Source organism: Cyprinodon tularosa, unplaced genomic scaffold (genome assembly GCF_016077235.1).
Source record: "Cyprinodon tularosa strain WSP-4 unplaced genomic scaffold, ASM1607723v1 ctg675, whole genome shotgun sequence".
Classification (NCBI taxonomy): domain Eukaryota; kingdom Metazoa; phylum Chordata; class Actinopteri; order Cyprinodontiformes; family Cyprinodontidae; genus Cyprinodon; species Cyprinodon tularosa.
In genome coordinates, this window is record NW_024039424.1 from 259332 (window position 1) to 379221 (window position 119890).

Genomic DNA, 119890 nt, shown 5'->3' on the forward strand with positions numbered 1-119890 from the left:
GTATCAATAAAATTCTTTTAATTGTCTTTTCTGTCCATGTGAGTTTTTTTTTTTCAGATTGATCAAGGCTTATAATGGTTATTGTAAAGTGTAATGAACCAATTTAACATTTCACTTTTTTTTTCTCCAACGATAAACTTATTCTTTTTTTTTATTATTATTATTATTATTATTCAGCATACTTACGTCTGATAACCTTAGTTAAAATCCACTGCAACCAGCTGCTGTCAGAATTCACATAAGAGTCGCTATATGTAAATTAATGTCACCATAAATAAGTGTATGAGAGAACCGATGGGCCCATTGTAAGCCTGGAGGAGCTGCACAGATCCACAGCTCAGGTGGGGGAATTAATTATCACGACCACTCTTTGCTTTGGATGACACAAATTTGACTTGGTTAGAAGAAATTCATTGGAAGTCATGTCCAGAGTTTGGTACAAGGATCATGATTGAGAAAGCAAACTGAAAGTGATCTGATTATTTTTTACTTTGAAGACCACACCATGGTCACAGAGAGACATGGCAGCAGCAGCATAATGCTGTGGTGATGCTTTTCTTATACAGAAACATGAATGCTGAACAAAATTGATAAAGCAGATGGATGTAGCGAAATACAGGCCCGTCCTGGAGGATCTGTGGCTAAACTCCAGTCTGAATGGGTTTGACGTGTTTTTAAGGAGAATCAGTGTGTTAGAGTGGGGGAGGAGCTAAGTACATGAGAATGCCACAGTTTTCTGATTTATATTGGTTAATAACTGTAGGATGCTCCTTCCATTCAATTTTTGTAGTACCATTACACAAAATCCAGTGCAACTGTCTGTTCATGGGGTATAAGCCGTCTTTTAGGACTCTATAAATATACATTATGACAATATAATGATTAGTTTGTTTATGACCCTCAGTTGTTGCCAATTATGGTAAAGAATCTGATTATATAAATGCACATGCAGCCTTTGCACTGTAAACGTATTCCTGATCTTAGCCTACTCATATACTCACAGACTGCTTCTGCCTCACAGATACAGCTGTCAGCATGCATCAGACACTTCGCTAACACCACAGCTGCCCAGAGCGCTCACTCCTGTCTCCTGATTGGATGTCCTCTTTTCATCATTTCTTTCTGCTCTCAGTATCTTTTCTTGCATCTACATTTTTGTCTCATTTCAACTCCTTTCTTATCTTTGTTGATGTACAAACACTCAGGTAGAGTGATTGAAATTGCCACATGCTTTTTCGACAATAAATACTGTTACAGTAAGAAATTGCATTTTTATTATAGTTGTTTTATATAACATAAAAATACATTTTCTGTTAAGTTGATTTGAGGGCTGCACAGTGTAGTGGGTAGCAATGCTGGTTTGCAGCAAGAAGGTTCTGGGTTCTATTCCCAACCCAAGGTCTTTCTGCATGGAGTTTGCATGTTCTCCCTTGCAAACATGGCTGTTAGGTTAAATGGCTTCTCTAAATCCTCCTTAGGTGTGAGTGTGTGCGTGAATGTTTTTTTTTTTTGTGTCCTGTTTGTCTCCTTGTTGCTGTGCGATAGACTGGTGACCTGTCCAGGGTGTACCCCACCTCCTGCCCATAGACAGCTGGAGGTAGGCACCAGCACCCCTCGCGACCCCAGCAGGGATTGCATGTCGGAAAATAGGATGGAAAATGAATGGATGGAAATTTATCTGATTATTTATAACCTGTCTGTACCTGCTTGGTATTGCATGGTTAGCGGCGCACACTCATACCTAAATTTAGTTAAACTAACAATCATGCGGTTGTATATTAAGAGGAAGTTGGAGTACCCAGAGAGAGACCATGTGTGCATGAGAAGAAACTGCAAGCTCTGTGCAGAAAGAAACAGAGTGGATTTCAAGGGGAGGTATTTTTGCAAAACAACTGTGCAACCCTGATTAAATGCTAATTTCTTTGTTCCAAATACAGTTTAGTATTGTAAGTAAAAAAAAAAAGCTCTTCTAGAGGAACAAGGTGCTAGAAATCATTGGATACACGTTCAGCTCACAGAACATGCACCCCCATATTGTCCATAACTGTCAATAAAAACTTTAGAGCTCAATAAACTCTTCTGAATTCTATTAACTTTTGCCTTTTCTTGTTATGTATGTCCTGATTAAAATAACCTTGCCTTGATTTTTGATACTACAAACACAATATATAGTTGTTTCATTGTCATTGGATGGAACAAAGTGGAGCATAATTCCAATGTAGAAAGGGAATTTTAAAATAAAAATCTGAAAAGTGTGACATGCATTTGTATTCTATACTTTTTCCTCTAATACACCTAAAAATAGTTCCAGTAATCTCCTCATTGCTATTGTTTGTACCATAGGTTGTTTGTCCTGGTGTCATAGTGAGATGGAGGTGGGTTATTCTCTTTAACTTACACTCTGATGTCAGTATTATGGAGGCTTGATATGTACTTGCACGTGAACAACGTAAACAATCTCAATCAACCTATTAGTGAAATCCCTACACATACTGATCCTCCCTCAGCCTGTAATTCCCTGTAAGCTATACACTAAATGAAGAAAAAAAACAGGGTTCTGAAATGGATTAGAAGAAGCGGCGATTAGAGTGTCGGTGGCAATCAGGCGCAGAGGCGTATATCACCGCTAAGGGAATTCTTTAGTCTAAGTTAAGAGGGTTTATTTTTTATCTTGTTGTTACGCTTTGATAATGAAGACCTCAAATAGGGGTAGCTATAGAAACGAAACTGAAAACAAAAGCCTGATAAAGTTTAAAGTCAATGTTTCTGATGGTCAGACTTAAAAGTTAAAACCTATATTTTATACTTGTTTTACTTTGGATACTCTCAAAGCTTTTTTGTCTTTTAGCACCATGTGGACTGATTGTTAAGTATACCTTTATGATAAATCTCCCAAAAATAAAGAGATGTCTTCAGCTTAGCAGGTGGAAATTTTCTAACAGAGCAGTTCTCAGTTTACAAGAATCAATCAGAAACTGGGTCTCAAATCACAGCTTATTTGTGCAGCAGCAACTATTGGAGGTTGATGCATCTAAGCTGTGCTATCAGATGAATGCATAACATTCGAGCATTTACCAAAGGAAATATTTCAGCAGAATGCTCATTTTTATCTGTATAAAAGCTTATGCATCCCCAATAAAGCATAACATCTGAGTTGCACAGGTAAACTTGGTGCTTCAATGCGAGTATGAAGGATTTAGCCGATTCCTATGCTAAGTTGTTGCTGTTTGTAGATATTTTTTCTAGTTATTATGGATATTGTCAGGGTTCTGCACTCTGTTTTGTTTTTTTTTTTTTTTTTTTTTGTAATTTTGTGTCTTTGCAGTTGTTTTCTAGCAGCGTTGTGTTCTTGAGTTCATATGTTGCCCCTTTGTGCGTGTTTCCTTTCCTCTTGGCTCCCTTCTAGTTAGTTCTATCCTCACCTGCTCCATATCATCTCTTAGTCCATCCTTTGATTGTTCCCCTTATATACACCACCTCTGCAGTTCCTCATTGCTGGTTTCTTGTTGCTTTTTTGCTTCTCGTCCCTTCTTCTATAGTATTTTGTTGTTCAATTCTCTGTGATTCCCTCTTCTTTTGAAGATATCTTCATTTTTACTCAGTAATATGAATATCTGGTTGCATTTAAGTTGGAGAGCTGTATTCATGAACAATTTCATGACTAGTGTTATGGCAACAGATCCTGTATCTGTGCCATTCCTTAGACACTAAAAGTAAAGGATGCGTGAAACTGTGTAATTTTAACATAAAATCTTTATCTATAAAAAATGTTTAAAAAAATTACAATTGTGTTTTTTCCTCTTGAAATTCTTACACAATTTACATGGTCAAAAACTGTATTGCTCCGTGTCTACACAGTCAGTCCAGAGTTTTTTAGAATGTATGTGGCTGGACAGGAAGTCAGCCTTTCAAAATAAAAACCAAACCTCTCAATAAAAGGACCTGAACAAATATCAGTCCCTTCACTGAACAAAAACAAAAAGGAAACCATAATGGAAGTAACTTAAATATTTTCTATTTATGGCTCTAACTAGCTAGCATGAAAATAATATAAGGTCCCACTGTTTTGTGTTCTGCATTTTTATGTATTTAAAACAACTTAAATGTGGTTGATTTTCAGAACACTCTTTTCCGAACAGCATCAGATGATGCACTCCAGAGACATTTAAGAGCAAAAAAATGAACAAATTGGGAAAATAACTTGAAATTTATTCATCAGTGTAGAAAACCTTGGTCGTGTGTCAAAATAAATACAGCTCTCCCTCTTTGTATTTCCTCTTCGTGTTATTCATCCCAGAACACCCTGCGGTCTAACTTCCATGTCTATTCCCTGTAAGAAATCTGGAGGCTTGTTAATGCACTGCAAAAAATGATATGGAAATAAGTCAACATTTCCTAAATGAAGTGTATTTACCCTTACTTTGAGTAGATAAATAAGATGATTTGCCAATGCAATTATGGCAAGCCATTTTAACATAAATTTGGTTTGGTCTGACCATCCATAATTACGTTCCAGATATCTTAAAATACATTTTGACTTGACAAAACCACATTTTGACTATCCAGAATGGTAATTTAAGATATCCGTATTTACATTCTGATTAGGAAGCATAATACTTCAAGATATTTTAAATTACATTTTGAGTAGTCAAAATTCCTTTCACGATATCTCAAATTACGACAGCGGATTATTCATTTAAAGCGTCACATATCGGTAATTCATATGTAGGGATGCTGAAAATAACAGTAAATGGAGCTGATTTAACTTTTCCTCCTGTGGATTAAACTGACAGTAGGGAATTTTTTTTAGGAATGATCCTCCTGGAAGCCCATTAAAAAGATCATGACACATTTTGACTAGTCAGAATGTCAATTTAAGATATCTTTAATGGAATAGCTGAATAATTCAAGATATCTTTAATTCATTTAGAGATATCTTAAAAGGAATTTCGAACAGTCGAAAATACAATTTAAGATATCTTTAAATTTGTTTCGTCTAGTCATTATTTGCTTTTAAGATATCTATAACTTAGTTTTCACAAGACAAAACTGCATATCTCTTATCATAAAATACATTTAAGATATCATGAATTATGGTGGCATTTGAGATATCTTTAATTAGAATTATGACTAGTCAAAACTAAAATAGAGATATCTTGAAATTACTTTATGACTAGTCGTAATTTAATTGTAAATGTGTATTTCAGATAGTCAATAATTCATTCTAGATATCTTAAATTGACGTCTCCAGACACGTTAATGGTAAATCTGACGTAATTTCGACTAGTCAGAATGTAATTAGAGATATCTCGAATAGGTATTTTGACTAGTGAAAATACAATCGCTATGTTAAATCGCTACAACGTCTAGTCATAAAACAATTTGAGATATCTTGATTGTAAAGGCGTTAAAACCGAATCTATGTTAAAACGGCTTGCCATAATGCAATTATTATTTCTACTTTTAGAATAAGATAATTTGATAACATGCACTGTTTGTTTTAAATGTAAATTGTCTCATTCCATTGGCAAAGTTTCACACTTACCTCCTCAATTCAAGAAAAAAATGCACTTATTTTAAGAAAAAATTACTTGATGAGATTTAAACTTTTTCCAGTGTCAAACTGTAAAACTGCTGCTTTTCTGAGTTCCTAAAGCATGAAGCTGTGCAGCTTTTCTATTTCCATCCTTGAGGTAAAGAGGTTACATTAATTTTGTAAGTCAAAGCTCCGGCTATTTATATTTTTTCCTAACATGTCTACTTATGAATAATCCAACATTTGTTGCTGCAGCTGCAGTGAAGGTATGTCGGAGCATAGCAAGCTGGCAGGGCGATGCGAAGAGAAGTAGATCTAAGTGAGAAAGCTCAATATTGGATATAATATTCACATTTTTACACTACAGATTTATAACTGTTATGATTCCTCCACAGTCACAATAAATTTGCTTAAATTCAATGCCTTTGGTGCTTCATTGTGACCTTAAACCAAGAATGGGATTTATAAACACCTAGCATGATCAAATGATAATAATTTTATTGAAACCTTGCTTATAAAGATTCTTAACAATATATGGTATTAATCTGTCTTGACAGGAAAAAAGCATACCCTGCAGTAACCAAGATTCTGAAGACGCTCTGAGGACAATAGAGTTGAACTCTGAGTTTTAAAGGATCATCACACAAATAATCTAAATACCGTATTTTCACGACTATAAGGCGCACTTAAACGTCTTTTTTTTCCCCTCAAAATGTGCGGTGCGCCCTATGGTGCGGTGCGCCCTATGTGTGTTGTAACTGCGACTTTTGAGACCACCTCATTGAGGAGATGATGAAAGAGTGGCTGAATGTAAGGAGACCAGGTGTTTTTTTTTTCCACCCCTCACAATCGCTGTTAATATGTAACTCCATGCGTGCCCATCTCACAGCTGATGTGAAAAACATGGGGAAACAAATTAACCCTGTGCTCGCTGTTCAACCGCTCGACATCGGAACCGGACCCAGCAGGTGCAGCAGAAGCAGCGAGTTTACATGCAAAGTCAATGGTTGACGCGCGTATAAGGCTGGGTGGCTCCGTATGGATGCGTGGCTGAGGCAGGTGTATCTGAGAAGACTAGGTGTTTTTTTCCACGCATCACCATTGCTGCGTGCCCATCTCACAGCCGATGTGAAAAAAAAGGTGAATCAAATGAACGCTGTGCTCGCCGTTATCCCGGGGGTCTGACAAAGGAGCTTCCACCGCTCGACATCGGTGTGACGCGGCCGTTCAAAGTAAGGCTGCGAGCGGCGTGGGAGCGATGGATGACAGACTGAGACCACAGTTTCAGGAAAAGTTACGCCACCGTTTGCGGATGGATTGTAGATGGACTGTGTCTGCTGGCTCTGTTGTTCAAGCTTTTGCAAAAGCTTGAACAACAACAGCATTATTTCTGAGGAGCTGCGCTGCACGGAAAGTGACTGACAGCGCAGAAGGGGAAACTGGCATGTCTGATTTAGCGCAGCTGTTTAATTCAGAAACAGAGGATGAGGACTTTGAGGGGTTTGATTAATACTCTGTAATAAATATTTGAATAAAGCACAATCATACTCAGTTTTGCTCCCGCTGTATTTTTCTACCTGAAAACTTAATTCAACAGCAGCCTATGGGCCGCGGGGCATACGGGCTCACCTCCGCAGGTGTTTTTTCATCTAAATAATCTAAATCTTTTTAAGTGATAAAGCCCACCTGAAAATTTAATCATTGCAGTCAGTTCATCCAGATTATTATCCTGCCTATGTTTTAAGTTAATTTATGTGTCAATAAACGAAGAAGAAGGGGAAACTGGCATGTCGGATTTAGCGCAGCTGTTTAATTCAGAAACAGAGGATGAGGACTTTGAGGGGTTTGATTAATACTCTGTAATAAATACATGAATAAAGCACAATCATACTCAGTTTTGCTCCCGCTCTATTTTTCTACCTGAAAACTTAATTCAACAGCAGGCTCTGGGCCGCGGGGCATACGGGCTCACCTCCGCAGGTGTTTTTTCATCTAAATAATCTAAATCTTTTTAAGTGAGAAAGTCCACCTGAAAATTTAATCATTGCAGTCAGTTCATCCAGATTATTATCCTGCCTATGTTTTAAGTTAATTTATGCCTCAATAAACTGTATCAGAGGAGTAATCACAGCCCTGTGTCATCAGCATGCCGGTTCCCAGGTTTGAATAATACTTTGTAATAAATACACCTTGCAGCTTTATTTGCTGTGATCAGTGGGAATAAAGTAGTTTTAATATGTTTTTAAGTGGGAAAATCCACCTGAGAGGACATGAAACGCGCCCTATAGTCCGGTGCGCCTTATGTGTGTGTTAAATACAGAAATGGCACACATAACTGAGACTGCGCCTGTTAGTCCGGTGCGCCTTATGGTCGTGAAAATACGGTATAACTTTTTTTCCCTCTTGTCAAGGGTGGATACAGATGGAGCCCTTTAAAAATGTATAATCTCAGTTTCAGTCTAATAGGATGTGCAGTATTATGGTACTTTGTAATGTATTAAGGACACAGCAGCTGTTTTATTGTAACCTTCCACGTTTTTCTTTTTATTCTGCTGAAAATGGTCCCAGAGGATGATATTTTATTGTCAGTTTCTGATGGTGTTGCCTGTTCTTACCGTATTTTCACGACCATAGGGCGCACCGGACTAAAAGGCGCACTCTCAGTTATGTGTCCCATTTCTGTATTTAACACACACATAAGGCGCACCGGACTATAGGGCGCGTTTTTTATATACAGGTACAAGTCCTCTACTACCTTTAAATACCTCTACTGCGTATTTAAAAATACAGCGGGGGCAAAACTGAGTATGACTGTGCTTTATTCATGTATTTATTACAAAGTATTAATCAAACCTGGCAGCTGGCCGTGAGACAGATGACACAGCGCTGTGATCACTCCTAAATTAACTTAAAATCCTGAAACCTGCTGACGGAATATGTTCGCTTTTATTGCCGGTATCCTGGTGCCTGCAGCTAAAATTATTTAGATGAAAAACACCTGCCAGCAGCCGCGGTGAACCCCAGGCTGCCCAGCCTACAGGCTGCTGATGAAGAGATTTCTGCTGTCAGCGCACCGCTGGTATGTGGGGGTCTGAGCGCCTCCGACAGAAATAGATAATCTGGATGAACTGACTGCAATTATTAAGTTTTCAGGTGGACTTTCTCACTTAAAAACATATTAAAACTACTTTATTCCCACTGATCACAGCAAATATAGCTGCAAGATTTAGATTATTTAGATGAAAAAACACCTGCCAGCCGCCGCAGTGAAGCGGAGGAGACGCGCTCAGAGGCTGCCATTGAATTAAGCTTTCAGGGAGAAAAATAGAGCGGGAGCAAACCTGAGTATGATTGTGCTTTATTCATGTATTTATTACAAAGTATTAATCAAACCCATCAAAGTCATCATCCTCTGTTATCCTCAGCATTCCTCTGAATAAAACAGCTGCGCTAAATCAGACATGCCAGTTTCCCCTTCTTCGCTGTCAGAGTCACTTTCCGTGCAGCGCAGCTCCTCAGAAATAATGCCGGCTTTTGCGAAAGCTTGAACAACAGAGCCAGCAGACACTTTAGTCCAAGCATCTACAATCCATCCGCAAACGGTGGCGTAACTTGACAGGTGTCGTGCCAAACGAGTTATCCCCGACAGAATTTGTATCCCCTGCGTCGGGAGCGCGCATTCAGCTCCGCCTCATTACCAACACATTAGGCGTGGAAATAAAGATATTTTTCACTTGTTAGTGCTATCGTAAGGGATTCTGCTTAAAACTAGACTAATCACTAAGTATAACACGTTCTGAGAAAGCAAACGGCTCTGTGGTATTCTCCAGATGTGTAACGAAAATATAAGGTTTATGTTATTCGATTGTCGCATGACTGTCGCATGTCTGTCTGTTGAAAATAAAAATCGACCTTTCTGAGTCCATCACAGCTGTCTACTTTTTCGTTGTTATTTTTGTGTGTGGATAGAACCGCATGAATGTATTATATAAAGCTAATTTCAAGTTTGAATAAATGAATAGTGAAGAAAGTTACTGCCAAAATGATCAGATCTAATGAGATTTTAATTCAGCCAAGAACCATATGAAGAACACAAGATGTGTCACTTAAAAAAATAACAATATATGAGGAGTTTTTAAAAAACTACTTTATTGCAATTTTATTAGAATAAGATGTTAAAAAATATTTGGACTTCACATTAAAAGTTTTATTGTTTTCAAGCACTGCAGCCCATTGTTATAAATGCTGACCAGATGGTGTGTCAAAAAGTTTCCTCTCTAAGGAAACCCAGCAGGTTTCAAGTCTCTCTAAGCAGCATTCTCTCCTCCTGAAAGATTGTAGAACCACAGTGGATAGATGTCTGCATTTTTGATGTCTTAGCAGCAATCACTCATATTGAGCATGCATGAAGTGACAGTGGTTTCATATTCATAAGTTACACTGCTATCCTTAGGTTGGGAGAATTGATCTTTGCATATCTTACTGGGTTTTTGAGGCACTATTGGCTCATTTTTTTAAAGTAGGCTGACAGGAAAGGGGTTATGAGACGGAGGAAGAAATGCGGTAAAGGACCTTAGGCTGAGGACTAGGGCCTCTGTATGTAGCACCTGCTGAAAATTTGAAGCTGTTGGCTCTTTCAATGTAAAAGTTACAGGGGGATACAAAAAATATCAGTATCAGCCTGCCAAAATATGTATCCCCTTCTAAAATGAACTGAGAGTATCCCACATTCTAGATTTTTGGCACATAAACACCTCTTATAATCACCAACAACTGTAGGAATTTTGAAGCTGTTGGCTCTTTCAATGTAAAAGTTACGGGGGGATACAAAAAATATCAGTATCGGCCTGCCAAAAATGTGTCATCCTTTTACAGAGCACAGAGAGTGGTTAAACTGCATGTGTTTTTCAACTGCATCTATATGAAATGCCAAAAACCTTTCAAACTTTCAACAACTGTAATGTTTATTTATTCATATAAACTATATACAGAATAGTCAGAACTACTAAAAATTTTCTTTCATGCAGATCTGGCAGGCTGATACTGATATTTTTTGTATCCCCCTGTAACTTTTACATTGAAAGAGCCAACAGCTTCAAATTTCCTACAGTTGTTGGTGATTATAAGAGGTGTTTATGTGCCAAAAATCTAGAATGTGGGATACTCTTAGTCCATTTTAGAAGGGGATACATATTTTGGCAGGCTGATACTGATATTTTTTGTATCCCCCTGTAACTTTTACATTGAAAGAGCCAACAGCTTCAAAATTCCTACAGTTGTTGGTGATTATAAGATGTGTTTATGTGCCAAAAATCTAGAATGTGGGATACTCTTAGTCCATTTTAGAAGGGGATACATATTTTGGCAGGCTGATACTGATATTTTTTGTATCCCCCTGTAACTTTTACATTGAAAGAGCCAACAGCTTCAAATTTTCAGCAGGTGCTACATACAGAGGCCCTAGTCCTCAGCCTAAGGTCCTTTACCGCATTTCTTCCTCCGTCTCATAACCCCTTTCCTGTCAGCCTACTTTAAAAAAATGAGCCAATAGTGCCTCAAAAACCCAGTAAGATATGCAAAGATCAATTCTCCCAACCTAAGGATAGCAGTGTAACTTATGAATATGAAACCACTGTCACTTCATGCATGCTCAATATGAGTGATTGCTGCTAAGACATCAAAAATGCAGACATCTATCCACTGTGGTTCTACAATCTTTCAGGAGGAGAGAATGCTGCTTAGAGAGACTTGAAACCTGCTGGGTTTCCTTAGAGAGGAAACTTTTTGACACACCATCTGGTCAGCATTTATAACAATGGGCTGCAGTGCTTGAAAACAATAAAACTTTTAATGTGAAGTCCAAATATTTTTTAACATCTTATTCTAATAAAATTGCAATAAAGTAGTTTTTTAAAAACTCCTCATATATTGTTATTTTTTTAAGTGACACATCTTGTGTTCTTCATATGGTTCTTGGCTGAATTAAAATCTCATTAGATCTGATCATTTTGGCAGTAACTTTCTTCACTATTCATTTATTCAAACTTGAAATTAGCTTTATATAATACATTCATGCGGTTCTATCCACACACAAAAATAACAACGAAAAAGTAGACAGCTGTGATGGACTCAGAAAGGTCGATTTTTATTTTCAACAGACAGACATGCGACAGTCATGCGACAATCGAATAACATAAACCTTATATTTTCGTTACACATCTGGAGAATACCACAGAGCCGTTTGCTTTCTCAGAACGTGTTATACTTAGTGATTAGTCTAGTTTTAAGCAGAATCCCTTACGATAGCACTAACAAGTGAAAAATATCTTTATTTTCACGCCTAATGTGTTGGTAATGAGGCGGAGCTGAATGCGCGCTCCCGACGCAGGGGATACAAATTCTGTCGGGGATAACTCGTTTGGCACGACACCGGCGCTGCCTTCCATTTATCCTGAAACTGTGGTCTCAGTCTGTCATCCATCGCTCCCACGCCGCTCGCAGCCTTACTGTGAACGGCCGCTTCAAACCAATGTCGAGCGGTGGAAGTTCCTTTGTCAGACCCCCGGGATAACGGCGAGCACAGCGTTCACCCAGCCTTTTCATTTGCGTTAATATCATATGTCATCAGAGCGCTGTCTGTCTCGCTGCCAGCTCCCAGATCAGCTTCTCTGATTGGTTGATGCGGCGTGTCCAGCAGCAAAACTTCAATTTTTCCATCTGAGCAGCAGCAGCGCGTTGGCGGTGCATCAGATGCTTAAACGCTCCCGACGTGCTGCACCAAAACGCGCTGCGGGACCTTTTGCTGCACCTATACGCGCGTCAACCATTGACTTTGCATGTAAACTCGCTGCTTCTGCTGCACCTGCTGGGTCCGGTTCACACCGATGTCGAGCGGTTGAACAGCGAGCACAGCGTTAATTTGTTTCCCCATGTTTTTCACATCAGCTGTGAGATGGGCACGCATGGAGTCACAGATTAATGGTGATGAGTGGAAAAAAAACACCTGGTCTCCTTACATTCAGCCACTCTTTCATCATCTCCTCAATGAGGTGGTCTCAAAAGTCGCAGTTACAACACACATAGGGCGCACCGCACCATAGGGCGCACCGCACATTTTGAGGGAAAAAAAAGACGTTTAAGTGCGCCTTATAGTCGTGAAAATACGGTACTTTGTTTTTAATGGCTTTTAGGTGACGAAAATGACACCAAAGGGGCCAAAAAAGTATGTTCTGTCACATTTCTTGGTCTAAAACGGCTGGGATTCAGAGAAGATTTTAAAACTTAGAGACAACAAAGAGGGTTTTTTTTTATATTCTGTCTAATTCCGATGCTTTTCTTATTTTTATGTTCACAATCCTGCCCCAGGGTTTAATCCGTACTTTGGTTCAAAGCTCCAATTTATGATATCGTTTCTTTTATCTTCAATTTCAGAATTGTTGAGATTGGCCTAAAAAAAACACTGAAAGAAAAGCTTGTTAGCCCAAAAATATTCAGCTAGTTTCAGATAATGATAGGCCTTTCATGTTGATGGACCTTAATTTTTTTGTTTTTGTTTTTTTTTAGACAATAGGCGTCGTCACACAAGCAAAAAAGAAAAAAGAAAAACAACAACTAAATAGAATCTTTTAATATAATTATTCTGACAGATTGATCTGAAATCAAATCATCTGGAAATAGAAAAGAACAGAGACACTTGAAGTCCTTGAAGCAAACTTTATTGGTAGATAATCAAGTTTAAGTTTGTGGCCTAATTCAGGGTCATTATAAATCCCCACACTATTTAAATGAAAATTGCCTAACAAAAAAAAAAAAAAAAAATCAAATAAACCAATCACATGTTTACACACACATACACCAGCTAGCCAATCAGAATATAGGGGGATGTTATATGCTGGTACTGGCTGAGAAACTTCATTTTTGTTAAAAATAAAAGGACACAGAAACACTCTGCAACCGTAGGAATACAAAAAAGAAATACATTTTAGTGTTATTATATGGAAGCTCAATTTCATATCAGAAAGACAAGGTGGACTCAAGAAGCAAAAATGTGTTAGTTAGAAACTAAAAGAGGACACAAAAAATAAATGTTGTTTTCTTCTCTACCTTCATGCCAATGACAAGGGCCAACAAAGAAACCATCTAAAAGAGAAAAATTGGCTATTCTTTAGATTTATTCAAATTTTAATGTTCTTAATTAAAACCCTATGGAAAACTGTTTTCCTTAACAGTTTATCGAACTTGAAAAGTTGGTCTTTATGCATCTTGAAAGTTGGTGAAGTTGAGCCAGAAATCTCTTGAAATTACAGCAGAGGATATATAAAATATAAATTCTATTGCGCTCTGGAAAAATAAAATAAAAACTTCATAGCAACCATGAATTATGCAGGTTGTCATGGTTTTTGGATGCAGTACCAAATAAAACTAAGATCCAGGATTTCCTCGACCAAATTAACTGATCTTATTGGGATGCAGCGGTTGATTTGAATATATATGGGTTAAGAATAGGGCCACTATATTGCCAAAAAAGAGTAGGAATGGGATGCTAGATGAACATGGCGTCAATATGCTGTTTGTCAACCCTTTTATGTTAAAACAGCACTGCTTTTCAGGGAGGCGGTTTAAGGAGGTTCTGTGTGTCTATGGGATTTTTGGACGATTCTTCCTGAAAAACCAATATTGAAAGTCTGGCTCACATTCACTGTTTTAATTTCAGCTTGGGATGAATTAAAACAGTGACTCTAAGCAGGACAGCAGTTTACTCCACCAAACTGAAACAGCCATGTTTTCATGGCCGTTGCATATCCACTGCTTTACTGTGAAGTTGGAGAGGGAAGGGGGCGTCCCCAAATGGTTCCCACACAACTCAGTGACATGAAATCATCTGAGATAACTTGGCATGCAGCAGTGTTGAGGGTTACTAGAACCAGGGGGCCCAGCTTAACTACTGAACAACAGCCCCTCTGCTCCAAACTTGACCCAGTGCAATCAGGCAATGGTTCTTCTCCTGCCAAACCTGATCTCCAGACATTTGCTTTAGTTTGGCATGCATAGAGGGATAGGGCAGGTCATTTCATAAAAAAAACAACAATATCCACTGTTCTAGAGTGCAGTGACTGTGGAGGTCTGTAGCTATTCACCTTGCACCTTTTATGAGGCCTACCCGAGGTGCTGCAGTTCCTGTGCTTCCACTTTGTTATGCCAGCAGTAAAGTTAGTGCAATATTGAGTTTTGAGGGAAATATTATGATTGGATTCAGTCCACCGCTCTTGAAACCCATCCCTTCTTTTGCCAATGTCTGTGCACAACTCTTAAATATTTGAATCAGTATATTTTTTTTAGATTTCTTTTACTATGTCCATTTTAGATGCCAACACTTTACATATATCAACAAATACCATATTATTTATGTTTTCTAAATGTAAAGGTAATATATTTAGAGGATAATTCATGTCTTTAAATCTTTATATATATATTTTTAAATGGCATCAAGTTAGTATAAAACATGTAAGTATATATTTAATTTCATTTTCGTTCTCTCAAGTTTTTATCATTACAAAAACATTTAAAAGTGGCAAAAATTATACTTGCTCTAGTTTATACGTTACGGAAACATTTGCTATTGGACAAACTGTTAAAAATCTAATGGAGGTATCTTTTAAAGTGAACATCAACACTGGCAAAAATATTGATGGATAGCAACTAAAGTTTTTAAACCAGTTAAAACCCAGCTGCAAATCAGCCTGACCAGTTTACTAAGGAACTTGTTAAATCTCAACCTAAGACGGTACTTTGAGCACAGAAATATCTGATCTTAGCAGGGACTTTGCAACAAATTCTCTGATTATATAATACAATTAGTAGTCTTTTAATTTCACAATAAACTTTCATCTGCTTTTTGTAAGCTCCACATTTGTTTGTAACTTCTTTTAGATTTGGTTGTAGGTAAAGACAAAAAAGGGTTAAATTGGAGGCAACCTGACTTTCGCTCAGTTTTTTGAAAATGTTTCTGTCATGATCTTGGCGCTGATGACAGGCTTGAGTGTGTATTCTATTCACCTGTCTAGCTCCACCCAGTTTCTCTTTACCGTTCATCTATGCAACCTGCTCCAGTCTCTATTTAACCTGCCTGTTCCCAGTCATCAGATAATTTGAGCCTTTGAAGAGAGTTCTCTAGCGTACCCGATTGTGTTTTGATTGTCTGATCCTGATCCGCTCCGATTTTGTACCTTTGAGCCTGTCCGTTCCTGTTCTGATCTGTTTGCCTGACCTGTCTTCGGACTCCTGCTGGATTTTGTCAATTGACGATCCTGGATCTGCTTCCTGCTTCCCTTTGATACCTCTTCAGGTCTCTCATCCTTTGGCTTGGACTCCTGTGAACCCCTTTAACACAGGCTTTGGCTTCACCCTCTGGATTGTCCTGCCTTCCTTCGTCTGCTTGGATCTGGTTTTCTGCCAGTTCTGCAATTTCAAGGTTTCAGCATTTGGAACCCCCTCGCCAGCGTTCGCTGTGTTGTGTTGGCAGCCATTCGGCTGGAATACACCTCTTCCTCTGATGACAGACTGAACTTTAAGAGCAGAGGTTCCTGCCTTTGACATCCTTGCAGTTACTGCAGATCCACCGTTTTTTTTATAAACGCCTTTTTGAGAAATCTGTCTGTCTGCCTTGATTACTGGGTCGTCTGTTCTGAGTCCTGGCAGTTTCTATACCTATCATTCAGCCTTTGTCCATCCTATTAACACGCAAAGGCATGTTTCTGTTTATGCATGTTTAACATTTGTGACTATGAGTATTCTCTGTCTTTCTTGCAAGTGTCAAATAAGTTTGATGAAACATGTTTCATTATGTATAATAATGCTTTACTTACAAGTTTCAACCAAGGTACAGTATATACTAACTGGCAAAAATTAGTAAATGTCTTTGCTGTATGGGATGATTGAAACTCTCTCCAGCCTGCTGATTAATGGACTTTTATATAAGTATTACCAGAAGTTAAAGTGTGCATTAGAGCTTTAAAGGAAAGCTCAAACACGTATTATTATTATTTCAGGGTGTGATGTTGGTGTTCAGGGACGATTTCAAACCAAGTTTGCCAAGTGTATGTTAGCTCACTGCCCAGCAGAAGCAGTAATCCCCGCCTCCTGGGAATCCCACAGATCAAGCAGCGACCACAGCTTTTAGGTTACATGTCTTTTCCCCTCTTGTCCCCTGGCTCCTCTCCATCCTCGTTCTTTCTGCGGATACCAACAGGCCCCTGGCCCTCTGCCCTGTCCCACACGGTGGTGAACGATGTGTGTCAAATTTCTCAGAATGTGTTTGGGTGCTGTCACGCCAACTTTGCAGCACATTAATCATAGAGTGAATGTGGCTAGAGATGCTATGAATCCTTGCTGGTGTTAATGTATTATTAAAAGAGTAAAAAATTATCCGCAGGAGGGAACTACATTTGGTAAATGTGAAAAATTCAGAAGCCGTTAAAGAGACAAAGATGTTTAGTGAAGAAGTTGTGGTTATTGTTGAGCTTTGAGGGAAGAGGCAGTCGACTGTTAGAGCAGGAAGAACATTTCTGCTTCAGTAAATATAGTGTTTCCACTCATTATATTGGTATAAAAACTAATTTAAATCTCAATGAATAAAGCGAATAAAAGTGGTAGAATAATGGCAAAAACCTAAAACAAAATCTTTTTTCTTAACCTGAATTAAATCACAAACTTGTATTTTTCATGAACTTAGCAGCTGAAATAATAAACTTTTATTTGATATTTTGATTGATTAAAATGCACCTGTTTGTATTTCACATCTGAAGAATTTTACTATATATATATATATATATTCTTTTTTAAGAACAAAAAAAAAAATGTACTTATGGTCTTTATTTACAATGTGCAAAGAAAAACTGTTAGCCATTGAAACTACCTTTATTTACAATATTACTCTACACTATGAAGCAGACATTAGAGTTACCTTTGTCTGGAAATGAGCAATAGAACCCAAAACTCCAAAAGTGCTTGTGCCAAGTGGCCCAACTTGAAAAAGAGTAGAGGTCCTAATCTATCCACCAGTTCTACAGGTTTTTTTTTTTTTTTGCCAAAACTGTTATTTTATTATAAGCTATTGTTGATAATGGAACTCTTTTGTAACTGTAACACTCCTTTAGTGATTTTAAAGCAAAAAAAACAATCCAAGCTATTTTTATATAAAGAAAAGTCTTTAATATTTATGTCCCATTTGCAAAAAAAAGAAAAAATGCATAAAAACATCGGAAGACACTGCATATATACATCATGTTCGCTACCTTGCAGCTACCTTCTCCAGGAGATAAGCACAACTGCCTTTCTTTTTTAATTATCAAAAAAAAATTCCATGAAAAAAAAAAACGCCATCATTTGTTTGTGTTAGTAAAACAAGGAAAGCCTTCAAATGTATACTTTTTTTTAAATTATACACTTACCATTTACAAATAAATACAAATCATCAAACATTTACAGACATGAGCACACACGAGAAAAAAAAAAAAAGGGAAAGGAAGACAAATCCACCACGGCGACAGTGTGAACTGTTGTGCGTGACGAATCAAGCACGTGGCAGGGTAGGCTGAACTTCAACTGAACTATTCCCAGTAGTGCAATTCAGAAGCTACAGCAGTAGCCTGACAGAACTGAGACTCAGATTGGATTAGTCTTGAATGATTTTGTGCAACAACAACAACAATAAAAAAAACTGATGTGAACACAAAGGTCAGATGCATTTGCACTGAAAGGACAATATCAAAAGTGAACATTGACCCCTCCTCCCCTCCAAAAAAAAAGCATCAGCTCTGCAGAGATGTTAAATAAAAAAGAAAAGTAATCGTTTGGGTTACACATCTATTTTCCTTGCTAAATGAAGCAATAAAGTTCATCTTCTTGACATGAATATTTGAAATCTGTCACTTTTGTTTTGTGTAATCAAATCTTCACCCCATTACTGCTTTTGTCAGACTGGTGCAGAGATGTTTCCTAATGGGTTTATATTAAGCATGAACAGACTTATTATACTTCCTTCATCTCTTCTGCAATGACCTCAGAGCTGCTGAGCAGCGCTGCCTTGCTAATAAACACACAAAGAGGTATGACAGAAGATTTTTCTTTATCTTATTCACTCATTTCTCTGGCTCTAATAGGAGTTTAACATTATTTGGTGATTAACTGCTCACTGGCTAACCTGTGTCCCACTAATACAGATGGTAAAAGACTAAAAATAGCCTCTAGAACTATATATATAACAGCATAACATAATGCTTTAGCACTAGGATGTATTTTCTAAAGAAAAGTGTGATCCAACAGAAAATGTCTGGAGTTTGCTATTTTAAGTGGAACCAAGGGAATTTATTCATATGAAAATATTTAAGTATTATTATTAATTCTAGGCTAAGATGATGGGAATTTGCATGATCTAAGGTTATATATCATTTTGAAGTGTGAGACAAGCCAAACCAACCTGTTCGGTTTCACAACTATTGATAAAACATTTTCAAGTCCCTGCAACGGTAGTGACTGAGTTTTGTTGCACGTAGCAACAAGCAGCCCCTGCTCAAAAAGTGTCCTGCAACTATTGCTACCCCCGTGAACATTTTAATATTTTGTCACGTTGCAACTAGAAATTTCTCTCTTTTTTAGAATTATTCTTAAGGATAAAGCAGCACAAATTACTACATCATTATGAGGTTAAAATAACTTGATAAATAGCTTACGAAATAGTTGTTAGATGATTCTTTGAAGGACTCTTCATAGGATTAAGTCTTGAAAAGTACCTATATGTTAACTTTCAAGTCTTACCACGTATTCTTGTCTTTAGGTCTGGGCTTTGACTAGGCCCTTTTAGCACAAGAAAATGGTTTTATCTAAACCAATCTGCTGTAGCTCTGACTAAATGCTCAGACTTGCCCTTTCAGGAAATGAACTGCCACCTCACTCACAGCACTTTTGCAGCCTTTGAAATATCCTTCCAGCATTGCTCTATCTGGTTCCTTATGTGGTTCCTTTTCCTTCCAGAGTAAAAACATCCAGGAGGTGCTGCCAAACTGATGAACAATTCACTTTCTGAGCACCCAGATCGATACTAAAAGTGCAAAAACCTGTCAAAGCTGATTCAGGTTATTTTGAAAAACTGCAGAGATAGAGATGTAGAAGGTGATATGCAGCATGTCTGCACACATTCTTTTCATTTCATCCCACTTTCTTTTACTTATTCCCTGCAAGCAGGACCTCCTACATGCAACCCTTGGTTATTTCCCAGTACTCTTCCATAAAGGCGACATCTTTGTAGATTTCTCACATCTAAGGGGGAAGCTCTGTTGCTCTTCCAGAGTTGCGAAACTATTAAAATCCTAAAAGAACATTTTAATGTTTGTGGTATGACAAAATCTTAAAAAGTGCAAGGGGTGTGAATACTATTTAAAGGCACAATAAATCACTGAAGACAGTATGAAAAAAAAAACATTTTAATAAAGCTCCGAACTGTATGAAAAATGACTTAAACCCTATTAAGAATTTGACAAATGTAGGAAAACATGTCATGATTATGCTGGTGAAGATTATGAGTCATCCAGTTCATGTTTTTAATTTTCTTTTTTTGGAATGTCATGCTTATCTGAGACTAAATAGACCTTGTTTTATTTTTTAAAAGATGAGGCTTTAGTTTTTTCAATGGATTTAAAATGATGGAGGCAGCCGCCATCTTGAAAGTTTATTGTTTCCTCTGTTTTAATAATGTGTCTGACCCTTAAAGCTGATGTTTTAAATGCTGAGTCCAGTTGTTTTCCGGCCAGTTTGGCTGTTTAACTGCGGAGCAAAGCTGTTCCAGGAGGGAGGCGCCGATCATTTTACTTCTATTGTCATTTAATGCCTTTATAGCTTTGGTCATTATAAACTTGAATTCTAACAAAGGGGCCAAATCCCACATCCCTTCCCATCGTGCCCCAAAAAGTCCCCTTTCTGAACATGAAAAAGTAATCCAGGAAAAACCTTTTAAGTCTTTTTTTTTTTATAATCTTTAAACTATTTCCCAAGCAGATTTTTGTCAGGTGAACTAACTTTCCTTATTTCACAGGATCCTATTGGCTCAAATGATGATCAAAACTACAACAGGGTGAAATCTTAATAATGTACAATTAATTTAAGTAATGCTTATCGAGGCTGTTTTGATTTTTTAATCTTGCAACTGTACACATACTTAACTACAAAGGAGAATAAACGGTAATAATTGATCACATGGGTAGAAAATGAAAGCATGAAGGGACAAACTGTTGAAAGGGTGAATAAAAGAAAATACTTAAAAAATATATATTTTTAAAGAAATCTCATTTTATTTTATTTTTTTCATGAAAACCCTACATTTTTAACTATATTTCAAACTGCATCTACATTTACTTTTTGGGAAACATCACAAAAAATATTCAAAATTCAATTTTTTCAGTGCCTTTGAAGTGCATTCTCCTAATCCTGATGGTGAATTAATTTGTCAGTAGATGTGAGCTTTCTCCTGTGTACAAAGTTTAGAAAAATAAAATTTCCCCTGCAAAAGCTTGGTGCAACAACAATACAAAACTAAAGAAAGATGTGATTCTACACATCATCTAAACAACTATTATTTTTCTCCATGTCTCTAAATCCAAAAGTGCTTAAAATCCAAAATCTGTACCTTTTAAAAAGTAACATCTTCTGGTTGGAAAGTCAAATTTCTGATTGTCACAACACTGATGCCTGAACCTGAGACCTTTTCATAAAAAATAGAAACAATATGTGACGTCCTGGCAGTCACGGTAACCGTTGTCTGTAATGCTGGTACTAGTGAAACATCAGAGGAAAAGAATTTCATACACACTGATCTGTTTGTGGTTTTGCGTAATTGTGCGTGTGAAGAAGGGGGGTTGGGCAGACGGGTATCTGCCGATGTGTTCACGTGTTGCTAATGCACTCTCACTGCATGTAGATGTAGGGACTGGACTTATGGTGGCCTGTGCTCATCACACATGGCATAACGTTCCTGGAGCCGCCCATCATGGACTGGTTCATTTCATGGCCGTTCTCAGACCAAGGGGGGGAGTCCATGGGCTCCCGTTTGATTGAATGGATCAGGCCGTGACCTTTGAACTCATAATCGCCATGCTTGTTATAGTCCGCGTGCATGTAGGCCTTTTGAGGGTAGAGGTTTGAATTCATGAGGTTGACCGATTGGTTGCTGCATAGAGAGTCTGAGTGGGAGAGTCTCTGGGGGCTGAACTGGTTGGAATCACTGTTCCCGACCAAGTCTTTGTCACATTTTAACAGACGGGTGCCGTTGTTGACTGCATAGTTGGGGTAGTTGCCATTATTGTATGTGGGGCTGATTCCTGCTTTTCCTCGCTGACAAGGGGAGTACTGTGGGTCGTAGTAATCAGTTTCTGATTTAAGCTGCAAACCAGCGTTGGAGTCGTACACCCCGTTTCCGTAGCGGCGGTCCATGGCCATTTGGTTGCGACAGCCCCACGTTTGCCCGTATGCTTCGCATCCGTTCTCAGAGTCTGAGTCATGCTCTATTTTAATAGGTGGCATTTCTGGCATCATGTGGCCTTCATAGCATTCCCCGAAGTCGTTCTCGCTCTTCACCAGGTCTACGCAGTAAGCATCGGGGTCCGATGATCCGTACAGCTTCGAGACAAACACATCTGCACCCCTGCCACTGTGGCAACTCGGAGAAAGGCAGTAGGGCTTACCGTACTGGCCAGTCCTGTTTAAACGGTTCGAGGGGATGTAGCCCACTCCCTGAGCAGCTCTGACGGCCCCCAAGTGCTGTCGCCTGTGCCAGCCTCCACCTAAGCCCGACCCGACACCTTTATGGACAGTCATAGAGGACTTGCAGAAATTGAGAGGCTCCTCTTGGTTGTAGAAGCCATCAGGGCTGAACTTAAGGTTGTCTTTGCAAAGAGGGTTCCAGGAGCCATGATGACTTCGTTGTGTAGAACCCGGGTGGGGACAAGAAAAGAGGAGAGGGTCGGTCATGTCACCCACTCCTCCACTGATGGAGTGCCTCCTTAGGTGATCCCCATGCTCACTGTGAAGGAAAAAGATAAGACACCCTTCATTTATTTTATTCTTACCTAATACCAGCTAAATGTAGATTACATAAAAACTACAACTTTATTTTCTTAAAGGATTAATGGTCAATTAAGCAACTAATTAATGTCAATTCTTAAAAGGATAATGTAATAATTAGTGACATTATATAAGTAATTTAACTAGGGCTGCAACAACAAATCGATAAAATCGATAAAAATCGACTTTTAAAAGAGTTGGCAACGAATTTAATCATCGACTAGTTGTGTCGCGCGATTAATGCGTCATCCGCCGCCGCCGTCATCACATCCACTTGACTGAAAGGGGGAAGAAAAAAAAATATGGCGGAGCGAATCAGCGCCGCAGTTGCAATGTTGCCAACTCAGCGACTTTTCAGACCCCTTCAGCGACTATTTTTCAAAAAAAGGACTAGCGACAAATCTGGCGACTTTTTACGGTGTCACTGGCGGCTTTTGGAGACTCTTACGTGAAAGCATGTATCGTTCCTACTCTGCCGTGGGGCGCCTCCCCCATCCCAACCCCGTTCTCCCGCAGGAGTCCCTCAAAGCGCTGCAGTCAGAGCCTCAGCGTCCAGACTGCAAATGAAGCGAGCATGCGCCGGGATTGACGGCGCAAATTGATCACAATAATTAAAATAGCCTGCGCTTTGTAAAGTGAAAAAAGTTGTAACATGCAACTTTTGTAAAAACAAATGAACATGGCACGGAAGCACCACTGTTATGACGCAGCACCTGAGAAGAAAACATGTTGGAGCCTTCATTGGCAATGAAGAGAGCTGATCAGCAGGATGAGTAACCATGTTTGTTTGGTTTTAAAGTGGGGAAACGTAACGTTAGTTTCTCAGGTAGCTCATCTGATGATTTCCTTACCTTGTTAATAGGTTACAGAGAGTGATAAGGTTGCCTACTTATTTTACTTTTAATTTAATTTGAATTAGCTTAAGCAGCGTTTATATTTACTTTTTTTTATATTTACTTTATTTGCAAATTATGAGGGCAAGGCTTTTAAAGTTTAAATCTTCTGGCAAAGATAAAGTAAAGATCCTGCAATTTATGGAAGTAAAGCAGAATAAAATCCAGCAAGATCAGTAATATGTCAATTATATGCCACATTCCCATGTAAATATCTGTCTTTGGAGGATGTGTTTTTTAGCACCCCTAGTTCTCTCATGTTTATTCCAAATACAATTTATAATTTGAATCACAGGGCTATTTTTATCTCTATGGTTCAGTATTTTCTCAAGTAGCAACTTTAACTGCTATACTTTCCTGTCTTAAAAGGCAGAACTCTTCTAGTCTAAAAAAACCTCATTTGTTGAAATGGGGGGACCTATTGTTTGAACCCCTTAGGGGCTTTTAAAAACAAAAATGTATTTTTTTACACTTTATGAAACAAAGTACCCTATATTTTGTGGATGTACAGCTACATTTCTCATGTAAGTTTGCGTAGTTCTAACACAAACATTTATTTTTCATATTGCACCAGTACAGTTAATGAGCAACCTGTACTTGTGTGCTTGTTTGTTATGTCTAAAATGTTTATTTTGGAATATAAAAAATATTTTTTATTCATTGATTAATCGAAAAAATAATCGGCCGATTCATTGATTTTTAAAATAATCGTTAGTTGCAGCCCTAAATTTAACCCATTATGATTATTGCTCATGAAATAATAAGTACAAACCATTCCATTAAAGTGAACGCCGTTTTTTTATTTTTTATATTGAGCTCTTGATTTTACGTTATTACATCATGTTCTACTCACCCATATGAGTTTTTTGTCATTTGGAGCTGTTCTGGAGATATTCCGTTAGGTTATATCCAGGTAACGTCTTCCTATGGGCAACGACTTGAAGGCACAAACTGATCTGCTCATAATTTACGCCAGCATTCATATCATGTAGGCCAATCACTGTCCCCCAAACATCCGCGGTTATATTTTTTTATGTTTATATCTTTTAAAAATGAAGCGCAGCGTCTATGACGTCATCCGCGCGCCAGCTAGCATTTCTTCATCCTGTCCGCTAGTTTTACTCACATGCCTGGAAGATGTCTAGTGCTGCTACCACAGATGATCTCGCTCTCCAAAAGGAATTGAACGATTCAGATTAGCTCACCGAACGAATAGAAGGGGTAGAGCGTAGCCGGCTGTGGCCCCGGCTTCCTGTTACTGTACGACTCCAGTCCGCCATCCGCGATGACGTCATACACACGCCGCTTTGTTTTTAAAACATATAAATATAAAAAATATAACCACAGATGTCTGGGAGACAGTGATTCACCTACATGTTATGAATGCTGACGTACCATAAAGAATAAATTATGAACAGATCAGTTTGTGCCTTCAAGTCGTTGCCCATAGTAAGACGTTACTTGAATATAACCTAATGGAATATCTTCAGAACAGCTCAAAATGACGCAAAATTCATATGGGTGAGTAGAACATGATGTAACAACGTAAAATCAAGGGCCCAATGTAAAAAAAAAAAAGGCGTTCCCTTTTAAAATGAATAAAGAATGACCTGAATCTAAACTTTCACTGAACCGCACAGTGAGAAGAAGAGGGAAAGAACCGTCACTTCATGCTAGAAAGTGCAGGCTCTGCATATATGATATGGACATGACAGAGATGGCTCTGCTAAGCCTACTTCTATAATAAGAACATTTTGCATTTTTTCCTTGCTGTTGTCAAGAAGTCTTTAAACTAATAAAGGATATTTTGGCGCATTTGGTGCAGAGTATCTGACTGAAAAAAGGCAACATTATGGTTAATTCTGTTGTACATACAGTAGTTTTTCTCTGCTTTCACCTCACAATATGGATATGGATAGTTTTGGTAAAAATCCATCAGTATATTTTACTACTCTATCTCCCAGAGCACAGTTACGTATCCATTTGTTCATCCCTCTTTCCATACAAATAGGAAAGATGAATAAAACATCTTAATTAGAAATGTCTGTTGATGTCTGAACTGTCTTTGTATGGCGGTAGGATTTTGTAAAACAGTAAACCAAAATTTAGCTGACTTTCTTCATGTTCCTTTACACTAAAATGAGTTTGTCTATTTGTACCAAAAAAGCTTTTGAAGCTTCTTTGAGAGCTAAATTGACATTAAAAAGCAATAAAAAATTACTTCTGTGTACGTGCTTGTTTGGAAGTTTGGAGGACTCGTTCTGACACCCCTGTGAATTAGGGGCTTTGTTGTTCCATATCTGGTCATCAAAGACCTATACATACATCATGCACTCAGGAACGCCAGCGCTCATATGGCAGAGTTAGTCTCAGAACCGTCTATTTTAATCAACTCAGTGGGGCTGACAGATTGTTTGGCAAGTATTTCTCAAAAATATTACCGTTCTACCCATGTGGCTGTATGGGATTGCCCACATGTTTCTTTCATTTCTACAGAGAAATGACTCAAAAATAAATAAAATGGTTTGATTTACTGTAGTGGCCATGAGAATTATTCCATACATGACTAATTTTTTCTGGGATGTGTCCCATCTGAAAACTAACAACAGAGTTCACATGCTGAAGCTGAGCATCTGTGGGTTTATTTAGGTGCATAACAAACATCCTGGTTTATAGCCACCACTCTCCTTTCAATCCACAACAATAGCGTAAAATATTATACGATTTCTCGATTTGTGAGACACATCTTTTAGAATATGTCGTACTGAGATTGTAAAAATCACTGCCTGTAGAAACCGCATCCATGCATGGTTTCCGGTGGTGTTTATACTTTAGTTACTGGCTGTAATGTTAGATACACTCTGTCCATCACCCTGCGTTCTCTAAGCTAACAAAATAAAAGCTTTTTGAAGAATTTGCTTTCATAATATGCAAACTAAAGTATAAAGAGGTGAGTAAGGAATTCGCTTTAAATTAGCTCTGTTGGTGAGTAAACTGCCTATTGTAGCTAAGGTATTTCATATACTTGAAGCCTACAATTCACTTGAAGCCAATTACTCAGAGACCAATCACTAGAATAAGGATTTAAGGAGGTTTAAAAAGTTTAAAAAGAACTGCCATAATGCTTAGGCACTTTGAAGCTCTTCTAATAAAGCATTAGGGAAAGTCTGGAGGAGGTATGGATCAGAGAGTAGAGCATCGCTACCCTTATTCCACTTATATTCCATGTGAACACCCCTGCTAACAATCTAATAAACCTCCAGTCCATTTTCTAGACTGCTACAGCTTCAACTGATATAAATGCTACATGCTACATTTCCATGCACATTCTTTTCACATGGTCTGCTGCTAATTTTTCTATCTTTTCCTTTAAAAAGGGTGTTTTACATTTGATTGCACATGTTTTTAATCTCAGGCCATTTTTATATTTTTATGTTTTATAGTTTTTAAGGTCTCCAATAAGGATGCATATTTTTTCACTCCAAGACGGTGTCTAAACTTAATTGATTATGGCGACCTGCTGCTGTGCACTGGTGGTCAGCTAAAAGAAAATTACTGCAGCTTTCTTTGATTTTAAAAAACTAGTGTTTGCAAGATGTAGGCAGTATGTTAAGCCATTGGAGCAGATAACTCAACTAAATAATGACTGTTAGTTAATACTTATTGTTAAACTCACTGTTTTTCTCTATAAAGAGAGGAAACGTTTTATAATAGATTTATTCATTACTGATCTATTTTTTTGTTTTTATTTTAAAATTATATAAAAAAGCTGTTTTTAAAACTGACATTGTTTTAGCAGCTGTAAAAATAACTGTTGGTTTATGCGTTAAATGAAGAACTATTAGAGGATCATAAACAATTTTGTATTTTGTTCTTGCCCAGTAATGTAAAATTGGGAGTTTAGCATTTTTTCTACAGACACTAAACGGTTCGTCAAAAGACTTAAAACAGGATTTCATTTACTTTTAAATCCAGAGAGCCACTTGGAAAGCGTCACATTATCAAGCTGTTCCCATATGTTTGTTGATGTGCTTTTTGAGTTTCCTCCCACACAATAAATCACAAACACTTGTGTGAAATATCTGCGGTTAACAGCAGCCTTTCATGTGTTTTAAATTCAACTTGGCATGTCCAATTTAACAAATATGTTTGTGTTATTTGTTTTTTCCCAAAAGCAGATCTAATTTTGGCCCGCTTTAAATTTTGGTGTCTCCCTGGAGGAGGAGCCGACCTCACACTGGAAAATCCTGCTTTAAGCCAAGGTCTGTTTATTGCTTTTATGGGATAACAAGCCGCTTAAATTCTGTACATTTAATTTCACAAAATAAAATAAGTACACCCTCGTGATAAGTGATTTAAACAACCCGGGTTTGCTGTCTGTGTCTGTATTCTATCACTATTGTTAATAATAAGTAATAATAATTCTGATGCTTTTACTTGTTGAATTATATAGTTGATGGTAAATAAGGCTATTAAACCCCAAAATCTGGAATAAAATCCAGATGGAAAGGAAAGATCGTTTTTTTTTTTAAGGAACCAGCTCTTTGGGTAAATGGTGCTGAGGTAGTAACCTTGTGTCACCAAAAAAAGTGTTTTTAATACTTCCCTGATTTATTTGTTTATTTCTTCAAATCAGACGGAGAGCTTGGAGTAAAGATGATGCATGTTTCAGGACCGCATAGAAAATGAATGCATGTGCCACAAACTTGCACTTTTGTGGTGAATTTGAGTGGTGAAAAATTGTGACCTGGGATTAGACATGGTTTGAAATGTGTTTTTTTTAAGTGCTGCATGCATATGTTGTTGAATCTGATAGTCGGTAGCCAAAATCTGTGCAAGCAGTTTCCTTTATCTGTTTAAACCCTCATCCTTAAATATCACTCCACCTGCTCTGTGAAGGCCTTAAAGCTGAACTAAACAACACAAATGACACAGTGTCACACACTTAAGCTATAAAAGGATACACAACACTTCAGTCACTTACTGATTATTGTTCAGCATTTCTTCTGTAAATGGACAATAGTTAAGAATCAGCTAAAATTACAGCTAGGAGAACTTTAAGTAAAGAAGCTACCTAGAGATCCGTGCTACCTAAAGATAATGCAGACATCCACAGCTCAGATGTGTTAGGAATCCAGTTTGTGTGGGTTCTGTTTTTGTGTGTTTTCCCTCCACCACCAGGTGGCGCCTGGTTCTCGTTGGCCCTCTCACACACCTGCAGATGGTTGCCTCATTACCTGAGGACTCTTAAGCTGCTGATTGCCACTACCTCGACGCCAGAGTGTTTGCCAGTTTTGGGTACTCTAGCCAAGCTGAGTTTTGCTGAGTCAAACTGAGATTTGTGTCAACGTGAGTCTTAACCTTGTTATTGTTTTGTCTTGCCTCTCGGCAGGAAGTCATCCTGCAAACTGGATGTTTTGGACCTTCTCCCCCTGGAAGGAGCATCTGAGCTTCAAACTGAGCTGGGGATTCAAAGTGGAGGTTTGGATCTACCTTTCCCCAAAGGATTGTTTGAGCTTCACACTGAGCAAGGGATTCATCTCCACAAGGAACCGTTCAAGTACCATAGGAATTCTGAGTGGCAGTCAGCTTCTTCAGTCCTCAACGAAACACCTCAACCTGGGTAAACCCTGTCCACCCTCCAACGAGCAAGTCAATTACTGGAACTACCCACACCGACTGGATTCAAAGAAAGACATATTTTCTGGAAACTTGAGTCCGGTTGCCTTTATTCCCTTTTGCAAATCGAAGCTCAATTTTCCCACTGAGCCTGAACTAGCCACAAGGAACTTCTCCTTCACTTTTCAGTCCCGGTTCGCCAGTGTTCAGAGCAGCACTGGACCCATCTCTACCAGTTCTCAATAACCCTGTTAAACCTTCCCCTGGTCTCTCTGTTTGGTTGTCTGCATGTGGGTCAGATCTTTGAATAAAATCATGACAAGATGGACTGTTTCTGGCTGTCCACACCTCTAAGCCATTGTTAACACAAAGTTATGTGAAGCTCTGCCTGATGATAAGGAAAATTCTTAAGTGAACTCATCATGCCGTGGGGATGCTTTTCTTTAAGGGGGAACAGGAAGTTGTTTAAAGTTGAACGAAAGATGCATATAGCTAAATAATCCTGGGAAAAAAACTGTTAGAGGTTGCAGAAGAGACTGGGGCAGAAGACCCCCTTGCTGCAGGATGACCCCTAACATCCAGCCGGAACTACAATGGGATGGTTTCCTTCAAACTATAATCATGTGTTTTAGCTTCAAAATGAATGCTAAAATATGCCTTTTATCCAACATGAATGCATTTAAGCTTTTTTTTGGCAAACAATTGCTGTTAGTTTTAAGACATACAGAGAAATAATGCAAATGACTTGCAGCTGTAAATACAGAGAAGTGGTTCTATAAAGTATTGAATCCAGAAGGCATACATTTATTACTGTTTTCAGATTTTTGTTTGTAAAAAGTTTTTTGTTTATTTATTCATTGTACTTCGCAGTAGTTTACATATAGAATACTTTTAAAAGAAAGTGCATATGTTCGGTATATTTGCTTTTCAAACATTAGGCAATCTAAGATGTATTTTTACAATTAGATCTTCTTATTATTCAAAATAAAAAAAGTATCATAGACTGGTTCTTTTCTTACCCATGCTCAGTTGGAGAGATAATCCCCCCGCTTTTGTTCTTTCCCCGCATTAAAATATTTTTCACTTTCATCTCCGTGATGGAGGGCAGCAGGAGGGGGACGGCTATGCAGAACAGACCCAGCTGAGCAGGCATCAGTGTCCCGGAGGGTGATTTCTTCTTCTGCCCATGGAGGAACTTTAACCGACCCTGAAACTGCATGGTCTGAAATTGGAGCAGAAAAAAAATATATTTATTTAATCTAAACAGAAATTAGTACACCTATGTGCCTTTTTAGCATTTTCAAATGTATCCCAGAGTTAGCTTTTACCTAATCAATTGTATACCAATTTGTGTGATCTAGATTCACTGTATTACACCTAAAGTATAGCAAGGTACTGGTATTTTTATGCTCTTGTATATTTGTGGATGAGAACTGTTTAGGACGTTAAGAGTGCAGTTATCAGCCACAGTAGCATCCTTCAAAATAAGAGAGGTTTATTAACTTAACTAGACTCCAATAAAGCAGAAAAAGGGTTCTGCAACCTGACTATTGACTTTACTTCATCACTTTGGCTAAAAACATAGTAAGAGCCATCTAATCTTTTAAAAGAATAAATGTACTTTCTATGCTGCTTGGGATTCTCTCCACTGACTAATTGCATTGAATTTCCAAAATAAATCGACTCTGAAAATAACAGAAATATATTCTTTTTGCAAGTATATCTATAACCTATAATTTGAAATGGTGCACTGAATATTTAAAAAGAGGAAAAATCTTTTTTTTCTCTCTTAAAAAATGTCACATAATGTTTGAATATAAAAATGGCCCTTTGGAGCTAGACTCTCGCTTTCAGAGCAATAAGAGTTACAGAGGCTCAAACTGTACTTACAGCTCTCTATGGCTGGTCTTTAAAAGGTTTTAATTTCAGCCAAATGCAGCTAATATGCCTTGAAAATGCTAATTTGATTAGTATGTAGGCTCACTCGTGATGAGACCTAATCCACGATTATTTTTTTTCACTACACAAATGTCCAGAGATTTTACAGTGTTAATTATAAAGGGAAATCCTGAAGCATTTTACCATCAGATTGAGAAATGGGCATATTATCGAAAATGTTTGTCATTAATGTTCACCAGAAACTTAACAATGACGGAAGATTGTTGTAAATTAAAAAGCTGTGCAGGCAGTAACTGATGAGAATCTGTACCTGTCTTCCTTTATTAATTTGTTTCCATTTGGTGCATTTAGAGTTTGACTCACCAAAAATCCTGAGGTGCTGTCCAAGAGACATCGAACTCTGGCCATGAAACATCTGTTAAGAAAGCAGGAGAGCTCTGGAGAAATTTCCCCTGCCTCTGGAGAGTTAAACATGCTGCTCACAACAAAGTCTTCACCTGTAATAAAAGAGTGAATAATTATGAATATGATAGAAAAAAATTGTAAATAGAAAAACCACCTTGTGAGCTGTACACACTTGATCCTGAAGCTAATTGGTTATCCTGCTGCCCAGAGGTGCCCTGTGGGGGGCACATGGCCCAGTGGAGCTGGCGTCTGAACTCCTGACGGTCGTCTATGTGGATGTAGTCAAAGACGTTTTGGTGCATCACGTCAGTCTGTAGGGGCAAACTTTGGTTAGATGGAGGGAAGGATGAGAGGTTTTCACTGAAACATTGGGATCCTCAAGAAACCAGTGATTTTAAAGAAAAGGATCAATTCTTGTATCAGCAATCAATAGACTAGAACCACTAGATCTCCCTTCAGTCTACCTTTCATCACATTTATTTTAGTTTTGCTTAAAGGGTTATCCTTGAAGACGACAGACTACGCTGCTACTCTGCCTCCCTTAGCAAGACCTTTAGTCCCATGATTGCTTCCCCGGCGCTGCAAGCCGCCCACTACTCCCTAAGGGATGGGTTTAACGCAAAAGACAAATATTGTTGTATATTTGCATTGACCAATAAAGTTGATTATCCTTATTATTTATACAAGTTCTATTTATACAGTGCTATAGATGCAAGAAAACCTCTTTACATTCAGCATTACATTATATATATCGGATTACCAAAGCAAGATATGCTTCTCAGACAGAGATGGGAAGTAACGAAGTACAAATACTTCGTTACTGTACTCAAGTAGATTTTTCTGATATTTTTACTTTACTTTACTACTTATTTTTATGGCGACTTTTTACTTCTACTCCTTACATTTTTACACAAATATCTGTACTTTCTACTCCTTACATTATAAAAAATTGGCTCGTTACTTTAGTTTTGAATCATTTCAATGGAGTTACCGTTATCATTTTTCACGTCATCAATACTGTGAAAACGGAGCAGTTTCCCCCTCTGTTCCCAAAGTGTAGCCCCCGTCTATCACACACAGCATCACATCCTTCACTACATTTCCCAGCATGCACCACAGACCGGCCGTCATGGCGGCGGCAGTTCCAAACAATTCACCCGGTAATTTACACTAGTTCCGAAATTACAACGTCGCCTTTCATTCAACACTTAACTTACTCACCAGCGTAGCAAACTCTGAAGGTACCCACTGCGACAGCTTTAATATACATTCCGTAGTCTGCAATAAAACTTCCCAGTCAAATTACACATTCTCTTCCCTTAGTCCGTCACCATACTGGTCCGTGTGGAAACACGTACCGCATCGGAGCCAGTGTCTTATCCATTGTCCCATGGCATTGGAAAAGAGGGGGCAGGGGTGTTAATTTCACCTACTTGCATGGTAACAAGTAGGTGAAATGGTAATTTTAGTATGGTTAAATTATTTCATAAATATGTATGTTTTTGTATGAATGATGCTATTGCCTGTATTTATTTTTCTACAATGTTAACTGTGATTTATTGGGGATTTGCCTTCCTGTTTAGTTAGGCTGTCTCAATTAGCTGGTTATTGGTGGGTCTATTTAAGGGGCACACTCACAATGGCTTGGGAGGGCTGCTTGGAGAGACTGGTTGGAGAAACTGCTTTTGAAGGTCTGCTTAGAGAGACTATATTTAAAGTCAGCTTGCTGTGAGGCTGTCAGAGTTTTGTATTGCCTGCAATGGCCGGTTTTGTTTTCTTTATTTGAAAGTATTTTGTTTTTTTTGTTGTTTTTTTTGTCTTTTTAACTGGAATTTTGTTGTCCGCTGGTTCTTACCACCTTTTTGCAAGTCATCTGCTTACACCTCCTCTGACGTGAGAAGGGAGGTGGCGAGCCGTTTTCTCACAAATACCAAATTCAATCTAATTGAATGGGAATCTACATTGCATTTGACGCACCACTACAAGATGAATCGACAGATTCGGCGGTATTCATTCACGGCAAATCATTGCAGCTTGGTGGCGGTGGCGTTAGCATAGTAGTATGGACGACGAGATGATTGAAAATGAACACAACGGAGATCTAGTCCTATTGGCAGACATCCATTTAAAATGTAGGCAACGGCATGAAAAAAGTGGTTTCTACTTTTACTTTTATACTTTAAGTAAATTTACAAGCCTGTACTTTGTTACTTTTACTTAAGTAAAGAAGTTTAATCAGTACTTCCACTTTTACCAGAGTATTTTTTAACACAAGTATCTGTACTTTTACTCAAGTACGGAAAGTGAGTACTTTTGCCATCTCTGTTCTCAGATTAGATGAACATTGTCTGATCTGGTGGATTTGTTTTATGTATACTGTCAGATTGTGTGGCAGCTGCTATTGTTCACTGTGAATCATACTGAAAGGTTAAATCCATTCCGACCTTTCATTTAATTGAGAGACATATAGGACATGTGTTGATCCAAAAAAGAAAAAGATAACAAACAGTGTTAGGATTCGAGTTTGTGCGGGTTGTTTTTTGTGTTTTCCTCTCTCCACCACCAGGCGGTGCCCTGCCCTCGTTGGGCCTCTCTGCACACCTGCGGCTCGTTGGGTCATTACAGGAGGAGTACTTGAGCAGCGGGCTGTCACTACCTCAACGCCAGAGTATTTGCCAGTACTGGGTACTCTAGCCAAACTGAGATTAGCTGAGTCTAACCCTAACCTTGTCTCTCTGAGTCTTTTGTTCTCCGGCAGGAAGCCTTCCTGATTCACTTGACAAGCCTGGATCTTCTACTCCCCTGGAAGGAAAAACTGAGTCACACTGAGAAAGGGGAAACCGCCACATGATCCGTTCAAGTCCTTCAGGAAAACCCGGTGACAGTCCGCTCCAATACTCCTCTGGATCCAACGTTAGTCTGACTGTCCTCTGAGTTCTTTCATCTCTGGTTAAAACCCCACAAACTATATCCAAAGAATAACCAAGAGCACCATAAATGTGAGTGCCTCCTGAACTGATCATTGTGATCTCCTCTTCAGATTTTCCGGTTCCGGTTCACCAGTCCGCTGTGGTCCAACAGTGTTACCCAGCTGTATATCTGTCAGTCTGTGTTTTTGCTATCCATAATAAACCTGTTAACTTTTAACCTTGGCTCCTGAGCGTGTCTCTGCATGTGGGTCAGATCCTTAAAACCCATCATGACACTTAGACCTTCAGAGCTCTTACTGAGGCAATGTCTGAACAGGTCAAAGTATAAGGACAGGTGGTCATAATGTTATGCTGGATCAATGTACATCCCTTCAAACTCACACACAAAAGCAGGAGGAATTACTCAGCGCAGTAACACCCGAAGAGCAGCTGCATGGGCAGTGCGGGCAGCTGTGTTTGTCAAACATTGCGTGACACCGGCTCCCGAGCAGCAGCCCGGCTCAGCCACCCCCCCCACCTCGTCCACATAGACTCTCACACAGACTGAATCAGGTTCCATCCCACCTCCAGCAGGCTTTTCCTCTCTCTTTTCCAGCAATAACTTTTGCTTTCTGTCATTCCCTAACAGATTCCTCCCTGTAACGTTCAGCCTTCTCCTCTTCCCTCGACCCCCGCCCTGGCTCCAGAATTTCCACGGCGGTGGCACGCGAGGGTTTTTGATCGCCTGCCTCTGAAAACACAATCTGTTCCCACCGTCTTCGCAAAACACTTGGTGCTGAAGACTGCGGTTCCCTACTGGCGTTCGGGCACACAAACGGATCGAGTGACTATTGTTTTTGTGCCTCGTAAAGAAATATGCAGAGGGGGGAACGAAAGAAAAAACAAAACTGGAGAGTAAGTGATGGTTTAGCTGACCTTCAAAGGCTAACTGCTCCAGCGAGAAATGGGATCAAAGAGCTGTAAATGTTTTCTGCTCCTTTCTGGGGCTTTTGTTGTGGTGCCACTTAGTTTTTTGTTTTTTTTCCTGTGGTATATTAATAAGTGTCCTCTCACTATAGCTGAGGGCTCAGGCTGGTGCAAAGTGTTTGTTTGGGGCCTTGTCAAGGCAAATCATGTGTGCGTGTGTTTGGGGTGGCTCTTATTTGCAAGCAATTAATGTGGGAAGTAGAACCTTTTGATCACCAAAATTACCCATGAATGTGGTTTGCATGCTGTGATGCTATGGCTCACGGACATGCCCTGTCGTGTCAATACCTTGTCTCTTTCTGTTGACACATTTTGCATTTTTATAATTGTGTGGAGTAACGACGGTAGGTTAGTATCTGTCACACTATCAAGATCGCACTCTGGAATAACAACAAAAACCCACTTGTACATGATGCGGTTTGACTATTTAATTAGTATTCTAATGTTTATTTCTTTGCATGGCCGCATGTGTCCTTTAGCCATTAGTCAGTATGAGGTTTTCATAGCTTAAAGATGATTTTAACCAAAAACCTACAACATGACCTAATAGTTTATATCTAAAACACAAGCTTCAGCCATTCCTCTGGCTGTTGCCATAATAAAGCATATAGAAACATTTATAGTAATGTTAGCAATAGCATTTGTCATTATTTCGATTGCATCACATAGATTTAAATGTAATGCAGAATAAAGAGCAGCTTTGTTTGTTCTCCAGTGCTTTCAATATATATCATTATATATTATCATCTCTTCTTAACTAATGAAGTTATGGCTGAATCAGAATCAATCAGAAAAAATTAAGACACTTTTCTGGCATCTTATATAACCGAATACACAGTAAGACAGAAGGAAATGGCCAATGCTTGATTAACATAATTTATAACAGCATTAGCCCTTTATAGAGCACGCAATGAAATACTTAAAAAACAATTCAAAATTTCAAGTCGAGTGTTATTGGAGGATAGAAAAAGATGTCATTGCTTTTTTTAAATTTTAAATTTATGTATTTTCATCGCAAAGCATCACTTGCCAAGAAAAAGTCACTTGCCCTATTATGGTAAAAAAAATAAATTTAAAAAATCCAAAGACTGTGCTTAAAATAAATGAATGAAAAGCATTTACAGAAAGAAAAACACCTTTCTTTAAACATAATAAATACTCAGACCATTTATACTGATACAGGAACTTTTTTTACTTAAATTTAGCTTATTAACTTTTTTATTTATTAAGTTTTTTTAATTAACTTACTATTTTTGTTTAATATACAGCAGGTACCATATCTCGCACACTGGTGGTATTCTATAATGCAGTTTTACTCAGGTATAAAGTACAGGTGGACCTTGCAAACCCCGCAGATCACCTTTCCACTCACGAGTTTACCTTGTTTGCCTTATAGTGTTTTTTATATGCAAGTTAGTGGGTAATTTATATTCTAAAGGATAAATATATAAGAATTAAACTATGAGGAGCTGTGCATTACACGGTTTTAATGCACGACGCGGAGTATAGAACACCATGAGACGTAACAGAGGGAAATGCACAGCTTCAATTTGTTTAATCCGCATATAATAAACATTTTATGGCAAATGGCTATTTGACTAACTAAACGCAGTTATTACTTTTAATATTATTACTATTACTGTTATTACTATTTTTGCTGGGCTTGATATATATATATATACTGTATATATATATACTGTATATATATATATTTATTTTATTTTTTTATGTTAACCAACAATTTTCATGTGTTTGTTCATGTTGGCCAACAAATGGATATTACTATTCAGTAATATTCACATTTAATTATGGAGGCAAATCTATTTATTATTGTTGTAATATCACTATCGTTACGCCTGTAGCTGAGTGTTATGATAGTGATTTAACCTGCAGAGGTGTGCTGACACACTAAATAAGGCATCCCACTTAAGATTAGAATCCTCACTGACCATGATATATAACAGCTGTTTTAAAAAATCAGTATTAAATAGAATAGAATAGAAAATCCCTTTACTGTCCCACGATGGGAGCGTTTGCAGCAGCAAAAACATTACAAAAAGAAATGGTCACACAAATGTTGACCTAAGAAAAATGTATAAGCATACCATAATAGTCAAGAATTATAAGATAAACTATAAAATACTTTCATTTGAAGTGTTTTAACAATAAAGACTGTGCACCTGGAGGATAAAATAACCAATATGCAGCTATGGACTTTTTTATAGCAATTGATATTTGAAAATAGTACCAACATTAGAAATGTGCACAATGACAGCAGCATGTAATTTCACTGACTAAGGTAGAAACTGTGCAAAATCAGCATGAATGTAACAACTTATTGAGGTTGTTGGGAACAATGATGGTTATAGAGTCTTCCAGCTGCTGGGAGGAAGGATCTGTGATAACGCTCTCTGGTGCATTTAGGTGCAGCAGTCTGTCACTGAAGCAGAAAATTCTAAATCCTTTTTGACCTATGTGGCGCAAATAGATTCAAATATCTGCTTCTTAACATTAATTCCCTCTAATGGTCTTTTTGAACTCCTGCAAAAATACACACACACGCATATACATATAGTAAGGCAGGGTGTTTCACACCACAGTGGTTTACATGTTGATTTAATGGCCCTAAACTACTGCCTGCAACTCTGAAACCAGCAGAGATCACTGTAACAGGATTTCTATCCCAGCATGAAAGCAAACTGTTAGAGTGTGTGTGAGAGAGTGTTTGACAAGGGATGAGGAAAAAAAAAAGATTACAACATTGAAAAGCACTTTATTCATGGTTTTAAAGTAAGATGGTGATGTGAGCATCCCGGGACAGGACAGCCTGTGTTGATATCATTTATAATGGATGCTGGGGTACAGCCACTGCAAAGGGAGAATGTTAAACTGTTGGTGGGTTAAGCCCAAGGAGACATCCAAACAGTGTATGCCAGGGTGAAAAAGAGGTCGTCAAACCTCTGAAGCACATCAGATGTAACTTCCTGACTTCAATCTGTGTACTAGTCACAATGATCCACCAACACGCAGGCGTAACGTCACAGTGTGAACAAATACATTCATTTCCACTTTATAAGGTACAGCTCTTCTACTGCTTCTTGAGGCAAGTCTCTAATCGAACATTTACATGGTTGATGGTACCACAATGCCGAGTTTTTTGGAAAATGCAGATCTGCTGGGATTGCAGGAACAGCTGTGGCCTCAACAGTCACCAGATCTAAGTATAAAAGGCAGCTGGGGGGACGTAGCGGAACAGGAGATTTGCATCACGGATGTGCAGCCTAAAAAATCTGCAGCAACTATGGCATGCACTCCTGCCAGTATGGATCAGAATTTCTGGGAAACTTTCCAAAACCTTGTTAGGGTTATTCCACGGAGAATTAAGGGGTGAATGGGATCCAACAGGCTAACAGTGAGATGGAACATGTACCAGTTCTTACCTAATCTACATTCTGGTAGCTTTTCATGCAGGTAGCATGCCCAATTTGCTAACTTTAAGCTAATTTTTACCCAATTTCTCTCATGAGCTCAAATAAAAGGAAAATAAATTCACAAAAATATGAATACAATTTAGTATGTCAAATCTAAACAAACACATTTAAAGAAAATTCTGTATGATTTATTTTGGGGTAAACAGCTACAAGAGGTTTTTATTCACACGCTGGGAAACCTTGGACTATTTTTTGCAAAAAAATATTTTCTCCAAGCATAATATCTGTGTTGATAATTTTGACGGTGTTTCGCTGCTGTGCGGTTCCTCCAATTGGTCTAATCAAAAACGATAAGTCAGTTCTTTTCACAGTTAAAACAGATTGTTAGAAAACCTATTAATAACGTATTATTTTGTTATTCCTAATAGGGTGGGATGTACTGATGATAAAAAAACGTAACATCAGGACGGCATTGTTTTTTTTAATCTATTCTGTGTTTTTACAAAAGAAACTGACCTTTATCTTTTTTGTTGTATTGTTGTTTTCCATATTTCCCTAAAACACACCGTTGCACGTCAGTTATAGTTACCTGCATTATTAAAACTGAACAATTGAAGCACCTTAAACCTTTTTAGATTCAATATTATGACAGCTCACCTGATGGAATCCAAGATAGTCCACGATGGTGGAGGAAGCATAAAAAACCATCCCATCACTGCTCACCACCAAAGCAAAGCCTGTTAAAGACTATACACACACAAAGAGAAAGAAAGGTGGATAAACTTCATACCATAAATAAACAAAAGAAAAACACAAATCATCTCTCAGCTATTTGTATTCAGCGTTTTTGTTATCTATATTTACTTTTAGTTCACTTCCAAAATGAAAATAACAGGTTAATGATTGAATATGTAGCCTAAAGGTGTAAAACTACTTATTTAAAGCTGAACATCAAATGTAGATTCAATCCCTTATAACATTAATTAAGTTCTTTTTCCAAATACAGTATAAAAGAGTACAAATCTTGTGCTTCCAAAAGAAACAAAATGTGATAAAACAAAAAACAAACAGGTTGTCGTACAGGAGATAGGATTGGCAAACCTATCCATAATAAATTATGAGCAAATATTTTTTTATAACAAAAAATTAATTTGATATCATAATCATACATGCTAAAACGACTACCGGTATTCATTCTATAATCTAAAGGTTGACACACCGATTAACCTCCAATTTGAGTCCACAGAAACACACATAAAGAATTATTAACTTTTTCATTTTCTTGATATGTTTATTTTTTGCTGCTCATTTATTTGTATCTAAATAAATTAGAGTTTTGGCCCTTTTGGACCTCCATACTAAATAAGTCAATGTTATTTGTTAAGCTTGTTGTTGCTTTAGAAAAAAAAACAAAAGAAATCAGAAAAATGTTTAGTGACACTTAGATGTATTTATAAAACAAGTAATGTGATTAAAATACAAACTGAGTATTATACTGTAAAACATGCAGAATTTAATTGTGCATCCCTCTTTGTTTCACTAGATCAAAAAGGAACGCTGCATATGAAAAAAAAAGGTAGCTTCGGTCAGATAGGCAGAGACGGGCAAATGAAGAGGCGAGCAAAGGTATGAAAACCTAAACAGAAGAGGAAGAAAAAAGTAACAGGAAGGACATGTGGAAGAGGTCCACTGTTTGTGCGTGCACATGTCTGGGATAGCGTGACAGCACCAGGGCTAGCTGACTTGCGTGACTGCTGCTGCCAGACTCTGTCACCTCTGTTTTACAGCGAGAATATGCAGGATTTTTCCGATCTGTGAGTGTGTGTGTGTGACGGGGGGTTACATGATGTTCATCCCCATGGTAACTTAACTCACACTCCCACCCACCACCCCCCCTTTCACAAACACCTAACAGTGATCTGATAACCATCCATGGGAGATATTATTAGGCAGCCACTGCACACGCTCCATCATCCAACCCACCCTATGAACTCAGTGAACTGATAAGTCTCTTTTAATGTAGAAGCACGCAGATGTACTCGAGACAAACTGTAAAATCACAACCTAGAAAAATATCTCAACTATGATATAATATCTTTGTTTTTCTTCTTTTTAAATCATCTATATAAGCAGGATGAGCATGATGAGAGAAGCGGGGGAGGAGGATGGGAGATAGGTGCTCAGTCGCCTTGATGCAGATGATGTTTGACAAGTTCAACTGCTGGCACATGTCCTCCCGCTGACCCAAACACACACATGAACTCACAGGCATCGACTGATTTCTCTGCCAGCAACTCTTAACAGATAAATGTGAACAATTTAGGGAATAAATTTATAGTAATGCAGCTCATTTTATTCATTTTGTTAAAGATTCCTAAGCAAGGATTTCGAGTTGTAATATGGTCCAGAAAGAGAATGCTTATGCCTAAGGTAAAACATCTAAATGAAAACAGCATTTTTTTTTATTATTCAATATGCAACAGAAATCCAAACATATCTGGCATTAGTTTCAAAAATGAAGAATAACCTGTAAAAGGATCAGAGCCACATATTATTTGTCTATCCTCATCTCTGTGTTTGTTTTGTGTCCTCAAACAATAGAAATGAAAATATACTAAATATAGAGGAATGTCATGTTGTTTTCATTAAGTCCTACAAGTCCAAGAAGAGGTCAGCTTTTTATGTCGGTTGCACGCAAGTTTATTTAGTCAGTGCCGCACTTTGTTTTTTGTTTTTCCCACGCTTTCTCCAAGTGACTAAAACACTGCAATAAATGCTACAATAAAACCTTGAAGGACTTTGGCAATTTTCTTCTCCTGGAACAAAAAAAAAAGACCTCAGATCTTAAACCGAGAAGAAAATATTCAGGCAAAGTAAGCAGAAGCTGTTTTTTTTACTGATTGCTTTAATTAGTGTTTCAAAAGGATACCAACGGCTAATTATTACAGATGAGTACTGTGCTTTTTTTTTTTTTGCAAATGTTCAAACACATTATAGAGATGTTCATTAGCTATGGAGGAATATGGAAGCACATTTGAAACAGCAAAAAAAAAAAAACTAAATTTTTTCCATGTATTTATCTCAAACCTTTGTAGAGCCGCCCCAACTTTAAACACCCAGAAAATAATACAGAAATGCAAGAAAAAAAACTAAATGGAAGCTCTATGCAGGTTGCTGTTTTCATGCTTTTCTCATCATTTCCCTGCATACTAAAGCCTTTAGGTAATGGAAACACCTGCATCTGACCAGCAGCACAAAATCTCTGCAGCTACAAACAAACCCTTGGGAAGCTGAAAGCTTTAGCTTACATCTTAAGACGTTTTTGTGCAACAAGAGGCAGAAACTGAAACAGTTCCAGCTCAGTCAGACTGGATGAAGAGACTATGATGATCAGTCTTTAAATCCTGTCACAGATTTGGAACTGGATTTCTGTCTGAACCCTGATTGGGCCATTGTAACAGGTGAAAATGCTCTGATCTATGGCTGGGTGTACAGGTATGCTGTCCTGCTGGTGCATAAACCTCTTTCTGGATCTCAGCTCTATATCTGTCCTTAACAAGTTTCCTTTCTACTCCGGATTTAGCTCCATCTGGCTTCCCACCAACGTCGACCTTCACCATACAGATGCTGTGTTCACAGTAATGTGCAGTGCTATATTTCCCGCACATGTGGAGTATCAAACTGCAAATAGGGCTTTTTATGGCTTTTGTTCAACAATGACTCTCTTTTTCCCTCTCTTCTATAAAGTCCAGCTTTGTGCACTTGAAAAACGATCTAGAAATAAGTAAAAATGTCTTAAATTAAGTGTATTTACCCTTAATTTAAGTAGGTAAATGAGATAGATTGCCAATGGAATCAGTATTTTTACTCTTAAAATAAGATAATTAGATAATAGTCCCTTTAAATTAGACAATGCAATTGTGTTTTCTTATTTTAAGTGTAAATTATCTTGTTCCATTGGCAAAATGTCTCTTTTATCTCCTCAATTCAAGAACAAATGCACTTATTTTAATAAAAAAATGACTTTACAAGATTTAGATTTTTTGCTCTATCATCCTCTGTCAACTCCTGCAAATTTATCAGCCTCTTTGAGGTTGTTTACAATTTGACCACACTCTTTCCCTTGTTAACTGATAAACAAAGCTCTGAGAGGTGTCAGAGCATAAGATAATGTTGTAAATCCCGCTTTAAATATCTCCTCAACTTTCTCCCTGACTTGTTGGTCATATTCCTTGGCCTTCATAATGCTTCTAGCTTATTATTTTTCCCGAACAAACCTCTTAGGCCTTCACAGAAGAGCTGCCGTTTTTACGACATAACACAGATGGACACTGTTAACCAATCAGATGACATCTACAGGCACATAATTGCACCGGATTTTACCAAAAGTTTCTTGGTTTTTTTTATCTAATTGATGAATAAAGAACCCCTTTTTCTTGAGTCTTGATAAACTAGCCTAACGACAATGAGTCTGATGTCTCTGTTTGGGTTATATTGCATAAAAAACATAAAAAAAACGCTCACAGTCATTAACACCCGAAGTCACGCACAGTAGATGAAACATCACTACACTCAAACTGCTCCTTTGTTGACTGTTCAACTGAGGGACTTAACACATTAACAGCATCAGTGGATCGCCTCTGAATCCTGGAAAAGGACCAATGTCATAATTTGTAGCCTCCCTGGGAGCCAACGGGTCATGGAGAGTGTAATTATGATCTGCATGCGTAGTTCCCTTGCAGTGTGCTCTGGGTCTGTTTAAATAACCCATGCAGTGTGTTATCTGTCTGTCTGTCTGTATGTCCTCTCGGGTGTGGGTTTGCATTAAAGTTTGGATGTCCTGCTGCATCCAGATCTTATTAAGGGTCTTAGGTCAAGTGAGTAAAAAGTGTTTTAGCATTTGTTTTGACTTCTTCTCACTCTCTTCTGCCACTTTCACACTTGAGCTCATATATTTGGACAGAGATCGGCTCACGTTGACTCGCACGCATCTCAGCGGCTGCCCGTGAGAGTTCCCACAGCCCTCCGTCAGCTCCGACGCAGTCCTCTCGCCCGTATGTCACGCAACACCACAGATCCATGAGGGAGGTCGCGCTGGAGGGCAACTCGCTCAGACAAATCTTCTTACAGGCGCGTGTGCAAACTACAGGGCGGTTCACTGACGGTGCCATCCACAGGGGAAGGAAAGTGCAACGGCACGATGTGACAGAAGGTTTTATTTGTTGAAACGGACCAAACGGCGGTGTTTGTGTGCCGAAAAAACACTTTCTGTTTAAGTGATCAGAAGCAGACGTCACTCACACAGGACACACATACACGAACACGCAGGTCATCTGGTTTCTTACTTCCAGCAGGAGGCTGCTCTCATTGATGCTGGTGCCCAGAGGAAGGCTATCTTTCCTGGGTTCAGGGTTAGAGGATGCTGTGCTGGTGATGTGTTTCCTGGAGGGCTTGTCTTGACTCGCTGTGAAAAAAGAAAACAAGTAAAAGCATCAGCAAGTGTGAGTGGGGAATAACATCAATTAGCAGCTGAAAACACTGCCAAAGAGACTGATCAATGAGACCATTGATTTGTTTTGTTTTTCATTCAGTCAACACTGAACATGCAGGGATAGATTTTTCACGTCAGAGTAAAGACAACAATGTTACTCTTTACAAAGTCTCTCACGCGGGCGCTGTTATGTATGATGAAAAAGAGAGCCAGAGCATTTCTCAGACATAAGGCAGACTCATCAAACATATTGGTTTCCCTTTTGGATGGCATAAATGCCACTTTGCACATCCAGCAGGTATATTGGGCCAATCCAAAGGGACAACAAAAGCTTTGGGATTTTTATAACCTTACAAGGTTCTTTGAGCACATCCAACAGAAACAAGAAGTTTAATGCAAATCTAGACATGCAGCGATTTTATTAAATGCTTCACAATAAAAGTCAATATTAATCAGAACATAAGTGAATAATAATAGTAGAAACAACCCACTATAAAAATACGTTTAAAATTGAGCATTACCGGGAATGAGCTTCTGTAATGTGCAGTTATTGATAATAAAGAGGTGATATATATTTAAAAAAAGAGGTCAAAATAAACACATTTTTAAATTATTTCCTGTCCTCAGCTATTTTGTGATCCCAATATATTAAATAAGAATAAATATCTATAAAACCACAGACCGAACGCTTACATAACACACAACAAGCAGAAAGAAAAGTAAATTAACCCTATAATGCCAAACGTATCATATTTGATACATACGGTTTCTGAAATGTTTTGCGTCTGACACCTTTTGCATAATGTAATGGTAAAAACTTTGCTCAAAATCCTATTGTACACAATCAGATATACCTGATAACAGATGGCAGAAGACTACACAAAAAATAATCTTGACTTATCGCATAGTAATAAATTATTAATTTAAAAAATGTATTTCTGTTTTTTCTTTTTACATATTTTGTTAAAAGGCCAAATAAGGACTTCAAACCAAAAAAAAAAAAAGGAATTTTCTGTTTTGTTTTATTCTTGGATCGGGCTTTAAAGGGTTAAGAATTTTCAATTCAAGTTTTGTCGTTCAAGAATGACATAAATTTCTCTATAACAGTTGTTCACTGTTATCTGTTGATCATTTTGTTATTTACAGACCAATCTTAAGATGTCGACTAATTTCTACATTTGGGAATCCACGGCAGTAAAAGATGTCGCTCATCTGCCATGCGTTTGCAGATGAAACTCGCTACATAAACATTTTCATAGGTTTGCATTGCATGAAAAAATGTGGTCATGCAGCAGCTCAATGAAGAGGCGTTGAAGAGTTGGATGCCTCAAACATAAACCAGCCTTTAGAGTCACCAAGGTATAAGTCTAATTGAGAATCCCTGGGAAGACTTGGAAACTGATGTTTATAGGTTTGAGATATTTTAAATCAAAGAAGAGCAAAAAATGTCAGCTGTGCAAAGCTGGCAGAGACATACTCCTAAAGACTTACAGCTTTAAATACAGCAGATTGAGGTTCTGTTGACTCAGGGGGCTTAACACAAAACACATGCAATGCTTTGTAAAAAAATGTTTTCCTTCTCTTTTCATTTTTCTTCCCACTTCACAGTTATGCACTGCTTTGCATTGATTTATCACACACAATCCCACGCTTGTGGTTGTAATGTGATCAAATGTGATAAAGTCTAAGAGGTATGAATGATTTTGTAAGACACTGTACACCTGCTCTCAGTATTTCGGTTAACTGAACTGCCACATGTTCTGCCATGAAGCGTGTTTAGAGACGTATGTGTCTCTCTTGTGGATGTTAGGTCCAGGGCATGTGGCTTCCTCCAACAGAACAGCCCTTTGCTCCATCAGTCGCCGTACTGAGCAAAGACTAGTCACGCAACTCACCATTTATATCATGAAGACCGTTATATCTCATATTATCTGATATTTCCTCCCCCCTTCGGCCTCAATGTACGACCCCATTACAGCTTCGGTTCCTCACCTATGACCTTCTACTGCCTCCTGCGTCCATCCCTCCTCCTCCCACTCTGTTCTGTATAGGGGGAGGGAAACCAACCAATTACGGTGGTGGAGATGCTCTGAAGCACACAATTCATAGCATCCATACATTTCGTTTGTAAGTTTTTTCCCCCTTCCAGAAGTAAAAATGTCTTCCTTAGGATTAAACGGCTCATGAAAAGCTGTGACAGGCAGAAAAGGTTTTGTCATCACCTCCACTAAGTTAGAACACATACAAACAAACAGCCACAGACGGCCGTCTCACAGTAAAAACCTTCAGTCCAATCACCAGAATATCATCCAACCAGTGGAAACCATTACAGAGGGGAAATTAGTCTAATGACCGTCTTTATTTCCCTCCTTTCAACGGCTCATATATTTTTGTTTTCCCTCTTATGGCAGCTCTTGGAGAGGATGCTGCGTCAGGAAAGACAAACACTCGAGATGATTAATTATCGGCATCGGGACTTCCTCTGCCAACAATGCGGGCTTTATTCCTCGCCGCTAACGTCTTCGGCTTTGCTTTTCTTCGCCTCTACTTTCTCCGTCTCTGGTCCGAAAAGGAAAACAGAGCGGGTAATGGTGAGGCGTTTATGTGCGCTGTGTGAGTGTTAGGTAAAAAAATGACAAGTATAGGGACTTGAAAGCTGCCAAAGGGCGAGGCTTGAGGTGTTTAGTTGCTTCGGTCAGCCAGAACTGTCTTTCCACTGAGTATACAGAAAATGAAGACCACCCTTTAATTATTAAGGTATGCTATGACTTAATTTTGACACTAATACTAACAAAGGGCTGCTCAGAGAGAACTCTGAGTAAGGGACCACGAAGCAGCTTGGATGTTTAGTTACTTAACTGAAATCAATATCGAAAAAAAAATATCCTTTGATGTATTTCCCATCATAAAGTTATGTGAAACTTGTTTTACCTCCTTTGTTTTTGCTTTCATGTAACACTTGAGTGTCAAAGATCATCAAACTAAATTTGGTACCTAAGAAGTATAGTTGGTTTTGAGAATAAAGGCTGGAAACTCCAGAAATCCATCTTCTTGATCCTCTAATTAGGCATAATTGGAGCAATTCTGCAAAGAGGAGTGGACTAAAATTCCTCCACGGCGAACGACCAGAATTATGGTGCAAAAACTTCTCAAGGACATGTTGATTCCAGTAGGTTCTGGTTTAATAGAAATAATTACTGTAAGAAAATCCATCCATCCATTTTCCGTCAAGCTTATCACAAGCAGGGACGCAAGGGGTACAACCTAGACAGGTGATGTAAGAAAATCAATTATTGAAATATGGTTGATGTAATAAAACATAAATGAGAAAGAATGAAAAGAAAAAAGTATGAAAATACTTTTTCACAGCACTTTAAAGTCGCTGTGAATTTTTTGTCAGCTCCAGACCTGTCGCTACACCTTAAGAAACTCCTGCTCTCTGTCAGCTAACAGGCACCAGCACAGCCCTAATAAGATGTTTGCTTCTGAAACCTCCAGGGGAAGAGGTGAGTATTCACTCCAGAGCAAAACAGTTGCGTCAAGCACAGTGTGGTTGTGTTTGCCCGTTTTCAACATCCCCTCTTTTAAAGCCACTTCCCCCCTGCAAACCAAGAGTAGCTGAAAAAAACAACAATAGAGAGAAATGCAGCAGACAGAAAAAAGAGAAGACGATTAAATTGGTTTATTATGGGGATTAAAGAGACAATAGAGAAGGAAATAATTAAGGGAATTGCGAACGTTTACAATATGAGTTGCTATAACAAACCCGTTGTCAGGTAAGGAAGGTCCGTAAATATCTGTGCTAGTGAAAATATTCTGATATACTGTCATGTAATCGTGAGTAGGGTTGACGATGTACTGCATGTGGTCAAAAGTGGGTGTAGTCCATCCATCCATCCATCCATCCATCCATCCATCCATCCATCCATCCATCCATCCATCCATCCATCCATCCATCCATCCAAAAAAAGATAAAATATATAAAGAAATAGCAGAGATGTACCAATCAGGCTGATACCAGTATGTGGCTTTCTATTGGTTTTCTTGGTCTTTTCTTGGTTTTATATATTTAACCACACCCCCGTTAGATTTTAAAACTGATAAATTGCCGCAGGTTACTTGGTAGACATTGTGGTTCTCAATATTATAATAAAATGAAAAAAATACAAGGTACCGGTAATCCCCATTCAGAACGGAGCATATCTCCTAATCGTTTCTTTTCTTAGTTCCAATGCATTTATCAAAACATTTGAGAGGACTTTTTATCATCTGAGCTGCCATTTATCGAGCAGAAGCAACCTTTAGAAAATAGATTTCTGATTTGTGTCCAATGTCTCAGTGCATCTCTAATGAACAGCACCCAGTCTTACTGGGAAATGTGACTCTGTTTACTTTGAGTCATGTTTTTATTAAATCTCCCTAGATTGTTTTGCATAGTTTGAGCAAAGAAACGTTTTTTAATCTGAGCATGCAACACTGTGCAGCGCAGCAGTTGCTCCTCTCCTACCAGGCTTGGGTGAGTCTACAGACAACGGTGTGTGTGTTGATGTGTGTGCGTTGATATTTTGCTGGCTTGCTGCCACCTCCTTTGCCTAGTCCCGCCTCTTCCCTCAGCAGTCCTCTTTTCTGCGTATGTACCTCTCTCACTCCGCAGGCACAGGAAATCCACAGTGGAGAGAGAAACATCAACACAGAGAAATAGAGTGAGAGAGAGAGGAGCTGGATGATCAAGGGTTGCTTGTCACGCGAGCGCGCCGTCTGTCAATCTACCCCCCCTTTCCTCCTGACAGGCTGCTGGCCGGCCGCCAAAGCCTTGCGTGCAAGCCGGCAAGCCACATTAACCCATAAAGAATTTCATAATAGCAACAGCTGTTAAATATTGATGACTTCTGGCAAGTTCTCAATGGCAATCTGCAAGAAAAGGTTAAGCCTGCACTGTAATTTAAGCTCGGGCTTTATTATGCCACAGATCAAATGTCCAGATCTCTGCATGTCCAACCCAGCCCCCCTCCTTTCTCTTTTTTTAACATCAGAAATAAGTTTTTTTCTTCAATATTCTACCTTTTCTTGACACAAACAGGGTCAGACTTTTCCACTAGTTGTCCTCCGTTGCAGTTGCAGCTGGCTCCCTCAATCCTCAATCAGCCTACATACCAGTATTAATGCCAAGTTGCGTTTTCTAATCTTTCCCATATTGTTTTTGATGAGAATCTTTAGTTTCCCCTGTGACATGATTACATGTCAAGGGATGAAGCAATTTAGAGACATTCCCTTTGTCTGTTGACAAAACAGCATCCAGGAAAAGTACTTTTTGTCAGGGGGGTGGGCAGCATCTTTCAGATGAGATTATGATGTGAGTGAGTTGATGGGGGTTACAGTGCGCATGTGGACCTGAAAGGGAAAGCCTAATCTCAGAGGCAGATGGAAAGAAGAAGAAGAAAAAAAGTCAAAATCCAAAATTTAATTCCTGAACACACCATAAACAAAAGCTTTTGTTGTCCGCCTAGATGCTGAAGCAGAAAGGAAGTGATATTATGACAAAGCAAATGGGATCACACAGAACAAAAGTGAAGATGTAAACTCTATTGTTTCCACTTCTGTGTTTTGCTTGGCAGGCAAAGGCCTTGTCCCTGTGCTCTACACGAGTAATATGCCGACATGGTCAAAGGCCTTAGGCAAAACAGACTCCTAACAGCTACTGTATGTGGTTAGACTCCATAAAAACAGCACCCTCTAGTCCTTACATGCACTTTTGAAGAAATTTTCCTTAATGAGCATTATATGGCCTCAACTACGAAAAACCACCATGGATTCTGAAATATATTTTGTCTTTTCTGAGAAGAAATAAAAAGATTTTTTCTAATTAATCTGCCAAAAGAATGATACATGAGCTGAGGCAGTTAAACTTTGTCCAAACACTCTTATATTTGCCTTGTCAGGCCTTAGCAGATTGAACCACTGCACAGAACCAACGGACAAATATGGTGCAAGACTTTCCCAGACAATTAGAAAAACTAACACAATGTAAATAAATGGAGGCTTTTGCTCAAACACAAAAGATGCATACAGGCTCAGGTTGCGTGACACGAGACGATTAGGGGAGAAGGAATTTTTATTTGCTCGAACTAGGGGTGTGCAAAATAATCGTCATGACGATGCATCGCGATTCTAATTTTTATGATCTGCTGCATCGATTCTTGATGCCAAGTATCGATTCTTAATCAACAAAAAGGAATAAATTAAATACATGAATGGTTGGCACACATCAGCCAAAAACAAGTGGAATACAACTTTCAGTCCAGTAGATGTCGCTGCGGATACTGCGACGAGTCATTTAGAAACAAAACATGGAGACTGATTAAATTTGCCCAGCTCCATCACATTCCAAGTCAGATGTTTGGATACATTTTGGCTTTGAAAACAAAGAATGTAAAAACTAAATTGATATAATGTTTCCATTTCATTGGTTTAAAGGACCACTGAGGCCATGTAAACGGCACTGTTATTTTAAGTTTTAGAAATCCTAAGCACTTTTTGTCAGCGTGTCCACTCCAGTAATAGTAATAATTGTGTCCAGTATTTTTTGTCATGGCAATCCTTTGATAGTCATTTTAATAAATAAAGCTAATTATGATTTAAGTTGCTTTCAGTTATGTATCAATTGAAGACACTATCCAGATCATATCCAGCCAGTCAGCCACTGGTAAGGGCTGTATCTTTTTCTTACAGTGTTCAGTGAAAATATCGCAATGCATCGCAATATTTCAAGTATCGCGATACATCGTGATAGAATCGCATCATGGCATGTGAATTGTGATTCGGATCGAATCGTGACTTCTTTGGCAATACCCACCCCTAGCTCGAACCCAGGAGAGCATGTCCTAAATCAGGGGTCAATGTTTCCTAGGCCAAGGACCCCCAAAATGAGGGCGAGATGGAGTGGGGACTAATTAAATATAGTGTATGAAATTGTGTTATATCAAACTGGTCCTATAGTCATTCTATTACACATGGAGTAATGTAACTAAAATATTTTCGCCCTGGGATTATTAAAGTATTTCTGATTCTGATTCCTGGTTGATGGGACAGGTGTTGTGAATGAAACGGCGCCCAGCTTGAAAGAGCTCCTGTGTGTCGCTGAATGTGTTCATTGATGACCGAAAGACATTTCCTGCCTCTATTTATCTGTTTACTGATGAATTCATGTTAATGTGGATTTAAAGACATTTCAATAAGTGGAAAAAATTGCAAGGGGGAATATCAAAATAAAAAAGTCTAATTAACCAAAACGTTCGTGACCTCCATGCTGTACATCCGTGGACCCCTGTTGAAGACCTACATCCTAAATGAAGCTCAAAGCAGCATGTGAGCTGTCACTCACCCACCAGCTTATACCATGACCCTGGACAGTGTGTCCAGCAAGGCCAAAACTCAGGATACTACATCCCTCATGAGTCACAAGTATGAGAGCAGCAATACTGCCTGCAGGCAGAAGGACAATGCATTTGCAAAAACTGAGCGTACAGAGAAACACAAACAATGGGACTGTACAGTATGTTCAGTTGGAGGTATTTTTAACAATAACTTCCTTAAACATCTTTCAGTGCTTACACTAAAAATCACTCTTTTTGGGATATACCTCAATCAAGATCCTTTGGTAATTTATATATTAAATGAAAAACCTGTAAATAAAAATCCTCAATATTATCAGATTAGATATACTGTAGATAGAAATGCTAATCAGTTTTCTTTTTTTAATTGGGAAGAAGTAAGAGTTAAGTATTGTGAACGTAAATAAAACTACCGGTACATAGAAAAACACAACTCATACTAACCATTAATAAACTCTTGGTTTTAACCACTTGATGCAACAAAGTGTAGTTGTTTTATGTTGTTTTGTTTCATTTATAAAAGTATTACAGTTTCTTTTTCATCATACATTAATTGACAAGTCTTTTAACGAGAAAGAAAAGAAGTTAGAATCTCCTATCTATGGATAGCCTACAATTTGTTGTACCCAAAGTACGAACTGAAGTGGAAACTACCTGGAACAAATTACAATCTGAACTTCACATTCAAGGCCTTGTCCTTACAAAGACCTTTGCTGAATCGTTGCAATTATTTATGTCTTTTTGTAAATGTTTTAGATGAGAGTTTTCAAAGGGTTTTAATGTTTTGAATCTGTCGTAACTTATATCCTGCCTCCCTCTTGGCCAGTTCTCTCTTGCAAAGGAGATTTTAAATCTCAGTGGGACTTAACTGGTTACATAAAGACTAAATAAGATACACATTTTTTTTTTTTTAAGTATATTTTTTAGATGAAATGTAATTGTAAGATGTCTGTTTTTTTTTTTTTACAAATAGGTATTCCTTGAATTCCTGTCTTGGTCCATATGGTTGCAGCCTCTTACTTTCTCAAGAAGTGGAGAATAATAAAACTAGAATTCAGGAGCCCCATCTGGCCAAAATAAAACACAAGCTTTCTATTATTGCACTTACACAATGTTTTTACAAGCAGTCTGGGAATCAATAGACCTCAGTTACCGTAAAGTCTTCGCCGAAACTATAAAATTCATTGGATATTACACTGGGGCAAATTTATTCAGACAGAGTAAAAAAAAAAAAAAAAAAAAAAAAAAAAAAAACAGGAACAAGAAAAATATTAAGCTTGTACTACGACATAAATACATATTCTGAATATGTTATCAAGGTTAAAAAATGTCTCATAAAATGGGGAGGGGTGTGAAGGCTTGCAATGATTTCTGGTTTAGGAGGTTAACAAAGTACTCAGTTGCATTTTGAATGACATAATCTGACCCAAATTGATAAGGGCGAGCTTGACGCAGGTTCTGAGCCTCACATGATGAGTTATTGACGTAAAAAGACTATCTGGACCAAACAAATTGACCAGCTGGGATCAAGATTAACCCAACAAAGATGAGGTAATGCTCATCCCCCAAACGAGGGCCTGTAAGCCTCACTCACTTCGGCCTCTTTTATAAAAACGAATCAGGATTTTTTTCACACCTTATGTTTTGATCATACATACTTTATAATAACGGCTTTTTGGGGGGCTATTGTGCAGAAGAGGGGGGATTTATCAGATTATCCAAAAGAAAAAGCATTACCATGGTTTGTCTTATATGCAGCGTTCTAACATTTTACAATAATACACAAAATACAGCTAACAAAAGGATAAAATAAGCATAATGCAACAATTAAAAAAATAGAAAGTTGATCTAATAATTAGCATATTTTCAACATTATGTCCTAAGTAAACTCCGAAGCCATTTAGTTTCCCCCCTCTTCTAATACACAAAATTTCCCTGTTTTGTACCTATTAATAATTTTATTCCACCCTTCTTTGACAATGGATCCATTAAACAAACCATAATACGAATGACATCTAGGGCCGAAACCATTATCGAAATAATTATCAACTAATTTAGTAATTTTGTCTGTCAATATCCACATTGCAGAATTCCTCAGGTGGAAAAGTTTTAGTTCCACCTGCTTTCTTCTTTAAGGAACCACTTGCTATCAAATTATTAATCGACTGAACAAAAAAATAATCAACAGATTAATCGGTTAATAATATAATCCCTAATAATATCACTGTTGAGCAGAGTCTCCCACCCCACGGATGGAGCTTTTGCAGAACTGGAGAACTCCGCCAGTAAAAAACAACTACACAGCAGGAGCACAAAGGAGCACTACTGCAGATCCTTCCTCCCAGCTGCTGTTACTGTAGACTTTATTATCTTCACTGCTCCCATCAGACCCAATAATCATTTATAGCCAGGCTGTTAAGCTCAACAGTTTTTTATCCACTTAGTAAGTACTTTTGTACATTCAGGCCTTTATTTGTACTTTTTAACCTGCAATTTGCAGTTTATTAAAACTCCATAGGTGTTTTTACATCAATGCTTTTCTTTGCAGTTTTAGTCCTTATTTTATCCATTCAATTAAATATTTTTTCATTAAATCTGAGAAAATTTTTTTTAATTACGTCACAATGCTTTTCATTTTGGAGGTGTGTTTTTTTTGCATACTTTTATGTACCTGTATGCTTTTATTCGCATGTTTGCTTTCTATTCTACTCTACAATGTTCTGTATTCACTTTTCTATCCAATTGTGTTGAGTTATTTTGTTATTTAATTTTCAACAGCTGTGTCAACAAAGAAGAATAAAATGACTTAAATCACATTGAATATTTATTTCAGTTGCATTTTTTTTAAAGATTTAATGTCCTATTTCACCTCATAAACTGGAAGGTTTACGATGGAACACACTCTCTTGTAAACATCTACCGTAACTAAATGTTCCTCTTGGGAGCTGTGTACTCTGTTAGTTTAAGCTTAAAAGTTAATAAAAATGCTCAGACAGGACAGGACTGTGAGCAATTACAATCATTTGTTTACACTCAATGCCATATGTCAAAACAAAATAAAGTATGTAAAACATTTTTAAAAATCTGCATTCATCCTATAACTTTAAAAGTTCACATCAATATTGCCCAATACAACAATACTAAACGACTTTAAAATTAGGTCTGACATTAAATATGTGGCATGATCTCGAAAGTATTGTTTAAAATCCCAATTGAGTCAATTGAATTTTAAGAAATATGAAGGACATGGAATCTGATAAAGTTATATTCAGTTATAAGACACTTTTAAAAGATTAATACTCAAATCTTGTCAAAGTGTTAAAATTCCCAAGGTAGCTACAGATTCACACTGTCTGTACAAATAATCATGTGGCAAAATGCTCTTTTTCATACTTGGAAAAAGGCATACTGCCAGATTACCAAAACTGGTTTTCCTTAGATCGAAAACCTTGTATCAATCTGACTGTATGATCTGGTTGAATTGTCTCTGTATATTGCCTTATATATATTGCCTATATATTGAATTGAATTTAAGTGAAGAAGATGAAAGGTCGCACTAAGGTTTGACATCAGAACTTGCTGGTTCCTTCCATTTCATGCCAACCAGTGCCAACTACAGCACTCATTATATTAAAAACCTCACCTCTCTTCTTTAAAAGTGTCTTTTTAAACAAATCAAGGCTTTCTTTAGCAAAAATAATTTTGTTTTCTATTCATTAATGGAAACAATAGTAGGCAAATCCTTCTTGTTCAGTCTGAATGGTGAGAAAAAAAACTGCTTATGTAAAAAACTAGAATGAAATCATTCATTTATTACATAAAACAATAAAGAATGTAAACTTACAAACCCAATGCAGATGTTAAGAAATTAACATGTTGATAAATGGTTGAAAATTAACAATCTTACAACTGCAGTAAGTTATGGATTGGTTATTAATGGAAAAAAAGTTCTTTAAAAATGTCTTGTTTCACATCCAGGGACGTGTTTCATTACACCGTTCATAGTGTTTCAATTCCTGTAAATGAAAGAAAGTGGCAGTTTTCTCCAGCAGCAGAAAGCGAGTAACGAAATGCTTCCCCTTCCACACATAACTGCTTCATGTAACTGGCTCTACTTCATACTTATCATCTTAATAAAATGCACCCGATGGAAACCCAATCAGTAAAATAACATTTAAACATCCCTTATAGTTCAAATCCTTGTGGCACAAGTTTACTACAAGCAGAAGTTATCCGTAAACGCTCCAGCTCTTCCATTTTTACCCTCACCACTGACGGACTAATGGAAACACAAGAACTGTTCTGGTAGATTTAGTGGGGTTTTTTGTTTTTACTCATCAATTTAAATTTTTGACAATCAAACCCCTTAAGAAATGACCCTAATGAGCTGCAACATGTCCAGACATGATGACCTGTGCTGCTTACCTTCAAAAGCTAAACACCCATTTATTTTTAGGTTCCAAATGATCACAGAAAGACGAGGAATCAAGAAACATGTGGTTAAAAAAAAACAAAATCTAAAGTAACTAATCGAAGCCCTTTAGTTGGGTTCTTCTCACTTTGTAGACTAAAAACCTTGTTAAGAAAATTAGTTGTACTTGGGCTTTAACAGATCATAAATGAAGAACCACTCATCTCTTTTTTTTTTTTTTTTTTTTTTTATTAAACTTGTACTGTAGTTACATCCTTATATGACGTATAATTACTCATTAATCCCTGAGGTCCCAGGCTTTTTATCCATGTCAACATTCTCAACATCAAAGTATTAGTATAAAACAAAACAAATGCCCTCCCAGAAATATTTAGCAATATTTTTCCGCTCAGAATTATTGTCAGAAAAATCTTGGACTGCACGGTGACACAGTTTGTAGCATTTTTGCTTTGCAACTAGAGGGTCCTCGGTTTGATTCCCAGCCTGGGGTCTAGTTTGTATTTTCTCCAAGTACTCTGACTTCATCCCTCAGCCTAAAAACATGAATATTAGATTTATTAGTCTTTAATATGCCCTTCGATGTCTGTGTGTATATAGGCTCGTATATCTCTGTGTTGCCATACGATAAACTGGCAACCTCTCCAATAAAGTGGCTAGGGATGTGAAATTTAGGTCAATATAGATATAATATATTAATATTGCTGTCATAACCTACACTTTTATATTAAATATATTCAGTATATTAGATAACAGAATGAAAAACTAATGTCAGTTATTAATATACTCCAGTTTTACTTATGGGGCAGATAACAAAAAGTAAATAAAGACCAACATCTACAAATATCATTATTTTTGCCCATATATTATGCATCCCCAATCTAAGCAAATTACAAAATACTGTAATTCAATAAAAAAAAACAACTTTATAAATTCCCTAGATTAAAAAATGTAACTTGATATCTCTATAAAGTTTGTATCAAGCGCCAATCAGTGTGTAATTAAAGGGGTGCGAGGTGTTTAACGTACACAAGGTTCACAGGGCTCAAGTGTTATCCCATAAATCTAATCATGTCTTATGCATGACAGCCATTAGCATGTCATTCAGCAGACAAAGCAGAGGTGTCATGTATCCACACTGGGTTTCAATGCGAGTCTCTGTGTGTTTACAGTATTTTTGTTTTCCATTATCCCAGCGGGGTTTTATAGACCCATAAGGGCCTAGAAAATAAAACAAGTTCAAAGAGCTGCTTGATGATCAAAGTTTGCTGGAATGATGGGAAAGTTTAGGATAATGCAGATCCTGATGGGTAGGGTTAAGGGAAAGGAAACAGTAAATGTGTTACAAGGTCTTTATATAAACATGTTAGAGTTTCATTTAAGTTCTGTATGTACAAAGTTAACTGTATCCATCTACTGCTCTACTAATTTTTAATAGTTTAAAATAATCTAAATATATTACAGATTATGTCATGTTTTCCTTTTTTTTTTTTTTTTTAAGCACGATTTTATGAATGAACAAAAGTCTGAACATAGTTCTCTGTTGGTCAAAAGGTTAAAACAACTCTATAGCAACATTTGATCCTACCGGAAGGCTCGGCTATCAGTTGACAAAAAACACTTTTTGATTTTTCTCACCTGGCAGAGAGTTAAAGGACGCTGACGCTCACTCTGGTAGAACCAACAGCTGGAATGTTGCTAGTTAACTTCTTAGATCTGATGTGACGTTGACCTGTTCTTATGGTAAATTCCTGTGTTTTTTCCGGAAAACCTGGTTTCCCACCACCAGTGATGCATTTAGGAATAGTAGCATTTCTAAATGTCCCTACGGTGTAAATGTGTGTGTTTGGTTGTTAATATTAAGTGTCTAAGTAGCTGCGTGTTCTACTCAAGCTCCTTCATGGTCCGTGTCTTTATTACTTTTACACGACAAAGGATTTGTACTAATAAAACTGTTTGATCTCTGTGATGGTTTTATCTCTGAAAGGGGCTTAACAATAAAAAAATTACATACTACTTAAAGGAGATTGTTAAATGTATTTCCCTGCTCATTTACCTGGGTATACGAAACAATGTGGAGAAAATTATATCCTGGAAAACCAGAACAGTTGACTTTTGTATTATTGCAGTTGGACGGTTGGATTATTGCACTTGCATTTCTGCAGTGCAAGTGCAATAACCCAAGTCAACTACTCTGTAGTCTTTCCTTAGCTCTCTACTGTGCAGGAATTTTTATATCTAAAGGAAACATATTCCAGGAAACAACAAATATTTTTTATGGTCTTTTGTACTATATACACTCTTTTTATATTGTCTGTTTTATTTTTTATATTTAACGGCATCTTGCTTTAACTCTTTGTACTCTATATAAGCTACTGGAACCAGAATTTGCCTGAAGGAGTAATCCCAAGGGATAAATAAAGTTGAGTCTAAGTCCAAGTCTAAGTCTAGACTTGCACACTTAAGAAAATAGGTGATCCCAATATATATATATATATATATATATATATATATATATATATATATATATATATATATATATATATATATATATATATATATATATATATATATATATATATATATATATATATATATATATATATATTGTACATGTATATACAGACGGATGGAGAGACAGACAGACAGACAGACAGACAGACAGATAGACAGATAGACAGATAGATAGATAGATAGATAGATAGATAGATAGATAGATAGATAGATAGATAGATAGATAGATAGATAGATAGATCATTTTGTTTCTTGGCATCTGTTGTTGGCGTGGTCCTTTGAGCTTATAGGATTATATATATATCTGTACGTACATACATATATGTGTGTGTGTTGTAGCTAATTCCCCAGCAACTAAGGAGATTTTTCTTGAGGGTAAACAAACATTGACCCTTCCTGCCCTCACTAAAAAGACTATTGCTGTGAATATGAGGATTATATTTGCTCTCTGCACGTGAAGAGCTGCCAGCTCCAGCCCACGCATCCAGACTCCCCCTAGAGGGAATACTACAAACAATACATGGGGTTAGATTTGATTTATTTTAAATCAGAATCAGAGTAGGAAAATAACAATAAAAGTCCAACAAAACCACATTTTCCATTATTGCACTGTGAAGTAGGACATAATCCACATACATAAGGATGCTGGTGCCATCCAAAGCTATCTAAGTGATGGTGAAAATTTGAAGCAATATTTCATAAAAGAAACTGATTTAATCTATTTGCCATCTGTCTCTCATCTGTGTTTCTCATCTGCTCCTTTAGCAGCATCATAACCTTGTAAGAGTACATCCTGCTAATCAAAAACAGGCACAGTCTAAACCTTAATAGGCATAGAAATTGGAATTTACCATGACACAAGTCTCAACTTTATAAAACAAATCATGCAAAGCAACAGAGTTCAGGTGCAGAGGAACATGGTTGTTGGCGAAGGTGGGCAGGGCGATGCCCTTCAATGCTCACTCTAAGCTGGAGTTTTTCTAATGCACAACTTGTAAATGCCAACTATATTACAAGCTTTTTCGGCTGCATATGGTTTATTGATGATTACCTGCCAGTATTAATCCTTAGCAACACCAATGTAATTCATCAAACAAAAACCAATGAATTGCTTGAAACTGGGAAAAATTATAAGAAAGAATAAAAGGATCCAGAATTTCCATTAAGGAGAAATCCCAAAGGATAAATAAAGTTGAGTCTGAGTCTATAAAGGAAACAGGTAGCAGGAGATTTCAGTTGTTATTTCTTATACTGTCTGTAGTGACACTTAGATTCAGCCAAAAAAACAATAAAATGTGAAAAAAAGCTTATGATAAGCAGTTCCTACTGCTACTTTTCATGCTTCCTGCAGGAGGTAGCTGTGCCGCAATTATAAGACTAGCTTGCATGTAAACAAAGCAGGAATATTTAGTTTACAGCTTAACTAAAATCAATAAAATACTAAAAAAGTTCCAGTGTTTTGCTATTTCTGAAGCCCTGACATAGAAGTGCCAAGCTGCTGCTTTTCTAACTTTCTGCAGGAGCTAACCTCTAAACAGGAAATGGATGTTTAGTTTTAGCTAAGTAATAATCAGTAGAATATGAAAGAAAAACACAAATCTTTATCAATCACTGCCTGGAGTTTTTAAATAGTTTGTTTTCATTAAGTTCATATTAACTATACAGTGTGGAAACACTTTTTTTTTTCACCATCAAAATGTTTCTTTCCTATTTTTGTACATCTAAGACTTGGGTTATCTCAGTTGTCACTAAAACCTAAATATAACCTAACCAAACTGAACTGGTGTTTGTCAGTGCAGATCACCCTTCCCTTTTTTTCTGCTTATGTGCGTGCAAAGCCTGATGATGATCCCATCACCATGTGGTTAAAATGACACCCTTTCTCATGAAAGCCAAGTTAGAAGCAGAGGCGAGCATGGGTGTTTGTTTGTGAGTGTGTGTGTTTAAATCAGGGAGGAAAAAAAGAGGGATTGCGTGGGGCAGTGATGCATAGTCCAGGAGGGTAGAGCCGGGTCATTCACTGTCTGCTGACCCCTAAGCTTCTGTGTCCATGCATCACACAGACACAAAACACTGATGTGTCAGTCCTGACTTCAGTGCATTTTTAAATGTTTTTATCTTACATTATATCTTATGCCACAAACTCAAAGGTTTAGCAAAAGTTTTTTTTGTTTGTTTTATTCTATTGTATAAAGCCAACCTTGCAAATGTATGTGAGGAAGCCCAGATTTAATCACTGATCCCTGTTAGAAAAACATGTAGCCAGTAAAAGCTAGCAAGATAAAACGCTAAAAGATTTAGAATAAAATAGAAAACCCCTTTATTGTCCCACTGTGGGGAAATTCTGGTGTTTACATTAGCAAAAAGATTATAGAAAAAAATCCACACAAATTTGGGCCTTAGAAAAGTGTGTAAGAATAACATGATAGTGAAGAGTTAAAAAATAAACAATAAAATATTGTACTAAAATATTGTGAAGAGTTTTAACTAAATGAAACTGTGCACCTAGAGAATAAATCACCAATATCCAGCTATGGACATTTTTACAATAATGGACATTTTAGACTTTAGACAGATTTTATTTGTCATTTTGTTTACACAAGTGTAAAACAAAAAGAAATTTCGTTTGGAAACAGTTCTCTGGACAATTTCATCTTTTAAAAGTGCAGCCTTTAAAAATAGTAAAAATAACTGTAAATTTACAATTTTTTTTCTTATTTGAAAATAGCAGCAACATCAGACATGTGCAAAACGACAGCACCATGTTAATTAACTGACTAAGGTAGAAACTGTGCAAAATCCGCATGAAGGTACCAACTTATTGAGGTTGTTGTGAACAAGGGTGGTTATGTTGGGGATCGGCCTGTTTTTCAGTGTAGTCCTGTTTCTCTGACTGTGACTGGCTGGATGCGCTCTCTTCATCCTCTGGCTTGTCTGCCAGGCTGTGTGTTTCCTGGATGGGGCCGCCTTTTCAGTTACCTTTTGTGTCTCTGCTTCTGTCTCCTTGAACCCCAGTCGGCATCGGTAGATGGCCGCTCACACTGAGCCTGGTTCTGCTGGAGGTTTCTTCCTGTTAAAAGGGAGTTTTTCTTCTCCACTGTCACTACAAGCATGCTTAGTGTGAGGGATTGTATTTGAGTCAATGAGTCAATGCAATCAACTGGTTTTCCTTAGATAGAAAACTTAAAATCAATTTGACTGGATGAACTGGTGAACTGTAAAGTGCCTTGAGATGACATGTGTTGTGAATTGGCGCTATATAAACAAACTGAATTGAATTGAATTACAAAGTCTTACAGCTGCTGTGAGGAAGGATCTGTGATAACGCTCCCTGGTGCATTTAGGGTGCAGCAGTCATTGAAGGAGCTCTCCAGTTCTGCAACAGCTTCATGCATGGGGTGGGAAACATTATCCGCTAGAGATGTTAATTTAGTTAGGATCCTTTTGTTTCCCACCTCCTGCACTGAGCCCAGAGGGCATCCAATCACAGAGCTGGTAAAATATCACAACATTTTCTATGATTATTTTAGTAATTTACATATTTTTATTGATAAAATACCCTGGTATTACCCGAGTTTTGTATACAGGTTAAATCTGCTCTGTATAATTCAGTTTGAGTGCATTTATACAGACATCTGCTGAATGAGAGGCTAAAGAAATCATGTGCAAGACATTCAAATGCAACCAGACACGCTTATGCCAAACTTTTTAAGACCTACACATGCTCTCTACCAGAGAAAGAGCCATGCCGTGTCTTTTATAAGCTTTATATTTAAACTTATTTTATTGAAGGAGCAGGAGCTGGAAAACTCAGCGAGAGATTCTGAAAGCTGTATGTTGAACATAAAGTTCTAATGTGTGGCACACTTCTCAGACAAACCCTTCAATTATCGCCCGCACACTAATGAACCTCAGTTTACACCCGGCAACAGTAAACCACCGTTTAGGAGCAGCCGCTTATAAACCTCCGGCTCGTATCGACACCCTACAGCTGAGACCTGTGGGCAACCCCTCTGGACCGGCGCCCGCTTCTAGTTTTTCAGGCTTGTCTTTAAATTCAAGGAATTTCTGCACAATCTTTCTGCAGGTTTAAATTATAAAAAAAGACTAAATATTTTAAATTCTGATACATTTGATCTTTTCTCAGTTTTTCAGTTAAAAGCATCTGCTCTTTCTTTAACTTCTAATTAGGAGTCGTTCAGGTCAAGCCTCCACATATCAGTTTTTCTTATCTCATGTTTTTTTTCTGATGTTGCAACCTGATTTCCTCAAAGCGGTCATAAAAGCTGTTTTAAAAACCCAAGCTGCTGCTGATAAGTGAGTTGGCAGAATTGGGAAACGACTGCTGAAACATGTAGAAGTGCTGTGGTCGACTGACTGGCAGTTAATCAGCTTCATCTTTATGGTCCGGCTTAATTATGACAAGTCCACTCAGTTCAAGTCAACTCGGAGGAACTTTCAGGAACCTTATTTTGGATATGGCATTTACTTGTGTTTCTGTGAAACATCAAAAAAGCACAAAATGAAGAACATCTCATTTCCAAAACAATAAAGCGGCTTGGACTTTGCCGTGTCTTCCTGCAGTTTTCTCTTTGACTTTCCAGCCGGAGCATGATTTATGAGCGGGATAGCAGAAATTCCTGTACAATGGCTTCAGGATGTGTGCAGGGGGAGAGCAGCATCTCTGAGTGAGGAAAGTATCAGCAGCTAGGAACACATGGGATCAATGCACAGGAGCCTTATTTTTTTAGCATGAAGATGCTTTAAACATTTGTGTTACTTTTGATATTTCTCTTTAGGTTTCAATGTTACTTTAAAGGGACACTATGCAACATTTTTCAGTTAATTAATGTGTTCCATAACGTTATGGATGACTAAATGAGTCATTTCAGGTTGAACAAAGGTATTCCTCGGCCGCCCTGGTGGTCTGTGGGGGAAATACTGCACTTGCAACTGCAGGAGCACCGACCCGCACCCACAGGCTCAGAAGTCTCGTGAGAGTCAGTCTTGCTTTACGGCGAGAACTGCTACACCCCCCAGTTAAAAGCATTCTCGTTGCTAGCACAGTGGCGATCTTTGTGCAGTTATGCTACGTTCACGCAGCAAAAGCAGCAAAATCGCATCTGCTGCTTCATTTTTGCTGCTTGTACCAGTTAGTACTGACGCGCGGCTGAAGCAGCTTTGCTGCTCTGGCTGCAAAAGTGTGTCTGAGGCGCTTTGGGCGGAGCTTCACTATCCTTTCTCTGCCTTGCAGCTATATTTGCTGTGATCAGTGCGAATAAAGTAGTTTTAATATGTTTTTAAGTGAGAAAATACACCTGAAAACGTAATCAGTGCAGTCAGTTCATTCAGATTATTATCCTGCCTTCAATATTTTTTCTGTCGGAGCCGCTCAGACCCCCACATACCAGGGATGCGCCGACAGTATGGATCCCTTCATCAGCAGCGGTTCACCGCGGCAGCTGGTAGGTGTTTTTCATCTAAATAATCCAAACTGCATATTCTGCCGGCAGATTTCTGCATTTTAAGTTAATTTAGGCGTCAATAAACTGTTTAAGAGGAGTGATCATCAGCGCTGTGTCTCTCTCCCTGCGTTAAATGCACCGACGCGCTGCTGCAGCCGCTCAGACGTGCTGCGCCTGCAGCTCAAAACGCGCCGCGGGACCTTTGCATGTAAACTCGCTGCTTCTGTCGCGCCAGCTACATCCAGTGTGAACGCAGCGTTAGTCATTCGCTGCTAAGCTCAAAACAACCGCGCCTGGCTTGACGGAGAAACCAGGAGAACAGCTGAGCATATTTACGACAGTGCACTTTTACTTTCGCCCTCTGGGGGGAGCCTCACTGGAAAATCAACACCGGTTGCATAGTGTACCTTTAAGTTTCGCTTGCTCATCATAAAAAAAAGGCATTTGATGTGTTTAAAACACTTTTACGCTCTTTTTAACAGAGGCCCATATTTGGATTTAGCTCGCCTAAATTTATATTTTTTCAACACGCTTTTGATGGAATTACAGCAGTAACTCCTTTAAAATGGCTTGTAGAGAGCCAAATTTGTGGGCACTAAGGTTTTCTGTGTGTATTTAAATAATTTATAATTATTTTACATAAATTGCATTTCTTAACCATAATGTTTTTTATGTAATTGGTATTGTAATTTCATCTTGTGATTTTATACTTGTGTTTATTTTTAAGGTTGCCTTTTATTATACCTAGCAGGGGGACTACCGATGAAAATTAGCACTCCTTAGCTAACTTGAGTATATTTAGATTGTTTTAATGTTGATTACTGTACACTGTCCCCTTTCAAAAAAACAACAAATAAAAATAAAAATAAATTACCACATTTAGTACACAGAGGGAAGTTTTGTTTATTACCTCTCTTAAAAAAAATAGCTTAAGATGAGCAAAATCAGATTCATCTACATATTAAGGTCTTGACTATGACAGTAATGTATTTTAATCTAACCCCCTCCTGGAAAGAAAATTCACGCTCCTTCCATTCAGACTAAAATCAGAGCCCATAGTAGAATAAAGCAGGCCCACAGCTTGATGCTGCCACCACCACGTGTCACTGAGAGGACGGTATGTTCACTGGAACTGGATTCCTTATATTGCTTTCAGCAAAGGGAAAATTGGCACAATTACTTTTATCAGGCCAGATTAGTAAATTCAACAAGTCAGAAAGTTTTGCCGGGATCAGATTCCCCTATTTGAGCCATGCATCTTTGCAGCTTTACTTTACCAACCCGTCAGTATGCATGAATCTTCATCTCTAGGTAGATTTGCAGTTGTTCTAAACCAGATTGAACTTCACCATATCTTTGTCCCTAACCTACCAGATGTTAGAATACATACAGGGAGAATCCGAATAAATGGCCCTTCTTTTTAGATTTTTGATGGTGATAAAAAACAAGATCTCTAAGTCGGTCTGTGACCTAAAAATCCCCCCAAAAAAGATTAAACATTCCAGTTTGAATTTACTCAGACAAAAGTCCCATTTTCAGTGGAGCATCCTGCAAAATTCTTGCACGAACTTGACATTAAAAGTTTACTTGCACAACAGGTTTCGAGCGTCCATTGAGGGGCCAGTCGCCTGTTACACACACACATACACACATTCTCACACTACAGAATAAACACACCAAATACCCACATCCTCTTCGTCCAATAACAGTGCTGTAACTGTTCCTCATGTGACAGGGGAGGGTGGGGCGAGAGAGTGGGGTAAGGGATGGGGTGGGGGTGGGGGGGGTCTCCTGAGCAGAGGGAGTGGCGTGGAATAGCGTGCGAAGACCTAATGCAATGTTTCGAATCCAGATGGGTCACATCAGCAGTCTGCAATCAACATATTTGGCCCTGCCAAGTTTACACGCTTAACAAGTTAAAAAAGGGGGACAGTAAAGAAGAAAAGAGCTCCCACCCCCCGTGGTTATCATTATCATTCCCACCTTTTCATTCTTTTCCATCCCTAGAAGAGAAGAGAAGAGAAGAGAAGAGAAGAGAAGAGAAGAGAAGAGAAGAGAAGAGAAGAGAAGAGAAGAGAAGAGAAGAGAACAGACTATGGAGATTTGCTGTGGTCAGGCGATCCATTTCCTCCCTGACACCAGTAATTGTAACCACCACCACAGGGCCACTTAAAGCTGCCAAAACTACCTTTCTCATCTGCTGAGAGAGGTTGAAATGAGCCAGGAGGACACCTGGTGAGTCAGTTCAGACAGAGCCCTCACTGTGGTGCTCACTGGAGCTGTGTTTGTGCAAAACTGATGATATCTGAGCCTCTAGAGCAAAACCGGCAGAGATTGCAAAAGTTTCAGCATCCTCCCCTAAATTATCAGTGACAAATCACAAACATGCATGGTTGCAATTGCACAAACACACTCAAGGAGATTGATCTCGGAGAGATTTCTGTTGTTCTGCGGGTAAAGGCTGTCCTGACTGTGTGTGGTCTTGCCAATATCTCTTTGTTTCCACTGTGGCCTCTGATCTTTAAATAGCCAGCTGTAATCTGTCAGTTCCAGTGCAGACGTATCTAGTTCCAGGCCCCACTTTTAATACCAACCAACCAGACCGGGCAGCTGAAGTCTACTGTACATTCCCGATAGTGCATACCTTCATAAATGGAAAGTTAACTTAAGTTTTTAACACTGAGAGAAGCTAATCAATCTTTTATGGTGTGGAAGGAGATTGAAACGGCACAGAAAAGAGAGGGCAGTTTACAGCTGTGTCACTTGACGCATGTCTTTAGTTCATGCTTTTTTGTCAAGCTTAGAGATTGCAAATCATCTAACATTGTTTAGCAACAAACAAAGACAATCTGAGTAAATATAAAATGCAGCCTTCAGTTCAAACAAATATGGCCCAATGATTAAAGGATCCGTATAAGTTTGGTTGCAACTCAGTTTTTGCAATAAATGGCAACGGGGCTAACCATCACTGTGGTTGACTCTTAATCAACCCTTTTTTGCAGAATTGATTTTGATTTAGCCACATGGGAGTTTTGGAGTAAATAAATGACTCGTTTGATGCCGTACCACAACAACTCAATCTGAAATAACCCTACAGTTTCACTAAGACACTCTGAAACCTTCATTTAAATCGCTTGTTTTTATTTTTCAGCAATTTCGAGGTGGACTTGCTGCAGTGCTTTGTTTCCTTTTCCTGCTCCGTAACAAAATGACACCTCAGCTTAAGCTCACCAAGTGATGATCGGACATTCTCCTTTAGGGGAGCAGATTTATGCTTCCATGGAAACCTGGGCAGGTCCTGACACAAGAAAGGAACCACGCACCATCATAATACAACCACCGTGTCTGAATGTCAGTGTGATGTTCTTTCGCCACACATGACAGGATTCCGACTGTCCAAAAAACTCAATCATGTCACAAACTTCCATAACTTTGTGAAGTCAAATGACTTTTTTCACCTGTTGATGCTTAAAATTGGTGTCTCTTTAAGATCCAGATACAGGTTAGGGAATTTGAACAGTCAGTCAAATAAGGGCAATAACTCTTTCACATACAGATATGTTGGTTTGGATCATTTAAGACGAATAAGATATAAATATATAATAAATAAATATATTTATTGACAACAGCTGGAACATTTACATGTGAAATAGAGTCTCAATAATAAAATGGTTAAAGAAAAGAACTGAGAGAAAAAGAAGAAAAAATAAAAAAAAACATAGGGAGGAGGAGTTCCTAAAAAGAACAAAGAAAGGAATTCCTCCCTCACAGTCAGGCAGTGAAACATGAAGAAAGCATGAGCTGTAAGGAGCGAGAAGCCTTTCAGATTTCACCATCCATCCTATGAGACACTCAGATTCAAAGCTCCAGATGTGGCTCCAACATGCTTCAAATTTCATTGACATAAAAATTGGGTCTTAGCAGCACAGGCCGGGTGTTTGGATTAAAACCCGTTCCATTCACACGCACGCTCGCACGCCGCCACAGTAGCGATTGACTGATGGGCTTGGCTTCAAATGTAAATCACATCTTTTTCAAAAGTTACACAAGAGGAGCCAAATTACTCGCTTTTGATTTATTACACAGCCGCACTGTGATGAACACCATTTAGCCAGCATTTATCCACAGCTGTCAAGAGTGATTTAGGGAGGCTCGCCGTTCACATCGTCACTGCAAGTTAAAAACTAACAGTTCTAAACATTCTAAGCCATTCATCTTGGATTTTTTTTTTCCTGATCTTAATGGGACATCTATGGCTTTACAACATGACAGCGCATTTCACATGCCACATGCTTTGTTTGTTGTAGTTTGCATGTAAATATGCTGCATGTTGAGCGAGTCGGAGAGCGAATGTTCAGGCAGTCACAACACTCGCTGTCATAAAGGGAGGAAAATCGTTTCCCCCAAAGGATATTGTATCAACTGCCTCATTTCAACACTTCCCTGATGCGAAATTCAGCAGCTGACATCACATCTCCCTTCCCTTCCCCTTCCCTTTGCTCCATCATCACAGCTTCTGCCTTTATGCACAGTTTGAGTAACATCTGCCTTTCCAGGAGTGGAAAGACTCAGACATGGAAGAGGAAAACGGATGGCAGCATAAAAGTGGAACCACACTGCAAAAAAAACAATCTAGAAATAAGTAAAGATTTCTTCAATTAAGTGTATTTACCCTTAATTTTAGTAGGTAAGTAAGAGGATTTGCCAATGGAATGAGTATTTTTACACTTAAAATAAGACAATTAGATAAAATTCACTTGAAATAAAACAATGCAATTGTTTTTTCTTATTTTAAATGTAAATTATCTTGTTCCATTGGCAAGGTGTCTCACTTACCTCCTCAATTCAAGAAAAAATGCACTTATTTTAAGAAAGAATGACTTATTAAGATTTAAATTTTTTGCTTGAATAGATCGATATGAAATATATAGTTTAGTTTCATTTAAAGATTAAAAGGAGATATTTGTTTTCTTGCTGTTATTTAATTTTAATCCAGATGAGTCAGCCAGGAAATCTCAAAGAAGCCAAGACCAAAGGCAACTTCCACCTAATCAACAATAGCGGTTTTTGCAAACGCAATTTCATTTACTGTTGCCATGTTTCCTTTGGGAGGATTACGTATAAAGAATAAGAATAATTGTTCGCACAGAGAGTTTGAAGGCTGCGTGTTGTGATCTTCCTGTGTGAAACAACTCCTGAAGATAGGACAACAAAACTTTTCCTGTTAAAGTAACTGAAAACAGAAGTAAAAGGAGGTTAAAGAAAAATTATATAAAGTATAAGAGGTTGTAGTTTATTTCACTCTGATTAATGAGGCTTCAAAAGTGATCTATGTTGGGGCCAATGTAAATAATAATCCTATCAGAATCAGAAATACTTTAATAATCCCAGAGAGAAATAACTTTTGTTACACGCTCCAGTTACAGTTTTATATATATATATATATATATATATATATATATATATATATATATATATATATATATATATATATATATATAAATACACACATCCAACTACACAATATAATAAAGATAAAAAATAAGAATAAAAAGAGATCAAATATATACACATATAGCTCTTCTGTAATCCTATCCATCCTATTGTAAATGCAGAATGGTGACATAGTCTCTAACATGTTGTTAGAATAAACTATCTTGGCTTTTTCTTTAAAGCTCCACATGAAAACAGTCCAATGAAAATGTATATCAAATGGAGATTTTTTTTTTCCTCTAAGAAATTTTAATATTGACTAAAAATCTTGCAACTCAAAGTTGAGCAAAAGCAGCTTTTTTCTTGTAAAAATAATTTAGAAAAAAATTTTATCGACCACTTTTTCTCACAGGACTGCTTTGTTCCTGCCTCTAGTCACAATGGTTATCAGTTTTAGCCTCTGCGACTGATCAGGCTGCAGATAATATTTAAGTCTTTGCTTCCAGAGCAACTGTTACTTGTTAAAAAAATGACAGAAAATTCAGCAATACCAGATCCGTCCTTTAGGAAAAAAGGCTCAAATTAGTTTTCCACAGATCTGACTGTAATCAAGAAAGTATAGATAATATGTTTTAGGTTCTTTTTTGTATATCCAGTTCATCTTTCCTTTAGTTCAGGACAAAAAAACCTGACTTGCATGCTGCCAAATGGTAATGACAACTTCTTCTTTTTTTTTTTTTTTCCATTTGACTGAAATCACATCTGTTTGACAGTCTTTAATCGGGCACATGATCACTCGACTTATCTGCCTGAAACATGATTAAAAAAAAGGATGCCAGTGGTGTATAGGTGAGTGCACAGAGTCAGTGGTCATGTGACCCATCTTATCAGTGTCAGAAATGACATCTTATCACCACGTGTGATGCGTTTACATGGATGGTTGCACTGCATCAGTCTGTTGTATCGCTCTGAGCTCTGTCTCCATATGAGAGTGAGTCACTGTTTACTGTGTCAGCTTGACATCCCAGAGGTGTGTGTTTATGCTTCTGCATGCACGCGTTTCTGGGTGGGTCTCCGCTGAAGGGGGAGTGCTGGGATTCCCTAAAGCGTGTTTATCTTAAGCCAGTGTGGACTCCCAGGCATCGCGTGCAGCAGGGCTGGACCCGTGGAGCCGAACCACGCCTCTGCAGCAGCTTCGGAGCCAAGGCTCACAGTTAGGTGCAGGGCTAAAAGCTATAGTCATGGGACGGTTAATGGGTTTCAACCATTTATTCATCTGTCTTCCCAATAAAACAGCCTTCAACCCTGCAGCCCTCCCCTCAGGTGTGTCTTACAGGATATGCTCAGACAAATTCACAATTGGCTTGTGATTTTGACCGAAGACACCTAAAGCTGGTTTGCATAATGAATCTAAAAGTGCACGGTGGGTGGTCGGTCCGCAGCAGATCAGAACAATGACAACAGAAACCAGTCTGGAGTCTCTTTTGTGTGGGAGGGTATGTTGTGGTGGAATATTTGGGAGCAAGAGCAGTCTATTTATGGCCGAATACACAAAAACATGAAACCGCTCCTTCATCATGTGGGAAAGTTTTTACTATTTCTATACACTGCAGAGAAAGTGGGAAACAAGTAGTACATAAAAGTTTCACGACACAAAGCAAGGAGGCCAGTATCAAGGCTCTCTTTGGCAACAGATATTCGATTGCGGGAGACTTTTTTTTTTTTTTTTTGTTTGTTTCATAAACCAACCCAATATAGTACACAACTTTAAAGTGAAAAGAAGCTTATACATACATGAATCTGAAATTCTTAAAGCGTAACTCACCCCATGTGAAAACAGAAGCCCTGATCAATTTTGAAAAATGTCATCAAAGTGACAAAAGACCCTGAGGGGCGGGGCTGAGTGTGCACTGGAAAAAAATCCAAATCTAGGTAAGTCATCTTTTCTTGAAATAAGTGCATTTGTTTTTGGATTGAGGACGCAAAAGAGACACTTTGCAAATGGAACAAGACAATTTACAGTTAAAATAAGAAAACACAATTGCATTGTCTTGTTTCAAATGCATTCTATTGAATTATCTTATATAAAGAGTAAAAATACTCATTCCGTTGGCAAACTATCTCATTTACCTACTCAAATTAAAGATAAATGCACTTAATTTAATAAAATGTTTACTTATTCCTAGATCGTTTTTCCAGTGTGGGGATGAGCGCCCGATCCGTACTGGAATAATTCCTACCATCGGCTCATTTGCGCATGTGCAAGCAGGTCGCCTTAAATAATGTAATCATGGTACTAAAATACTTATTTCTATCCTTAAATCACTTAAGAATGCTAATACTAATCTTAAAAACTTTTTTTTAGGACTTTTCGATGCTGTTGAAAACAGCTTGTCTGACATTTGGCTAGAGTAGTTGGGCAAAATGTGATTAAACCATGTTTATCTTTTTTTTTCTCTAAATTTCCAATATAACAGACGTTTAACACAAAAGGGAAAAAAATTAAACTCAAAAAGACTAGCTGTACACTGGAAAAAATGTAAATCTAGATAAGTCATTATTTCATAAAATAAGCGCATTTGTTCTTGAATTTTGCCAATGAAAGAAGATAATTTACATTTAAAATAAAAAAATACAATTACATTGTCTTATTTCAAGTGTATTTTATCTAAATACCTTATTTTAAGAGTAAATATACTCATTCAATTGGCAAATCATCTCATTTACCTACTCAAATTAAGGGTAAATTCACTTCATTTGAGAAATTTTTACTTATTTCAAGATATTTTTTCCAGTGTATGTTTAAATCCAAAGCTGAAAAAGTTAGGTTTGCAGTTATGTGACAAAATATTTTTGTAAACTGTAATAAATCCGTATAAGTTTAATCTTTTAGACATTAAAGAGTGTCAGCATGTGTCATTCTGCACAGTAGACTATAGAGACAATTTAGTTCTACCTTCCAACATCTGGATAACGACATCTTGATTAGATGTTTTACCTCTCCACACCATCACTTCTCTGCTTCAGGTTGTAAATCTCTATGATAATCTTGCGTTATCCAAGCTTTAAGGGTTGATGTATTTCTTCTGTCACACCTTTTTAAAGGGGAATTTAATTTTGGGGATAGGTACACTGGACATACAGATGGTGGAATCTCCATACCCTTGATAATTCCTACAAAAAACAGAGACAACCCGGCGGACATACCACCCTGCATGCTGAGCTGGGCTGTGAAAGGGAGCACAGATAAGGAAGATCCACTGATAACATCTCAGGCAGATTTACAACCACTATGTGAACACTTGGAAGCAAAACATCTAAGAACTGTTTAGCTTATTTGCTTGATGGATTTCTTAAACAGTTTGTGTTAAAACTATAACTACCTTAAAAATAAAAACAATTAAGGAGAAAGAACAGACATAAGTAGGCAAAATGTGTGCAATATATAAGCACAAATATGCAACCACACGATGAGTTAACCCCACAGCGGCACAACGTTTGATGCAATCCACCTGTGAAAACAAAACCACAAAGACTTACCCTGTTTTCACGGTCTGGCCCTTAAATTTACCTTTAATTGGTGTGCAGCTTTTGCAATTAAGACAGTGGAACACTGCCTGCACCCGCTGCACAGCATGTAAACGCAGCTTATGTTAAGCTTACAGAAAAACAGTAGGGACTTTAAGGTAGATGTCAACCCGTGCATCGAAACCAAACCTCACTTCTTCCCCCTGAAATGCTTCAAGATTTACAAACCTCATCTAAGGAGTTATGCAGTGATCAAACATGTGGCCAGCAGCGAAAACAACCCGTGGCACGCAATGGGAAAATAGGTCATTTTGGACACAGTGGAGTCTCGCTTCTCCGTCTGTTTTCCTAATTCCTAAAGGAGCAGTTATGCAGGAAAACTGGTCAGACAGTATTAGCTCAGCAACATACCACCACTTCTTTTTTTTTTCCTGACATGAGACCTTAAATAGTCTGTTTTAGTGGAGCAGGGGCACGCAATGTCTCCTACTTTTAGATTCACTGGAGTAAAGAGGAGAAATCCACCAGGAAGTCCGACTGAATGTTACTGGGAAGAGGAAAGAACAATGTAGTGATGACCCAAGAGAAAAAAAGGAGACAGTCGAACAAAATTAACGCCTGTTCTGATGGTTTGAGATGCAGACGAAGCTCCATGTCATCACATTGGAGCATATGGCTACCCACACAGCCTATAGATTTCATAACAACACACCTCTTTCTCATTGGTCAATATCACCGCTTCTCCTGGAGACAATTACTCTATTTGTTATGAACCAACTCTAAGCTTGTGTAAGTTTCCAAAAAGTTACCATTTCAGCAAACAAACAGCAATGCCACAGTTCGCTTCATTCAGGCACCAGGAGCCATTAAAAAGAAAGCCAGCACGAGTGTGAGAAACCTGGCACAGAGCTGTGTTTTTGCACTAAAAATGTGTGATTTGATTATGTTAATCCTGGGAACCCAGGGTTACGACGCTGTAAAGATTTTATAGCTTCTACATCTTGATTTTGGCGAGATCTACAACGTTTAAATTCTCGTTTCATTGCAACCAGAAGAAATTAGTGTTACTGTAAGGTTGGGTCAAATGAACTGATCCTTTATTTGAGGTATGTGTCTACCAGTGCCATGATTCTTGGCAAGATAAACAACCTCACATACATTGGAAAGTGAGCTACTGTGAACAGATGGGTAATATGATTTTGGTCTAAGCTCTAACAGTTTTTTTTATATGCTTTGATGTAATATATGTTTAGTGTTTTCCTAGAAAGTCAGCCTCCAACTCAGTTCAAACTCTTCTGCAATTTCCAAGTGATTTCTTCAAGGACTAAACTCCAGACCATCATCTCCTACAGTTTTCTAGAAAGCTTTCCCACAGCATAATGCTACCACTGCCATATTTAACCCCTGTCTTGTAGATGATGAAAAGTGTTTGTTTTGCATCTAACTGCATTAATATACCCTAAACTCTTCCTTACCCTGCTGAAGAAACCACCCCCCCCCCCGCAGCATTAAGCTGCCACCAACATACTGACATGTAGTAAATTTTCATACAGACCAATGCATTCAATTTTGAACCCCTTTATGTGTGCTTTGGATGCTGCCTTTCTTTCATTAACCCTATAATGCCAAATGTATCGTATTTGATACATAAGGTTTCTGAAATGTTTTGCGTCTGACACCTTTTGCATAATTTAATGGTAAAAACTTTGCTCAAAATCCTATTGTACACAATCAGATATACCTGATAACAGCCAGTAGAGGACTACACAAAAAATAATCTTGACTTATTAATATCAAAAACATATTTCTGTTTTTTCTTTTTACATATTTTGTTAAAAGGCCAAATAAGGACTTCAAACCAAAAAAAAAGTAATTTTCTGTTTTGTTTTATTCTTGGATCAGGCTTTAAAGGGTTAAGTCTAATAACTCATTATTATTTCTTTCATGTTACATGGATAAAAAGGAAAAAAAAAACAATGAATCGTTTATATCGTAATGTTTATATATATATATATATATATATTTTTTTTTTTTTTTTTTTTTTTTACACACAATCCTGATTTGAACACAAACCTAAATTGAAGTTTTTGCTGATTTCTGTATTCTGTAGAGGTATATACAATGAATGCAGTCTTGTATAACCGGCAGCATCCTGTGAAGCAGAAGGGAAACCATACTATTGTGTCTGTTTGTGTTAACGCATCCTTCCTACCTCCTATGTACAACAGCAACACTCCTGCCAAGTTCCAACAATACATGGCAGGATTTGACTGAATACCACTAACCCTTAGATGTATATACTGCAATACGAGCCAATGTGTGATACTGTGTGAGAGCGTTACATCGGGGGAATCAAAAGAAGCCCTGTCACTCGTCTTATAACAGACCCTGATAAATAAAGACCAAGAGAAAAAAACATCAAAATGTTTGACTTTTTGTTTCTAGATTTGCTCTTTTTTCTTTTATTCCATCATTTAACACGTCACAACATCCCCTCCCACTACTTGTAGAAAAAATGTGAGATTGAAAAAAATATATAATTTGATTTCTTTAAATCACACCTGGATATACGGATAAAGAAAAGCATCTCCATACCTTAATGCTGCCACCACCATCTTATCTAACAAGAGCACCTTACTGTAGGGACTTCTTTCCATCATGGCTTTATTCTCGCCATCATTCTTTAATGGATGTAATGGGCCTGGCTTGATTGGATTACTCCAATGTCATGATATTTCTTTTTTTTATTACAATTTTTCCCATTTCAATTCAATTTAATTCTGATTATTTGTATAGCGCCAATTCACAACAAATGTCACCTCAATGCACTTTACAGTTCACCAGATCATTTAATCTTACTAATTAGTTAACCTTTTAGAATCTATGTGGCTGCATCTATAGTAATCAAAGTACAAGGGGCTAAGGAGAAATAAAAAGACGTATTTGTCAGATTTTATTTTGTGGAAAAATCTTGGAAATCCCATTGTGACATACGGTAAAATCCTACACAATAAATTAACTGAAGCTTCTTGTTTCCAGCTGTGAAAATGTGAAAAATGGCACAATTTTGGATTGCAAAATGTAAAATATTAATTTGTAAAAAAACAAAAAACAAAAAAAAGGCAGGAAAGTAGTTTAGATTTTTTAGATTTAATTTAAAATAATATATTTTTTAAAGAATTTTATGAAAAATATCCCACAACAAACAGGAAAAGACAAAATTGATGCAGTGGAAATACATTAAAAAACATGTTTTTTTTTTGTTTGAAGCAATATATGTCTTCTGTGACTTTGAAAGAATCTTTTCCGTAACACCCAAAAGGCAAAAAAAAAAAACACAACATGCAATAACATCCCATCTGGGCCCTCAGATCCTCCAAATCACATGCAGGGTTAAAAAAAAAATAAATAAAAAAAAATAAAAAACTTTCATGGAAAATTGAACACCTCATTTACTATTAGATCTAAGAATGCCCACATATTGACTGGTGGGTCCAGTGGACGTTGCTGCACGCTCAAAACAAGCTATGCAACTGGCCTTAATCACGCTCAGTCGCTCAGATGTACAGTAAATGTGACAGAAGCAGGGGCAGAGGGAGGGCAGCGAGAGAGATGGTAAGGCAGAGTGACAGAGCGACTTAGCAGAAGAGGATGAACTGTAAATATTGACCCTAAATAGGAGGGTGAAATGGTCATGGTGCATTAGCAGTGCATTGGTACAAATCGAGGGCGCATGTATACAAACACAGCAGGTTTATGAATTATCTAAATAAATCTAAAAAAAAAGATGCGGATCTTATTCAAAGAAGGTCTCAAATACATGCATAGGTCTGTGGAATCTAACATAAAGCTCTGTTTAAAGTCTTCTCTCAGGTAAGTGCTCCATCAATCACTAGTTCATCTCCAGTGATGAGATGGAGGCCCCAGCAGCTACATGTTCTGGATCTCCAGTAAGAATCTGGGATCAGAAACATTGGCACTGAGTGCTCGCCCTGACCCCCTCAGTGTAAACTGTTTATGTAAATGCAGCAGCCGCCCTGAAGGAGTTATCTACCGAACCCAAAACCCATCAGATCACTTCTTGACCTTTTGAACCCAACCACTAATCCCCCTAAACAGCACCGCTCACTGATCCCTGAACTTCTGGAATGTGCAGCTCCAACCGAGCAAAGCCCGGTTTTCGGAGCTCCCTGAAACACATCGGCTTTGGAGAGAGTTCACTCATTGCTCTAATTCACTGGTTCTGCAGGCCAACTTGCCTTATGTAACACTGCAATAAAACTGCATTTTTCCAGAGGTTTTTTTATTTTACTGCGGCTCGGTTATTGCTTGGGTTGTATTTAATAGGTGCTTAAGATCCGGTTTTAATTTTAACACTTTTGGACTTTGATGTAAACAGCACAGTAAAATTATTAACACAACTATACTAAGTAGGAATGCTAAGTATACCTAGAAAGTGAGCTATTTAAATTAAAGCTGGCCAGGATTTAACCAGACCTAAGCTACTTTCCAGCATCCTCCTTATTTTAGAGGCATTTCTTGGTAAAGATCAGTTTGAATCAGCTATACTTTGCTTTCTAATATAAATAGTACCTGTACCAATTGTACCAGATCTCTTCAAATAGATAATCAGCATGCCTATATATATATCAAGGGAAAATATGTACGGTCTATTCTACCATTTAGACATTTCACACCCCATGTATGCTCAATTATATACTTCTGTACAGCTCTTATTAAATTAAAGGCATCTACAATACCATTTATGATAAGTGCATATATAAGTTTAAAAAAAAATTCTTTTTATTACAGGTAGTAGATAACCATCCATTCATCAATCTTCTCCTGCTTACACCCTGAACAGGTCGCCAGTCTGTTTGCAGCGAAACACAGAGACATACAACCATGCACACATACACTCACACCTAAGGACAGGTAGTAGATATGAAAATTAAAAATCGCAGTACGTCATTCCTGCTGCTGACGTGTCGTTAAAGCCGAAGGCAAAAGATTATCTCTCGCAAATCAACTGAAGTGTTGCCATGTCAGCAGATAAGCTTACATCAATTCAGGTTTGGTGTAACTTTAAAATCCGTTAAAAAAAAAAAAAAAAACAGAGGATCAAATACATGCATTAAACTGAGTCAGGTAAGGTTTTGAAGTTTTCTGGAAAAGGGACCGTTTAGGTAGATAAAACTACCGTGCTTTGCTACATTCCTCACAGATCCTGAACCTCTAGGCTTGGCCATGTCATAGCCTTAAACTTCAATGCATTTTTTTTAGGGTTTTACAGGATTAGCATTGATCGAACCTAATCTATGAGTTTTACACATTTTTAATAGTAACAACCTGAATCTTCCTTAATTGGGTCAATACCCCTTATACCCCAAATCAAATCTCCTAAACATAGTTCTGTGCATCTAGCAATAAAAAATAACCATTTTGTGGTAGTCTAGCCTGTCACTGAAACCCAACTCTACCAAGTGCATAACATGGTGGTGGTAGCTTGGGGTTGCTTTACTTTAGCAGGTAATAAAACTGGTCAAAATTAACGGAAAGATTTATGCAGGACAATCTTGGAGAAATAGCTGCAAAAAGACTGCAAAAGTCTTAAAATGAGGCGCATGTTCACTGCCCACCAGGATGAAATGTGCAAGCTAAAACTAAAGCAATAAATGATCATTTAGATCAGGTTGCATTGGAATGACTCAGACAAAAGTCCAACTGATGAGCATCTGATAAGACCTGCAAATGGATGCACACAGATGCTTTCCATCCAATCAGACTGAACCTGAGGGTTTCTGCAAATAGGAATGGAGGCATATTCAGTCTGGAGATAATTAAAAAAGCTAGAATAGACAATCTTTGTTAGTTGCATGCATTTTTATTTTTAATTCACCTTTTTTTTCTGCTTTAAAACCATGTATCCTTAATTTTCAATGTTTTCATCATATAAAATTCCAACAAGAATAAAAAGAGTTTTTAATTGTAATGTGATAAAGTATGAAAAGGTTTAACCGGAATGTAGAATTTAAAGGTTTTGTAACCTGGCCATACTTACAGTAGAGGTTGTGTTGCTTTTATCCCTAGTAACAAAACATAAGCCTTAGCTATGTTTTGTCTATTTTTTTCTCTTCCTCTTCGCCAAACATGGTGAATCTCTATTTTTAATCTCAGTCACACTGAAACAAGCTGCATACGGTTTAAACACAGCTAAGCTTTGTCTGCTTCATTCCCCTCTCCATGCTGTGGGACCTGCACTGTTGCTGCCGGGCAGAGACTTAGCTTTATCTCACACCACAAGTGTGAGAGCTGCAAACCTGACTCAAAACAAAGATCATAATTGTCATGGCAGAGACTTATTCATTCTTCCTCTCCGTGTTTCTATCTGAGAGCTGGTCCTGGTGCACCATCACCTCCCCCCCTCCCCTCTGTCCCACCGCTGTCCCTGTTGAGCGACTCATGCATGGATACAATGTGCTCCACTGTGCTCTTTGAAGGCCGGTATTACTGTTCACACGCAAACCCCACCAAACACTGACATGCTTCTGTCTCTGTCTCCTCTTCTTTTTTTTTCCACATAAACGTCTAAGGTTCATTTGAAAATTTCACTAGGTTTTATATTTTTGGTTTAAATATAAAAAAAATCCTTTAGAATTCCAGTTATAACTTAACGCACAGACCTTAAAAAGTCAAATAAAGTAATAATGGAAGAATTCAGCTCATATTAGGGCAAATATATTATGAGAATAATAATAATTAAAAATAAATATATTTCTTTAACCAGACAGCAAGCGTTAAACAAACACTATATCTTAGTTAATTTGAAAAAACATAGATATTTTCTTTACAGTGCTTACATCAAGCTGATTTTATTTGAATAATTTTATTTACATTCAAAAGTTTATTTAAAATTATTTTACATGTAAAACATCAAGAGAATAAAACACGTTCAAATTCTCTTTCTTTCCTTTTTGGTCTTTTCCTTCCATCTTTGGGACTTTAGACATAAAAATAATACATCTAATGTTTTAGCCACTTCAAAGATGTATTTTCATTTAATAAAAAATATAAATAATATACCAAAAACATGTAAAAATATTTAATTTTAAATCAACTTATGTTCCTCTTGTTACTTGCCTTAAAAGTTTCATTGAAATGCATGTTGTTGTTCTTATATTAAAATAGTAAAACAAATCAAATTTGCTTCAACGTTAAGAAAATATTAAAATAGATGAATTTGAATACCTTTAATGTTTGACGTATCTCTTTTAAACATATTTCAATTCCTTGTGCTTTGCATAAAAAAGCAGCAGTCAGCCAAATAAAAGCTTCCCATATGTCTGGTAGTTTCTGATATTAATAGCAATTAATTCCCTCAACTTCTGCATTTATATTTTATCTTTGTGACATTTATTCTAATAATTATGCATTTAGCTATCCATTTCTTTATTTACTTTATGTGATGCAACTGATTATAGAGCAATTTTTTTTCACTTATATAAGGCATATGGTCACTTGCATGTAAAAATAAACCCCTAAAACTAAATTAAGCAAAAAGTAATTCATTTAAAATTATTCAAAACTTTCATTTAGTACATAAATAAAACAGAAGTACGGCAGTGTGGTGCTAATATACTTTTTAAAAATATTGTTTTTGATAGTGAGCATGTTACTGATGCAGTTCTTCATTGTGTTTGTCTGCAGATGGTCTTGTAGTCAGCTGAAAATAATCCCCATCAGACGGTTACATAATAACTGTGACAGGCCTTACAGTAAGGCCTTGGTGTTCTCTGTCCTACTGTTTGTTAACTGACTCTGCAAACTTTTCCTGATACGTAGAGAAGTTGATCAACCTAAATACCCGCCTTTTATTACCACCTTACACATATGTTTTCCATCTAATCCACAGCAGTATCAGATCAGTTATTTCGCCTTATTTTTAATTTCTAATTTTTATTGCTGCTGACTGTATGCCCGGCGGTGTTAACCAGCCCCTTATGTCGTGGCTCTGATGTGTAGGACAGGGCAAGCAGTGGACCACACACTGTGTTTGACAGACAGTTTAATCAGTTTTCAAACATTTTATTCGCTGATAGCAAACTGTAGGAAGCGAATGAAATGGGCTTTCTTCCTTTTTTTTTCTCCATTTTCCTACATTTTTCATTCACTCCCTCGCTTTTCTCACTCTCTTCCTCTGCTCGCTTCAACAGATCGTTTTCATAACCACTTCTCTGAGGTCACAGCTCCGTCTGCAGTAGTCACGCAACCCCTTTGCCTGCTCAGTCAGCTTTACACACACACACATTTTACCACAGCAATACTATGCTGTGCTACAGAAGAGCCAGTCTTAAAGAGACAGTAAGCATCTTTCTCCAAGCCTCCACAACATGCTAAAGACTCTCCTCTTCAAGGGGAAGGAGAGGTCTATTTTTGGCTCTTTGTGCTCGGAGGGTTGACACATGGGCAACCTGTGGCTGAAGCAGCGAGAATCATACCGGCATTTTCAAAGTCACCATTTAAGCCAATATTTTACATCTTATAACTGTCTTTGCAATGCAATAAATTATGTTTTTTAATGTGTGCAAATATGAAAGTAGGATTTATCGATATTCTGCATGAATCTTGTTTTGATCTTATTTATCTTCTGTTGCCAGGTTATGCAAAAATAAATTTTACTGTGAATATGTTTTTCCTTGCCTCATACCCCTTTGTTCTTCAGTTTATATATATATTTATATATATATATATATATATATATATATATATATATATATATATATATATATATATATATATATATATATATATATATATATATATATATATATATATATATATATATATATTTATATATATTTATATATATATTTATATATATTTATATATATATATTCCGAAGACAGAGCCACACATTCTCCAGTCTTTATCAGGAAGTGTCCAGTTGCAGCTCCATCGCTTTCATCACCTTAGACCCTGAGGGGGGAGACTACAGTAACTGGGGTTGACAGGGGGGCCAGACGAGGCGGATGTGGTGGTCAGGAAGAAAGTAAGAGCCACTGAGTATGAATGAACTTAAGGGGCCATAGAAACAAAGGGATTATTCTTTTATCCTTTGACGCAAGATGAAATGCTAACGCTACATAAAATGAAGTTAATCTTGTTTATATACTAGATTTTACTCATTTTGTAACAATCTACTTGAAATTTTTCACATAAAACAAACCCAAAAAAAAAATAAATCCATAGAGAAAATTGTTGTTTTGTTTTGTTTTTTTACTCTAAATGCTTAATTAACAAAAATTTAATCGGGTGGGGAATAAAATAAAATAAAATATTCCAAATATGTTACACCAAATAAGCCAAACTGCAAAACTTAGACAACTTTTTTGAAATTTCGTTAATGCAGCTTTCAGACAGTGAATGAGCAGCAGCTTAAGAGTGAAAAGGAACATTTCCATTTCATAAAGTTGAGCAGTGATCAACTGTAAACAGTGTGGGAGAAAAACATGGTTCAAAAGGCATTGATGTGGAAGTTGATGTGAAATCGATGTGAAAGATGATATAAATTTTACATGTAATTCATTCACATTATGTTTAAGAGCAAGGCCTGAAGCTGCATTCATCTATTCTAACCTCAGCTCTTATCTCTGACTTAAACAGCAAGCTAGTTCTTGTCAGTAGTTTTGCAAAGACGTGCATAAAGTCTGCTCTGTTTTTCAGCTACAAAATGTACACAGTAAAATATTTTAAGTTAAAAAAGTCCACGTAAAATGTTACTCTTACAGCTAAGCAGTCCTTATCTTTTAGTTCTTTTATCACTGTATGCGACTTTCTAAATGTATATCAAAATGCAGAATCAAGGTGAGGAAGGTGATGCACCTTATCAGCCCCAACCTGTTGCTTCATGCTGCCAGTCTGCTGACTTAGAGGCCCCTGCCTTTGGCTCTTCCTTAGAAGAAGATAAAATTGCCTGCTTTTAGATATTTTCATTTGGGGGGAAATAAAAAAAACATATAAAGTGCAAGATTTCATCTTCTTGATTTTATTGGTTCTTTGTTGTTTATTTTTTCAAAAGAAAATCCCACTAGGGATAGCATTATTAGAGCTGTAATAATCAGTATGCTATGATGCTGCAGCTGCTGGAATGGATGTTGGCGCAATTAAATTATGATTATTACATTTAAATTCATATTTTTGCGTTTGCACCAAGGTTATCTGACACCACCCCATAGCATAGCATGCTCTACTTAAGATCCTTGGACTATTACCTTAAAATATAGATTGTATTGCATTTATTTAGTGCTTTATTGGTTTTAAAATAAAGCACTAAATATCTCCTCTTTCTTTCATATTTTCTCTTTTTTTTTCTTTTTCTTCTTCTGTTTTTCTCGTTCTATTCTATTTACATTGCAGTGTCCATATAAACTGTAAAACTCCCAGCATAATTATAATAAAGCAATTTATATGCATGAAACAAGTGGAGCAATATGGCAATTGCCATACTGCTACACTTGTGAAAGTAAAATCTGTTGGGCTCTTTTTGGCTTCAAGACAATTATTCTTATTGCCACATTGCCAGACAGGACACTGTTAAAAAAAAAAAAAAAAAAAAATTAAAGTGTTAATGTTATATATTAACATTAGTATTACCTTGCAACATTCCACTGAGCACTTCCTACAATATCTTAAAAGCCTTGAGAATAGGTGCTATTTAATAATTTATAAAACAACACAATTATTCCACTTTACCAACCACCACCAATTTTGTTTTATTTTGAAAAACCTAGACGAAATATGTTAACAAAAACCTCGTACAATGTGTTTTAAAATGCAGTTTTCAAATATTACATTTCTGTAAAAGCTGCGCTTGGTTTGGCCAAGGTTCTGAAGTATTTAAGATAATGTGATCTAACTGTGCATCACACAGCTTTTTAGATTTAAATTTTACAACCTGCACTGTTACTGTAAGATAAAAGCAGATTTTGTTGAAATTAATCCTACATATAATGGACAATAATTCCTTACAAACTAGAATGACACTTTCCAGTCCAGTTTTGGGGCCACAAAACAGTCTCAATATGGCCTGGAAATTGACAGAGAGTTTGGCCAGGAGAGGGTTGCATGAGAAGAGGACTGATTTTAAGTAGCAGGGAGGAGACGGTTGCCAAAACTGAAGGCTCAGGCCTGAAGGCTTTTGGCAGGTGTTTTGTCTCTGCTATCCATCCAGCTGCCGACTACAAAAATGGGAGGTGTTACAAGGAAATCTATTAGCTGCTCGGACAGACCGCTATGTGAGTGACCTTGTACACTGCTGCTTTTAGTCATTTCTGCAGGCTGACTGCTAATTATTTTTACAAGAGTAGATTTTATTAGAATAAATAAAAATTAAAGAGAATTAATGATGTGTCTAGGCAAGTTATAACATAACATCAAACTTGAGAAGTTCTATTGTAACTTGCAAGATGTTGAGACAGATTTTTGTGATTTTCGTTTCTGATTAGGGGCGGGTGATAAGATCTCATGGCGTGAGAACGACTAACGCTTCAAAAATTGATCAAATTAATAAGGAAAACCTTTTTAAAGCAGTGTATTTGCCCTTTATTTGAGCCAGTAAATAAAATATTCTGACAATTGAATTTGTATTTTTTTTACACCAAAATAAATATTAGATATACTGCATTTGAAATTAGATTTGAAGAGCTACTAACATACTGTACTCTATTCAAATTTAATTTTATATTGCATGCAGTTCACTTTTTGGAGTAAAGTCTAATATTCCTGAATATTTCCTGTACAAATAAAGCCTCACAAAGTGCTTTCCAGTTACTTTCAGTGTGTACTTCTGTATAGTAAAATATTTTTTATGTATTTTTAGATGTCTTAGGAATGAAAATATGTTAACATTTACAACCTTTTTCTGTATAAATGAGTCTTATTTTGAAGAGAAACAGGAAGTAGTGCTTGAGTAATCCAACTGCACAGACAGATGTGACTAACTGCACCATCTACTAGCTAATATCGGGTAATAAAAGTGTTAGAAAAGCATCTATAACATTTGAAAACATTTTTCCGGCGACATGTTCAGGAATGAAGTTCTAAAAAAAAATTTTATGAAAAGACGTCAAGTTTCGTAAGCACTGCAAAAATACTGTGACCTGCTGTTATAGCTGCTAATAACACTAAGGGTTATATTTTCACAGAATTTCAGACTCAAAGTTGCACTTAAAATGCAAAAAGAAAAGCTGAAAATAATGGCTTTACTCAAACTCATCTGAGACTTGTGTCTTTTTAGGGGTCCTTTAATCCCACATTAAAAAAAGAAAACCAATATGGAAATTATAGGACATTGTTTCAACACTTTTTACCTGATTCATTGACAAATCATGGGTGGTTCTACTCTAAACAATTACTGTACTTAGTCTCTACTGTAAAACCATAACACTGCAATATCATTATACACACATCCTGCTTCAATTCATTGTGCATCCTTTAACTGATTCATTAAACATTTATGCGTAGAGCAGTTTTCTATAATCCTGAAAATGCTGGTTGTCATAGTGAGAAGGAAAAATCCCTATATTGTGCAATATACAGTTAAGGAGTGGAAAATATAAAGAGAGAGGATTAACATGTTAACTGATGACTCATTCAGAAATACAATATATATATATGTATATATATCTACATAGATATAGATATATAGATATATAGATATATAGATATATATACACATCTATATATAGATATACATGCTAAATATATACATTTCAGAGTATATTTGTTCTTTAGACTCAAAAAGATTTGATTTAGACTTGGTAGACAGGATGTGAACATTTCCAATCAGTGCTAAACAAAAAGGATCAAAAGTGTTTACACTTTTCCCAGTGGAAGGGAACGATTCTACAGTGAGCAGACAATCAATTGAATGCACTTTGAGATATGTAAATCTTTTATTCTGATTATATCATTCTTAAAAATGTATTTAATTTGAACATTTCTGCACTTACTTCAAATAAGGAACCCGCCATATCATTTGGAGTTATCAAATCTGCACTTAAATTACTATCTTATTATTATCTAACTTTTTTCATGTAATCTTAATGTAACATATCTTATCTGAAGAGCTGGATGCATCGTTGAGCTGCTACTGATTAGCAGATAAAAATACATGCAGTCTTTCTTCGGACGGCTTCTTGCTCCTGGAAAATCAGCAGCATAATTAACTGTCTACCTCAGCAGCCTCCACAGCCTCAGCGCCATCAGCGATCACATGGCTCTGCCAATTAGGTCAAGCTCAAGCTTTTTCTGCATGAGTTGGCCCATCTGACATTTGTATAACAATGTTGATCCAACAGTAGAGGGATGGGGAATTGGTGTTGTGATGGTCCAATGAATTATGCAAGACTGTTTTCTTTTTTTCTCTCTCTCTCACTGCTTTTATTTCAGACTGCTTCTCTAACCCCCATTGACCTTTTTTAAAGCACGGTGCTCTGTTCAAATTATTTATGGTGTTACGGCTAGCGTGACATAATGACCTCATTGTGGAGTCTTCCTTTGCCGCGCATCTCCCAATCGGAGACATTATGAACCGCACTAGTCAAGTTAAGTAAAGCGAGGAAAAAGCTCCAGCTTTTGTGGCTAAAATAGAAATTAAGTAAACAGAGTGAGTCAAAAGGGAGAGTGGGAAGCACCACAGACGCGGTCAGCCCGGGGTTGCCCGGCACTTAACTCTAAGGTGTTGCAGCTCTACAAGAGAAATGCGATTGAAGGAGATTAAGAAGCTCAGGATAGCAAAACAAAACACAACACAAGTCATTGGTGCCAATTTCTATATTGAACACTGTGGCTTTGTTATATATTAGTTTTAACTCTCTTAGAGAGTCTTTACATAATCAGCCTCAGTGGTGTCAAAAGTACACACATTTGTTACTTAAGTAGAAGTATAGATACTGGAGTTTAAAAACACTCCGGTAAAAGTTGAAGTATCAACTTGACTTCTTTACTTAAGTAAAAGTGAAAAAGTATGTGCTCCAAAAATGACTTAAAGTATAATAGTATAAAGTAACCTTTAAAAAAAACAGCCAGATGCCACTATATGAATTGAAAGCTCAATTTTTTGACTATTTCTAAAAATTCTTTGAGATAGGGTGAAGGATGAGGGAGGTCTTGTTGGTCTCCGTCTCCCGATACGCTCTCACCTGTGTCCGACCTTTCAGACATTTCAACATCTTTTTCTGAATCCGACATTGTAGCATGGCATAGACAATTCATGTTTACAGATTGAAGAACACCTGCTTGCTTCTGATGATTTCCTTTAGCTAACCAATGAGTGTTTGCGTTATATGACTCATCCAATTACACTAGTTCCCACTAGATGTGGATGGCGCCAATGATCTGTATTGGATGGCACACATGACGTGAAATAAATATTTATAAACATTAAACCAGGTGTAACAAATTAAAAATCTGTGGGTTCCGAATAGAGTAAATCATCAACCAGTAAAGGTCCGGAGACATTTTTAATGATCTGTTACTTTAAACAGAATTTAACACTGAAATAAAACAGGGTATTTATGCATTCATGTTATACATTGAAATTTTAACGAGTTGTTGAGTTTGTAACGAGTAACGGTTGTTTTAAAAATGTAAGGAATAGAAAGTACAGATACTTGTGTGAAAATGTAATGAGTAGAAGTCCGAAGTAGGAAGAAAAATAAGTAATGGAGTAAAGTACCTAAAAAGTGTACTTAAGTACAGTAACAAAGTACTTGTACTTCATTACTTGACACCTCTGATCAGTCCTAATGTCATTTTTCACAAAGATTTTTTTGTTCAGTTTAGGAATAAACAAAATTCGCACATAAACTGCAGCAATTATGTACCATATATGTTCCATTAAAAGTGAGAAATAACAAAAAATTAAAGGCTGCATTATGAACAGACGGTAAAGAAGATCTGTAAACCATTCCGAATAAATCAGCTCAAGATAGAAACCCACATAGAGAGTCGGTATTTGTAGCTTCTGAGCGCGTGCGCAGTACTGAGGATTTCTAAAAGTATTATCATGCCTGAGACATGTGAGCGGGTGCCGCATCTTCACCCTTAACTTGTTTAGGGACACGTTGAGGTCATTTTCCCCGGGTTTACACAACATTGCGTGACAAGGGGATGGGTATCTGGTGGATCCAATTGCCCTCCGTGAGGGCGGGCAGTGCCTTCATGAATGTGGCCTTTGAATGGCGAGAGGCCAGTAGACATGCAGACAGCCTGTACTTTACTGTATGTGGGAAATGGGCCTTATGCGACTTCAAACGGCCACAAAGATGTTATTATGCCACCCCCCCCAGCCTCGTTTTTTTCTGAGTCACAAGGAGGGAGTCTCCACTGATCTGTTGTTTTCTCATTATATTACACATGGAACGGGTTGGACACATTCCTGTAGATCAATCTCTCTCAGAGAGACAGAAATTAAATTAGTGGGATTTTTCTTAGCCAGAGTGCTTTTATAACAGGTATGCTATTGAGCAAAATGATGTTAGGAATATATGGCTTTAAAGGGACATGGTGAGTTTAAAGCACAAAATTGTGTTAGTTTATAAATCAGAACAGTTTGAAGGCATAGAAAATCCGTAAATCTGAGAGTTTCAGGTCTCAACCATTACTTACATTAATACTCATCAGTAAATAAATATTGTGATTTATTATGAGGGCAACCCATCTTGAAAAAAAGCTCAAGTTTTATACATACCTTAATTTAATAGTGCAATACAATCAGTAAATGTTATTTTATAGTGTTTTATTTTTAATCAACTGAGATTATCATCCCTAATTAAGGCAAGTTTTCTTCTAGAAATACACATGAAATATACACAGGACCTCCTGCTGATATTGTAGGAATATTTCCTAAGACTATATAAAAAAAGAGAAAATGACCTCAGTTCAACTTCATTTATTCTTACAGCTGCAAATCTTAGCAAAAATCACATCACTTAAAAAGAAAGAGTTCAAATAATATGATTATATGCAACAGATTTTAGGTCAGATATATGAATTCCTTCTGTAATTCAAATAATTGACTGTAAAAGCCTATAAACTTCTGCACTTTGTTTCAGGCTAAATCCAGCTGACAGATTTTTAATGCTAACTGCTTAAAAAAAAAAAAACACCCTATTTTGTGTTGCTCTGTAACATTAATGTGGTTTGTGGTTTTATTGTGACTAAATAGGAAAATTTCAAGGACTTAAAATAGTTTTATAACTTCTTAGCAACAGTTCTGACTAAAACGATTTATATCGGCTACTGGGATCTTGTATTAGATTTTGAAAGTCTGGTTTCACAGGTGACAGCTACATATGAGAGCTGATGTGATTTCGCTTTGATTTTGGCTGCTATATTTACCCAGACACTGCAGGGCTGTCACATCAACACCTCTCCTTGTCAAAACTTCTGCTGGGCAGAGATCGAATGTTTGACAGCATGAAACGGGATAACACCTCAGTATGACAGCCTTTGACACATCTAATTTGCTCAACATCGACATCCTGATCAAGGTTTGTAAAGTAAGTGGAAAGAGGAGGTTATATTTTGTTCTGATCCGCCATTAACTGGCTGTCAAACTGTTTTGACGCTGCTGCCTGTTCTTTGCAAAGCCTGAGGCAAGAATGATTGTTTAGAACAAGAAAAAGTAAGAGAAAATTGTCATTTAGGGATGTGATTATGATATTAAATGAAAAGATTCATTTCAATTAAAGGGAATGAAAATGTCCCTCTAATCATCCTGTACTCAGTCTAATTACTGTCCCACACTCAACGTGTATTAATTTAGCGCAACAACCAGACTACAAATTAGGATTCATCTTATGGTGAGTGTTGTGTGAAAACACAAACGGGTTCAAAGCCACTAGTGGTTCCATTTCTGACGAATGACTTTGTGTGAAAACAGGGATTAGGCTGTCAGTGCTGCAGCCGGATAAACCCGCGCACTGTGCACATGTGATGCATATTTAAAACATTTGCAATTTGATGATGAAAACAAATCCTGGCACATTAGCGCAGAGAATTTCACCCCTTCGCACGCAAACTTACAGCTGGGGAGGGCCTTTGGGTGAGCAAGCATGTGTATGTGTGTATATAAGTGTTGCCGCGGGTGAACCCCGGCAGCTGTTTAAATTCAGTTTAACAGCGCTGTCTCTGCAACATACCAATGTGAACGACTTCCTCGGGGACAGAAACAGAGCGCGACACATCTCTTCAACGTCTCTTTCCCGCTCTTTTCCGTGCTATTAAACATATTTGCTTCTGTCACCAGATTTATACCCCCCCTCCTTATTTAGACTCAACAGCCATGTTGAGCTCAAGCACCTGATATGATGATCTGACTTGATCCCTCTGCTTGCTGCTATGCACCATCTGTCAGAGGTCATGACCCTGTTCTCGATGAATTAGATCAGTGCTGTGTTAGTCTCTAAAAAGGTCTAAGGGTCGCCACCTATAGCAATGTGTGCTTCTAATGAGCTTATGAGCACCTAGAATCCAGTGGGACAACAAAAGCTTCTGCCCGGACCGGTGCTCGCAAATAAACTGTGATGTAATGTTGACATGGCAAACTGTCAGAAGTGCCATTTGAAGTGAAAGTCTGCAGAGAAACATGTCATCTCTGTTGTATATGCTGAAACAGTATGACAGCTGAGTTGCTGGCAGAAGAGTGAACTCTGACAGCAGTTGTAGTAGAATGGCTGCATGAGCAGAGAAGGCAGAACGGCGATGGGGGAGGGGTTGTTTTGGCTCCAGCGTAAAGATCTGAGAATTGAGAGGATTAAAGGTGTCAGCTTGGATGGATGCAATGAAAGCAACTGAAGTGTAATGTTGAAAAACATTACAGCAAATCTATCAGCAGCTCTCACTGGAATGGTATAAATCCGACGTGTGCAGCTTTCGCAGATAGATATAGACTGATAGATAGATAGATATAGATAATGGTTCTGTATTAAATCAGTACGCTTTCACGACCAGAAAAGTCACCAAAAAAATTGGATCCAGTTCTTATTTAAAGCTAGAAACCAACAAATAAGAAATAAAATGACACATCCAATATTAGATTTATAATAATGTCCTCAATGGCAAAGCACAATGTGAAGAGAAGCACATTTAGTGCTAAACTTTCTAAGTTCGTTTATAGCTTTCCTGCTTTAGTTAATAATGCTGGTTTATTAATAAGGATATCTGCTCCGCTAAAAATCTATTGTCAGCTTTTTAAGCTTACCTTCAGTCGCAGCTACATGCAAAGTGCACTTGATCATATCTTTGAGATCCGATATCAAATCACAGATATCTGAGTTTATTAGTCAATATCGGAGCCCATATCCGCCCTTCCTTCTAGTTTTCACTACCTGTCGGCGTGTTTGCTTTTGCAACGGTGAAGTTTTCCATACATTCTCACTTGCTGGTGAGGAAAAGTGCTTGTCTACATCTTAAGCATGCATGTATTAACAAATGATTTATTTCAATTGAGCTCATTAATGAGACTTAATACCTATGTTACAATCTCTCCCATTGTTTCAGTAACGCTTTTGTTTTGTTTTTTTGCCTCTCAAACAATGTTTGGATCCTGAACTTGTCTGTAAGGAGGTTGTTTCCAAAAAACTGCACATAAGCAAAAACAAAACCAAAAAAAGAGAAGAAAAAAAAACTAAAATTAAACAACTCGCATGGAATTTTATCTGCAAAGCTATGGATTTATTCAAGTTTTTTAGCCCTCACAACAATTGGCCAATGTAGGTACACCTGCACATATATATATATATATATATATATATATATATTTTTTTTTTTTTTTGCATATGCATATGTCAGCAGACAGAAAAAGATCCAAAAGTGGAGCTTTGTTTATTGTAGAACATTTACACTACACCTAGTTTTCTGCTGGCTAACAACTACTGCCTGGAGGCTGTAGGGCTAAAACAAGCTGAAGTCACGCAACTGCCTCACTGTCTCTTGCTTCCACTCACTAATGCCTGCTGTTCTCAGCAGAGAAAAGCTGAATATATACCTGTCTGTCTGGTTGAGATGTTTGCCCCTACTGACAATCAGAGAATACCCTGCTGCTGTCAGCCGAGGCTCAGCCTCATCATGTCTTCATTTTCCGTACAGAGAACAAGAAGTGTGTTTTTTTTTTTTTTTTGTCTGTTCTTGATAAGGAAGAGTTGTCCATCTGCTCGCTCGTCTCTCTGCATCCTAAATAAAGAAAACATTTTACCCCGGCTCACTCATTCGATCATAATTCGATGGAGAGCAGGAGTTCATTGAAAGTTCAGGCTGCTCTGGGAGTGCATAGAGCAGCGAAGGCCTGCCAGCCAGCGAAAAGCACGCAGAAACCTTTCAAACACATTCTCTTGTCCTCTTTAATTACTTTATTCGTTTCTCACTACAGTATGCGCCTATATGGAGCAGCATTAACATTCATTCTACTTAGATCATGCATCTCCGAGCTTAAATAAAACAACACCCCCAAAGCTTCCTCAGCTAACTCCTAACTTCATGTGACATGCTCTGAGGAACTATTTTCACTCAGCAGTTTTTCTTTTTTCCTCCCTTATCAAAATGCAGAGGAGACCTCATCCGCATATCGAGCTGTAACCAGTCAGATGTGACTTTGGTTCGCAATCTTTCCAAGCGCATGGAAACATATCGATTTAGGTTTGGGAAACAGCAGGAGTGGCCTGGACCATTTTTTTGCACATTGATGCGTGCTCATATACAGATAAATGGAGGTGACAGACACAAAAAACGGCCAAATAAAACCAGCGTGCAGACAAAAGCGGATGACAGTGACTACATGTGTAAAATGTGGTAAGGCTGCTATGCCGGTTGCTCACTTCAAAAAACCAAAGTGATCTTTATCGGTAAAAACCATGTATTTCATCTCTTTCATTTTTACAGCTGTCTGAGAAGCAGTGTGTGTTCATGGTTAGTCAGCTACCTTTTCTCCGCTTGACTGGCTACAACTTTGAACAATTTCTCCACTAAGGTTTCCTGTTTTCCAACAGTGCAGCAATGTCACAGTTTATTCATCAGATGCAGCTCATTTTGATTCCCTCTGTCAGACATGGTCATAGGCAGAGTGCACTACTGCCACACATGCTTTTATTGTGCCAACAGCCATGTTCATTTTAACATGATTCAATGAACTAATGTGGGCGTATCATGATATTATGAGTCGCCGACCAATGCTAAACTGAATCTTCTCAACTTACCCACAGACACTAAGGGTTATATCAGTTGAAATTGTGAGAGCTAATTTTGAATAATCCTTCCTATTAATTTAGTTGAAAGATGCAACAATACAAGTAGAAAAAAACTGAAGAAATTTACTGCACATTCCAACCCTAACAGCTTGTTTTGGCTTATTTTGCAATGTAAATGATTTGATTTGTTTTCTCATCTGAATAGCCACTAGCAGTGACCCGTCAGTCTGTCCGGATAATTTCATAAAAGGACAACAAAAACATACCCCTCTCTTTGTAAGCCTAGTTTTTGTGCAATTGGTCTCAGAGGTTGGATGTCAAGTGACAAAGAGGGCATGTTTGCTGTACTGCTTTCAAGTCGCCTAATGGTGGAATTTGTCTTGTTTCTGCGCTCGCTACCATTAGCAACATAGCTGGTAACAATATGTTCACTGAATCTTATGTAAGAGAAAATTAGAAAGGACCATGTTAAGAAACGCATATTTCAACCACTCTTTGTTCTATGTAACGAGATCTAATCTTCCAAAAGTGCTAATAAATAGTTCATACAGGCAGCCTTTACTGCATTATTATCTATATTAGCGACAGCCATATTAGATATTAAACACAGTACAGTGTGTTAGCTATGACTTCCCAGTTTGAATTCAGACTTCAGGGAAGACTATATTGTATTTTTTCTGGAACAAGTACAAGTAAATAAAAATGCTATCAGAGTTATATCTATCTATCTATCTATCTATCTATCTATCTATCTATCTATCTATCTATCTATCTATCTATCTATCTATCTATATCTCTCTATCTATATCTATCTATACCAATCTATTTCTCTATCTATCTATATTAATCTATATCAATCTATCCATTTATCTATATCTATCACTCTATCTATCTATTTCTCTATTATCTATCTATATCTATCTATCTATATCAATCTATCTATTTATATCCATTTCTCTATCTATATCTATATCCATGTATATCAATCTATCTATCTTTCTATATCAATTTATCTATATCTATCTATTTATCAATATCTATCTATCTCTCTATCTATCTATTTCTCTATCTATTTATCTATATCTATCTATATCCATCTATATCAATCTATTTATCTATCTATCTATCTATCTATCTATCTCTATCTATCTATTTATCAATATCTATCTATATCTATCTATTTATCTATATCTATTTATCAATATCTATCTATCTATATCTATCTATCTATTTATCTATATATATATATCTATATATATATCTATATCAATCTATATCTATCTATATCAATCTATGTCTATCTATATCAATCTATATCAATCTATCTATCTGTATCTATCTACATCTATCTATTTATCTATATCTATCTATCTATCTATCTATCTATCTATCTATTCAGTAAGACAACATTGGTATTGTTTCAAAATACAGTCAAATCAATTAGAAATGTACTAAATATTTAGAGGCTAAAACCCATTTTCATATATAAAGGTCCTTTTAATCACCCATTAAATAGGCTTTTAATATTAGATTGGTGGAAGCTAAGTCTATTAACCGTGCTCCATATTCGAGAAAAGACCAACAATATCTTTATTGTAAAGAGACAATAACGTACATTCTAAGAATAATAGGATATAATCCATAAGAGGAGCATCTGGGTTTATGCTTTATTGAAATTATGTGTTTGTATAAACCACACAAGACAAAACAATGGCATATTTGCTCTTCAATCAAAGGCATTTCTCTTTATAGCAGCATGTAAGATTTGTGATTGTGTAAACTGAATACGCAATTTCAAACAGCAGCTGGGAAATGTCAGCATGTTTAGTAGCATTGCTGCACTGTGGAAGTGTCACCATAATATAATGATCAAGTTAATCTCCAGGGGCTTTGGTGAGCTTGTTCCTTCCCTCCTTATCCCTCTGCGCTTCCCTCGCTGAGGCGGAGTGCCGCACTAAGCGGTAGCTGTGACACTAATTACACACGACAGCTTCCAACAATAGTGTTGGACCAACAAAGGCTCCTGCTCCCTCTGCAGGAGTCCCCGGCTGTCTATTCATACTTGCTTGCACTCGAAACACACACTATACTCGACTGTTTGCACACAAACATGCCACCCACTGCTGCGTGGCTGCCTGTAGCTGTTATAGTTTGGAGTCTAATGGCCCCCCCTCTGCAGCACTGATCTGAGTAAGGCCCCGTCCACACGAAGTCAAAACGAACACGAAACGCTGATATTTTCCAAAACGTTTGCCGTAAAGACGGAGACGTAAAATAAATGTGAGCGTCCACACGAATGCATGAAAACGCTGCAAAATGTATGCCAGGCCTGTAAGTGGCGCTGTGGTGCCAAAGCAAAAATAAGCGACGAAATGTAGGGCATGCGCACTAATATTTATACATGGTTGCCCTGCGGGTCTATTTTCGTGGTTAAGTCAAATTCAGGTGCTGAACTATGTGGTCGATATTGCTCTGTTCTTCCTGGAGATATTCCAGAAGAAGAAGATTCTGTTGTAAGCCCGACCAGCCCGACAGCAGGGTGAGTAGCATTAGCAGCAACGGCGCCATTGTTGTTGTGATGTGTCGCGCTTGCGTGTTTAGAGGCGACGCTATGACGCATGCGTGTAAAAAAAAAAATGCGGTTAGGGTGTAAAGATGGAAACGCGAATACGGCGTTTCAGAATCTTCCCACTCTGAAGGGTGAATAAAAAAATGATCGTTTACAGACCCCCGAAACGCCGGCTTCGTGTGGATGAGAGGCTGGTTTGGTGAAAAATTTGTGCGTTTAGGCCAGGGTTCGTCTTCGTGTGGACGGGGCCTAATTCACTTATGGCCTCTATGATCTAAAGGGGCTCTGCCGGGGCCCCCACCCATCCCCATTAAGAGTCCTGCTCCATTTAAGTTAATTCAATGTCTATGGTTAGAAAGAAGCCCCAGCAAAGCCAGTGTCATTCCTTGATTTAACTAGACTGGCAAGCTTCTAAGCACATACAAGGGATTAGCTTTGCTAATCTTTTGTACAAGACCTAAACTATTGTGCAGTTGATCATTCTGAGAGAGCACACAAAGAGGGGAGGGAAGACACAGCTTAAAACTAGAGCACTAAACATAGCTAAGATTTATTTTTTAAAGGCTGCTTCACCTCCAAAAAAAACATACTTTTTAACTTGCTAGCTGACAGAACTTTTTAATATTTGCAAATCTAACATCAACAAGAGGAAAAGTATCATATTCAAACTAAACTAACCAAATCAAGCATTCAGAGAAGCAACCCAAATACGTGCTGATTTAAATTCAACAGTACAAAAAAGTCTGTGTTTCATATATAAGCAGTAACAAGTTGGTCAATAAATGAAAAAAATATTGCCTGAGAGAAAACTGGCAGCCGGCACATCAGCTGATCTCACCTTCCCTAAACAAAGATTTAAAAATTACTTTTAAAACTCCTAAGATACTTGCACTCCAGGACAGGTGGTTGGCACCTGTGGACTTCTTTTAACAATTGCTTCTTTCCTCTCCCCTCTGTACTGATATCAAATAATCATCATTATCTTAAATAAGCAGTGGTAAGTAAGTACACACTTTTGTTACTTAAGTAAAAGTTTAGATACTGCAGTTTAAAAACACTCTGGTAAAAGTTGAAGTATCAACTTGACCTCTTTACTCAAGTAAAAGTGAAAAAGTATGTGCTCCAAAAACTACTTAAAGTATTAAAGTATAAAGTAACTTTTAAAGATTCCACTATATGAATTGAAAGCAAAATTTTTGGACTATTTCGAAAAATTCTTTGAGATAGGGCCAAAGATGAGGGAGGTCTTGTTGGTCTCCGTCTCCCGATACGCTCTTGCCTGTGTTCCACCTTTCAGACATTTCAACATGAATCCAACATCGTAGCATGGCATAGACAATTCGTGTTTGCAGTTTGAAGAACACCTGCTTGCTTCTGATGATTTCCTTTAGCTAACCAATGAGTGTTTGCATTATATGACTCATCCAATTACACTAGTTTTCACTAGATGTGGATGGCGCCAATGATCTACATTGGATGGCACACATGACGTGAAATAAATATTTAGAAACATTAAACCGAAACCAAGAGTAACAAATAACGTTTGTTTTAAAAATGTAAGGAATAGAAAGTACAGATACTTGTAGGGATTAAAATAAGTAATGGAGTAAAGTATAGATACCTAAAAAGTGTACTTAAGCACAGTAACGAAGTATTTGTACTTCATTACTTGACATCTCTGCAAGTATGGAGTCTCTTTGTGGTGCAGTGTGTCTTTAATATAGGGGACTTGGGCTTCGTTAAACACAGTTGCATCAGGAAGGGATTCCAGCATAGAAACTTGTCCCAGTCATGCAGTCTATAAAGACTTGAGCCTGAATAATGAAGCATAAGAAAGTATTGTCACAGGTTTTGAGCTGCACTATACAGAATATGTCCCCCAGACTTTACAGACATTGCATGTGGAGGGAAAGAGGAAGAGGAAAGCCTGATCACGCACTGTTTTTGAGAGTTAACTGTGATGGAAGGTGATTTTCCTAAACAGGTTTCGATGCAACAAACAGACGGGCTCAAGTAATGACAATGTAGTAATAAAGACGGTTGATTGTTTACCACCAGTATCGTTAACAGCTGCTCAGGCTGTTTGGGATTGTGGGCCTTTGCTGGTGCAATGAGGTGTTCAAACAACCGTTCACATTGTAAATAGTATATCAAATTGATACTTGCCACAAAATCAAGATTCGACGATTCCAAATGATTCTCATCTCTTTGACTCCCTAAGTGGATCAAGCAGTAGGGACAGATGGAAAATACAAAAGCTCAGTGCAACACAAAGTTTAAGAGTTTAGTCTGACAGAGGCACAGGCTAAAAAAACACATGTTGATATCGAAGTTATAAAGGACTACATTAGTAAATGTGAAAGCAAGCATAAGTGTTCAGTCACACCCGCAGAGCTTATGATCCCTGTGCCACAAACCAAAGCAAAATAGTTCTAATGAAACAATCAAATAAATGTAGACTCTATTAGAATGATTAAAAATGTTAAATAGTTTATGGTGGTGTTTTAAAGTAAATTTAGAAGCGAGTGAGAGTAAAAAAAAAGAAGGTTTAAACTGTGCACGGATTTAAGATACTTCTCTTGTCACCATTAAACTACCTTTAAAGTAATAATTGTTTTATTCTCACAAACATATCAGTGTGAATGAAAACAGAATTTAGTACTGTATACCTCTAAAAAGGAAGAAATAGGATGAATGGTTTTCAATACACAACTAAAAATCTGAAAAGTGCGGTGCACATTCATATTTAACCTCTCTGAGTCAATACAACACAGAACTACTTTTCCTTGCAGTTACACCAGAAGGTAATTTGGCTCAGGCATCTTTGGACGTAAAGAGACTGAAGGACAGCATCCCCGCAGCATGATGCCACCATCACCCTGTTTTACTGAAGGAAAGGGGTGTTCAGGGTGATGTACACTGTTACTTTTTGGCTACAAAGTGGTTTGCATCATTTTTAAAAAGCAAGTAATTGTTTTTAAAAGGGTTCTGTTTAGGGGTATCTGAATAAAGTTAATATCCATACAAATATCCACCTTACATTTCACAATTTTCTTTTGCAAACTTTCTTTTGGTTTATATATTTTAGGCAGCTATCTGTATATCTAATTATTGAACATATGGTTAAGTAAATAAATAAAGAAATATTTTTGAAAGCTTATAGGACACCGGAAAAAGATATTTTCTCCTCGGTGTGATCTACAAAATTTAAAGTCACTTGTGAAAACTGTGTGTCTCAATTAAATCTGATAAATGATTAAAAAACGAACTATATGAATGTGCCCCACTGTGCTCCGTTTAAGAATAAATATGCATTGCAATCAGTGGATCTAACTTAAAGGCCTTCCTGAGTAATTTAATTACCATATTTCAGAATGAAAAAAACCCATTTGGATGTAGAGTGCAGGAATTCAGTTTCAGAAACAATAAACTGACCACAGTGCGACCTCTCTGTGGCTGAACCTTTACACTTCGTTCACTATCATGCTGATACATCTTGGATTCCGCCTGACCATCTTGACTGTGTCTTAAGGAAGGAAAAAGGAGGGGGTCACTGAGAGTTTAGCAAACACAAAAGTCTGTCTATGATCTGACCTGATCCACAGTTCCACCCCTGAGCAAAAAGACTCCATTCAGAGGCAGTTGTCACGCTGCTGCACTTCCCGCTTTAGGAGAACAAGTAGTCATGACCAAATATGATACAGACCTGATATGGGAAGAATGAACTAAAAAGCATGGCGAACCGGTGGCTTACTTCTGTGAAATTCTTTTAAATTAGCGGTTGATAGAATAAAAAAATTAAACTGACTGTTGTGTCTTATTTCCCCCTTCCTCTGTCGGGTTGGTTACAAAACCGTCTCCTGTCTATTTGCTGACGTCACAGAGTGCTCGTCTGGCGTGAGTCTGTGGGCTCTGTGGTGTTTCTATTCCTCTTTTATTATAGCTCAGCAAGCAGATAACAGCTCAAGGAAACTAATTTTGTATCTACTCTGCATACAGTTGATTGACATCACCTGTTAATAATGTTACTGTTGTATATTTATATTCTTTTCTATAGAGGTGAATGTGTCTTTTCCATTTTCTCACCCTACATTGCATGATGCTGTGAGGAGAAAGAGAACTTCCTGCTCAATGTGGATAAATTTAAACCAAAGGTGTTTATGCTTCAGATCTGTTTTAAAGGCAGTGTTTAAGGTTAAAATATATCAGTGCTACAACTGACAATTGTTTTGCAAATCAATTATTCTATTTTTTAGATTAATCGATTAATAATCAGATAGCAAAAGGTTACTTAAAAAAGACTTTTTGTGAAATCAAACCAGGTGCAACTCAGACTTTTTTATTTGAGAAGTTTTGAATAGAGCATATTGACAAAAGGACATTTTTTTTTTATCTTAAACGCAGAGGCGTAGCCAGGAAATGTTTATTAAGGTGGCCAGGCAATAACCAATGTACTGAATCTGCTCCAAAAGGCACTCTCACTGATATCTGACCGTTTCCCACTATTCATCCAGCTGAAATAAAAAATGCACTTTAGACTTAATAAGCACATGCAAAATCTAATGGAAAACTAATGCAAACTAGATGCGTAAAAATATGAATGTGAACATTAGTTACAGTTTGATTTGTCTGGACAAGAGTCACAATTTTTTACACCACATAAAAATAAAAATAAATCTATTATGCACATGCTTAAAATAAAACTTAATATAGCCTACTCCAAATGATTTATCTTCATTTCAATTTCCCCGTTTGTTATGTGTGTAAAAAAATGAAAATAATTTGATTAATAAAAAAAAAAAATATATATATATATATATATATATATATATATATATATATATATATATATATATATATATATATATATATATATATATATATATATATATATATATATGCACACACATATATATATATATATATATATATATATATATATATATATACATATGTGTATATATATATATATACATATGTATACATATATATACAGCAACATTATACATACATATATATATATATATATATATATATATATATATATATATACATACATATGTAAACATATATATACAGCAACATTATACATATATATGTATATGTGCATATATGTATATATATATATATATATATATACATATATACACATGTGTATGTATATATATATATATATATATATATATATATATATATATATATATATATATATACATATTATACATATATTATACATATATATGTATAATGTTGCTCTATATGAATAAATTAGGGTTCGAGGTAATACCACTGAAACTAGATTCTGGTTACACTATTTCACAAATGGGTTACTGTCAAATAAAAGGCTGCCTCAATAAGCAAACTCCAGTGTTGATGAAAATCAGGTCTTTCCAGTAGATCAGCTTATAACTATTACAGGAGTCAAACACTTTACTGTAGCAAACTGTTACTTTGTCAATGTTTGTTCTTTCTCCCACACAACAACAAATGTGAGTCTGTTGATCACTATCTTACGGGAGGATTTTAGTGCCTTTCTGTAAGATACAGTTGCAGAACCTTAAACTTTCCGAGGTTTTATAAACTCTACAAACATTTGTTGAGAGGAAGGAAGCCATTGGCTGCAGCTGACAAACCAACCACGCGCTGCACTTCCATTGAAACTGTGGCCACAACACAAGCACATGAAGGCCGCAGAGGGCAACCTAATGAAGTTGGACATTGTTTTTAGATGCATTGCGTGCAAACGGCTAATATAGGGTGGGTGGGTGGGGGGTTAGCTAGAATTAGATCTGTGTATCTGAAGCCACCGCATTTCATTATGCTCATTTAAGGGGGTGGCATGTTAGAGAAGACTCCCAGCCCTTTAGCGTGTGGTCTTAAGGTTTTTTTTATTTGTGATTTCAAAGTTTCGACGGATATCTATTAATTTGCACTTTTGGCACCAAAACATTTTCCTGGTTTAAACGTATCAGATGTGTTTTCCTTCGCTGTCTACATTTCATTAATTAATCTAAGACTACCGAAAATAAAAGTAAAAAAACACTCAGAATCTGAATCAGAATCAGAAATACTTTAATAATCCCAGAGGGAAATTACTTAATTTTAATTACTTACTCACAGCGTCTCTGCTTTTTTTTTTCATTTCGGTGTTTAATTTATGTAAATACATTCTAAAAGGTAAAACCAAATAAACAAATAGAAACTACAAAGACATTTCTATGACAACAAGTTCAAACAGCATAATCCAGCCCAAGGTTTTTTTTATTTTAAATGTGCTTGTTTTTTATGAAACCAGTCAAGGTAGAATCATGATTTTATCAACTTTTTATATGATCTGAAACATAAAAATAATGGTGGGGAAGACTTTTTTAACATAACTATGGTTTAAATATACAAGCATTAGCAGTGAGTCAGTTAAACAGAGTTTTTTTTCTGAAAAACCACAAAACTGTTGCTTTTATTTCAAATATGTAGATTTTATTTTGTTGGAGATATCCTTAAAACTTCCTTAAACTTTTCATTTATTAATCAAACATCTCAAGTGGGGTCCCAACCTCAAGTTTAAGGACCTTTAAACATAATAAAAACTATTTAAGTCAGTCATTTGTACAAATTATTGCCTACTTTTTATATACATCAATTTCAATATAAGCTCCACTATTTTTTTTTAGTGCAAATGGAAAGGAGAGAATAGCCCTAAATGAATAATAACTACAGTAAATACTGTAGTACTTAGTGATCTTAAAGAGCAGATGGGGAATTACAGCCCAGATGTTGTATAAATACACCTAACTGGAAATAAGCTTGAAAAAGTGTATTTAAAGAAAAATGCTTAAAAAAAAAAAAAATTCATTGGTAAAATTTAATTTAATTTTTTATTTTTTTTTTACAGTTAAACAAGCATAAAATTCATGGAAAGTAAATGTAAATAAATCTTACTTTCACAATCGCTGTATTCTTTATAATTCACTACCATATTACACATTACAATAACTAATAATACTTATATATTTAAGTATATTTGTAGAAATCCTCCACACCTTTCAATTTATTCTGTCTCAGATCATTTTTCCACATGAGATAATTCCAGGTGACTGTATGCTGCACTTTTAAACACGTCATAAACGGAGTGATTTCCTTGAGATAAAAGCAAAATAAAAACTTTCCATTGCTGGCTTTTATTTACACATACACTCATTGGCCTGGAGGTATAATTGAACAAAGTACACAGGTGAGCACTGTTGCTGTGTCACATCTTGTAAAAAAAAATCCCAGGACTGGATTTAAAAAAAAAAAAAAAAAAAAAAAAAGTTCCTGCTTTGTGACTTTAAACGCGCTTCTCCTCTCCATAAAAAATTAATCTACTGAGCCAGTCAATAAAGTGTCCACCTGCAAGCAACCTCACACACTCCCCTGTTGGACAAAGCGGATAACTGCACCCTAAAGAAAAAAAAAGTGGGATTCTTCCTCTTTGAAACTGTTCATAAAGACAAATGAAACCTAAAGCTGCAGGTTTCATGTCATATTTTCTGTCAGTGACTCATAGACAATTCTGACTGTTGTTGGAAACCACAGGAAGGATGTGGACATGTACTTGCTGCTCATCTCAAATATATGTAGAAATGCGCCAACTTTGCTTTGTGTTTGAAAACTACTTTGGGGGGGGGGGGGTGATGTGGGTCAAGGCAGTTGATCGTTTGGAGGCCCTGCAGAGCCTCCAGATGTAAACACAACCAAATCCCTCATGTTTCCTTCTAATTAATCTCATTTGTGAAGCATCAAAGGTCAGATAAGCCGGTCACTCCTGCCACTAATAACAGCAGAGGGGGAGTAAACAAATATGGGCTGAGAGCCAGATACATATTTCTTAATGCTTACAGTGTTTCCATAATTTTGCTCGGAGCTAAAAACAATTTCTCCTAATCCCCATTGGTGTCTAATCCCTAACAGCACAACTGATGCTCGTGACTTGAGGAGTTTTCCAGAATTCCCTTGGAAGCGCTTCATTTGCTTGGACAATCCTCAGCATCACCCTACACCTGGTAAGCAAAAGCTTTATTTATCTCTCCATGAACCCATGATTACTCAGATTACCACCTGTTCTTCAACTTTGCGTGCTGGCTAAGCTAAATGAGCGTTCAGGTATATAGCGGTGTGTAGGTGTGAATGTGTGTGGGAGGGAAGAAGCCAACAGGAAGCCAGTTGTTGGGTGTCATTGCCAAGGAACCGGATGGTGGAGATTAGGAGTACACTGGAGATCAGGGAGCACAACATTTAGCACAAAAAAAGCTTGCAAATCCCCAAAGCGACTTCTCAGAACCAACGATGGGAACTTTGTTTCACCCCTCTGATTCCGTAGGCGTTGAACTTCGCAGGACCTTGGCTTCCCCTGTCCTCTAAACCTTTTATCTGCCTTAGGCATTACCACATGGCCCAGTCACCAAGGTATACCCAGGTTGTAAAAAGTTACTGCTTCTCACTGCCGAACACTTTCCATTTTACATTTCCTACAGTTTGAAGTCCTTAATTTCTGACTACAACAGAGAAAGCTTCAAAGAGGCCTGGATTATTTCATCTAATATGTAGTGCAGTTGTCTAGCTGGCTGGAAAAAGGGCTAATTCAGTCTTTGGTCAACCCAAGCAAAGGAGGAGGCAGGCGTGATCATTTAGAAGTGATTTATTCAATGAAATGACAGCAGACAAAGTAAAACAAAGAGAAAAACACCTGGAAACATGAGGAGCAGCCAGAGAATCCAGTGACACATTGTTGGAACCTGAGCTTCAATACTGGGAGAATGATAACTGCAGCAAGGAACTGGGGATTGTAATTACCTGAATGAAGTACAGGAGAGGTGAGGAAATGACTAACTGAATGATAACTAAACGCAGGTAAACAAAACCTAAACTCAGTCAATACGCTTTGCAAATGCATTGCATTCCTTTTAATAACTATAAAAAGATCAATCTGTCTGTTTTCTGAAGATTTCCGGTCATAAGGAATGCATATAATCAAGAATTGATTCCTTCCCACTATCACCTCAATCCTCATCATCATGCAGGAGGTCAAAACATTGCGCCTGTAAGCCAGACCAATAACGACCCGAGTGACTCCCCATTAAAAAGTGGTGGACCTGTTTTGGTTCAATTTGCATGCTTTCTAAGCCAAAACAAGGCCTTTGTTGTGCTAATCTATAAAGCCTGGAGCTCCACACTACTCCAGACAGTTTGAATTTGGGAAAGCTTCCTGGATGGGAAGCGAAACATCTTTAAAGTCGTAGGGAAATAGCCGTTCCAACCATTGCATTTCCAAATTCTTGTGGTGCACGACTTTACACGAGTGAATAAAGTGAATGTGATTGGTCATTTATCAAGGGGGCGGGATTGTTTTGGTGGAAGATTCCCAAGCAAGTTTGGTCTGCTGGTTTGCTAACCAGTTAGCAACTTAGTGCTAGTAGGTTCCCAATGGGAAATTACATTGCGACCAAGTAGCACTAAATTGGTGACTTAGCAACAACACTGTCAAGGAACGCTATGGACAGAGGAAACATGCAAGAGGAGGAGAGTTTTGTATCAGAAGTCGTGGATTAGTCTCCTCCGTCATACATTGTTTATTTAAAGGAGGAAATCGGGGACAAAGATGTTGTGGAAGAGGACGCCATGGCGGCAGAAGCTTGGTTTGGTGTAGAAGGCTTACAGCCATCCATGTTTGAGCCCTTGCCTCGCAATGCTGCCAGTTCTGTTAGCTCTACGCCTGCCGAAGACACAGACGTCTATCCCTGTAAACACTGCGACGAAACTCAATGGGAAAGGAAATTATTATTATTTTTTATTTCAACCGTTGCGTATATCAGCTGCGAGATACGAATCAAAATGCTATGTCTGGAAAAAATTTAATTGACAGATGATCGATGATATATGATTGGCCGAATTTAGGTGTACAAGCTGACGCATAACTAACTGGCCTGCATAAGATTTTTTTATAGAAATTTTAGAACTTTTGGGACACTATGGTCTGATAAAGAGTACATTCATATACATGTTTAAGCCAGAATGATTTGACATTTAAATATGATTTCGCTACGACTTTAAACTTGGAAAAAAAAGTCCAGTGGTTTGTTTTTAACTTTTTTGGAAAAACATATAATAAAGCTGCACTTTAAGTAGCGCCGCCTGTTTCTTCTGATTAATTTTTGTCAGTTAATTAATTTGGTTAATTAGACCATGCTGTGTAGATTTAAATCTTTGTGATAACGCCCTGATGTTATGGTATTTTCAGCCAAAGTTATCATAATATGAGAACCTCATAAATGATCAGTTATTAATGTTTCTTATTCTGAAACTTAAAGATGAAGCTTTTCGGTTGTTTACATCCAGCATTTGTGTTAATAAAGCAGCAGTTAAGGCCGGCGGCAACTAAATACGCTCTTCAGAAGCACATGAATATTTGAAGTTCATGGTGGAGAAACAAGAGGAGGAGGAGGGCAGCAGATGGGTTGGAAAACAAGACTTGGAATCAGCCCCACTTTCTACTAACATGTAACAGAAGTAAACAAAGGCGCAGCGGGGATTTAAGCCGTATAAACAGACCAACTTTATTCTCGTATTTAGAAACCATCTTAAACTCATGACTCATCCTCTTCAGCTTGATTAAATGTTTTTGCAATGGAGCTAACCTTGCACTCTAAAAAAAAAAAATGGGGTGCAAAGTTGGAAAATTATAAAATGAAATCAACAATCCTCATCAGCTGAAAAATGCTCTCCATCATCCACTGTGATCATATTAACACACTAATTCACGGTAGTTACTTTGGCATTCCTTCAGTCAGGGAGCAAAACCCTTTCAGCAGCATGAAAACAAACTTTGAAGCCACTCTTTACCTTGGAAGAAGCTTTTGACGCGGAGGTAGGAGACGGCCAGGCGCAGCACGGACAGCTTGTCCAGTTTGGAGATGACATCTGGGGGGAACGGCAGCAGGCTGGCCAGCCGGTCCAGCTCAGCATTGAGCCTGTCCCTGTGCCGCTTGGACGGGTTGCTTTTCTCACTGGCAGACGACGGCTTCCTGTGGGCGAGACGGCAGAAGAGATAAGAGGACACTGATATGTAGATGTGGGTTCATTTGGAATCAAGGTGTCAGAAAATGCTATTTTCTTTGCAAAACTTCTGGAGCAATGTTGAACTTTAAACCTATTTTAAACTTTTTGTGTTAACATATCTATTTAAAATTGAATTTAAGTTACTTTCTTTAACATCACATGGATACAATATATCCAGTTTGTCAGTCTTTATAAATATTAGTTACAATTAGGAATAAAATGTATAAATACGCTCTTTGCAGGTGAGTTTTTATTAAGTCTCTAATATGGCAAGCTCAGCAGGTTGCAAAAGTATACAGAGCAAGATGACTTCATAAAACCATACGGCCTACAAGGACTTCTAATATGCCATAAAACCACATTTATTATTCACTTTCGACTATAAGTAAAGGAATGAAAAAGCTCCAGAAACAATAAAATAAAAACTGCAGCACTCGCTCCTTTCAAATGCTTCCCCACAATAAAGTTAGTGGATAGACTGCATGAAATGTCTCAGTGGAGCTGGAATCAAACGGAGGGATTTCTTATGCTGTGCCACATTTTTCTAAAGAATCAGAATTAAATATATTCTAAAAAAAAATGAAAAAAGGAGTCTTAAATCCATGGTCTAAATTCTCTATATATTTTTTTGTTAGGTTGGATTTATTTTTTATTTTTTTGCTACTTTACCAACATATAAAAAAAAAACAAAAAAAAAATCTATGGCAACCACAAAAACACCAGAATACTGATGCGCTTGTTTCATTTTTAGGAGCTGTAAAGGTCCACGAAGAGAAGTGGTTTGATGTGGCGAAGATTTCCTCTCAGATCAGCAGCAAAAGGCAGAGCCAATCATGAAAACTTTATAAACGCCAAAGGCTTTTTTTTTTTGTTCTCCTTCTTTTAAAAAAAAAAGACTACCACTTCCTTAATAACTTATAAAACATACTTTTCACTATTCATATCTTCCATTAGGATGACAAATGTGTGTTCCTCATCAAATAAAGTCACCAAAATAAAAAAAAAGAAAATAATTAACTCTGGAAACCTAATTTAACCCCCCTCACACCTCATAACTTTAAAGAAAGAAGTTAGAGTTTAATGCTATAATCTTATCTATTAATGATAAGCAATAAAAATCCAGAGATAATGATAAAAGTGTTTCCTTTGTTCCCTTTTTACTGTAAGTTATAAGTTATAAGCTTAGATTAAGTTTATCTAGCCTAAAGGAGTTTACGCACATGCAAGTGCTTATCTAATACAAGCTCAAGATCCAGCATGACTCCTTAACTGTTTCTGGACGGGCTTCCTCCTCTTCCTGCCCGCATACATGCAGTCTCCTGGTGGGATCATGATCTTGCGCTCCGTGGAGGTAGCAGGTGCGCTGCGGATCAGACAATGGCAAGTTAGAGCTGCTTTAACCAAAGGCTGGAGGGAGAAGCTTCCAGCGGGCCTACAGGTGTAGGATGACAGCTTCAAAAGCAACATGTTGCAGTATATTATGTCCCCATAGGTCAGGCCCTGACCTGTGATCAAATCTGCACAGCATTGGTGCAACTTCAGCTTAAAAGTTGCAGAAGATTTTAAATATATCAGGCTTAAATTATCTGATGATTGATTTTAAAAGCTCCCCATTAAAAGTTATCAATCAAAACTCTCTGGTTATAATGTTAACAGTGCATCTTTAAAAACTGGAGAAAAAAGATGGTTGTTATTAAAAGAAATCATCAAGCAATAATAAAAAAAAAAAGAAAAAATGAAAGGGATGATCAAACTAACCCAGAACACTCTTGGATTAAATCCAGAATCGATTTGGCTCCAGAATCACATCCAGTTTAAAATGCGCCAGAGATGCGCCTGGCAGAGGTGCACCGGCTCCGGGCAGCGATAGATCCGATCCGAGCGGCCGGGGTTCCTGCAGGAGCTCCGCGCTGATGTTTTCATCAGCGTCGCTCTGCTCGCAGGCAGATGTTGGCTGATTCTTTATACTCGATTGAGTCGCCTTGACTTCCTCGCGTTTCAGGTGGCGGATTCGTCTGAATGACATGTCGAGTTCTTCGCACGCAACTCGCTGCCTCGCAAACAGCGACGCGAGCGCACACACACAAAACAGGAGCTTATGCTGCGTTCAAGTCAAGTCCGTAAATAAGAAAAAATCGTTTTGTTGTAGTTTAAAGTTTACAGCGACCGTAAATTTTAGATTGAGCATCAACATTATATTCTAAACACATATAAACAAGTTGACTTGAATTATCTGGACAAAAATACATAATATATTATCAACTAATCACAACTATGTTACTCATAATAACATCAAAACAAGAAAACTCTAATTTATTTAATTAAAATGACTTTAAAGTTAACGTCCTAAGAGCTGTGCAGCATATACCTACTATATATGTGAATGCTTAGATGGTGAATATGGGTTATAAATAGCTATAACTATTGCTTTCTTACTGTAAGTAATACAAAGTTTAATATGCAAGGAAGCTGTTTTAGCATTTAAGGGCAGGATTGAAGTAAAATAAAATACGCCATTCCAATTTTTTGTGCATTTTTGATTATGTTTCCCCTTTCAAACTTATAAGTAAAAAAAAAAATCTTTAAGTTTCACTCTTTGCTTTCAAAACAACCATACAGCGACTTTTTTTTTTCTTTTATTTTGCAATGTCAAACATTCACAATAGCTGAAGTCCCTTTGTAAATCTTTAGTTAATATAAGCGCTTTCTTTATGTAAAGTTCATAAGTAGCCTACATAATCGAGAATTAGTCGATCATGTATCGGTTACTATCTTTTCGAGCAGTACTTGAAAGCACCATTTGTTTAAAGCTGGTCGCGCTAACTGACGCGTGCACACACCCAGACACACACACACACACACACGGGACAGAGGGAGGGACCAAGGGACGGCAGGGTGGGTCAGTCACTCCAACAGGACAGACTGGGCTCCTAAAGCTCCACTCCAGTCAAGAGGGAGCTTTAAAATCAAACAGTTTGTGATGCTGGACTAAAGAGGGAGTCTTTAGAGGAGTAATTTACTGGCTTCAGCTTCCAGCAACACTGAGGTACACATAATGCACCATGGTGCCTGGATGGGTTTAAATTAGAGTATCAACAGAATGAGTTCTTAGTATAGTTTTGAGTCTGGGACCTAAAAAACCGCAATGGGCAGTGGTGGTTTTAGACCAAATTTACCAGGGGGCGGGATAGGAACAGTGCTTTGTTGTTGTTGTTGTTTTTTTTTTTTTTTTGTTTTTTTTTAGACCCAGAATAAAATTTAAAAAACTGCAGAGAATGGGTTATAAATGAAGTGGTTCCCTCTGTGATGGGGTGGGGGGTTTGGTGATATCTGGAAGGGATCATGTCTATGATTGAATTGTATGTTTTTGGAAGCTGGAATCTCAGTCCACCACCTCTGTTTAAAGTTGGTTTTTCTCTCTTAACATAGATGGCTTCCTTCACGCCCCTCTCAAACCACCTATTTTCTTTATCCAGAATATGGACATTCTGGTCCTCAAAAGAATGTCCTTTGTCCACAAGGTGTAGGTGTACTGCGGAGTCTTGTCCAGAGGTGGCCGCTCTTCTGTGTTGGGCCATGCGTCTGTGGAGAGGTTGTTTGGTTTCTCCAATATAAAGATCAGAGCATTCCTCACTGCACTGAACAGCATATACCACTCCGCTCATATTTGGTCTGGGGGTTTTATCTTTCGGATGCACTAGCCTCTGTTTAAGGGTTTGGTTTGGCTTGAAATGTACTGGGATCTTGTGTTTGGAGAAAATCCTCTTGAGCTTTTCAGACACTCCAGCAACATAAGGGATTGTGATGTTTTTGCGTTTAATTTTAACATCGCTGTCTTCTGTTGCGTGTCTTTTGGATTTCCTTGCTGATTTGATAAAAGCCCAGTTTGGATATCCACAGTTTCGGAGAGCATCTTTGATGTGTTTCTGTTCTTTTTGCTTCCCATCTGTTTTAGTGGGGACATGTTCTGCCCGGTGTTGTAAGGTTCTGATGACTGAGAGTTTGTGTTCCAGTGGGTGGTGTGAGTCAAAAAGAAGATACTGGTCTGTGTGAGTAGGTTTCCTATAAACTTCAATGTTTAGGCTTCCATCTCCTTCCATGCTCACCAGGCAGTCCAGAAAGGGTAGTTTGTTGTCCTTGGCATCCTCTCTGGTGAATTTGATGTTGCGGTCAACAGCGTTGATGTGTTTGGTGAAAGCTTCCACTTCTTCTAGCTGTATTTTGACGAAAGTGTCATCCACGTATCTAAACCAGTGGCTTGGTGGTATTCCATTGAAAGTGTCTAAAGCTCTCTTTTCCATTTCTTCCATGTAAAGATTTGCTACAATTGGTGATACTGGAGATCCCATTGCGCAGCCATGTTTCTGTCTGTAAAAATTACCTCTGAATTTGAAATAGGTTGTGGAAAGACAAAGGCCCAGTAGTGTGCAGATCTGGTCCGGAGTGAAATTAGTCCTGTTGTTTAAATCACTATCTTGTTCAAGACGTGTCCTGACTGTTTCCACTGCCTCTGTTATAGGTATGCATGTGAAAAGTGAAGTAACATCAAACGATACCAGGGTTTCTCCTGGAGCCATCCTTAAATGTTTGGCTTTGTTGGCAAAGTCTTTGGAGTTTTCTATGTGATGTGGTGTGTTCCCCACCAAGGGAGCTAAGATATTAGTAAGCTGTTTAGCAATGTTGTATGTTACTGAGTTAATGCTGCTGACAATGGGCCTGAGTGGTGCCCCTTCTTTGTGAATTTTTGGAAGTCCATATAAGCATGGAATTTCCTCCCCTGGATATAATCGAAATAGGCTGTGCTGTTAATTACCTTGTCTTTTTCAAGTTGTTTGAGATAGTCTATTATTTTCTTTTTGTAGCCGCTGGTTGGATCTATTTTCAAGGATTCATACGTATCAGTGTCCTTCAGTAGAGTGATAATTTTGTCTTGGTAGTCTGAGGTGTTGAGGACTACGGTGCATCTTCCTTTGTCTGCTGGTAATATGGTGATGCTTTGGTCCTGGCTCAGGGATGTTATGGCTTTCATTTCCTGGGGTGTGAGGTTGGAAGGAGGTGGTTTGGCGCTGGACAGGGTGGCTGTTACCTTCATTCTGAGTTGCTCTGCCTCCGTTTCAGCCAGGTTGTTGTTCCTGATGGCCGATTCAGTGGTCGTGATTAGTTCCACAATGGGTACTTCTTGTGGAGCAATGGCAAAATTCAGGCCTTTACTCAGTACATCCATCTCTGGTTTTGTCAGTGGTCTGCTAGATAGGTTTTTTACCCACTTGTCTTCAACCTTGATGTTATCCTCCTGAGTCATGTTGCTCTCTTGTTTAAATGCTGCTTTCTGTTGTAATCTTTTGAATTTGGCTTTTTGTCTTTCTTTTGTTTTATGATGTTGTGAAAGCTTGACTTTATTGACCAAAATGGCAACTTCTTCAAACAAGGTTTCGGGGAGAAGTTTGGATAGCTTCTGCCTTGTCTGATCTATTTTGTGCGAGATAGCTTCAATTGTGAAGTGAGTCTGTCTAATCCTCTCACTAAGCAGCTTTTTGTGCGCATTCCTAAGAATCTCTTCTGCCCTGTGTCCTTTGATAGTAGACTTCAGTCTTAGACTGTTGGGAACGAGACCTTGCTGTCTACATCTTAAATTGAAACGTAGATGATTCCTATAATCTGCAAGTTTCCTAAGCAATTTCTCGTACTCACGCGTTATTCCGAGGGTGTCTTTCCCAAAATGGAGTGCAATATGCTGATGAAGGTTCTCAGTCATCCAGGTCATAGTCATTCCGTAAAAATTCAAAAAATATCCACTGGACTTGGTTTTCAAGATTTGAAGACGTTTCGCCACCTCTCCAGGAAGCTTTCTCAATTCAAATGTCTGGATCCGCAGTGAGCTTGAGTCTTATATAGACAACGCCTTGTATCGCTTGGAAACATGCAATAGAAACCGATGAATGGGTCGTTAGTTCCATCGTTAGCCTGTAATATCTGAAACTGTCTATGATTCTAGGGGTCGGTCGTTAAAGGGGGGATTGTCATTAAGGGGGGGATTGTCTCCTGTAATACCTGAAACCTGTCTATGATTGTTAAGGGTTGGTCGTTAAGGAGGTATTGTTCACCGGCTGGAGCGGGTAAGTCCCTCGTTCCTCTGTGATTGGAAAGAACCAGCGTTTTGGGTTTGGGGCCTATAGTTTTTACCAGTGCAAGAGAGGTAGGACAAAATAAAAAGCTTGTACTCTTTAATTGTTGGCAAAAATAGAAAATAAACCATCCAAAACCATCATCAAGACTGGACATTGAACCTTCTTTTTGCCTTTCCCAGTGCCTTAGTGGCTTAAAGGAACTTTAACTGGATCTTTGGCTTGGCAAAAAATCACCACTAAACTACCATTTTCCTTAAATAATAGACTTGTACTCACTTGGTGGCAGTGGAGGTTCTATCATATCAGGGGCCCCTGGAGAAAGTCCCTCCTGCCATCCCACATACACGTAAACATCCACCAACAGTTCTGAAAAAAAAAAACAATTAAAATAAAAAATCAACTTTAATTTTGTAACTGTAAAAAAAAAAATAAGAATTCTTAGAGATTATATATTGTGTAAAGCAATAATAATCAATGTAGAGTCAAAGTTTGACTAATTTAATGGAGTCCCTTTTTCCACTGAAAGCCCTGGGATTTAATCCCCAGTATCTATTTAACTCAGGTAATGGAAATACTTGGAAATGTGTCACTCTGCTTTTCCCATTTCTCTGAAAGGCCTAGGGACACAGATTTAATTCAGCCTGTGACAAACTGCACTACACCTTCAGTACAGCAGATGGCGATAATAGGAACACACAACTGTTTGTATAGGACCTGACCACCTTTAAAGTTACTTTTATTAATTTGATATCGCAAAACCCTTCACATTAAAACTTTAAATAGTTATTTAAATGTATTTTTATTAACATTTATGTAGCCGAAGTTGATGCTTCAAAACTACTGTATACAAAAAATGATTGACTACTGCACAAACAGACAAACTTTAATTTTCCAAAGGCAAGGCAAGGCAAGGCAAATTTATTTGTATAGCACAATTCAGTACAAAGACAATGCAAAGTGATTTACATGAAAAAATATAGGAAAATAAAACAGAATCAAAGCAAGTAGGAAGAAAAATAAATAAATAAATAAATAAATAAAATTAAATATGCAGAAACAAAAAAGAACATTAAAAACAGTTGGACTAAAGAAAATAAGAAAGTTGAACTAATGATGTTTCAGTTGAACTGTTTAACTAGAACAGTCGAAGGCAATCCTAAACAAATGTGTTTTTAGTCTTGATTTAAAGGAACACAGGCTTTCAACACTTTTACAGTTTTCTGGAAGTTTGTTCCAGATATGTGGAGCATAGGAACTAAATGCTGCTTCTCCATGTTTAGTTCTGGTTCTAGGTATGCAGAGCAGTCCTGAGCCAGAAGACCTGAGTGGTCTGGAGTGTTGATACAGTCTGTGATGTATTAAGGTGCTAAGTAGGTTTGCACGTACAGGGAACTCATACCCTGACTTTGTACTCATAGGAAGATTTTTACAGTGGAGTTGAGCATGGAAAGACTTGAAGGAGGATTTCAAAGAGCTTGGAGGCTTCCTCCAAACATTGGTCTCTCCACTAAGTTAGGTTAACATGAAAAGGTAATTTAAGTAGAATCTTTTATGTGCAAGCAAATATTATGGGGCATTCGCAGTGAAAGCCGTGGATTTACATAGTATCCCTATGGAAGAGGAGGATGCAAGAGCAAAACAAGCTCTGTGGCACGTTTGATAAATTCTCTGTCCACCATGTTGAGTAGAAACTTGCTGGCAAATGTAATCTCAAGCTCCTCCAAATTGATTATGTGATCTGCAGTGAGCGCAGCGGCAGATAACCGCTCACACTGAGCCTGATTCAGCTGGAGGTTTCTTCATGTTAAAAGGGAGTTTTTCCTCTCCACTGTCGCTAAATGCATGCTTAGTGTGAGGGATTGCATTCAAGTCAATGCAATCAACTGGTTTTCCTTAGATAGAAAACTTTAAATCAATTTGACTGCATGATCTGGGTGAACTGTAAAGTGCCTTGAGATGACTTGTGCTGTGAATTGGCGCTATATAAATAAACTGAACTGAATTGAACTCAAGGTCCATCTGAAATGAGAAGCGGTCAACTCCCCGGATTCAGGTGGACATAACCGCTGATACTGTGCTCGGTGTGAACACACTATAAGAGTAAGAGGGAGGTTTGACCATTAGTACTCCATTCAAATGTTTTTTTTTTAACTGAACTTTGGAGAAAATGTTTATTAATAACACATATATCTACTTATAATGTCAGAAAATTGGGGTGAAAAATATTGGATGTTATACTGTGATACTCGCAGGCTTTACCTCATACCTAATGTTAACTTTCAAAGGCTGAACTCTTTATAAATGAAATATTCTTTCCAGGTTTAGGAATCTGATAGCATACTACTTTGGACCAGCAGAATACGTTTGTAAAGAAATGGCCACATTAACTCATTTATATTAAATAATACATCACAGAATCAAAAGTATATCTGCTTTTAAAGTAGAATCCCAACTTTTACACACAGGGGAAGTTCTGGGGTGTACTTTCTCAAAAGAACTATAATGGTGTTTTGCTCTGTTTATTTAGAATATTTTTTTGGTGAGGTTTAAATTATATATATTTTTTTATTACATATAAATCAGAAATACTACTGGAGAAATATTCTTTAAGGCTTGCCTTAATAGATGAACCAAACGTTTGCACTTAGACCAGATAAATGTAAAGATATATCTGATTTAATATAGTTGTCTATTTTTCTTTGGTAAAAAACTGTTCATCAGGGTATGAAAATGCAACCAAAGCTTTAAAAGGCCTTGGTAGCATTGGTAGCTGGTCTGTTTTAGGTTTGCCCCAGGCTTTAGTAGGGCAATTGAAACAGAGCTAAGCTTCTTTTTTATAATGTGTTGAAAGTAAAAGAAAAGATTCAGTTTTGTTTCCTTACAAATAACTGAATGATGCAAAGTGAAAATAAGTATTTGTTCTTCATTTAAGCTGCTAAACAAGATGATTTGACTATGGAAAAGGATTTTTGCCCTTAGAATAAGATAATTAGGTATTATGCACTTTAAAACAGGTATTGGGTTGTTGTTTTTTTTTCAAATTTTATCACAAAGTTAATCACCTTATTCCATTTGCAAACTGTCTTACTCACATGCACAATTAAAGGGAAAATATACATATTAAAAAATATATATATTATTATTTTTTGTTTTGCAGTGTTTCTTAAATCTTAAATTGCAGTGAAACATTTTATTAAGTTTGAAAGAATCCAGATAATAAAGAATAATATAAACCACAGATGGTCAATGCTGTTCCCTGCTTTTTGCTGTGGCACAGACTCTTGAGCATCATCAGACCATGTGATGTACTGAGTAATTTGACTTTGACTACACATCCAAACAAAGAAAAACACAGACTTGAGCCCTGACCTGCTCATATCTGGACAAAAGAGCACTAAATTTCTTGTGCAAGCAATAAATTGCACATGTACTAAGATTGTGGCAGTTCATACCAGGTGTAAAATTTGGAGGAGCGGAGTGGTCGTTAAAGGAAAAAAGTTGGAAGCTATGAAGTTGGAAGAAATAACAATAATGATAACAATTATAATCCTGCCAAAAATGACATTTCTAGTTAAATATGTCTGTCATTCAGTTCAAGTTCAAATAAAGCTAACACATTTTTTTATTAACCCCAAAGGGAAATTAAATAGCCTATTGCACTCATGCCAGACATTTAGCGTACATATTTATATGCAGATTGTCTACATGTAGATGCAGAGACTTCATTCGTAGATTTGAATAACACTGCGGGTGGTAAGTATTTAACATTTGTTTATTCTCCTCCCGATATTTTGAATGATCTGATAATCAGCATGTTTTCTGCATATTCTTGAATGCAAAAATGCTGTAATAAATTACCCCTGCTCTCACATTAATTTCAAAACTGCAATTTAATTGAAACCTGGTTAGTAGATCAGCTTTGCTGCTTTTAATAATATAATAACAATTGAAATGTATTGATTTCACATTGGCGCAATTTACCTCTGCATTTAACCCATCCCCTTAGGGAGCAGTGGGCTGCCATTGTTCGGCGCTCAGGGAGCATTTCAGGGTTCAGGGTCTTTGCTTAGGAACCCTGAGTGGCAGTCTGTGGGAGTGGGACTCGAACTCAGAACCTCTGGTCCTAGCTCTATGCCCTAACCACTTGGCTGCCACTCCCCTTTTATATAAGAAGACTAAAATGATCAGGTAATAGAAATATAATTGTCATTCTATACATGATAAAACCACCTGTTTCCATTTAGGCTAATAATAAAGAACTGAAAATGTTGGAAACTGTAACTCATATACAGTCGCATGTTTACATTATCACTGCTGCTTACCTTTTATCACTGCTGCACTTTTAAAAATGGAAATGTCTTGAGAGCTGTACTGAACAAAATTTATTTTTGTATACACTGTATGTGAACAAAATGACAATAAAGTCTGTCTAAGTCTAACGTCTAAGCCTAATACTATTTGCCTTAGTAGAACTATTTGACTTTACAAGTGAGCAGAGAAAAATACATCTGAAAAAGGTATTATTAAAGGAAAACAAAGAGATAAGATCCCAATAAAAGACTAAGAACAGTATCATTAAATTACTTGTGTTTTATTTTTGATAAAATGCAAATGTTCTTATAATCTATAAAAAAATAAAAAGATACTCAATACTTTTCCCTTGCCTCTAGTAGTCATATGCTGATTTTATAAACTATTTTTAAGTTGGTGTTCTGCTTCCTACGGTGGCTGAGAAGTGCAAAACACATTTACAATTCAAAAACACATTAACAAATAAAAAACAAAATAACATTTGAAGAAACAAAATTATATTTTATGAAACAATTTATTTTTGAAAAAAAAGTTACAAATTTTAAAAACACATTTACATTTTAGCAAACAAATTTACATTAACAAATAAACAAAATAACATTTGAAAAAACAAAATTATATTTTATGAAACAAATGTATTTTTGAAAAAAAAGTTTACATTTTTAAAAACACATTTGCAATTCAAAAACACATTAACAAATAAAAAACAAAATAACATTTGAAGAAACAAAATTATATTTTATGAAACAATTTATTTTTGAAAAAAAAAGTTTAAATTTTTAAAAACACATTTACAATTCAAAAACACATTAACAAATAAAAAACAAAATAACATTTGAAGAAACAAAATTATATTTTATGAAACAATTTATTTTTGAAAAAAAAAGTTTAAATTTTTAAAAACACATTTACATTTAAGGAAACAAATTCACATTTTAAATAAGTTAGATTTTAGGTGAGAGAAAGTTTCATTTTAGAGAAAAAAAATACATTATAGGGAAACAAATTTACATCTAAAAAAAATTTGACCGTTGGGAAACACTTGTACAAGTGCAAAGACAAAACTGCAAGTGGCAAAACACATTTACATAGCCAAAAACAAATTAACAAAAGACGGCTACACGGAAAGGGAATGTCCCAGTGGCCGGATGTGACGTCACGATTACCCTGACTTGTAGTACAAACAGCTCAATCTGTAGTCCTCCTGCCTAACGTGAAAAGTCAGCGGCGATTTTAGATGGAAAGAATTGCACTGAAGCTGTTTTTCTTAAGTTTACGCTAACCGAACAATGTTTTCAGCCAATTTACACCATTTTGTTCTTCGTGCGGACGGTCTCTGGAACTTTTACGGGACACGGACCAGGTGGCAGGACCAAGCAGCAGGGCCGGGCGTATTACTGGCCGGAGCCACTATTATTTTGTCATGTAGTTTTTTAATTACTTTTCTTTGGTATTTAATTATTTTTTTGGTATTTTTCCTGCCGTTTTTCGGCAAATGCCTTATTTATAGTACTTCTAACTAGATTGTTTTATATAGATATATATATATATATATAGGCTATATATTGTGATGTTATCGCTTAATAACCTGTATTAAAATGTATTCTTTATGGGTTTCTTTTTATTGTGATGTTATTGCTTAATAAACTGCATTAAAACTTTTATAATGTCCCATTTACTTGATGGAACGGAGTACTTTATCTGCGAATAAGTGGCCTCGGCCGGCAGCAGCCACCATCGGCCTCTCCGATGGCAAGCTCTGCCGGCAGCGGCCACCATCGGCCTCTCCGATGGCAAGCTCTGCCGGCAGCGGCCACCATCGGCCTCTCCGATGGCAAGCTCTGCCGGCAGCGGCCACCATCGGCCTCTCCGATGGCAGGCTCTGCCGGCAGCGGGCAACAACGGCCACTCCGATGGCAGGCTCTGCCGCAGCCACTGCCACGAATTGAGCTCGGCCCTCCTGCTTGGTCCTGCCACCTTGTACCGTGTCTCGTAAAAGTTCCAGAGACCGTCCGCACGAAGAACAAAATGGTGTAAATTGGCTGAAAACATTGTTCGGTTAGCATAAACTTAAGAAAAACAGCTTCAGTGCAATTCTTTCCATCTAAAATCGCCGCTGACTTTTCACGTGAAGCAGGAGGACTACAGATTGAGCTGTTTGTACTACAAGTCAGGGTATTCGTGACGTCACATCCGGCCACTGGGACATTCCCTTTCCGTGTAGCCGTCTTTTGTTAATTTGTTTTTGGCTATGTAACTGGTTTTGCCACTTGCAGTTTTGTCTTTGCACTTGTACAAGTGTTTCCGAACGGTCAATTTTTTTTAGATGTAAATTTGTTTCCCTATAATGTATTTTTTTTCTCTAAAATGAAACTTTCTCTCACCTAAAATCTAACTTATTTAAAATGTGAATTTGTTTCCTTAAAGCTACAGTGTGTAATAATTACAGGGATATAAAGTCAGAAATTTAATATATTATACATAACTATGTTATTTATAT

General features: G+C 37.4%; 1 protein-coding gene and 1 pseudogene across 1 annotated transcript; both read right to left on the reverse strand.

The window, feature by feature from the left end:
* Positions 1–17723: 17723 nt before the first annotated feature.
* ahrra (aryl-hydrocarbon receptor repressor a) lies at positions 17724–109023 on the reverse strand. The gene is made up of 9 exons (XM_038267517.1): positions 108710–109023; positions 108222–108314; positions 106736–106917; positions 44137–44255; positions 39449–39538; positions 31637–31775; positions 31423–31556; positions 30180–30382; positions 17724–22607 (listed from the first exon to the last, which is right to left on the reverse strand). Exons 2-9 carry the CDS (start codon positions 108281–108283, stop codon positions 21494–21496), a joined length of 2043 nt encoding a protein of 680 aa, XP_038123445.1. The 5' UTR covers positions 108284–108314; positions 108710–109023; the 3' UTR covers positions 17724–21493.
* A 1284-nt stretch (positions 109024–110307) lies between these two features.
* Positions 110308–112715, reverse strand: LOC119771489 (annotated as a pseudogene).
* Positions 112716–119890: the final 7175 nt, after the last annotated feature.

What these genes read in the sequence shown, in the direction of transcription:
- ahrra (XM_038267517.1), bottom strand. Translation starts at nt 108,283, where the DNA reads ATGATCCCACCAGGAGACTGCATGTATGCGGGCAGGAAGAGGAGGAAG. An exon ending in AGGAAGCCCGTCCAGAAACA is followed by an intron (nt 106,918 to 108,221) that starts GTTAAGGAGTCA and finishes TCTCGCCCACAG; the next exon opens with GAAGCCGTCGTCTGCCAGTG. An exon ending in ATCTCTCCAACTGAGCATGG is followed by an intron (nt 22,608 to 30,179) that starts GTAAGAAAAGAA and finishes TTTCCTTCACAG; the next exon opens with TGAGCATGGGGATCACCTAA.